This window comes from Castor canadensis, chromosome 10, assembly GCF_047511655.1.
Source record: "Castor canadensis chromosome 10, mCasCan1.hap1v2, whole genome shotgun sequence".
In the NCBI taxonomy this organism is placed as follows: Eukaryota; Metazoa; Chordata; class Mammalia; order Rodentia; family Castoridae; genus Castor; species Castor canadensis.
Window position 1 is genome coordinate 31,708,609 of NC_133395.1, and position 121,896 is coordinate 31,830,504.

The 121,896-nt window shown below is 38.1% G+C and overlaps 1 protein-coding gene across 8 annotated transcripts; it reads right to left on the reverse strand.

The window, feature by feature from the left end:
- Positions 1 to 13,435: 13,435 nt before the first annotated feature.
- Scel (sciellin) lies at positions 13,436 to 120,270 on the reverse strand. Of its 8 annotated transcripts, XM_074043179.1 has the most exons (30): positions 120,126 to 120,270; positions 101,446 to 101,507; positions 100,475 to 100,592; positions 97,724 to 97,783; positions 95,363 to 95,431; positions 92,905 to 92,967; positions 92,303 to 92,341; positions 91,019 to 91,096; positions 89,117 to 89,182; positions 70,942 to 71,022; positions 69,391 to 69,438; positions 67,390 to 67,449; positions 63,628 to 63,672; positions 62,266 to 62,325; positions 61,930 to 61,989; positions 57,797 to 57,853; positions 56,599 to 56,658; positions 52,986 to 53,045; positions 52,322 to 52,381; positions 42,240 to 42,299; positions 41,748 to 41,798; positions 40,284 to 40,346; positions 34,543 to 34,602; positions 34,357 to 34,416; positions 26,223 to 26,285; positions 22,814 to 22,885; positions 21,247 to 21,321; positions 18,276 to 18,384; positions 16,052 to 16,154; positions 13,436 to 14,214 (listed from the first exon to the last, which is right to left on the reverse strand). In XM_074043179.1, the coding sequence occupies exons 2-30, from the start codon at positions 101,486 to 101,488 to the stop codon at positions 14,198 to 14,200; spliced, it is 1,860 nt and encodes a 619-aa protein (XP_073899280.1). In that variant the 5' UTR covers positions 101,489 to 101,507; positions 120,126 to 120,270; the 3' UTR covers positions 13,436 to 14,197. The 8 variants fall into 8 exon arrangements, 7 of the variants coding, with proteins under 7 accessions (XP_073899280.1, XP_073899285.1, XP_073899281.1 ...); XM_074043184.1 differs by lacking the exon at positions 92,905 to 92,967; XM_074043180.1 differs by lacking the exon at positions 69,391 to 69,438.
- Positions 120,271 to 121,896: the final 1,626 nt, after the last annotated feature.

Sequence of the window (121,896 nt, forward strand, 5' to 3'; positions counted from 1 at the left end):
AAAATAAAGGCTACTTAAACACAAACACTGCATTACTGTGATAGCTGATCTGATAACCAAGATATCTACTAAGTGACTGAGAGGGAGGAAGGGTACACAGCAAGGCTACATTGGACAAAAGGGTGACTCATGTCTCTGGCAGGATGGAACAAGATGGCATGAGATTTCATCACACTACTCAGAATGGTGCACAACTTCAATCTTACAAACTTTATTTCTAGATTTTCCATTTAATATTTTCAGTTCATGATTGATCTCGGGTAACTGAAATCATGGATACAGGGAGATCACTGTATTTGATTTTACTTACAATTTTTCTTGGTGTTAATTTTGTTTTTATGTTTCAAAATTTTGGTTTCTAAATCAACTTTGATTTGATTTTCCTTTTTCTTTACTTTTTCTCTCCTCTCCAGAAACTTTGTGGTTCCCTCAGTCCAGCCCCTAGGACAGAAACTAAAGCCTCCTTTGATTGTCCAGTGCTTTTCTTTTTTAGTGGGAATGGGACTAGGGTTTGAATTCTAGGCTTCACACTTGCTTAAGCAAGTGATCTACCTACCACTTGAGCCACTAGGTCAGCTTTTTTTTTGTTGGGTATTTTTGAGATAGAGTCTTATGAACTATTTGCGCGGCCTGGCTTCAAACCACAATCCTCCCGATCTCTGCCTCCTGAGTAGCTAGGATTACAGGTGTGAGCCACCAGAGCCCAGCTGGTCTAGTGCTCTTATTTCACCATGATATTGGGAATAGTTTAGGATTAGATGGTTTGTTAGGTAAGTCTAGCCATGAAGCTTGAGTCTGTCCTATTGTCTTCCGGGGCACTCAGACCCAGAAGCTGTGATTCTGGGCAGTGACCATCAGCACCCTTCTTTTCTGCTTTTATTCCTTGGGAGGAAGGACAAGAAAGGAGGAAGGAGAATGACTTGCCCACTTTTTTCTGGTTTTGAGAACGAGTAACCTCACTGCCTCTGCTGCTTCTCTTACTGAGAAGGCAGTCCCACCCTGCCCTTCAGATCCTGACCCATAAAGAAGATTATCTTATTTCATTTCTTTTCTTTTCTTCTTCATGTGTTTGGAAATGGAGTCTATGGCTCCATTCAAAGTGTGAACTTTGAATGTCAATTTTGATGAAATGTCTACACTCTTTATTTATCTGCTCTAAAAGACTAAACAACGCATCATAACCCCACACCACAGTCAATGTCCATCTGTGTTCTCTCTCTGAACATCATAGTTCCCGTTCAACATTAGCCTCCAGTATGCCCTCTATCAGACTCTACTTGATCATCCTGCTCAAAGAAAGGAAGCTACAAGGCTTTTAAATTTCTCCCTCTTATATTAAAAAATAATAAAGTACATGAAACATTTTACTCATAAAAAGAAATATTAATTTTTTTTTCATGTTCATTGAGTTGATGTCCTGTGTCAATTTGGAAGAGTGAACAGGGCAGTTGTTGCAGCTTGCCTCTCTGTATTACTGCCTCCTAGAAACTGCCTTGTGACTCTTGTTTCCATATCCTGGTCACCAGTTGGGAAAAGTTGAGAAAAATGAGGTGTTGGTTTATTTTTAAAAAAAAAGTTAAACATGAGTTGTAATGGCTTTTGAAACTTAAGATAAATGGTACTTTAAAAATAAGCAGCTCAGAATCATACTTGTGATTTTTTTCTCCTTTTTTTGGCAAAGAAAGGAATGGAGAGGATGAAGGAGGTTTACATTTGTACTTGTTTTAAATTTTAAAAAGCTGTTCTTTTAAATTTACCATCTGTTACTTCAGTACTTCAAAGTGGCTATGGTAAATGTTCGGGGATACCAGACAGAACCATGGTATAATCTGGTATGGATTGACCCCTACTGTGCCTTTCTCATGGAGGGAGACTAACTCATTGTGAGTCTTGTCACATTAAGAGAGAGTTTCTCTGCAAATATGCTAGACTTCTGGTTAATGCACAGAATAGATAAGAATTAACTATAGACATTCTTATAAGTCATTTGAATTACAAGGTGCTAATTCTGAGAGGAAAATTCTCCCCTTCTCCTGAACTGGACTTCTGACACATAATATAGTGTTTCAACGTATTTATCAAGATTTCAAATAAAATTAAGTAAATATGTTTAAGTCATGCAATTCATCTTTGCTGAAGAAAGAATAATCCATGTCATTGCCAGATTTCCATATTCCATCATTCTGGAAAAATTTCTGCGTTGAGGAAATAACCAGAAATCTATTGGTATTGACAAGAATTATTCTGAGGCTGTGATGATCACACTGTGGAAAAAGCAAATGAGTATTATGTTTGTGTTACTGAGAGCTGGTGTTACAAAATAAAACAAAAATACTCACCAAGATGCATGAATTTAACTTTAGGATACTGAATTGAATTAGAATATCAGTGTGAACTCATTCCTCTGTTTCCAAAAATGAAGAAAAAAAAATTTTAGCACCCTCCACTGACATAACATAGAGATGTCCACCAGCCTAGTAGCAATGAGTAACTCTATTGGCCAGTTGCAGTCTTTAAATACCATTTTCTACTGAAAAAAAAAAAAAAGAATTATTGAAAAAAGAAAATATGGGTTGAAGGTCTAAGGTAGGAAATGCACTAGATAACCCTGGAAATTCTTACCAAAACCTCATCAGGTTGTGTCAAAAGGACTCAGGAACTAATTCAAATGGGCTCCCACTGTCCAAAAATGGGATTGTTTTAGTATCAACAGAAATATTAAGTGCCATTGATTGAAATGTGTCAGATATGTTTGAATCCATGAGTTTAAAATGACAGTTTGGCATATGGTTTCTTTGGACAATATTAGAGCTTTGACATTTCATTTTAAAAACATTTTAAAAAGCATAAAGCATTCACTCTGCCTCCTCTATTGAAATTCTGAATACCCAAATTATTGATAAGACAAAGCAGCTTTTCATAGATGTATACTGGCTAATTAATGAAAAAGAGAAAATATAATTAGAACATCACATTTTGCAATTCCTAATATATTAGTACCATCACAAAATGAGAGACAGACATTATGCCTCTGATAAAAGTACCCAATATCATTTATCACACACCATCACCATTACCACCAACCCTGAATTTTATTTCATCTCAGTACATAGAAATTCTGGGGCTGAAAAACATGTACAAAACAAAACAAAAGCAGGAACTGCAGCAAACTCTGTAATGACAAGTGACTCAGCTGCTACTGCTGCTCTTCTTCCTCTTCCATCTCAACAACAAAATTGCAAGGAGAGGAGGGGAAGGAACCATTAGTCCATTTTTCATCACTATAACAAATACTTGGATAATCAAGTAACAAAGGTTTATTTGAATTCAGTTTTAGAGGTTTGCTTTGCTCTTGGGTCTGTGGTGGAAGATGGTGGTGGAACATGCAGGAGAGCAAAATCCCTCCTCATCACTAGGATGAGTGATGCAAAAAAGAGATAAAGCAGGGACTAAGATCTCTTTCAAGGACATTCCCCCTCTCCCCCACAATGACCAGAGCTACTGCAAGGCCCAACTCTTAAAGTTTTCACCAACTCCCAATAGCACCAAGCTGGAGACAAACCCTTTAACACATGGGCCTTTGGGTGACATTCCAGATTGGAACTATAGCACTATACATTAAAATAGACAAGACCATATTAAAACCAAATGCAATGTATAGAGGCTGCTTGGCTCATGATTCAAACGAGCTTAAATAGAAAGAGAACATTTGTGGCATAACTTGAGAACTATGAGTACTACATAAATATTTGAGGTTATTAAAGAATTATAGGTGATTCAAGGAAATATTGAGATATTTATGGCCTAAAAATGTAAACACAGTAAATGTAATATAGTAGATACACTATGTTAACTGTCATTGTATCAGTCTCCTGAGACTGTATTTAAGGGGGGTAGGGCAGGGATAAGAGAGGAGTGATAGAGTAGAAAGGGAAAGTTTATTGCTTCCTTTTGCCAGAAAAATAAACTATAAAGTGTATTTCACATTTGATTTCAATTCACCCTAATGGATATGAACAGTTTAACAAACGAACTGGTGAGCTGTTAAGGCACATAATGGATAGTTTCTCTCTAGATCATTTTGCTCTACTAAAGAAAGTGTATTGAAATGTCACAATGGAGTCAAATACCTCCCTATGTATTAAAATTGACAGACATCTCAATATCACATGAAAGAGGAAGTATACTTATATTTTAGTCTTCTCTTTGTTATAATTCAGTAGAAACTTTAGATTTTTCCTTTTCTCCATAAATTGATCACCTAGGATTGTGTTAGAAGACAATTGTATCAATAAAAAGAATAAAGAAAAAGAAATCTTTCAGGCTTACACATTTTAATTTTTCTTCCTGTGGTATTTCCTTTAGCATATCGAAGAGTCATGGAGCTAAGCACATCAACTGTATGAATTCTCTCTCTCTCTCTCTCTCTCTCTCTCTCTCTCTCTCTCTCTCTGTGTGTGTGTGTGTGTGTGTGTGTGTGTGTGTGTGTGTGTGTGGTTCTGGGGCTTGAACTCAGGACCTCACATTTGCTAGGCAAGTGTTCTACCACTCGAACCATTCTCCCAGTCCTCCCATGGTATTTCTTGAGTGATACCACCTCCACTTAGTTGATGAAAATGTTCTCAGATTGTGACATGTATAAAAAAGGTAAAACACCTGTACATAAAGTGTTTGAAAGACAGTTGGTACTCAGTGAGTGGAAGTTATTACTGTGTCAAAAATTACTACTATAGGCTTTGACTTCCCCCCATGTCCCTACCTATCAAAGAAAATCTGCATTGCTGAGCCCAATTTTCTACCTCTTCTCACCTCCTAAAAGGGAAGGATTATTTTTGTGCTGAATTTTAGACTAAATCAATTTTCTGAACAATGCAATTATAGAGAGTAGAGAAGAACAAAGGAGAGCAATGTTAAATTTAAGAGCTTTTGTGAGGATGGTTGGGGTCGGGGACAAGGAGAACAAAAGAGGAAAAGATAAAATGAAAGTGGATATGGAGCATGTATTTGTATCCCCTCATCCATTCTTTGAGAGGCACTAGTAAAAGATGGAACTTTTAAGAGTTGAACAAACATCCCATCTTAATAGCACTGTTATGGGCTATGGGACTGAAATCTGAGCATCTGTGGATTTATAAAACTTGACAGGTAGATTGTAAAGAAAAGGATTAACCTGCTCCAAGAATGATTTGATTTTTGTCATAGCTCCTGGGAAGTAACGTCTAAGCCCTTGGACTATTGGGCCTGATAAGTGTATCTATGTGTACCTGGGGTCTTGGGCCAGGCCTGACACTCTATACTAACAATGTGATACTAGGGACTCTGGGCCGCCCACAATTAGATCTACTTCTGGATGGTAGATCAGTCATGCCTACAAGACTACACCCCAATGAGAACTCTGGACACCAAGGCTTGAGGAAGCTTTCCTGGTTGTCCCTACTCACCACGCACCTTCAGATATCATTTGCTGGGAAAACAGAAATAGTACACACAATGTTCAGGGGGAGAAAAACGAGCTCAGCATGCAGTATCTCCTAGACATTGTCCTATGCCCTTCCTCCCTTGGCTGATAGTCACTGTATCTTTTCACTGCAATAACTGTAACTCTGAGTATGACAGCTTTCTTGAGTTTTGTAAGTCCCTTTAGTGAATTATCAAAAGACAGTGGTCTTGGGGACCTCTCAGACTTATGGTTGTATCAGAAATGAAGGTGGTATTAGGCTCCCTGAACTCTGGAGTTGATGTCAGAAATGAGGGTGGTCTTGAAGACCCATGAACTTTACAGAAGTGCATTGTGAAATATATTTGTGTACCCAAATATAAGGAGAAAGTATTTATGGGAAAGCCTGAAAGTGAAAAAGGGAGACATAAATGTATAGTTGTAGATCAATAAGCTCTACTTAAAAAGGAAATATTAGAATACATAGTCAAAATGGCCAAATATGGAAAATAACATGACTTTGAAAGGAATAAATCCTAATTGAATATATTATTTTACAATAGTGATAAACATAGCACTTTGGAACCATATAATGGACACAATACATACTGAATTCAGCAAAATTTCTGTTTGGTTCCAGGGTTTGATATTGTAAAGCATCTCATGTTAAATAGTCTCCAAAAAGATTGTAAATTTAATTCAATCATGACACCTGCAAAGTACAAAAAGCAACCTGTAAAAGAAGAAATCTAGGGCTGGTGGAGTGGCTCAAGTGGTAAGACTGGGTGAGGCTGTGAGTACAAACCCCAGTACTGCCAAAAAAAAAAAAAACTATACAAATGCAATCTAGAATGGAACTTGTTTTTCAAATAGATGGCAAAAAAAAAATAAAAATGGGTCCAGACAAATTAAGTAGGAGTTAGCACTGTGTCACTATAACTGTAAAAGTTAATAAAATAGTGAACTATCCAAATAAAAGAATGGTTTGTAAGGCTTAATTTGATCACAGTACTTTATTCTAGTGAGATAAGTTTTGTATTATTGTATTCATTTAAAAACCCTATGAATAGTGAAAGAGACTTCAGTATGCCCAGTTTCCATTCTGGCTTTGCCACTGACAAACAGGTCATGGTCTCAGGTCCCTAAATCTATTCATCTTTAGGTCTTGTAGATTAGGGAGCATGAGGTCCGAAGCATACTCAAATGACCACACAGCTCTAAAATCATTTTCTCAACAGGGAGAGGCTGTTAAATTATTTGAGAGGATCTAGTCACAGTATCTTTGTATATCAAGAGTTATGTCATAGGAAGCTATGAGTTATCACCCAATGGTAAAATATCGTAGGGAACAGGTCAAGGGCTTTGGCTTACAGGGCTCTATGGCTCCATGATACCCCTTGGTTCCCCCTAACACACACACACACACACACACACACACACACACACACACACACACACACGGGCGCACACACATGCACACACACCTTTCTTTAGTAACAAAATCCTCAACACATTTTAGGAGGTGAATGACTAGAAACTACCCTTCCCAGCCTGCCTTGGACTTAGTTGGGACCAATAGGAGCAACCACATCATTTGAATGTGAGACAAAAGAATGGCCCTCATCAAGCCCTTCCTCTTTCTCTTCCCTGGAGCACAGTTATGGAGCTGGAGAGCCAGTTTTGATCATTAGAGGATAGCAGCTCAAGGATATGCTCTGGACAATTTTGTGGACAAGTCTACTTTCCTTTTGCTATGAGAAACAGAGGAAGAAAAACTCTTACTGTATTTAAGTTACTGTGTCTTAGAGGCTCTTTGTTATAGGCATTCAGTTGTATGTGAACTTATGCAGAAACTGACACTAAAAATCAGGTGCTATCAAACAAAAACATAGAACACCTGGTATTGGCTAATTGTTTATGTAATGGGGAATGAGGAAATAAATGTTATAGGCTGGAAGTCTAAGAACTCTAATTATGACATGACAAGTCATTTGGTAATGTTTTCAGTGTTTGGAGCCCATGCTAGATAAAGGTATTGGTTGGCTACTCTTTGACTTAAAGTCTAGTAATTGAGGTCTTACCAAACTAGAAAAGCCAACTGCAACTTTATGACAGAAGGCAAGAGATATCTTTGTCTCTCAGAAACTATACGATGGACTTTCATTAAATGCTTTTCCTCAGAGAATTGGAATCAACTCATTTTGTGTTAGTCAGCTTTCCATCACTGTAACAAATACCTGAGATAAATCAACTTATAAAGATAAAAGGTACATTTTGCCTCTCAGGCTGGGTAGAATGAATGTTACATGAGCCTGAAGCATCTTTTAGTGCCAAGAAATATAGAAGTGCTCAAGCACACAACACGTATACACATACACACAAAATGATGTGGATATGTCCAAGGGATTTCCACATCAGCTGAAAAAGTTCCCAGTGATCAAAGCTGCAACAGAATGAGCAAAACAATAAATAATGCAGTGTTGAATTATAACCCAAAGTATAAAATAAATAGCCATCAGGCTATGCTTGTGTAAATAAATGACTGAATGCACAAATAAATGTGGGGAAAAAACCCAAGTATCCCATGCAGAAGAATGCAAGATAATTTACATAGCTACTCCATCCTTAAGAAGATGTAATTTTTTTTCACCCTCCTGTACCCTATACTTCTATATCCCTCCCCCCGTCACTAGTACCAAACTCCCCAGACAGGGCATGTTCTCTATCTTTGAAACAAAAGATATTTTTTTTGGTTTACTATAATTATACAGGGAATTTCATTGTAACATTTCCATGTATTTATGTATTACAACCCGAATTGGTTAATCTCTATTTTTCTCCTTTCTACCTTAGTTCTCTTCTTATGGTGATTTCAACAGGTTTAAAAATTCTATATTCATTTTCTTATATAGGAAATACATCAACCATATTCACCTTCTTGACTTCCTTCTTAAGTGAAGTTAGCCAGGTTTAGAAAGCCAAAGACTGAGTGTTTTCTCTCATATGTAGAATATAGACCTAATACAAATACAAGCAATATTATGAAAAACAGAGCAGGCTAAGAGAGGTTACATATGAGAGAGGGAGGTTAAAAGGAGATATAATTTAACTCTCTAGTCTGTGCATAGTGTATTTCTCCCAAAGAGCACAGGGTGGAAAGGAAATAACTTTACAGTGGAAAACCTGATAAACACTGCTCAGGTGATTAAGATGGACATCAACAGGAATAAATCATATTGCTAGCACGTACCCTCTGTAAGAAGGTGTAAGAATGGCACTATTCTTCGTGATCTATGTCCTCAACACTCAAAACACCAATCTAGTCATGAAAAAACATCAGAAAAAGCTCTGGGTAACAAGGTCATCTAAAGCAAAGCATCTAAGAAACTGTCACAGGCCTAAGTAGACATGGTGACTAAAAGTAATTGGTATCCTAGAAGGCATCCTGGAACAGAAAAAAGACATTAGATTGTAACCAAGGAAATCTGAATAAAACATAGGCATTCATTTGTAGTGGCTTCATCGATGATGGCAAATGTACCATACTAATGCTGGGTGTTAATAATATCTTATAGATTTTAGCCTTTCTAATAAGTAGACATGGTACCTCGTTTTAATTTGCATTTCTCTAATGACAAATGTTGTTAAGAATCTTTCAAATGCTTATTTGCCATTTATGTGACTTCTTTGGTGAACTGTCCAGATTTGTTGTCTATTTTTAATTAAGTTTTTTGTCTTTGTTATTGTTTAGTTTTAGGAATTGTTTGTGTATATTAGGGACAATTCCTTATCAGACAGGTGTTTTGAACATATTTTCTTCCAGGATGTGGTTTATCTTTTCATTATTTTGACCACTTCACACAGCAGAAGTTTTTAATGTGAATACATTTCAACTTACTGGTTTTTCCTATAGATCATGCTTTTTTTTTTTAACTTTTATAAGACGTTTTTGCTTTGGGGTTTTTTTCATTTTTTTATTGTTAGCATTACAGGGAGCACACTGTGACATTTATATAAATGCTTACAATATATCTTAATTAGATTCACCCCTCCATCATTCTCCTTTATCACTTCTTAGAACAATTCCAACAAGTCTCATTATTCTATTTTCATACATGAATACAAAATACTTCCAACTTATTCATGGATCATGAATAAGTATATATATGTGTATATATATATTTATACTTTTTAAAACTTTTTTTACTGTTGTGCTGGGTGGGGATACATTGTGGCATTTACAAAAATTTTTACAATATATCAAATATATCATACTTGAATTCACCCCCTTATATATATAAGATCTTAAAAAAACATAATGGCATGTTGATTTTCTCCTGTTTTCTTCTAGAAGTTATGTAGTTTTGCATCTTTACATTTAGATATATGTTACATTTTGAGTCAATCTTTGAATCTTTGTAAAATGTGTAAGGAAAAAATTAGCTGAATGTATTTGTCTCAATATGATTTAAAACTGTTCATAAGATTCATAATGTTCAATGATATTTCAATGACAGAAAGCTAAATCATCAAAGAAAATTATAACAAATTTAAAGATCTTAATTGACTTATTTGTGATTCTAGAATCGGGCACTTCATTTGGAGCAAAGGAGTTTGGCTTTATAGACAGAAAGGGCTTGCCAGCCTCCGGAGGCTCAAGCCTGTAATCCTAACTACTCAGAAGGCACATATCAGGAGGATGGCGGATTGAAGCCAGCCCAGGGAAATAGTTCTGCAAGACCCTATCTCAAAAAAATTCTTCATAAAAATAGGGCTGGTAGAGCGGCTCAAGGTGAAAGCCCTGAGTTCAAGCCAAAGTACCACAAACAAAAAAATAAGAAAGGGCTTAGAAAGCAGAAACAGAAAACCAAAAGTGAATTGGATTATTTCAAAGTCACTTCCTTTGTAAAGATTACTTTCTTTGTGAAGGTCTTTTGTAAGAAAGGACCTCCTTATCATGCTGGATGAAACTCCTTGTTGGAGATTTGGCTATTATCTCTCTCCTGATTTCTTGGAAGGGCAAATAGACAGCTTAGTTTCAGCTTGTTGGCATGGAACTTCAGCAAGAATGATTCCATTTTGGTTTGGTTTGCTGGGCCCAGCACAATCCAAATGAATGAGCTCTATGGATTTTGTTACATTCTTCACTTACTGATGTGTGCTTTTAATGATCTGTTCTAACACTAACATGACTGCCTCTCCCTACTACATCTCTGCATGTTCACTAATTCCAGACTCTTGGCGGTCTTTCACTTGCTGAGTCACATCGAAGTTTCACAGGACTTGGGGCCTAGACACTTGCTTGGGGGAGATTTTCAGTCCACTTTGCCATTAGGGGCCTGAAGGACCCCCGACACACAGAGCTTTCCTTTTCTCTGGGAAAGCAGGTAAAATCAACAAATTGAAACTGCTAAGAAAGGTATACTAAGGCCAGGCATGGTGACTCATGCCTATAATCCCAACTACTAGGGAGGTAGAGATGGAAGGATTGGAGTTCGAGGCCAACCAGAGCAAAATAAAGAGAGAGAGAGAGAGAGAGAGAGAGAGAGAGAGAGAGAGAGAGAGAGGAAGAAGAAGAAGGAGGAGGAGGAGGAGGAGGAGGAGAAGGAAGGAGAAGGAAGAAGAAGAAGAAGAAGAAGAAGAAGAAGAAGAAGAAGAAGAAGAAGAAGAAGAAGAAGAAGAAGAAGAAGAAGAAGAAGAAGAAGAAGAAGTTGTTGAAAAGCTAGCGAGACCTTATCTCAGAAAACAGCCAGTTACACAGGAAGTGTAGGTAGGAGAATAACCATTCAAGACTGGCCAGGCAAAAGCTTGAGATCCTATTTGAAAAGTAACCTAAAGCAAAAAGGGTTAGAGACATAGCTCAAGTAGAAGACCGCTTACCTAGAAAGTACAAGGCCCTGACTTCAAACCCCAGCATAGCCAGAAAATAAAAACTGAAGGAAAGATATACCAAGATCTAACTGTTTCTTTCTACCAGATACATAATTCATATTGCAGCAAGGGGAAGGGATATGTGCAATTTATATGATTCCTGTGAGAAACGTCTCCTAGATCAGAAACGTCTGCCTTCTCAAGTGAGAGAACACTTGCCTACCCAGTACAAGGCTCTGAGTTCAAACTCCAGTGCCACCAAAAAAGACAAAGGAAAGATGTTGCTGCCTTTTTGTTCAATGTTTCCACTTAGAAAACCGAAAAGAATCAACCTTTAGTGCTTCAAATGAGGTGAGGAAACATCACACACCGTTCCTTGTTTTCACTGCAGGAATGGACCAATTCTCATCTAGCTGCCCACCTGATAGTCGCTGGAAGATGCCCATGGGCTCCTTTGCCTAAGTGAGTGACTTCAATCTGGGATCGAGGACTAAGAAGTCCTGTGGTGTAATTCACCCTTGGCAGAGAGCTGAAAGGAGTCTGAGAAATATCTGAATATTGTTTTGTATGGTGATTAGACAAACTTTAAAAATATTTTGACTGTTCCTGGCACTTGAATTTCCATCTGAGAATATGTAAAAGAAGCAAGGTTAAATTGACCCAGAACATGGTCTGACTTTCACCAACTCTAAATAAAAACTTGAGACCCTGTCTGAAAAATAATGGAAAAAAAGGCTGGGGGCATGGCTCAAGGGGTAGAGTGCCTGTCTAGAAAATGCAAGGCCCTGAGTTCAAACCTCAGTATCATCAAAAGAAAAAAATAACAACAAAATAAGCTGAGCATGTTGGGGGAACATCTATAACATCAGTTACCTGGGAAGCAGAGGCAGAAGGATGGTACAAGTAACAAAACCCTATCTGAAAAATTAACTAAAGCCCAAAGGGTTGGAAAACTCATGTGAGTTCAAACCTCAGAACTATCAAAAAAGCAGTGCAAGCCATTTTAACACATTCTACTTCGAAAACCATTGAATTTCTTTTCTATTGATTTTTTAAAAAGATGGTGCCATTATGGAGCTATTATTCTCTTTTACAGACATATTTTAATTGGTAAGAGAATTCAGGGCCCGGTATTCTTAAATTGAGGGAATTGTGTCTGGGAAAATATACCAATCATAACATAATTAATTGACCGTAAAAAAATGACATCTTCCAAATATCAGAATCTGTCATTCTGATAGTAAGAATAAACTGACACATAATAAAGTGGTCTTGATGAACCAGAACCCTTCTCTCTGCTCTCCATTTTTATAACAGCTTTTGAGTTGATTCTAATTGTAGAAGAAAGCCTCTATAAAACAGCCATGGAAAAGCGAGAAATGTGTTTCCTGTAGGTTTTCATACTTTAGAAATGATAGCCAGATGATTTTTAATTACCACAAAGGCATTGAGATGTTAATTTACTTCATAGAAAAGGCAGGGATGCTATTTCATCCGTCCTTCTCGGCAGTGAATCTCAACTCTAAGAAATTACTTCTTTTGATCTGCTCTGATAACATGTAATAAAAGAACAATGAAACATATGGCTCAATTACCACAGCTTCTCATCAAGCATGAATTAATGAATATCAAATTATTATTAATTGTTTTTTTCTGGCTCCCTATCCATAGGACAATTATACATTGCTGTATTTTGATAAGTCCTTTCCATTTAACACTTTGTGGACCAGTCTCTAAAAGGGACAGATGCACGAAATTATTACACAGGAGAATGATTGAATTTTTCACCCTTCGCAAAATACATGATCATCTTTTAATCTCCCTTGTCTATGTCACAACTGATTAAAGCCTCCCTAGAATTCTATCCCTACCTCAGTAAGCCTTCTTGGGACAAATAGTTGCTATGTGTCTATAAAATAGTGTATAAGTTCAACTTCTCTATGTTAATGGCACTAATTTCTCTAATGATTAGTGAATTTTCAATTCCTTTGGGGAAAAAAAGCTTTTGAAAGTGAAAATATAGCTTAGTAATTTAAAAAAAGTTAACCAGCATAACATAGAATATAATAAATTGTGGTCAGTATAATCAATCAAATTGGTTATGATATTATAGACACTCTACAAAGATTCTGTGAACCAACAGTTCATTTTATTTTTATAAGCCTTCTGTTAATATGAACTGCTATGTAACATGAACATATGCAACACATTTTTGTAATCCATAACCACTACTTCTCACAGATTATTTGTATACCCAGATTTTGAAATGCATGCAAAGAAAATTTAACAAATTATAGTGTATAAATGATACATGTCACATGATTTTACCTATTACCCAGAAATCTACTTTTTTTCTTTTTTTAAAAAAACACAGTCTATAAAAACTGTGCCTGGGATAGACTGAAGGTTGACCCTAGGTGAAATTGTTTCTGTGTCCTCTCTAGTTCAATAAGCTTAACAGACACCTATAGTAATGCATTTCTAAGGAGCAAACTCAAACTTCCTTTAGAAATGGGTCACAGAAATCATTTTGTTCAATGCCCTTAATGCTACAAATAATGCGGCAGAAATACGGAAAGTTTAAGTGATTTTCTAAGGTCTTTTTGTCAAACATTATAAGAAAATTTCTCTCGTGGCATTTCTTTTACAGGAAAAGGAAGTACATTTTGCTGCCTTTAGCATATTTTTCAACAGGTGAATAATGCCTGTTAATCCAAACTCTTAGGGAATAAAGGTGAGAAAATGAGGAACTTGGTAACACTGGAAACCACCATGTACACCAAAACACAAATCTTCAGTGTAGAAGCTTTTCTAAATAATTTAAAGAAAAATGTGTAACTTTTAATTCCTTGAGTAATACTTTTCATCTTGATTGATGATGTACCTGCCTTATTGCATCCACTGTGCTGAAAATAGAAAATAAAAGCAGTTAGATACACAATTTCGGTACAAAAATAAACCCACAACTAAAATTTAAAAAACAATCTTTCATCTAGGGGATGAATGGATCTAGACTTCCATTTTTCCTTCTACTCCTGAAGCCACTCACTGTGGCTTTTGGTAATAAGTATAGATGCCAGGTATGCATATTGTGAAATGCCTCACAACTTATGACATCTATAAACCCAATGCTATGGAGTGCACACAGGCAAGAAGGAAAGCATGAGGACTTCTAAGTCTTTTGTGTACCATACCCCTAAGCCATGTCATGAACGTTTGGAGTCTGAAAGTTTTAAGAGTTACTACCACATACATCAAGAGCTGTGATACAATATTGGATCATAATAAGACTGCAAAATTAGAAAGAAAAGTGACTATGAGAACTGTCTGGGGAAAGCAGAAAATAGAAGGCAAAGTAGGAATATAATTAGGTTTATTCTTGCAATTGATTCTGCAGCCTGATGGAACGTGGGCTTCTGAATTTTTTTCAGAGCATCTTCCAGCTGTAACCTCCCAGGAGCTCATTAAGCTTGCACATTTGTCATTATGTCCCATACTTTGGGTCCCATGTAGGAATCCCAAATGGTTCCTTGCATTCACTACACCAAGACACCAGAAAAAGGAAAGGTCTTTTACATGGTGTTACTGACCTTCTCCTCAATAAGTGATTTTTATCTACTTATTATTGAATCTAAAAATAAGCACCTGCCTAGCAAGCGTAAGGCCCTGAGTTCAGACCTTAGTATATTGTCCAAAGAACAAAACACAATCTAAAAATGAAATGCAGATACTGACTTTCAAAGAGTAATCAAGTTTCCTAGGACTTTTATTTTGCTAACTTATTGTGTTCTATGCACATCTTTTTAATCTACTTTTAAACGTTTCATGCTTAGTTAGTAGGAAATGTTAAAAATATATGACATGTCCTTAATATTTTCTTCTCACATTATTGATACAAATTAACAGTCCAAATTATAGGAATATTTTGTATTACAGTGTTTAAAAGCTTAAATGCTATATTTAGTATAGAACTGACTCTATTTTTTCATATAAAAGTAACAATAAAAGGCATTTATTTTTAATAACCAAATTAAATGAAAAAACTACTGGAGGTGTAGCTCAAGAGGAAGATACCTGCTTAGCAAGAGTGAAGTCCTAAGTTCAAACCCCAGTCCCACCAAAAATACACACATACATCTATCTGAACTGGGCATGGTGGTATATGCTTATAAACCCAGCACTCCACAGGCTGAGGCAGGAAGATCAAGAATTCAAGGGCTGTCTGGGCTACACAATGAGACCCTATTTCAAACAACAACAAAAATACGTACACTCGAGTGCAAGTATAAAAGCTTATTTAGAGAAATGGATTTCAATTTAAACAATAACTTCATCAGAGATCTATTTTTGTATGAAAAATGAACATTTTCTAAATAAAACATCCTCTTTGCTTAGTTGTATCTATGTCCTGTCTGATAACGGAAGACAAGGTAAATGTTCACTGATTTTATACCACTAATCAAAATACTACCACAGTGTATCTATCCACTGCTGAATTCCTAACTAAATGTACACAAATATACATGTGTGTGTGTGTATGTGTTTGTGTATTTGGTGGTATTGGGGTTTTGAACTTAGAACTTCGTGCTTGCTAGGCAGGCACGCTATTGCTTGAACCATGCCTTAAGCCCCTTAAGTAAATACAATCAAATGTTTTCATTTACTGAAACCCATCATTCTCAAGGACACCAATGCTTGCTAATATCAGTACAAGTGGTTGTTCTCACAGAGGGTGACACTTACCCATAACTTTAGAGTAGCAAGGTTCACAGTGTATTGTCTGTCTGTAAATCCAAATACTGTCACCTGCTTGTAGATTTTCCAAAGGTCGTTTGCATATTTCACACTAAATAAGAGTATAGATATATTCATACATAGATTAATGTTTATATTATAAAGTCTAGATTCTCAGGGGAAGGGATATACAAAGCCTTTTTAGTTCACTCAAGACCATCTTCTTTAGCAACTCTCAGAGCCTCAAGATAAACCATAGAGAAATTGACCGTGTATTTGTCTATAATCATTTTTTATTTTTATTTATTTATTTTTTTGTTGGCCCTGAGGTTTGAACTCAGGGTCTCACACTTGGTAGGTAGGCACTCTACCACTTGAGCCACTTGCTAGCCCTTATTTGTGAGGGGTTTTTTCCAGATAGTGTCTGCTTTCCAGGGCTGGCTTCAAACTGAGGTCCTCCTGATCTCTGCCTCCTGAGTAGCTGGGATTACAGGCCAGCCTATTTGTGTGTGTGTTGGGGGTGGAGGGCTTTGCTTACAAAGCACTTGCTCTACCTCTTGAACCACACCTCCAACCCAGTCTATAGTCCATGTGCTGAGCTGAGCAGGTACATGTCAGTGTCTCTACCACTGAAGTTTCCACTTAACTACCCATGGAATAAATATGATTTTTAATTGATCATGCCAAGGATGCAAACCCACATTTATCATTTGCTGACATAATGGAGAGCTATGCCATCCAGGAACTGCCTTATTGGGCAAAACAAACTGCTAGATCTTACAAGGTTTAGGGGGAAAGTTTGTATTGAGTTGTGTTGGTCACAGAAGTAGGAAAAGTACTAGTCTCTGTTTTAGACATGGTCACTGCTGATTGGTTGACTTCCAAACAGAAGGCAGTCACTGGTTGGCTGTCAGAAGTGTGCTCAATAAAGCAAATTATCATTGGTAAATATGACATATTTAAACCCGTTCACGTGATTCTCTATTACCATGGCTATAGAATAATCTGTCTTCTTCCATGAGTTCAGGGAACATTTTAACTCAGTTACATTCTATAATTATATTGAAAATGGAAATTGGGTTGGTGGAGTGGCTCAAGTGATAGAGCACTAAGTAAGTGCTACCTAGCATTCATGAGGCCCTGAGTTCAAACCCCAGTACACCAAAAAGAAAAAAAGAAAGAAAATGGATATAGGCTATTCAAAATACAATTAATGAAAGTTATTTCTATTTACAGAAAGCAGTAATTAGAAAATTTTCTATTTAAATGGGTGAGATCATTTGCATCAACTATATAATGCCAGCACTAAAAAGGGCTCAGATTTGGTCATTTGGCACTCAAATTGACTACACTATTAGATCTAGCTAAAGATTTTTAAAAATGCTAATGACCAAAAATCATCTCTGAGATCCTTGGTTTAACTGGGGATGATCTCAAACATTCTGCTTTTCATTCTATTTTTTCCCCTTAATCTCTCCAGATAATTATAATATGTAGCCAGGGTTGAGAACCACTGGTCAAGCCACCTATCTTATTTTACAGGTAAGGAAACTGAGGCCCAGGTAATTTAGGTGATGATCCAAAGTCACATAGCCATATTTAGTGACAAAACAAGAACTCATGTTTTCAGAATCTCAGTTCAATATTTATGCAACTACACCAAAAGCTAAAATTTGACCTACTGCATATTATTGTGATAACAAATGATGTGCCTGATGAAAGCCAAACTGTGAAGCATTCAGTCAATGAAAATTTACCATTATTTAGTAAGCCACAGTTACAATTAATTATGGTCTCAAAAGCAAACTGAGCTTAACAATTGCTAAGCCTACTAGCCCTAGTTTCATGATGAAAGAATTGATAGCTTTCTTCTCAACAGTTTATTTTCCTTTTTTATTTCATTACATTTGTTAAACATATATAACAAAATATAATATATAATATAATGCATGATTTATTAAAAAGCTACAAAACTTTTATAAAAAGAACAAGTGTTTATGTTTTTCATAGAGTAAATCTCTAGAGTAAGAGTGAGTAGATGTATCAGTAATCAACTCTAAGCCTAAAGTCAAGATAGTAACTATAAACCTTTAATGTTTAAGTAATACATTTTTAATGTGGGTTATGGAGGTTTTTTAAAGCTTTAACTTCATTCTATGTACTGAAATAAATACCTTTACTAAAGTCATTATGCAATTTTACATTTAGTAACACAAAATAAAAACATGTTTACCTTGAAGCAAGTGGAATGGCAGCAAATTTGTAATTCATCTAAAATCATTTTAGTTTCTACACCCAAGGGTTTGCGGCAGTAAGTGCACATATCTCTTTCAATGACAGACCTAGAGAGAAATAAGCAATTAAAAATACATTTGCCACCCTATAAAAGACACATGTATTCACTATAAAGTCATGTGGAAATGATATGCTAATTTTAATGATACTTCAAAATGAAGGAAAGTCCAGAGTTTTTTTTTATCTTACTAATAGAATTGATTGTCTAGTTACCCCACAGTGATGTCAAAGAATTATCATGAGGGAAAGTCAGATTCTAAACTCATCAGCAATCCAGAGTGCATCTGCCTGGACAAGGATGTTCAGTTTCCTAGTTGAGCTAAGACACAAGTACCCCTTTAAGGTAGAAGAAAGGTTTTAATTATTAATTTAAACATATCACTTTACAGATTGCATGGGAACATTATGCTGCAGATTAATATAAATTTATAACTCTTGAAGTACTCAATAAGCCAAAAACAGAAATCCATGCAAGAGTGTGTTTATAAATTCACAAATGATGTGTCTATAAAACTCTTGATTAGGGTCCAGAGTCACCAAAACATTCCTCTCATTGTCATGGTAAGAGGAAGGCTGTAGGAATGCCTACCATGACAACATTCACACTATAGAAAGATGTAATCCTGCCACAAATTTGATGATGAGGGGAAATGAGTTTTCTTACTTATTTTGAATACCTAATTTTCAACAATCTATGAACTATAGATCAGCAGAATCCAAAAACCTTAATCACACCAAAACCCTATGAAAGTATCCTTCTTCTTTTGAAAAATTGTAGAACTATCTTTAATGGACCTGGTAAGGCTTACTAGCATGAAGGCCTGAAATTTCGAGTTGGATACATAATGAGATGGTAAAATAGAAATAACCAATACTTTATAATGTTTAAAATGTACCGGGCATTTTCCCATGCACTTTCCTAACAAAAACTCATTTCTTCTTCACAACATCCCTGAGAAGTCAGTGTTATTACCTTCAGCATCCTTTTGCAGAGAGGGAAACTGGGACACAGAGGGTAAGTGAATTGTTGCTGTCACTGCAGCAAGTGGATTTGAATAGAGCCATGTGGTTCCAGAGACTTTGGCTTGCCCATGAGGCCTATTGGGCTCCCCACAAGCTATGTCCACTCCCAGAGGAGAGAAAATGCAAGCAAGAAAAAGTGAGAGAGGAAAGGGATTATAGTAGATAAACCTTGTCTGGATTTATATTTTTAGTCATTCCAGTAACTTCTTCCTAATGCTTATATTAGTATATAAGTAATTCCCTATTTTAAGTCATTCTCTAACTATTTGCTTTTATATATTTAGCGAAGGGTTCCCTATGAATTATCCATGTGTGTATACATAAGTATGTACACACATGCTAAAACTTTCCATGTAAGCCTATAAACAATTCAATAGTGGAAAATAGAACAAGGTATGGTGGTATACACCTGTAATCCCAGTTACTCAGGAGGCAGAGGCAGGAGAACCATGAGTTCCAGGACAGCCACACAAAATTAGTGAGACCCTATCTCAAAAACAAAAATAAAATTTTAAAACTCTGGGAGTATAGCATGAGTGGCAGAGCAGTTGCCTAGCACATGTAAGACTCTGGGTTCAATCCCTAGTACCAAAAAAGAAAGGAAGACAAGAAGGAAAGTATGAAGGAAGGAAGGAAGGAAAGGAGAGAAGGAGAAAAAACTAGAAAATAGGAATTCTCTATATCTGTCCATTCCATAGGCACTGAAGTGGACGCTGAAATGCAAAGGGTGGTGAGAAGGTCTCCCCTGATGACAAGCCCTTTCCACTGGGGAAGCCAGTTGAAATGGAAAACCATCAGATAAATGTGATATAATTTTGCTGCCTCCTCACTCATATTTCCCTTAGCAAATGGGCATGGGTTTATGTTTTCCAAAACATATATCGAGTACCTGTTAGGTGCCTCAAACACTGCATTAGAAGCCTAGGTGACACAACAATAAGATGTGTCCTTACTCTCAATGAGTCACATCTCTAGGCCCTGCTACAGAGACCCACCGTCAGTGGAATATCAGACATCTGCATTTCAGTTTGTTTCCAGAGATTGGGTTGAAATGCTAATTCCATTTACTACACGAAAAATCTACTGGCCACACTCTCCTGAATGTCACTTAGGGGCCCTGTTAGATATTCAACAGTAAAGAGAAGACTAGAGAGAAAAACCTGAGTGGCTTCTTCACCAGCACTGAATAAATACTCATCATTACCCTCCTCCTGAGAGTTGAGTTGGGTCCAGAGTGGGGTAAAGCAGCATACCCATGCTTGTAAGGTGAGCTGGCTTTGGAAAACCACAAGGAGGGACAACAGAGGACAGTCTAGTGATGCAAAGAAGCCTTGATGCAATAATTTGGCAGACTGGAGACTCCTGGGAATCACCAACAGCAAAAGGGTTAAGCTGGGAGGCAACTTGAAAGGCATGGAAAGGACTCCTGGAAAACATGCATCAAAATGAGAGAGCAGCAGCAGTCAGGAAGGTAAGAATCAGGTGTATGGGCTCCCACAAACTCATATTTTGAACTCCTGGTCCCCAGCTCTTAGTGCTACTTTGGATGGTGGGTGGCTGGAGGAAGTAGGTCACTGAGGGCATGCCTCTGAAGATTATACCAGGTCCCAGGTCTCCACCTCTCTCTCTGCCTCCCTATCCTCTATGAGGTAAAGAAGCTCTTCCACCACACGCTTCTGCCACCATTGTGCCCTGCCCAAGTGCACAGGGTCAGCAACCACAGAGTCAACCCCTGAAACCATGAACCAAAATAAATCTTCCCTCCTTTAAGTTGTTTCTGTCAGGTATTTTGTTGCAGCAATGCAAAAATAGTTAAAAGAGTGTGCACGTGTGCTTTTTTGTGTGCTTGTGTGTACAGTTTTGTTTCAAAATACAGACTTACTCACCTATCTGAAGTTGAGTAAACAGTTTGTATATATTTTCCGGAGATATTCTCCTGGTATTCTTTCTTTGGTGATTTACTAGAAACCAAATATGAGAATCAGGCAGTTTTTTCCTAATATTACCTAGTACATACCCACACACAAGTAAAAGAAATCACACTCACTCTCCTTCACACAGCCTTATCATTATTATTCTTTGTGATGTTGCAAGCCAGGATGATGTCCTGACACCTTCTTAGAATCTGCATAAGTAATGATGCACAAAACATCTCTAAGCTGATGTACCCCTGAAGTAAATAGAGTAGGGTGGGGAATATAGGAACAAGCATGAGCAGATAAAATTGTCATTTTTCTTGTGAAATTTATACTTGTACCTTACTTCTTCACTAAAATGAAGCTATATGCAATCAAACATAAAGGAAATAAACAAAGAGCAAGGCAAGCACAGTCACACCAATACCATTCACAGGGAGAAACAGAGACTCTTGAACTTTCCAAGAAAGCTCTAGAAATTTCTATTTTCATTTGAACACATCCAAGAAAGCATAATTTAGAACGAAAGCAAAGGGAGTGTAATTATTAAAAGTCATCTCTTTTTCATTTTGTAGGTTGTCCCAGTTTGTCAATGCCACTCATCGTTGAAGATAAATCTGTCACCAGTTGGCTCCTCACAATTGCTTCCTGGAAGTTATCAAGATGGAAGCATGATGTCCCTACAGTGTCACACAGTGAGTGATAATTCTACGTCCTCACTTGGGACTTGTTAAAGAGAAATCTCTCTCTTCCTCCAAATTGCTCATAGACGGATAGCTATAGAACTAAGACATCTGTCATAAAACACATTACCAACACCACCAAATCAGAGTTTGCATATGTGTAGGCATGACTCATACAGCACTTCTCTCCCTCTTATTGATGAGGAAACTGAGCCTTGAAGGAATAACTTTGCCAAGGCTACATGGTTAGTTAATGACAAACAAGGACTCACCCCCAAATTTGACTCTAGGGACTCTACACCACGCTACAGTCTGCTCGGGGCAGATTTTAGGAAAGTTAACGGTGCTGAAGGTGCATTGCTATTCTTGTTTGGTTAAGGAGGAAAACAATCCTTCCAGAATACTCTGTCATTCAATCTATTCACCTGTTATGCCACAATTTTATCTTTATAGTGATGGTTCTCAAATGTGAATCAGAAATAGATGATGAGTTTGTTAAAACACAGATTGCTGGGCCATACCTACAGAGTTTCTGATTCAGCAGGTCTAAGGTCGGGGGGCATTGAAGAATTTTCATTTCTAACACAAGTTCCCAGGTGACATTGATGAGGCTAGCCCAGAAATCACAACTCTAGAACTTAAATACTTATTTAGATCATCCAATGACCATGATTATTTGTCAACTACTTAATATCAGAAACATTATAAAGTATTATATGCCTAGAATTTAAAAGACTCATAATTGATTGTTTCTTTGAAAGAAGCATTCAATAAAATGATGACATCTCTTGTTAAACAGAGATCATTTCATAATTACAAGTTTGAAATAAATATTTAAAATAAATTTCTAATACCTATTCTCCACATATGTCCTTGTATACACAATGGTGTCTTTAGGTCCTGGGTGCCTGGTTCCAGCACTGGAGCTGCAAAAGAAACCATTTTACTTCATGTAAAATGAAGGATAATTTTTAAAAAGGCTATAATCTAATTCAACAAAAAATTAATGCTTGTATATTCCTTCTAAACTATAATTATTGAAACATAAATATTAAAGTGCTATGAATGAACTTCTGCATAAATTAATTCTGTCTCAGTTCCATTTTGTTCTCAACTTCCACGTCTTTGACCTACTTCCGGAGTATTATTATGAAAATTGGTCACTCAGTAAATTTGGTGTTGAGTACAAAGATTATTTCAAACATCTGTGTAATATACTGTGGTGTCTGTTTTCCTGATGTCTCTATTTGCATTTCTAAGCATGAATTTCCTGAGAAGCTGCAAATAAAAAGTGGACCTTACCTGGCTATTATGACATCTGATTTAATGAAATATTTAGACCTTGATAAAGAATATCAATACCTCTACTTAGCGGTGGAGTGTGTTTTGTAATTGTGGACTTCTTAAGGAAAAACTCTTATTGTTTTCCCATCCAGATGTCCCAACACTAAGTTGCTAGCTCAATGCTTTGGTATTAAGTCTGTTTACATAAAACCTCACATAAAATTAGAAATTTCTGTAACTTTGCAAAGGGTCAACTTTGATGTGGGATTTACAACCAAAGGGAAACAAGATTAGTGGAATCATTTGTTTTTTAATTGTCTGCAGTACCTGAGATTATTCCTGGCTTCATAGGAATAGACAGAGGACTCATTGGGTAGAGCGCTGGTGAGTCCACTGACTTGGCCATCCAGCCTGACCAAGCAAACCCACATATTTGGCACTTAAAATCAAGGCCACTTAGAAGTTTTTTGTTATATTAAAATTCTGCTCAGTGTTATTTTACACACAGTGAACCTCTTTACGTCTGTCTAGTTTCTGCACAGCTACAATTACATATGTGTAGAACTATTTTGCTGCCTCCCAGAAATCACTATCTTACCTTTAAGAATAATCCACAGGCATATGCGACATTATATAACTTGAGGATATGATACCTTTTTATCAAGGGTAGAAACCATCAGAAATTGGATCCCATGACGTTTTCACAAGAGCAGTGTCATTTTAGAAACTTCTTATGATTAACATATCTGAGAATTTATCAATTTAATGAAAATTATCCCAGGGTTGCTTCAAGCATTCCAGTTTGTATCTTACTTTTAATGAAAGGCAACACTTTGAAGATTGCAGAAGAACTCTGACCTAGATTTCTGCTAATCTAAAAATGTCACCATGTTTAATAGGGTGTAGGCACATTTACTTTTTCCTATGGAACAGAGGAAATTCTTAATGCAAGAACAATGAAAATTTTTGCTCTCTTCCTCCTCCGTGCTTGTAAATTCTGACATAGGAGAGATGTAAAACTCTACAGGACAATTCAGATCTTACTCAAGATTTATGATTTTCAAACTGTTATTCTCATTTCCAAATAGCTCTTAAAGGAGAAAGCAGGGTGTGTGTGCGGAAGGTAATGTAACTCAGTGGTAGAGTGCTTGCGTAGGATGCACAAGGCCCTGGGCTCAATTCCTGGTAAAATACACACAAATCTATTCACATATCTCTGACATACAAAAAATAATTTTCTGGGTTTATGGCAGATATTCACAAATATGCCCAAGTTTAAATAAAAAGGTAGAATTGTTGTTATTAGGTTTCTAACATGATTGTTAGAGTATGTCATTCCAAGAATAATAAACCTAACTAGGAACTGTTTAAAGATACTCAAATCAAGTGCTTGTCTAGAGTGCATGAAGCCCTGGTTTTGATCTCTATCACTACAAGATACATAAATAAGTAAATAAAATTTATTCAAATCACATTACACACAATAGAAAGTCCAACTGAAAAAACAGGTAGCTTCAAAGGACAAAGGTTATCAGTAAAATTGAAATGTATTTGCATTGACCTTACCAATATAAAATCAAAATTACCAGTTTACAAAATTCACAAACAGAAGAAGAAAATAATTTGCAAACAACACTATTATGGACTGAATTGTGTTCCCCAAAATTCATATGTCAAAGCCCCAATCCTCACCCTGACTATATTATTTCCTCATTAATCCCTCCCATAAAAACCCATTTCATGAATAGGCTCAACTAAAAGTGAAACACCTCTCAAATCAGATTAAATGCCAAGTTCCTTAATTATACTTAATCATTTACTCATTAAATGATATTTGAATGAGGTCGGTTAGTTGTATGCACACTGTTCTCAAAATAGTGGATGTGTTTCAGAACATCAGATTCTACTAAAAATTAATCTTCCATCATTCTATCAGAATTTTTTGGTATCTTTTAAAAAAGGCAGAAAAGGATTTGGAGAACTACAGCAACAGAAAGAATCTATCCCTCTGTTAGATTCAAGAGACTTCTGCAGACATTATGGGAGAAAAGAGAGCCAGCTCCTCTTTCCCTAGCTTTTCCACTCTGCAGAAAAATCAACAATATTATTTCTTATACACACACACACACACACAATTAATCAATTAACAAAAGGCAGAGGTGCTTTAGGAAAGTAAGAAAAAATAGGAGCCCATTGTTTTAGGGTTCATTCATGTGTAAAGGGAATAATTGCTAAATATGTAAAAGTTATTAATTCCTTCCTAATTTAAGCAGTCTGTAACAATAAAGTATAGCTTCTATTTCAATCTTCCTTGTAATGGCAGACAAAGTATAACAGTTTTAAAGCCATTATACTCTGTGGTGTAAAAAAATTTTCAAAATTAGGTACTATTTTGTGGCTGTGAGGAACTTATGCATTTGTAGCATGAGGTATCCAATGAAGAGTCTCAGAGTGGTTGCCACATCACTGAAAACCTACCAAGCAGCAGTAAGTAAAAATAAATTCTCACAGCTCAAGTAAAGGGCTTTCATTTTCTATGACATCTTTTACACTAAGAAATAGAACAGGCCTGAGTAAGAAATTCTAACAAAATTAGAATTTTGTTATTTTTTTCCCATATCAGCTATTAAGCACCTGGTACCATAACTTTTCATATTTAGATTATTATATATATATATATATATATATATATATATATGCCTATATACATATATATATGTATGCACATATATATATATGTGCATACATATATATATGTATATAGGCATATATATATGTATATAGGCAGCACTGGGGTTTGAACTCAGGGCCTAGCCCTTGCTAGCTGGCATTCACTCTACCACTTGAGCCATGAACCCAGTCCTAGATAGTATTTATATTTAAAAGCCATAGCACAATTCAACTCTCCAAAAAATCTAAGATTACAAAATTCATGCAGAACTTTATTTAAGAAATAAAGTAAATTATAATGAGCCTTACCTTCCATTCTTATTTTCAGACACATGAGAATTTACTTCAGTTAAATTTTCTGGGTCCTGGCCTCTAAAGGAATGTACATATATATCACACTTGTAGAAAATGAGCAGATATTACAATAAAAATTTAAAATCAACACATACTATAGGACGTATTCTTCAGTGGTCAATAGAAATATGGGGGATTGGAATTCACACATTGAGCTTTTTGATACAACTCATGGATCAAATAGGAAACTGTGGCCAGGGGTATAGGGCAGTGGTATAGCACTTGCCAACACGCAAGAGGCTCTGGTTTTGATTCCCAGCATCACACACAAAAAAAGATGTGGATTATATTATCAGAGAAAAACAAAACACGAACCTTTTGGAAGATATGGGAAACATGATCTGAAAAGACACCAGTGGTTTATATCTACAGTTAGCTAACTTTTAACTAACTGTGTCTTTGAGTGCTAACTCTGTGTTTTCACATGGTTGTCTCAAGATCTCACAAAATCCTGCAGGACAGCATCTGAGGCAGGGAAAGACTGAGAGAATTTTCCAATACCAATTAAATACTGGAAGAGTAGAGATTCGAAGCCAAATCACTTGCCCATCTAAAATCAGCTCTTGGATGTTTACCTGAAGACTTCATTCAGGGTTTTGGGATCATAGAAACATGGGAAATCAACCCAACGTTTGAATTAACAATCAATAATGCAGATGATAAATATGGTGGTTAGATTCTTAAGTCTTGGACTGCATTAATGATTTTGATACCTTTCATGAGATACAAGGTCCTCTGGTTATATATTATTTATATGTTTGATATAACAATGCAAGTTCTTTGGTTTTTTTGTTTATATTTTTGTTTTTGAGACAGGGTCTCACAATGTTAGCTCAGGTTGGCCACAAATTTGCCATTCTCCTGAGTGCTGAGTAATAGGCATGGGCCACCACATCCAGACTTCTGTTGTTTTCATGAGTCTAGAAAAGGTTTTGTCAGGAATCTTTTGGGCAGGAGAGTTGTTTAGGAGTAGAGCATTGAGGTCCCTCTGTCTCCCAACTTTCTTTGGTAAATTAGTCAGCCCTTTTAAGCTTCATTTTGTAAACAAGGTTATTAATTCATCTCATGAGATTATGGTGAGAAAAATAAAATAATGCAATGACTGTATTTGTGGGTGAACTGAATAAGAATAAATGAATAATAGATAACAGGGGTATAGTGATGCAGCAGTGGGCATTGTTGATTCCACAACTTTGAAGGACTGTTTTTGTCTCTTTCTTTCTCTCTCTCTTTCTTCTTTCTCTTTCTTTCTTTATTTCTCTTTTTTCTTTCTTTCTCTTTCCTTCCTTTCTCTTTTATCTTTCTGCTTTTCCTTTCCTCCTTTCCTGCTTTTTTGTTGCCATTTTGTTTTGTTTCTTATTTTTTTTTTTGAGACAAGATCTCACTATGCAGTCCACTATGTAGTCCAGGTGGGCCTCAAACTTTTAATCCTCCTGCCTCCACCTCCTGAGTGCTGAGATTACAGGTGTCCACAGCCACACCGAGTTTCATTTTTATTTCTGTCTTGAATTTTTACATCTCTAGCAATAATTCCCATTTTTAAAATTCTTTATATTTCTGGTCCTTAGTATTAGATATTAGGCTTAAAATAAGGTCGTTATATACAAAATCAGTATGATGACTCCCACTCAACAAAATTAATATTCATAAGGATGAAAAATACTATAAAATATGCTCATCTTTATGTGGGGTGAGATTTCAGACTTTGTACCTAATATCCAAGCCATCAATAATTGATAAAACATGCAAATTAGGCAGTATTCCATAGTCATGCTTAGACCTCACAGTTAAAATACTAGTTGCATGCTTTTGAAAATGTAGAAATTAGGGTAAATTTACTTTTTAATGTGAGTTACAGTAGAAATATATCAATTAAAAGCATGCTACTTCAGAAGTAACTCAGATGTATCAAAATCATTTGATTTTACAACCTGAATGATGCAAAATTCAGAACTGCATTCCTCAACATAACTGCTAAAACAGAGAAATCAACCTCCCAGCTCACATCCTGCAAATTGAGAAATGGGTTAGAGAAAGCCCTAGTGTTCACTAATTGCTGAAGTTACCTTCCCGGCCTCAGAGGCCACTAAACCATTTTAAGGGTCTTAGCAATTAAGTGATTCTCCCCTTAAGGGTTTAAATAATGCTTTGGCAAATATTTGGGGATAATGGAAAGTAGGGTCTACCATGGCCTGTGTTCCACAAATACTATGTGAAGACACAAGGTCAAGTCAACTGTCTATAAGTCAAAAAATGAGGCCAGTAACAGATTCTTTACTCTTAGCCTGCAGAACTGTGAGCAAATAAATTTCTGTGTTTAAGCCACCCAGCTTATAGAATTTTGTTAAGGAAGTTCTATAAAATGATTACAGGTCTGTTTCTACCTTCATAACATGATTGCATTTAGTTTCTCAGCCTGATGGTAGACATCCTCAATTCCTCTGACACTTTCCTCTTATGACTACTGCAGACACTGCATCTTTGCTCTGTCTCTGCCTCACTCAAGCTCTTTTGGGGCTATGGTGATTGTGAGGAGGAAAAAGAATGGGTTTGGATCTCACAAAGGAGAGGAAACCAGGATCTTACAGACCCAACAACTATAGCAGAAAACCCCAAAACGAAGCTATCCATGCCTTCAAAGAAGCACACCAGCAAAGTGGTGCAAATCATCAAAGTAATTGTATTGTTGGTTCACAGAATTCTGTTTATTGCAATAAGCAGTACCACATATCTCTGGCTGAATGGATATTAGATTTAATCTGAATCATCTACATTAACATTTAAATTAAGGTAGAAAGTTCCAGGCTATGCAAAGAACAAATGTTTATTTGCTTCAGTTATTCAGCAAGATTGGAAGATCCAACAAAAGACGTTCAGACTGACCATAAACTTCCCAAGTTAAAGCAAGTTTTTGTTCTTTAATTAAGACCACATCTACTGGGTGGTATCTTTTACACTGTGGCAGAAGATGAAGAACTGTGACTGAAAGTGTGAACAGGTTTTTTAAGAAGTCAAGTCAAGTGTTGCTGGGTTGAGCAAATGCTTAATTACACAAACTTTCTGTGGCAGTTACAGTGAAAGGAAGAACTTATTTGTTCATTTACGAGCAATTAGAATTTACTCCAAAAAAATCAGTTCTGTGTACATAGAGAAGTGCTAAAGAGAACAATGTTGTTTACAACAGCATCAAATAGTACTTGTTAAGTGTAGATTTCAGAATATTTGGAAGAAAGTATGAGTTATCTAAGGGCGAGGCTACAGAACAAATTTTGAATATAAAAATCAACTCATGTTATAATAGTGTTTTCCATTGCCATATTAAGGAGTGTAACACTCCCTGTAGAGTAGACTAAGGAAAAACACAGAGATTCTGGGGACCAAGGAATCATACCTCTTACTACATAACTTTTCCTAAGATAAGCTCTAATAAGAAAAGGTTATTTGCTCATCCTAATTGCTCTCCCTCTCTCAGGTGAGTGTAGGAGGCATTTATTAATAAGCAGCAATATGTTTCTCTAAATGCAGCTGACTTAATTTGTTTATGTAAAATATCAAACACACTTACAAAATGCAAACTTATAAAAATCTACTATGGTATTTCTTTTATGTCAGGAACAAAATCTTAGGCATTAAATTTTAGTTCAAAAGGAATATTTGTCTCCTGAAAAGAATATTGAATACAGTGAAATGACTGGCACAATTTCTCAGCTTGTCAACATAGCAAAATGGGCCCAAATGACATATTTTCATAGTTCTTTTCAATGAGGATGTCTTAAAATTTTTATATTAAAGAAACTAACAGATCCATAGAGAATTTAGACATTTTAAATATAACATGTAACTAATAAGTTCAGTGGCTCTGATTAACTGTGGCTCATTGAGATTTTCATGAGCAAAAGATAGTCAATGGATCAAGCAGGAAAACTGGTCATAAGAAAATAGATGTTCTCAAAAACATCTAGAAGTACCTAATACAGACGTGGTATGTCAGATGGGCTTCCCTAAATCTGAGTAAAAGAGACCCATAGTGATGCATAGAATTTACCTGTGCAATAGCAACAAAAGAGGAGTGAAGAGTGTGTAACTAGGAGGGTGTGGATAGCGTTTGCTGGTGAGTTGAGGGTAATAGGAGATGGAGAAAGCCCAGGCGGCCAAATCATGCTGGGCTTTATTGATTAGGTTAGGGAACATGTCCATTACCCAATGGCAATGAGAAGCTAAGAAAGAATGACACTATCAGATTTAGATTTTAGGAAAATCACTCCACAGATTGGTGAATGGCTTGAAGGGCACAGGGCAAGAGTGGCAGCAGAGGAACCAATTGAAAGCTGAATGGTGATCTAGATTACAGTACTGGGGATGATGCATATATTGGACCACTTCCTGCGATTATTAGGAGAAAATCTCAAAGTGATTGATTGATTGATTGACTAATTGTGGGGAATGAGCAATAGAAAGAATCAAGGTTACCTCCTGGCTTGTGTCTTGAATACAAATATGAAGAAGGTAGAAGGAACTTTCTTCCTCTTGTAATACTGAAAACTTGGAGATAATGTAAATGAGACGCCCTAAAAAAGATGTAAGTATAATACCACAAACAGGAATTTTTTTCTCTGCTCGGGTTAAGAATGCTTTTATTGCTTGTAAAGGGCTAGTGTCATTAGATGCACAAGGTGTACTTTTCAAAATCTTTTTGAGAGCAGAAATTTAGAGTTTTAACAGACTAGCAACAGTTTGTCAGCTACAGATAAATACACGTTTCCCCTCAATGCTGGTTCATGTTACCGCTAGAATTCATTTAATTTCTAGCTGAATAAATGAAAATTCTGTACATATCTGCATTGTTTCAGGTTGCTGGGCTCCTAAAAGCTCAGGGATGCCTGCTTACTTTTTGATGGGTGACTGAAGGTTATTCAGCCCCTAACTGTAAATTAAATATATACAGCTTCTGGAAATGTTGTCAAGGTCCACATGAAAGAACTCTGATTCACTGTGGTTATACCATTAAATAATCAGTGCTTGTGTCCCATTGACTCAATGTGAAAGTGCATTGTAGCTATTCTTCTTACTAAGAAGTGCATTTAAAATACCCTTTTGTCTACCTGCCTAGAAATCAAGATGGTAGCATGAATGTACTGGAGATACAGGGGCCAATAAATGGGACGAGGTCACTCTTTTCCAATAGTTCAGTACTTTCTGCCTGCCTGCTTGATGATAATTTTTGAACATCCTGGTGAATTATCATCAAGTCTGGTATGCTACTAAAGAATAATCAGGCATAGGTTAGATCTGTGGACCAAGCTGACGTCTTAAGGCAGCACTGTGGTCAACATTTAAAATTTCCCTTTTTATGGTAATCATATCTAAGTAAGGAAATTTTCTCTTCCTAGGGATATTTGATTAAGAGTTGTTGAAATACAAACTGCTTTTATGTACAATTAGCCTCTTGCAGTAAAAAGAGAGACCAAACTCTCATGAGAAAGATACCATCGTCAACATAATACACTTGCCAAAGAGAGAAGAGGCGGGGGGCAGGGAGAAAAAGAGGAGACAGAGAGAGAGAGAGAGAGAGAGAGAGAGAGAGAGAGAGAGGAAAGAGATTTTTTACTGTTATTTATTGTACAATATGGTTATTAAACCTAACTATTTCCAATATGATTGGAAACCTTCTAAAATTGTTATGGATAAAAAGAAAAATTCACCTCAATAAAATCACTATGAAGAAATTATTCTACTTAACAAAGTTGTTTCCATACAATTATCATTGGTAGGGTCCATATCAAAAGCTTGTTATTATTTCTGCAATTAAAAAAAAATCTCTGTGCAAGAGTTGGTGGTGTAACTCAGTAGTAGAGCTCTTGCCTAGTATGTGTGAAGCCCTCAGTTTGATCCCCAGCATTGCAAAAATAAATAAAAATTAATATATGTATACATGCACACATACATATGTATATATGTATGTAGCCAGTGCTTTCTCTCCTCCCTGTCATTTTAACAATAATGCTTTAGAGAAAATATATCTGATTATAGTCCTTTAACTAGGTATGGGAGGAAGATTGATATATGAACTGTACAGGATGGAAAGAAGACAGTCTGAGCTCACATAACCACAGGTGTTTTGTTTTTCCTCTAGGTAGTGGTTTCAGAAGTATCCAAGTTTACATCCAGGATATATTTTTTTTCTTTAGAAGACTATTTAGTATCTTTGGACTATAGTTTCTCTTTCTATAAAATAAGGTGCATGAACATGTACCTCAAGGGGCTGCAGTGACAGTGAACTGCAAGCATATTACCAGAAGTAAGAACTTTCTACATAGCAATTATTCTTCAACCACCTACGTGCTTTTCTACTTCAAAGACTCCAAAGCCCCAGAGATAAAAACATGCAAACAGAAAGAGCAAAATAAGGTACTGATGTAGAAAACAAGGTAAGATTCCAATCAGTGTGTCCTTTATCTCTTCGTGGGCTCAAACTACATTTTGATAACTTACTCTCCTCATCCCAGGATGTTGGATTATAATGCCCAGCTATGTTTTTATTTTGATAAAATTAAGTCAGCCAAACAATTTAGACTTATTACACACTGTACACTGTATCTGTTATTTCATTATCTATTAATAAAGCACTTTGAGTGACACAATAGCAAATTGTTGGATGGCTTCAGAACCCAAGGTTAAAATCTACTGTCATATTTTGTGAGCCCAGATGAGCTGTGGATTTTGGAGACCCTAATATCCTATCCAATGTGGTTCAACTTTTTCAAAATATTTCCTTATTCTTACCCATTTTTCATTTCAGTCTTGAAACTCTATTTCCTATAGACAACAAACACTAAACTGTGACATATAAATAAGAACCCAGAACTTCTTCTAAAATAGTGTAATTGATTCCAGTGGGGTGCAATCTGTTTCCTTGTTGACAAGAGGCACACAGGTGTCCTCACTTGAAACACTAAAGAAAAATAGAAGCTTCCTTCTAAAAAGAAGAAAAGAAAATTCCTACCCCACAGCCATGGGACTATGTCAAAATTAGTCAGGCAAAGTCATTTACCAATTAGTGCTTCTGAGAGCTGAAGGTTTCACTTTAGTAAGATTGTCCAAGTCTTGGCTATTCAAAAGACAGCAGACAAAGTTCAGATTAGCAATGGGTTTGGGGGTTGTGCTAGGTCACTCATGCAGCAGTATAAATCCGCTTCATCCGGGGCTCCAGTGTCTGCTGGAGATCCCTCCTTGGGTTTCTTCTTCCGAATAAAGCCTGTGCTTTTCAGTCTAACAGTTACAATAAGTTGCACTGACAACTTGCTTTTACAAACCTTCATACAAAACATTTTATATTTAGCTTATCACAGCACCTAGTAAGAACCCCCAGAAAGTACCGGAGACTGAGTATAGAGTTCTCAGTTAAAAATAATCATGCTAGGGGACTGACTGCAGTAGAGTGCTTACATAGAATGTGCCAGGACGTGGGTTTGACCTTCAGCAAAAAATAAATAAAGTAATTAACCAGATGCCAGTAGCTTACCCCTACTTGGGAGGCTAAGATCAGGAGGATCCAGGTGCAAGGCAGCCTAGGCAAATAGTTTGAGAGACCCCCATCTCCAAAATAACCAGAGCAAAATGCACTGGAAGTGTAGCTCAGGTAGAAGAGCACCTGCTTTGCAAGCTCAAAGCCCTGATTTCAAACCCCAGTCCCATCAAAAAAAAAAAAAAGGCCAGGCATGGCAGTGCATATCTATAATCCCAGTTACTCAGGAGGCAGAGTAAAGCTAGCTCAGGTAAAAAGTTAGCAAGACCCTCACCTCAACCAATAAAGCCAGGTGTGGTGGCTCTCTCCTATAATCCCAGCTACAAGAGAGCCCAAAGGATTGTAGTCCAAGGCCGGCTCTGGGAAAAAAACTTGAGACCTTGCCGGAAAATTAAGCAAAAAATGTGCTGGCGTGTTGCTCAAGTGGTAGAGCACTTGCTTAGCTAGTGCAAGGTCCTGAGTTCAAATCCTAGTAATGCCAATAAGCAAAACAAAAAACAAATCTGCTTCATCCATGGGCAACAGACATATGAAAATGTGAATCAACTGCTTTTATTTGATTACCTCTGATTGCTTCTGATTACTGCAGGATTCACTTTGATGAGGCTATCCAAATCTTGATTTCTTTACATAGAAAAATAGAAAGAGAGCAGGTTACTAATAAAGTTTTTTTATACATCTGCTTAAATAACATGAAAAAAAAATATTCTTCCTGACCAAAGAACATGAAAAACAAGATAGGACTATTACCTTTGGTTGGTTGTGAGAATTTCAGGATTCACTTTGATGAGTTTATCAAGGTCTTGATTTCTTTAGGGAAAAAAATTAAAGTGCTTGGGTTATAGGTAATAGGTTAAGGACACTGAAAATGGAAAGAAAGGGTTATACTGTGTGACACTGTTTCCGTATATAGCAGCCATGATAAATGCTTTGTAACCAATCCAGGGGAGAAAGAATTACACTATAAGAGAAGAAAACTCCCTCTGACTTTATAACTTCTTTGCCTGAGCAACCTACAAGTGTATTTGGGTCAAGAGCTCCACAGGAAACATCTAGTAACTAAGTTTTTTGTTCTGGAATGTTTCAACATTATGAAGATACAAACCAGTTTTAGTGTCTTTGCCATTTTAAAAATCATGGCCAACATAAAATCTGGCAAAGAGAGCTCTAGAAGTCCATCAGAATTATGACTTGTTTTTACTCTAAACTAAACTGAGCTCAGTCATTCACAGTTAAACTACACAGATCTTCTGGAAAGTGTACACTCTCATTTGAAGCTCTACCAGTTTCTTTTCTCAGACACAAAACAGTATTTCCTTCCTTGTGGTTTACCATTATTCCCTGCCTCAGTGTAACTCCAGTTTTAAGGCCTGGAAAGTAATACTTTTTCAAAGTATCCCTCTAAAATACCCCTTTAAAAATTACAGTTATTATCATAAACTGTGCAAAATAATGAGTCTCACTGTGACATTTCCCTGCACACAGGTGTCCTGCTTTGGCCATGTCACCTTCCCTTCTACAGTCTCCTTCCTTCCCCTTCCCCTCCCCGTTCTCTTTCTCTTCCCTAGTAGATTCTCTCCTACTTTCAGGTCATTATCAATTGTTTTTAGTTTTCACATATGAAAGAAAACATGAAACTTGTCTTTCTGAGGCTCAACATGGTGTCGTCCCATCTGGTGAAAAGTATTTCATTCTTCTTCATGGCTATGTATATACATATATATATACATATATATCACATTTTCTTTTCTGTTCATCTGGAAAAGGCTGACTCCATGATTGACTATTGTGAATTATGCTGCAAAACACATGGTGGTATAGATATCTCTATAATAAGCTGACTTTAGTTTCTTTGGGTATACACCTAGTGTATGCAGGATCACATGGTAAATCTATTTTTAGTGTTTTGATGAACATTTCTACTGATTTCCATAGTGGCTGCACTATTTTACATCCCCATCAACAGTGTATAAGGGTCTTCTCCCCCCTCCAGCATCTATTGCCTGGACCAATGAGTAAGATAAATGACCCTATATCCTCCTGATAGAGCCCACTCTTCATATCAAGGTTAAACTAGGAAGGGCAAAGAAGATCAACTGCAGGCAGACCTCTCCCCCTCACTTCTAGCAGCCATTGTGCAGAACCATTTGGGGAGGGCCCTGATTTCTCACCATTCAGCAATCCCACCCTATTGGATAAAACTCCAAGCCCCAATGCTTCTAGAAGGTTTGGTACTTAACCAACTGCCCGCTTCACACCTTGATGTGCTCGCCTCACATCTTGATGTGCTCTTATGCTTCCCTATTTACTCACTCTGTACTATTTTCCTATTCTTCGTGGTTCTTTGGTGTCCCTGGGGCAGCTTCCTAACCTTAGATGCTATATCTAAGAGCCTTAGAACATGAATACACTGTAACTGTTAACAATTAACAACATTGAGTATTTTTCCATATTTTCAGGGCTTCCCACTTGCTAGACAGGCACTCTTACTGCCTGCCCTTTTTTGTGATGGGATTCTTCTTTTTTTTTTTTTTTTTTTTTTTGGTGGTACTGGGTTTGAACTCAGGGCCTCAGACTTAGCTAGGCAGGTGCTCTACCACTTGAGTCATTCTGTCAGCCCAAGATTTTTCAAGATAGGGTCTCATGAACTATTTGCCTAGGACTGGCTTCAAATTCCAATCCTCCTGATCTCTGCCTCCTGAGTAGCTAGGATTATAGGCATGAGCCACCAGCATCTGGCTCCACGTATTTTTTAGGTATTGTATTTCTTCTTTTGAGAAGTGTCTGTTGAGATCATTAGCCCATTTTTTGTTTGATTTACTTGTTCTTTTGTTGTTAAATCCAAACACTTTTAAAATATATGCCCAAAGAAATACATGGCAGGGGTTATGGGAAGAGACTATAGGACTGATGCTATCAGCATCCAGTACCATCTGAGACAGCAACTTGCCTGAACTGTTCCCCTCAACAGTCCTTTTTTCCATTTGGAAAAGTAAAACATATATTACTCCTCAAAACCACTGAAGTGGAGTTACAAACCAAGAGGAAGCCATGTAGAAACAAGTAAGTCATCAATAAGTTCTGAGCAAAGTCTCTCCTTCCTTTCCCAGACCTGACTTTCCATAGAATGTTCTTCCCAGATCCTGGCTTCCCTCACTTGGACTTCTAGTAGTTCTCAGATCTCCATGGGAGATGGAAAGTGCCTCCCTGAGTTTTTACTGTTTGAATTATCCCCAATAATAGCTGGTGGTGTGGCTTACGTAGTACAGCACCGGTCTCACAAGTGCAAGGCTGTGCAAGGTGCTGAGTTCAAGGTCTAGTATTGTCAAAAAAAATAATAAAAGCTATCTCTAGTAATAATATTCTGAATTAAAGACAATCCACTGCTATCTATAAATATAATTAAAAGAATGATCGACAAGTAAAACCTATCTAAAATATCATTTCCTTTTATAAATGGATTGAAAAAATCTCATAAAATAAGTGGATAATAAAGGTAAAAGTTTCTGTTATAAAACCAAACTGTGCCAGAAAAACAGCAATGTGAAAAGCCAGGTTAACTTAATATATTTTTAAAAGAGAATAACAAGGAACAGAGGGGAGAATATGTTCAAAAGTCCCAACTTTTTTACATACAAAATTAATCCAAAAAATATACATATATATATATAATTTTTTAGTGGTAGTGGGGTTTGAACTCAGGGCCCCACATTTGCTAGGCAAGTGCTCTACCACTTGGGCCACTCCAATAACCCTTTCTTGTGTTATGTATTTTTGAGGTAGGTTCTTGAGAACTACTTGCCTGGGGTTGGCTTCAAACCATGATCCTCCTGATTTCTGCCTCCTGAGTAACTAGGATTACAGGCATAGCCACTGGCATCCTGCCCAGAATGTATTTTAATATAGCTGCCTATAATAACCATATGCCAGCATAATTAAGAACAAGAATCATAGATAATGCAGAAACAAACATGGGAACTTTCACTTTTATTTGTTCTGCTAAGCACAAAAAAATTGGTTCAACGAACAACCTAAAATAGTGGTGTTCAAACCACCATTTCACAAAACCTTATAAGAAATAAATTTTACAAACACACAGACACACACACACACACACAAATTACATTCTTACTACATAAGAGCTCTCATATTTTCAATTCATTTCATTTTATTAGGTTGGGCAGGAGGAGTGCCGCCACTCACTAAATTAATTACCAACCCCTTTATTAGGTGGTGATCCATAGTTTACGAAATAATACATTCTATGTCTTACCACTACTTCTAAAAAGCCAACAAAATATGTTAATAAAACCAGGATCTAGATTACATGCCTGTAATCTAACTACTCAGGAGGCAGAGATCAGGAGGATTGCAGTTCAAGACCAGCCAGGGCAAAAAGTTCAAGCGAGACTCCATTTCAACCAATGGCTGGACTCATTGGTGTGTGCCTGTCATCCCAGCCAAGTGGGAAGCAGAAGCAGGAGGACAGTGATTCAGGCTGGCACCAGCATAAAGCCAGACCCTTTTCCTCTCCGTCTTGCTGGTGGCAAGACAGTAGTACTAGTATCGTAACTGCCTAGCAAGTGTGAGATCCTCAGTTCAAACTCCAGTACCACAAAAAATAAAAAACAGGATCTAAGTAACAATTCTAAATGGCCTTGATTGATAGCATATGCAACTTATCTCCATGAACTGAAAACAAGTATAGTGATTTTTTTTTTCAGGGCCTATATCCTGCAAACAAAGGAATCTAACATCTAAACTTTATCTGGGGAAAATGTAACGTCTTTCCTCCTCAAGTTATTGCTTCACTGATTTTCTTTAAGGATGTTTGAGGCTGCATTAGAATGAATACTTAGGTGTTACTTCCATAGATTAAAAGCGCTAGTATTTTATGGTCATTTGCACATTTGTGCCATTGTCACCAATGAAGTAATTCTTCAAGTGGCCCCATGAGAACAGGAAAGGACACTGACCATCCTACAATGAGAGCAACAATCCTATGCTGGTACCCTATTTTCCAAGGTATCTAACTAACTTTCATTTATTTCAAGGTGAAAGTCTGTGTGCTGTGATGTAAAGACCAGAGTTGGGCTGGAATCAGACACCCTCCCCAACACAAAACACTCTGGGATTATTACCTCTGGACCCTTCTGTAAATGAGAAACTTGGAGCAGACACCCCCTAAGGCTCTGTTGATCTCTACCATCTACTCCAGGACACCATGAATATGAATTTTACTGCCTGTCGTGCTTACTACATCAACTTTTCAATGTCTCCTTTTCTTTTTAAATGCAACTCACTGACAATATGTTCTATATTCAGCCAGCAGTGGATGAATGCTCCAAAACATAATATATTAAATTGACAACCTATTATTGTCTTGGAGTAATATCTCTGTGCCCCTGGTACATAATTAGCTTTAATCTATGTTAATTGCCTGCTGTTTATAAGATTGAGTATGACTACTGAATTCTCTTTTTGGCGTCCATAGCCTATAATTGCACCTAATGTGCAACTAATGATACCTAGTCACGTAGGCTGGGAACCCAGTAGGTGCTTAGCAATTACTTCCTGCCTAAGAGATCACAGACCAACCATCAGGCTCCACTAATTTTCCCTGTTACTCTGGTCAACTCACATGACCTTTCTGAGCCTTAATTTCTTCTTCTGCAAAACAAAGAGGCTCAACTGAAACAGCGGTTTTCAAAATTGTTCAATCTAGGGTCAGTGGAATGGCTTAAATGGTAGAGCACCTGCCTAACAATCAGAAAGCCCAGAGTTCAACCCCAAGTACTGACAAAAAAAAAAAAATTGTTCTAACTACCTAGGCTGAGTCTCTGAGGTTCCTGTCTTCTACCTCTAAAATTTTAGGATTTTTATTGGTACTAATAAAACTTAAAAATGAAAATCATGAAAACATTCCTAGGATTTTATTTTTTAAAAGATAGATTTTTTTAAAAGGAGACAAAAAGTGAATTTCATTATCTTAGAGATATTATTTAAAATACTGTCAAATTTTAGGTCCATATCCAGTAGTGGGAACACAAACCCTCTGAAGAACAAAGGACATCATAAATTTCCACTCTCATAAAACAGTCTTCCGCAAGGAGGTAAAGATACTGCTAACAATAAGCCTAATGAAGTATTAGGCCTAGTTTTTAGATTAACTACCATTAATAAATACTAACTCCAGAGACAAAAGCACCAATATCAGTGCCACAATGCAGGCAAATAAAGCAAAACATGAACAGCTGTGGACTAGCTCTGCTCCCTCCACCCCTTCTCCAGTCACTCCTGACACAGGCAAAGGCCCCAGGTCTACATGGTTTCCAGCTGCCTCTCTCTTTTCTGCTATTAACAAATACTGTGGTTAATATAGGTTTCCAGGGACATATAAAAATGGTGATGATATTTCAAAATCTACATTCACATTCATACTGTGTGTAGTCATGGAGAAAGAAAACAAATAAATAGCATCCTTTTCTTACCCAGCAGTGTTTTTGACAGCTTTGGAGTATACATTAATAAATTTATCAAGACCTCGTTCATCACTAAAACAAAACAAAATAAAAGGTTCAAAGTCAATAGAAATCAGCAAATTTCATGACTGACTTTTTTTTTGACAGTTGTAAATTTTTCAATGGGATCTGGATTAAAAATAATAAATTTACTGGATTTCTACTTTATATGCATGAATTACCTTTTTATTTTTGGCAGTACTGGGGTTTGAACTCAGGGCTTTCTGCTTGATAGGCAGATGCTCTACCACTTGAGCCACACCTACTAGGCCCTTTTGCTCTGGCTATTTTGGAGACAGGATCTTGCTTTTTGCCCAACTAGCCTGGACTGCGATCCTCCTGTTTAAGCCTTTCCACCATTGCTGGGATGGCAGTTGTGTGTCACCATGCCCAGTTTTTGTCCATTGAGAAGGGGTCTCACAAACTGTTTCACCCTCAGTGGCCTCAAACCTCAATCCTCCAATCTCAGTCTCCTAAGAGCTAGGATTATAGGGGTGAGACACTAGCACTTGGCTTGTTTTGTTCTTTTTGAGACAAGGTCTCTCACTCTGTAGCCCAGGTGGGCCTTGAATTCACAGTGCTCCTATCTTAGTCACCAGACTACTGAGAATACACTTGTGTACCACCATGCCTGGCTTAAATAACATCTTTTAATCCTCAGAACAACTCACTGAGGAAACTATTACCATCCCCTGTGAAAACACTGAGTTTAAGAAGGCTTAAGACACTTCCTGGGGCCTGATACCTAAGAAGTAGCTGAGAATGAACCAAACTGGAAACCAGGACACTGGACCCCAAACTCCAAGCTCCTTCCCATTTACACTCTCCCTCTCTCTTATAACCATAGGAATTCCTTCTGTCTGCACAATGTTTTCACTGCCATTGTCTTCATAATAATTTTATGAGAGATAACTTAATTTCTCTGCCATGGTTTTATTAACATTTACTCCAGTGTTTTATAGGCCTTAATTTCTCAAGAACAAAAATAAATTCAATGTCATGCAAAAAATATTCTTGTCAAGTATAAAAATGTTACGTTGCCAGTTTTTTCAAGAGTCATTTAAAAATTAATCCTTAGGTCTATGAGAGAGAAGTAAATCAACAGTCTTTGGTTTCTTCAGTTTTATGAACTTATAACTTATTAACTACAAATTTACAGTTATAATCTGTTTATGTGATTACTGTGTCACTAGGAATTTCTCAAGCAGTAATTATACAGAATGAGCTTCAGCATTATCATTTTAAACAATATTATAATGAAACAAATGGAAGCAATAAGAAAAATCTGCCTGGTGTCATTACAGATCAACAAATCAACCTGTTCTCATTTTTCTCCTGTTCCCTTTTGTAATGTTCTTAGCCAAATAATCTTATTCTTTTTACATACATTGGAGAATTGTTCGCAAGTCTTCAACCTTCTCTCAGTAAGCTTACCTTTTGTTTGCTGAGGAGGTCACTTTAATAAAATTATCCAGGTCTTGGTTCCTGAAAATAATGTTTTAAGTTTTAATAGATGACAACTGAAGTCAATCATTTTTACACTCTTCTTCATTTCCTTTTTTGGCAGTACTGGGATTTGAACTCAGGGCCTCATGCTTGCTCAGCAGGCAATTTACCACTTGAGTCATACCTCCAGCCCATTTTTGCACTTTTCAAGCTTAATATTGAATCAAATGACACTTGTCAATTTAAAACTCTATCATCACTTTCTCTTTTTAGCCCATATAAAAAAAACAGGTGGTTTCTATCAATTCACTTCTTGAACACCTTTTGTCAGGGAGCCATGAGCAAGCGTTTAAACACTGTCCCTAGGCTGGTGACAGAGTTGCTGTTGATTTTGGTTCCCAACATTGTTTCTCTCATTGGTGAGTGATGCATTTCATCTTATTTTTAAAGGTGAATACAAAAGAGTTTCACAAACCTTACCCTTGGTTTGTTCTGTTTGTATCAGGAGCCACTTTGATGAGGTTGTCAAGACTCTGGCCCCTAAAAACAGAAGAAATGACCACATCAGTGGTAGTTTTATATCAAATGGTGTGAATATTTGTTAAAACTGAGAGATACTTTTTATTTGTTATAAAATACTTTTTAAAACAGAGGTCATCTCAGAGGATTGAGATTTTTTATACCAACTAAACACACACGCAGGGAACTAACTATACTTGCATAGAAATAATGAGTAAAATCTAATGTTTTAGAATATTTTTGACTTTTGATATATCAGGCATTGTTCTAAGTGGTTGATGAGATTTATCCAATTTAATCCTCACATCAATCCTATTGAAGGGCAGACTGTGGGAGGTCCATATATTCCCAAAAGGTGTCAATTAGCCAAAGGATAAAAAAACGCCCCTTCTCCTTTCCAAGAAACATCTATTTCCAAGGCAGACACTTCTCCTTTGACATCCATCCACGCCAAAATCTCCACCCTCGGGCAATAAAAAAAGCTATAAAACCCAATTTCCAACCTGACCCAGGGGACCACAGGTTTCCAGGTCCTGCTGCATAACCCCATGCAGCCTTTCTCTTCTCTGCAAATAAAACCTTTTGACCCTTGCTCCTTGAGTCCACCTTTGATTTCCATCTAAGAGCACAACAAGGATCCTCACTACCCCAGCTCCCCTGTATATCATCTTGGCAACAATGAAGAGACACTTCTTCACCTGAGATCGGTACAGGTTGCGCCAAACTAGAGGGGACCGCCTAGGAAGTGGCCATGATCATCTGGGACTCCAATGGAGTCTGTCCCTCAGGAGAGCACCCCCACCATGGCTTAGCTACGGTGGAACTCTCAGGACATCTCTCTCTCTCTCTCTTTCTCCCTTTCTCCCTCTTTCTTGTTAAGGAGGGTTTCTCCCTCGGGAACCTGGGGAAAAAGCTCCAATCCCTCTACATCTGCTAAGGCAGGCAACTCCAGAAATCAGGGGCCAGACTGCCAATATATATGGGTGGAGCTAAAACCTCAGTGTACCAAGGCTTTATATTTCCTCCCAACTCTCAGCTCCCTACCTCCCTAAACTCTCTCCCTTTCAGACCTGACCCATTAAGGAGGAGGTCCAAAAACAGCCAGTGGGAAGGAAAGTTCCTCTTTAAGCTGCAAGGGAGCGCTGGCCCAGGCAACTCCCAGGTGGAACCTCAAGGCTAAAGATGCAATTTCCTGACCAGCCCTGAGGCTCCAAAGGTGGGTAAGTATCTGAAACCCGCCAGCCATGTCTGTGGCACACAGTCAGATCTCTACACTTTCTTCACAGTTCCCATGGCCTGAGAGTGGAGGCCACCCCTTGCTTCCAGTGCTCCAGTACTGCCTCTGGCCAGTACTGAGACCTGGACAGCAGTGATGACTAGTAAGCCATCACGCATTGAGCCTGGGAACTCCCTTTCCCCCAATCCTCAGCTTCTTCTTTCCCAAGTAGATCAGGATGAATGGCCTCCCCCTTTGTCCTAGACAGCAATGAGTTTCTTTCTTTAGCTGAGTTGGGGGGAGATCCCTACATCCCCCTGTTCAAAACCTAATCCTTAGACCACGTCCTCAGGTGCTTCCATGTCCCTTCTGCAGTCCCCATTTCAACTGAGTACACCAAAAAGAGCTAGTCTCTAACTTGGGTTTAACTGATCTGGTTAAGCTGGTTCCCAAAGTCTGCCCTCAGGGGAGAAAAGAATGCTTTACTTGGGAACTACCTAAGGAGATAGAGACCACAACAAAAGAACGGTGCTTTCAGATGCTCCCTCTCTTCTCATAAAATAGATATGTCTCACAGGATATATAGGGAAACAAAAGTCTGCCTCATCAAAAGTCCCCATCCATGCCTCCACAAGGGTCCTCTCTCTGGCCATGCAAACCCTGTTTGTTGCTTTAGACCCCCTCACTGATAGAATTATTTTTAAATTATAAACCTTCAGCTGGTAGAGAACCAGATACCTGGGTCACAAGGCAAACAGACAAAATAAGACAAACAGGCAAAAAAATTGATCTGGGTCACTCCAGCCATGTAGCTGCAGTTGGATGTACCTAAACCTTAGCAACAGATGGCAATGGCAGGACAGCATAGGAGAGAAGGCTGCCCTCTCCCACATAGAGGATCTCCTCACCTGGGGACATGTGGGTAAAAGGAAAAAACTCCTCTTAAAGTGATCAATTTTCCCTTGCTTTCCTTTTTAGATGGGGAATCAAACTTCCAGAATCCTGGAAGTATCCCTCTTTGCCTGCTTACTAAGACATTGGAAAGATCTTGATCCAGAAAGTCTTCAGTGGAAGTGACTTAAATTTTACTGCATCCAGGTCTGGTCACAATATCCTCTGGGAGACAGGGAAAAATGGCCAAAAGGAGGGAGCATTAATTATAATACCATTCTTCAATTAGGTATGTTCTGTAGAAAAGAGGTAAAGTGGACTGAAGTCCCGTATGTTCAACTTTTCTTTTAATGCAAGCTATATACCCAGCCCATGGTGACCCTTTGCAAAAAAACCCCAAACTCCCTTGAGGAACCAGAACCCAAAAAACCATCTGATGCCCAAGGGCCCCCAACAATGTCAAAGGGGGCCTCCCCTGTGACAGAAATCAAATCTCCAGGGGAGCCACAGAGGATATATACCACCCTGAGGAAATTGGTTAATGTCTCCACTGCTCCCCTTCTTCCTCCTTACCGAGCTACCTCACACCCCTGATATCATCCCACAGGACTCTACCCGCTCCAGTTAATTCCTGGAGGGGATAGGGCTCATGTTCCTTTTAGATTAAGTGAGCTTTAAAGAAATAAAAAAGGATTTAGAAGGTTACATTGAAAACTCCGATCAGTACATCCAGGCATTCAGAGAAATCAGCCAAAAATTTGAACTGAGCTGGAAGGATGTAATGATGTCATTATCTAAGACTTTCACTTCTCTGGAGAAATAGTGAGTACTAGATCAGGCAGCTGCAGCTTGGGATGATTATCACTTAGACAAATGTGTCCCTATGGACCTATCTCAGACAAGGCCCTTGGAGGAGGAGGAAGGGAAGGAAGAAGGAAGACAGAGACACTGGGTACCTTAAAGGGAATCCCAATTCCCAATTCCCACAGGAGATCAGGCAGTGTCTAGATATGATCCTAAGTGGGACCCTAAGAATGACAAGGATGAATGGACCTGTAACCACTTCATCCACTGCATTCTTGAGGGTCTGAGAAGGGCCAAGGTAAAATCCCTTACTCCCAAGTCATGACTGTACAGCAAGGACCCTCAGAAACCCCAAAGGGTCACCAAAGAGACTTAAGGATGCTTTACAAAAGCATATCAATGTTGCACAGGAGTCACAGGAGGAGAAAACTGTCCTAAAAGATAAATTTTTAACACAGTCAGCCCCAGATATTTGTACAAAGTTTCAAAAATTGGCAGCTGAATGGAGCAGAGATCTGGACCAATTGGTCTGGTAGCCACATCTGTATATTATAATAGGGACTTAGTAAAAGAAAAAAAAAGGACCTAGAAAAGAAAAAGAGAAAGGATAAATGGCAGGAGGCTCTGATCACAGCACTCTGAAAGGTTCCCCTGGGCACAGTCCAAACCCGAGGACATGTTTCAATGTGGACAGGCAGGCCACTTTAGGGGGATGTGCCCCCAGAGGAAGCCACCTCTGGGACCCTACCCATCTGCCAGGGAAATCATTGAAAGGCATGCTGTCCTCAGTTCCCAGGGGAACTGAGGCCAGAGCCTCCCACACAAGAACAGGTCCCAAGGCCTCCCATCCAGGCTCCTGTGAGCACCATAAAACCAGAGGAGCCCCAGGCAATACTTACTATTAAAAAGCACAAGGTCAGCCTCCTTATCAATACTGGAGCCCAGCATTTCAGCTATTCCTTTCTCTCCCAGGCCCAGGTCCTCCAAGAAAATTACTGTTTGGGGCATATCAGGCCAGCCCTTAGAGCATTATTTCACTCAGCCTCTAGCCTGCTCCTAGGGAGATTTTCACTTCTGTCACTGCTTTTTAATTGTCCTCCAAATCCCTTCTCCTCTGTTAGGGTGAGACCTTCTATCTAAATTAGGTGTGCAGCTCCTTTTAACCTCCAGGGGAGTACTTTTGCTTGCCCCTGATAGAGGACCAAGTAGATCCCATGGTGTGTATGGATGGACATACCATGGCATGGGCGCAAACAGCAGTCCCAGTCCTAATTCATCTCAAGGATCTCGCTCAGTTTCCCCATCAAAAACAATATCCTTTAAGACTGAAAGTTAAGGAGAGACTAATTCCCATAATCACAGACTTAAAGGGACATGGACAGCTAATAGAATGCTCCAGCCCATGTAGTACTCTTATTCTCAGGGTCAAAAAGAGACCTAAGAAATGGAAGCTAGTCCAAAATCTCCATCTGATCAATGGAGCAGTAGTGCTTCTTCACCCTGTAGTTCCAAATCCCTATATCTTCAAGCCCAAATATCACCAGGTACTGCTTACTACTCTGCCCTGGACTTAAAGGATGCCTTCTTTTGCATTCCCTTACACCCTAAAAGTCAACCTATCTTTGCCTTTGAGGACCCCACATGAAAGGCTGGACAGGTCACCAGCCTTTCCCTAGAAAGGCTGGACTGCCCTCCCCTAGGGATTAGAGACAGTCTCCATCTCTTTGGGTTGCCTTTACCCCAGGATTTGGCAGAATGGCAATATCCACAAGCTGCTCTGTTACAATATGTAGATGATCTCCTCTTCTGGACCAACTGAGCCTGTCATTTCGTGAGCCACTAAATCCTAACTAAACTTCCTAGCAGATAGAGGTTATAAAATCTCTAAAGAAAAAGCCCAATTGTGTCAATCTAGGGTTACATATTTAGATCTCGTCCTGGAGAAAGAAATGAGGACTCTAGGAGAAGATAGGATCCATTCAATCCTGATCTTTCTTCTACCTAAGACTCTAAAACAATTAAGGGTCTTTTGGGGGAGGGAAGGCAGTGATAGGATACTGTAAAATTTGGATCCCAGGATGTGCAGAACTAGCCAGACCCTTATATCAGATCCTTAAGGAAGTGCAGAAGGATTCCCAGCCTTTTATTGAATGGGATGACAAGTCAGAAAGTACATTTAGCCAGTTAAAAAAGGACCTTAGGACAAGTCCAGCCCTGGGTCTCCTGGTACAGGACAAATTTTAATTTTATGTCTATGAACAGGGATGATTGGCTCTGGGGGTGGTGACTCAGCTCTGGGGCATCTCTCCCCAGCCCATAGGCTACTTAACTAAAGAATTAGATCAGGTAGCCAAGGGATGGCCAGGATATCTTTGAGTAGTTGTGCCTTCTAGTGCCTGAGCTCAAAAACTTGTCCTAAACTGGCTCTGACAATTTACCCACACAACCTAGGGGAAACTTTTAACTCAAAAGGGGAACTTCGGTTGTCCAACAGCCATCTACTTAAATACCATGCCCAACTGCTGGGACAGACAGAAATAACTTTAAGGACCTGTCAGAGCCTAAACCCTGCATCCCTTGTACCAGAGACAGAGGGAAGTTCTAATACTCATGTGAGGAGATGCTTATGGAGAATTATGCTGCCCAATCTGACTTGACTGATCAGCCCTTAAAAAGTCCAGATCTAAAATTATACACTGATGGCAGCTCCTTTGTCAAAAATGGTGTCAGACATGAAGGGTTTGTAGTTGTGACAGAATTTGGCATCCTCAAATCAAGTCCTCTTCCTTCTAATGCAAGTGCTCAATTGACAGAATTAAGTGGCCCTGACAGAAGCCCTAAAACTAACCAGAAAAACCAGAGAGTCAACATCTATACAGATTCTAAGTATGCCTTCCTGATCCTGCATGCTCATACAGCCATCTGGAAGGAAAGGGGAATGCTAACTACAACGGGATCCCCCATTAGACATGCTCGTGACATACTAGCCCTCCTAGATGCTGTCCTGTTGCCCAAAGAGGTCTCAGAAATTCATTGTAGAGGTCACCAAAAAGAGAAAGATAAGATAGCAAAGGAAAACAAAGCAGCTGATGAGGCAGCTAAACGGGCAGCCATGCAGGAATGTATAGCTGGCCCTCTCCTCTGGGAGGGGACTCCCTTTCCACCAGGAGACCACAATATTGATCAGAGGAAAGTAAACAAGCCTCAGATCACTGGGACCGGTGAGTGTCCCAGGAAAGGAAGCTATGGCTCCCTGAGGCACTCCAATGAAAAATTCTTAAGACCCTCCACCAATTTTATCATTTGGGCTTAGAAAATACTTTGGTTTTGGTCAACAAAACATTTGGGGGGACTAAATTAAGGGACACTGCCCAACAAGTTGTACAGAGATGTAAAATGTACAGAAAAAAAAAATCCCAGTAATAAAAGGCTCCAGGTGCCATGGGCACAGAGGCAGGGATCTTATCCTGGGGAAGACTGGCAACTAGACTTTACCCACATGCCAGGGGGACCAAAATCAAAACTACTGTTAGTATTTGTGGACATGTTCACTGGGTGGGTAGAGGCCTTTCCTTGCAGTACAAAACATGCTAGGGAGGTGTCCGAATTCTAATCACAGAAATAATCCCTCACTTTGGTCTCCCCAAAAGCCTTCAAAGTGATAATGGAACTGCATTTAAGGCAGAAGTTAACTCAGGGACTCTCTAGAGCACTAGGCATAAAATACCATCTCCACTTTGCCTGGCATTCCCAATCATCTGGAAAAGTAGAAAAGCAAACAAACTTTTAAGAGTACACCTGGCTAAATTGGCCCAAGAAACCCACTCCCCCTGGGCTAAGCTCCTCCCTATTGCTCTCCTTAGGCTCAGAATCACCCCAGGCAAGCAGGAACTGACACCTTTTAAATCTCTATGTGGCAGGCCTTCCTAACCCAATGACCCCTTCTTGACCAAGAGACAGCTCATTTAATTTCCCATGTCACTCAACTTGCTAAATTCCAACAAGCACTCTCGGAAATCAAACAAGCCACCCCCAGGGTGGATATAAAGGGACCCCCTCTCTTTTGCCCTGGTGACCAAGTCTTAATAAAGTCTCCAAATTCAACCCTGGACTTAAACACCCCTCCTTGGAAGGGGCCATATCCAGTTACTCTGTCTACCTCAATGGCAGTGTGAGTGGCTGGCCTGGATCCCTGGATCCATCACTCAAGAGTCAAGAGCTGGAATCTCCCTGTGAATGTCATATCTCCAACTCTGGATCCAGAATCAGAGCCTGCCTCCTTCTCATGTAAACCTTTGGATGGATTAAAACTGCTGTTCTAGAAGAAAATGCCTACAGATACAGATAAGTCACCTCCAAGAGCTTTCTTGATCCAAACCTCCATACCTCCCAATTAGTCTATTTACTCTGTTTATAATTACTTTGGGAACAGGACTAGCCACTACAGCTCCTTCTAAATGGACTAGAACCCAAAAGGCAGCATTAGCATGTTCTTTTATTTGCTAACTGTATTGCTATGGGGCTTGGTCTTCTGGACATGTTAGCACCCTATATGGAAAGAGCTACACCCCTTCATGGAAGACCAATGGGGTTTTAAACCTCTTTTGAGCATTTTCCCTTCCAAAATCCCCACTACAGGACTCTTCAGTTTGCTTTGAGAGACTGACATCCACTCACCTGCCAGCATGGGTCATATTAAATTTTACTTAAGGTCCTTTTCCTTCACTGATATTCAGGCCAGATAACTTCTCTATGCCATAGTTCCTCTTACAGGGGTCCCATGGAAGAACCAGCCTACTATGTCTTATTCTTGGCTTGGGTTCATCTCTCAGACAAAACTTTGGATGTTTAATGTTTCTGTCTTGGACAGCTATATACCAGTTTGTCATTCATCAGTTGTGAGCCTAGGGCCTGCATCCCAAAGAAAGGTCATATTCTTCACCACCCTTAAAGGTGACTATCATATGACAGCCTGCTGGTGCTGTATGAATAACTCTAAGGGCCCCACTTTTATGAGTCCCAGTGTGCTTAGGGCTAGTGCTTGTAATGGGAGCCTCATCTCCAATATGACGAAGTCCTCAAACCTCACTGATAAAAACTCTTATTGCATACTTACTACTGGTCATCACAAACGTATCTTAACAAAAATATACAAGAAAGTTAAAAAAAAAAAACTGAATAACTCTACCTTTCCACCCCCTGTGCCTCCATCTTTTACCAGCAGCCTTAATGTCTCTGACTACCTGTTTCCAGGAGACACCTCTCAGGCCCAGGCTAACAACACCCAAGGTATTTTATGCCTTGAGGAAGGATATCTCTTCATAGGGAGATCACAGAAAAAGAACTGAGTATGGGGGCTACCATGTCTACATCCAAACTATACTCAAGGAAATTGGGCAATTGCCCAACTTACACCTAATCCTAAATATATCTCTTTTTGGAATAATACAAACATAATACGACAGACTAAATTTTCCCAAGGAACAGGAACAACTTCCCATAGGCACAAAAGGGAGATTACGCTAATCAATGCCATTAGGAATAATGGCATTGATTGCAACCCTATCTAGAATAATCTATGGGGTAGTTGCAATCACGTAACTGTAAAAAACCTAACCAAAGTATTACAGGTCACCTCAGACCAGGTAGGCCTTGCCATTAAGGACATTCAAAGGTCTTTGTCGTCCCTTGCCTTTATGGACCACTGCCTAGCACTAGATTTACTTTTGGCTAAACAAGGCCAATACTTCCTGTTGCACATATATAAGCACTTAAGCATATTTGTAGAGGAACATGCAGACTACATACTCCAACAGGCTAAGTGACTCCAAGAACAGTCCCTCGAAACTCAGATAGCCACACAGGTATGGGATCAAATAAATTCCTGGCTCCCCTCCAGGACATGGTTCCTACCCTTTCTGGGGCCTGTAGTTGCCATTATTCTCTTACCTGTGTTTGGGCCTTGCATTTTAGACTTGTCAAGTTTGTTTCCTCTCACAGAATTCATCAAACTACAGATGCCCCTGATGGAGATGAAAATGACCTACTATCACGGTCCTCTCGATAACCCCTCTCGTGGTCAGCGCTGATGCTGTGAGCCCCTTTGTCAGCAGGAAGCAGACATGAAATAGATTTCATTGTCCCTGTTCCTAACAGCATTTAGGGTGATCATTGAGAGGGGGGACTTGAAGGGCGGGCTGCCGGAGTCCACATATTCCCAAAAGGTGTCAGTTAGCCAGGAAGGAAAAAATGCCCCTTCTCCTTTCCAAGAAACATCAGTTTGCACAAGGAAGAAACTTCTTCAACATCCATCCATCCCAATACCTCCACCCTTGGGCAATATAAAAAGCTATAAAACCCAATTTCCAACCTGACCCAGGGGACCACCGGTTTCTAGGTCCCACTGCATGCCCCCATGCAGCCTTTCCTTTCTCTTATCTGCAAATAAAATCTTTTTGACCTCTGCTGTTCAAGTCTGTCTTTGATTTCCATGTAAGAGCAGAACAAGGACCCTCACCACTCAAACTCCCCTGTGTATAACTATGACAAAAAAAGTATTACAATCCCCATTTCTTAGAAGGAAAAATTGACACACAGAAAGAGTAAGTCATTCTGCCACATGGTTAGTAGAGGCAGGACTGGGACTTAAAGCAAGGTAATCTAGTTCCAGAGTGTTGGGCTTTCCCATGACGCCAACCATCTTAGTGGAACTTAGTATCTGATTGGCACTGCAAGTGTCTAGGGAGCAGCCAGCCCCAATTCCTCAGTTCAATGATGGAAAAAAGAATCTCAAACATAAGTAAGTAATCTGGATCACCCAAGTACCAGGGGCAGAGCCAGGCCTAGTGCTTTTCCCCCTACAGTGCCATCCTTCTGCTTAAGAAAATAAGTCAACAAATGAAAATATCCTTCTATCCTGGGAAAACAAATGTGGACTTAATTGATGACAGGTACCTTCATTATAACAGAAAGTAATTGACCAAAATCTTTGACATGCCATAAATGAGATAGGGTTGCACAGCTTTACTTGATGACCATTGGGTTCAGCATCAGTTGACTGGAACAATGATTTAATGGTACTTTTAAGCATTGATTATCATGAAACAAAAGAGAAGAGTTTATTAAATCTTACCCCTGCATACTTGCTCCTGTAGTTGACCTCACTTTGATGAGGTTATTAAGGTCTTTGCAACTATAAACAAACAAAAATAAATAAATAAAAATGCAGTTAAATCAATTGGCCACTTTGAGTTAAAGGATATATGTTCTTAAGAAGAATTTTACTATTAAATTTGACAGAAATCAATACTAGTCTATACCTTTAATTTAAAAAAGTAAAAAATTTAACCTCCATACAAATCACTGATATATCAATCTAGTTTCTCATTTGTCCTTAAAGTAAAAACATAAAATTGGGGCAAGATTGATTTGTTAAAATAAATAATTGATTTAGGAAAAATATAAGGACTTGCCAAAAACTCTCACCCTGTCTTCCTAAGCATTTAATGCAATAGCTATAACTAAATGGTGTTCATTTTGTTTTATGGGATTTTATATCCATTATTCCATCTGATCTTACAACTATCCAAAACCAAAGACAGAATACTCTGACCCTTATCCTCTAACTACATAAGCTACAGCTCAATATTCAAGGAACTTGCTCAAAGACATCCAGCTGGCAAGTAATGAGGCTCAGCCTTTCTGATTCCAGTCCAAAGATTTTCCAACTCATCCTCTCTTATGAGTGTCACAAATTGATGAGGAGCAGAGGAAGAGAGAGAAGACGTAATCTTCACCCTTGGTTTCTTCTGTTTACTTCAGGGGTCACACTGATCAGATTGTCAAGACTCTGGACCCTTTAAAACATTAAAGCAATAATGAGTTAAAGGCAGATTTTCAACAACTGCATGAAGCTATTCATTAACATTCAGAAACAATATAAGCACTCACTGAGATCATACCAAAAAGATGAAGATTGTTAAAGGTGACTGTGCATGTGTCTGTAGGTATTTGACACCTCTGAAACTCACTGAGACTCAGTGAGATAATATTTTAATTTGATCACTTGTAAATTTTATACTAGAACTCTATTTTGGTGCCTTTAATGCTACCCTGGTAGCTTTTGCTGGGTGCACAATACATTTTTTAATTAGTCTATATACTTGTACATGGAACATTTCAGAAAGCATACATGTGTGAAACTTTAAAACCAACTTTGGAGAGTACATATTTTGTTAATTTGATATTTATTGGCAGGTTTCCTGTCACAAAACTACATTAAGATAAATATGCCAATTTGTTAAAATCCATGATATACAACTTGGTATCTACTTTTTATACTTACAACTGCATATTGGAATGATACATTTTGACTAATTGAGCAATAATCAATAAGAAGATTAAAATCCATAGAGTTCTGAAATGTGGGACATACTAACTGTAACATGAAACTCTACACAGTCTTCTGATCTTAATGGAATTGTGCTTTTCCTATTGCATCTACATGTGTTTGCCACATAAATATTCCTCTGATCTACAGAGGATACCACATGGGGAAAGGAACCTCTGCAGAAGGGTGCATTTGTACTTTCTCCACACGAGTGACCCTACTAAGAACATATCAAAAAACCTTTGAGTTTTCATCGATCCAACATCAAAGATACAGATATTTGGAGCAACCAGATGGTGACCTAGGTTTTTTGCTCATATCCAGATGACTGAGACATGATACCCAGATTAAAAGCAGGATAAAAAATGTGGACCTTTGTCATGCAAATAATGAAACAATTAACCCCAGGGAGACAAGCACTCTTCTCCAGATTACCCTCTGTTGATTTTTGCCTAAATAGAGAGATTGAGAAAAAAAATTCCTGGGTTTCTATTTCCAGCTTAAGTGTTCAAATAAAAGATCAGTAAGCATTAAAACTCCTTCCCTATTGGTGTCAGTTGTGAAGTTTGCTTTCATTATATTATCAAGATTTTGATATCTTTAAACACTAAATGAGGCTTATAACAGTATAAGGTTTTCTGAATTACTTAGTCCATAAAGTCAATAAAAAAAGTGAAGTAATTAATGTGGTAATCTAATTAATGTAATCATATAATATTTGTGTTTAACTGTGTAAAACATTGCCTCATAATGTACATATCTTTAGTATTTATATGTTCTTTCATTCCACAAATTGGAAAACCCAATGAACAATAGGCTAAGTTCTGCTTCAAGTGCTGGGATTGAAGTAAATGAGGCAGACACAGGGTTAGTCACCATGAGGGATCTGTTCCAAACTGGGAAGAGATCAGAAACAGACAACTAAACATGCAAATGAATGCCACAACTTCAGATAACAATATATGCTGTGAAGAAAATAAAAAAGAGTGCCTGATTCCTGTAGGACAAGGGAGAGGGTGGTGACTTAATTCAATTCAGTGGTCAGAAATGACCTGTTTGAGAAGGTGACATATGGGGCTAGAGCGTTCCAGAAAGGGGGAATTGCATTTGTGGAAGCCTTAAGGCAGGAAAGAGCTGGAAGAGGAACGATCCATATTGAGAAAGTAAAAGGCTGTCAGGGAGCATCATAATGTTATTTACCATGGGTGGTAGAACACTGAAAGTTTTTTTAATAAGGAAAGAAGCATGATCTGACTTTATTTTTAAAAGATCTACAGAACTTCATTATGTGCAGAAAAAGGAAATGGCAACAACTACCCTTCAAAGCCCCCAGAAAGCACATACATGCAACTATCAATCCACACATGCTGACATATGCTCACACACATCCACGTACATCTGTACTCATACACCTACAAAACCACATACACACTCACAAATACACTCATGAATGCAAAGCACCTGCACACATATGCAATTATCCACATTTACAGCACACACACGTACACCTCGTGCACATTTACCCTCACTTACCCATGTGAGCACACATTGCACATCCAAGCATGAGCACATGTATCTATTTACATGTGAGTGCACACATACACACATTTACATGCATACACACATATGTACACATAGCTGTGTGCACACATGCACACTACAATATATGAAGAACAATAGGTCACAATTCAAAACACTGTAATAAAAATTGGAAAAGAAAGCATGGATTTTTTCCTGGAAATCAAGATAAACTAAATATTTGTATGCCATCTAAAATATTAAGAAAATATAATTCACCTGAATCTTTATTATTGTGACAAATGATGTGTATAGTATGTGCCAAGCATGAGATCCCTCTTCAAGATATAAGTAAATTGAGGGTCAGAGACATAATTAGCAAGAGTCAGAATTTGAACTCAGACCTTCAGACTCCCTAATCACATTCAGTACCTCAGGTTACCTCCCTGAAATACCCAGGTTGCTAAAGTGATCAACACTTTTTTGTCAGCCTGTGGGTTGTACGACTGTGCAAGCCTCTAATTCATAGGGTGGTTGTGCCTCCAGCCATGACTCATGGCTAACAGCAGGACAGCTTGACAGTATGCACACTAGCTTTTAGCTAGTTGAGTCCTTGCTTTGCCAAAGGGGCCCATGGGCATTGGTGACACATTTTAGAATCAACAAGTAATATCATGTAGTGAGTTAGTTGAACGGAAAGGAGTTCAGGGGACTCCATGTGGAATTATTTGGTACTGTTTTCAGCATGCCAATGAGCTCAGCTTCTAAAACATTTCATCTGCTTTTAAAAAAAACAGAGCAAGAGGGCATAAGGTCTCCAGACTTACTTGACAATTCATGGGTAAGAGAATTCTTTTAATCAAGTCCACTTTGGTCAGCTCATCATCTTGAAATACACACCACACAGCATGCACAAACACTACATACAAATATACCCACATATCCACACAGTTCACACTCCTACACACACTACTTATAATTGCACACACATACACTTACACACACACTACTCTTACATGTACACACCTACACTTATACGCACACACACTACCTATACATACAAACTTCGACATATATCTATACATATTCTGCTTACACCTATACACACAATACTCCTCACATGCTTCTTATACATACCCCCACACATGTACACTCACACACTCTACAAAGAAAGAAATCCTTTAGCTCAGTAGAGATCAGTCAAAATTCCCTTTTCATTTCTCAAGATTGCTGGATCACAAACTTCACCCAAGAATAAAAGGGAGAAGATGTCTGTCATCACTTGTATTGAATTGTTTCATATGATGCATTTAGAGAAAGAAGCTTTCAGTTTTGGCTTGCACTTTGATCACTTTGACTCACTGTCCTGAATACAAGTGCTCAGAATTCTAACATGCTTACACATTTTTTTTTTTTTGGCAACACTGGGATTTGAACTCATCGCCTCAAACTTACGAGGCAGGTGCTTACCACTTGAGTCACTCCTCCAGCCCATGTCTTACCTCTTCATATTTTTATTTATTTCAGGGTTCACCTTAAGAAGCCCATCAAGGTCTTGTTTGCTTTGGATAAGGAAATGAGTTTTAATTAATGCAATTAAAATAAAGCATTAATCAAATAAATAAATGGTTGCAAAAATTAAGAAGCAGAAATATACAAGTTCTGCATGCTGATGTAAATATTTAAAGTTATAAATACAAATGAAATTGCTCTTTCATCTTGAGCTGAAGGCATTTAAGGCCATTTATTTATTAACTATATATATTTACACAGAATATATATTCTACATATACACAATATATATACACACATTATTCTCAGGATGCATTAATATATGTGAAACTTTGCCTTTAGATGCATCTTGAAATAATGTAAGTTAGATGAATTTCTACAATGGATGCAAACTGAATACAAATTTCTTCTTTACAAATCAGATATAATTGGCTATTGTGTTTTGAAATAATAAAATAATAATTATTTAATGATATTAAAAATAATGATAATAAGAAAGCATGCCTTCATATAAACTCAGCTATTCCCCAACCCAACCTTATCAAAATCATTTGCCTTGGAGTAAATTATGGTGAATAATATAGGGCAAGAACAAATCAACTTACATAGCAAGAAAATTAATGATTAACTTCCCAGGAGACACATGCTGCCCCATTAAAATGCATTGAGTGACACCTAAAGGGGCCTAAGCTGAACCCAGAGTGGGGGTAGGGGACTGGGTACTGCTGCCATGGCAACATAGCTCTAGACAGGACACACAGTGGTCTCCTTGCCCTTTGCAGGCAGCACCTGCCAGCCTCACACCTGAGTGCCTGCTGAGACAACCAACCTTAGAGAACATGACTTACAAGAGTTTTTGTCCAGGTTCTCTCTTGACTATCTTTGTCATTTTGGAAATCTACTTCACAACCTTTGTTAAGACCATTCTTTAAACAAAGATATTCAACTCAGTAGCCATCCCTAAAAATAAATCAAAGCCCCAAATCTGGATGAAAAGGCAACTCACTGTCAAACATTGAGGCAAGTTCGTTAAAAGAAGTAGTTTTAGGGAGACAAGAAGGGCTGGTCACGTAGCCCATCTTCATTACAGGCACAACTCCCTGCTAATGGTTATGAAGCTAAAAAGTGATCATTTCATCTCTGATCACCACTGACAGAAACAGAATGAGAGACATGAACAAGTCTTACCCAGTGGTATTTCCACTTCCTCTGTGATTGAATTTGATATTATCAAGATCTTCACCTCTTAAAAAAAAGTTTAGATCAATTTCAAAATATTTCCATAGCATTATATACACACTGCACATTTCATATTCTTGATAATTAATTCAAGCTTTTGGAGAAAACTATTTTACCAATACTAAATTGATTTTAATACAAAAATTGCCTCCAGGCACCAGTGGCTCATGCCTGTAATCTTAGCTACTTAGGAGGCTGAGATCAGGAGGAATGCGGTTTGAGACCAGCCTGGGCAAAAGATTCACAAGTCCCCATCTCCAAAATAACCAGAGCAAAGCAAACTGGACTGGAGGTGTGACTCAAGTGATAGAGTGCCTGCTTTACAAGCATGAACCCTTGAGTTAAAACCCCAATTCCACCAAAAAAAATTGCCTAACAACAATATGGTTAGATTAAATTCTAGGATTTTACTGAGCTATCTGTAAATGTAAATTTAGACAGAATATGCTGTAGACTACTCAAAGTGAAGATCAGAGCATCAGAGATGAGACAAAGAAGAGAGAAGACAAACTCAAAGATGAGATGTCCTCAGAGATGATCACTGAGAAGATCACCAATTAGTCCGGGAGAAAATAACCAATATTCAGACACATTCAAGCACTTCTTATCCTCTTCTGATTTTATCTGTCCTGGCATTCACTTGGATATCAGATCCAAGATCTCAACTTGTTTGGAAAAAACATCAAAACTTCATATCAGTTAGGCTACATACAATTTTCTCTGATATCTACATGAATGAGAATGTCCCTGAATGTAGTGTCAGATGTTATCAGGACCAAATGACCACAAAGACCTTTGATATGGTTATCATTAGCTTATCTTTATTAATTTCCAAAACAGTGCTTGATTTAAATGAGTCGAAAGCAGTTTAGAAAAGCTTCCCAACAAGCCTCTCCTTTCCCATTGTGCCTTCTATATTTTAAAATTTACATTAAAAGGTGATCAATGTTTACATTATTTAAGAAAATTTAGAAAAAGATAGCTGGATTCCAGTGGCTCACACCTGTAATTCTAGCTACGCAGGAAGCTGAGATTGGGAGCATCACAGTTCAAGGCCAATCTGGGTAAAAAGGTAGCCGGATCTTTTCTCAACCAATAGCTGGGCATAGTGGTGTGTGCCTGTCATCTGAACGACAACAGGAAGCATAAATAGGAGGATCATGGTTCAGGTTAGCCTGAGCAAAAAGCAAGACCCTACCTCCAAAATAATCAGAGCAAAAACGGCTGGCAGCATGCCTCAAGCAGTACAGCACCCGCCCTGCAAGTGCAAAGCCCTGAGTTCAAACCTCCACCCCCGCTAAAATAAAATGTAGAAAAAAGAGATTTTACAGTCAATTTTCCTGCACGTACTTCAATACAACTCAAGTATGTGGTATTTTGGAAACAGCATTCATTGTATTCCCTTTGCCTGTTATCTCTGTGGCCCTAAACAGTTTGCCTGTGGTGGAGGAAGCCATCATTAGCCTGTTTCTAATGAGGTGTAAGAAGCTAACCTGATAGAAGGGCCTCATCCAAGCAGTTTTATTTTCCTTTCTCATTTTTGTCATTCCTATGATGAACTTTACCAAGACTTCCAAGGCTTTGGTTTCTTTATAACATGTGGTGAAGGATGAGAGAAAAGGTAGAACAAGATAGAGAAAGTGAGAGAGAGAGAGAGCAACTCAGTGATGTGTTCAGAATCTCTTAAGACAACAGCAGAGTTCACACAACAGGTGTAAGATGTAATTAGCATCTAAAGGATCAGAAGTTCTTGGAAATGTTTAATTTGAGTGGCTCCGTTCATCACATACAGGCTCAAGAGAAAGCTTGATAGCAACATCTCCCCCATTACTCAGTTGGGGCTGAGTTAACAGAAAAGTAAAATTTCTCACTAGATTTCAGCTTTTTCCTTTTTTCAGGGCAGGTTGGAAGGAGGCTGACTTTAGTACATACATTAAGATACTGTCTTATTTAATCATGAAACTCATTCATATCAGGTGGAAATCAATTGATCAACATTTTAAGTCTAAATACTTTGAGGATTTAAGGCAAGTCATTTCTTCTAAAAAGTCCAAGGTATATTTAAAAGGGTTGAGGTCACCTTGAAAAGGCTGAAATAACTTTATCAAGGCTCTAGTACTTTATGTAAAATGGCCACATAGACTAAAACCTTCACATGTCAAACACTAAAAATTATTAGGGGCTGGGTATGGTAAGGCACACCTATAATCCTAGCACTCAGGAGGCTGAAGCAGGAAGATGGAGAGTTTAAGATCAGCTTAGCTATGTAGTGAGACTCTGTCTCAAAAAAAAAAAACAAAAATTATTAGAGAATATGAATGCTAATCTTTCTAAATTCCCCAATTGTGCATATGTTACTCTTTGCCACTTCCATCTCTCTGATTTCACTGTTCTAAGATCATTGACATTTTAAATTCTTTCGCTATAAGGAAAAAGGGAGGGTGGAAGAGGGGAAATAAGTAGGACACTCTTTCCCTACTATGCCAACAAGATCACTTAATCCTGCATCAAAGAAAGTCCAGTTGCTATCAAGCTATCTCAGATTACAAATCACTTCTCTTTTCTCCTTCCTAGTCCACAAAAGATCTACTTGTAGCATTCATCTGACTTTTCCTATTTTCCACCTGTTGTAGAGCTCTGAAAACTCATATTCTTAAATCCCTGAGATTTCATGTTTTCTTGTAAAACTCATATACCATTTATAGAGAATTGACTGTTTTCCACCTTCATCTATTCTCCATTTGAAAAAGAAATCACCATTGCTTCTCAGCCTTTTGGCTAAGATCTACTGTGGAAAAAGAAATCATGTTAGGTGTGGTGACTCCCACCTGTAATCCTAGTTACTTGGGAAGCAGAGATCAAGAGGATAACAATCCAAGGCCAGCCCAGACAAAAAGTTAGTGAGATCCCATTTAATTAATAAGCTTGGAAAGGTAGTGCATGCCTGTCATCCAGCAACACAGGAGGTCATAGATGAGAGGACTGTGGACCAAGACAGACAAAAATCAAAACCTTATCTGAAAAATAACCTAAAGCTAAAAGGGCTAGAGGTGTAGTTCAAGTGGAGAGCACCTGCCTAGCAAACATACAACCCTGAATTAAAACCTTCACATTGCCAATTAAAAAAAAACCTGTAATATTTCAGCATGTTTACATTATAATAATGTTTTTAACAAGCATCCTGTGTCATGTGATTATTACCGCCAAAACTTTTCATCAGCTAGACTTTTACTGTTCTGTATCAGAAAGTGGAGAACTGGTCTGCCAAGATAGGCTTGGAAAGCTAGAATATCATTCTGGGCACAGATTGGCATAGATAAAAGGTTTTTAAAAATAACTATGGCAATAGAAATAATTGTCATGTTAGGGAGGCAAATTTAATTACTAACTAAATACCACATAAGCACCTAATCTGGGGAAAATGGTAGGCATCTCATAAGTCCTTATCCTTGTCATTCTTGACTGTCTTGGGATGCTCTTTAATGAAATTGTCAAGAGATTGGTTTCTTTCAACATGAAAAATAATATCAGTAATGAAAAATCAATTTTTAAATAAATTTATATAATTCTAGAACTATAAGCTAATCTCTCAAATGTTACTAATTCAGTTAATAATCATTAACTAACTCATTTTATGATTAAAAATAAATAAAACATGGCTTTTGACCTTAAAGTATTTACAAACACACATGTAGAGATGTACACATGAATTGTCCCCAAGATTCCAACTCTAAAGTGCCTTCTACATTCTGAAGACTTCAGCGACTTGATATGTTCCCAGAACCACAGTGTCTATGGTCAATATATTTAGTTCATAAACAAGCCTATTGTCTACTATCTGTCATAGCCAGTTGGATTTCTTTCATTAACTTTATGGGATAAGGAAACTAAGGTTTCCAGAGGTTAAGTCACTTGCCCAGGGTCACTGAGAGTGGTTGATGACAGAGCCAGCCCTCTCCTAACCTTGATCCAGGGCTGACTCCACTAGCCTGCCTGACCCTTGCCCTGAGTAAGAGGTCTCTCCCTGAAAACAGGAGACAGTTTCAGACTGAACAAAGTAGGCTGTCTTGATTGACTCTTACCCTTTGCAATCTTTGTCCATCTGGGTATTCACATAGATGAGACTTTCAAGACTTTGGGCTCTGTAAACACAGAGAAATTCCAATAAAAAAACTGCATGTTAAAATGAAATTGTGTAGTATCTTGAAAGGTCAGATGCAATAAATATTTTTATGAATTTCTCATTAAGTAGAAGAGCAGAAATCCTTCTGGGCAATTATGTCTGAACTAAATGTACAATGCCAGGAGTGCTAGACCATCTGCTAGTGCATTTCTATGCCGGAGGATGTAGCTCCCTTCTAGCTAGAGTCTGAAGAAATAAGACCACCAATTTTCAGAGTAGAGACAGATGTACTTACCTTTTCTGTGTTTGCTCTGCCTTTAGACTTGCTCTGAAGAGACCATCAAGACCTTGATTTCTTTAAATATATTGATTAAAAAACTCATCAGTAATAAATAATAGATGCATAAGTCTATAAACCACAGACTAGTTTACATCTAAAACAAGAAATAGAAGCTGGTTGGGAAAGATTAGCTGCAATTCTTAAAATTGTTCTATTCCACACAGGTGCTTTCACAGACTCATAATTTCAATCAAAGTGGACCTTAGAAAAAATAAAACAAGGACTGACAGTGTGACTCCAACAGTAGAGTGCCTGCCTAGCAAGCATATAGACCCTGAGTTCAAACCCCATTATTACCAAAAAAACCCAAAAGGCACAAACTAGAGATCTGTAAGCCACAACAGGTCTGTAGATGTGTTGTTTAGGTTTACAGAGTGTTTCCACTTTTAACAATGAGCCAGTATTTACAGAGATAACCATGATCTTAGGTGTTCAGAATCTCCTGAAAATAACCTACAACACTGGGCCAAATTCCCACATGGTAACTCTTAGCTGGAGTTGTGAAGGCAGCCAGTGCTGTTGAAAGATCATTCCTTCTTCTTCCTGCTGGGTTCCTCCACTTCCTATGTTTCTCAGAATTAGACTTTCCACTCACTTACCCCTGCCTTCTGCAACTCCTAATCTAAAACCTCTCTGTATAAACAAGGAACTGAAAAGCCGCAAATTTAAGTGACTCGTCAGTAGTCTATCCCGTAGATCGTTATTGTCAAAACAAGATATGAAAACCATATTTCATGAGCCACAATTTAATGAATTCATTTGGCATTCCCTTTATTTTCTCCTCTTTGTTCTCTCAGTTTAGGTGACCAGCATGCAAGTTACACTAGTAATAATATAAAAACTACACAGAGTGATAACTAAAGGTATACATAACTTTCCTGCCACCATGTTCACATTTCTGTCTTAGCATATTTTAAGTTTTGCAATTAGACATGATTCAAAATCAGGAGCTAATGTTAACTAAGATATTAGTAAGCTTTGGAATGGTTGAAGTAATGGTATTCAGTAATCAAACCAACACTCTGCATGTATGAATGTATGTATTCATATTTCAGGAAATGTGGTTATTTACATAACTGCCTTAATAAATGAAAGGAGTATGAAAATCAAAGACTTTGCTATTAGTATCTTTAGAGTTTAACAACCATTCATAGTAACAATGTAATGATTATTTATGCAAGCTTTTATCCATGATTTGTAGGATATTTTTGACAAGCCTGGTATATAGATGGTCATGCTCTAAGACTGAACAGATACAAGAAACCACACTATGCAATTTAGTAACAAGATTAAAAAATAGACATTTAAAAATCTTACCGATTTAAGCTTTTGTTGATTTTGATGAGATTATCCAATTCTTCACTTTTGGAAGAAAAAAAGAATTTCATATTAGTAAAGGCCTGCCAAAAGTCAAATGGCAGACTTACCTTACAATAGCTCTGTGACATTCTCTGCAATGTAACACATGTCCCACCTTAGTTATCTGTGAAAACCCCTCTAAAGAAGCATTTCTTAGTCCTTTGGTTGAATGCTGCCCTGTAGTTGGAACTCTTACAGCATTTTGGGATTTTCACATCCTCTTTATGACACTTCCATTTACTTTGTATTATGGCAATTACACACGGTCCCATATACTCATACCACTTAAAATTTAGGACTCTAGTTTACATTGCATCCTCTTCAATCTTTAATACAGTGTCTTCAGGTAGATGCTTCATATAAATTTCAATTGAAGCAACAAATACAAGTACACTAATGATAGCTTATATCCTTGCACAATGTCCTTGCACAGAAAGTAGCCATGAAAAACACTTGCTCATCTGTAAGTCTGGCTTCTTTCTTGAATTCTACTACCATCTCATTCTAGGTCAGCTAAACTTGTTAGCCTGTTTTCATATTTACGAATGACAAAGCCCTTTGTGGCTGCCTTTTCAGGAGCAACCTACTTAAGCTAAGCTTCTGGGTTGGAGATATCCCCAGACTACATAGACTTGGCTTTCCACCCCAAGCAGACAAGAGTGTTTCCAGAGGGGGCTCCTGGTTGCTTCTTCCTGTTCATCTTCACAGCATGTCTCCTCCCCAACTTTCTCTCCCTCCCCCACCTCTCCCAGCCCCATTTCTCCTGCCTGTCTCATTTAGTTTTTCCACTTACAGATCTCAGTTCTTTCTTGCTGCTCTAGCCTCACACATTGTCTGAATTTTCTTAATGGCCCTCTTTCTTGCTGAGTCATCTCTGGGGTTGACCTGGGACCATAAGACCTGGAAACTCAGCAGTTACACATCCAAGCTTCCAAATCTGGGGCACCTGCCTTCCATCTGGGGGTCACCACTATTCACTGGTGATCCTGGGTGAGTTGCCTTAGTTCTTGCTAACCTAGTTTTCCCGTCTGGAAAATGAAAATGCTAATCATACTCATCTCAGACAATAGTTGATAAATGAATGATTACAGAGTGTTTAGTGTGATACCTGGCAAGTCATAAGTTCTCAATTAATTTTGTTCAGCATAATAAATATCACCTTATTAATATTTTTTATTTAATACATACTTGCTTTACTTATCTATTTATTATTTATGGTAGTACTGGTGTTTGTAGTCAGGGCTTTGTACTTGCTAAATAAGTGCTCTGCCACTTGAGCCATGCCTCCAGCCCTACCTTTATTTTTTAACTGAATTTAGAGACATTGAGACATTGTGTCAACCTCTTGAAGACACAGTGGCTGAGTTATTCTGTTGTGGTAAAGACACCTGGCTATGGACAGAATGACAGAATAGCTGAGAAGGCAATCCTCTTAGAGACCCTAAATATATGTTAAATCAACTGCCATCATATAGATGAATCCTTTCAACTAATTTTATGTATTTAAAGATTAGAGTTTAAGGCTGAAAATAAATAATGAAAAAATTGATGTCCTGACCAAAAAAAGAAAAAAGAAAAATTGACTACTGTTCTGTCCTTGTGTGAGACTAACACTACCTAGTAGTCTTACCTGGTGCCCCATGATTGATTCTTGCTTAAAATGCTACCTGCCAACTCTGAAGCTGCAAATTTGTTCCTGTCCTGAGGGAATAAGCAGACCTAAGAATCCTGTAAATTTTAGCCCCAGACTTTTCTGACTGGCATGAGTCACAATGACGAGTTTTTCGGGATCTGGGGTTGCTCCTGTTGATCACAAGAAAAATAGCATAAATCCTGAGAAGACTCTGTGGTAAATTAAATTAAGTGGAGACTGTATTCAGACTAAAGAAATGGAACTTTCAAAATGACTGTAAATTGATGAAAGCCTTGGATATTAAGTTTCACCACTGGATTTGCAACAAATTAAATGCCCTTAATCAGAGAGCAGTAACACTCTGTTCCACAAACAACAGCTTGGATAAATAAAGCAATTTTTGTCCTCCTTTCTTCCCTGGTCACATCAGAGCAGCAACTTCTCTTTGTGATGAATGCATGTGGTTGTGAGATGTGTGCACTGTGGCTGGTGAGCAGGCCCAGGAAAGCCAAAGCAACTGCCGTTCTCACTGTTTTTGTTTGATTTGTCCCGAACTATAATTTCTCCTCAAACATCCTGATCATCTACCAAAAATTGTTAATCCCTATGGGAAAAAAAGCAAGCCTCAAACAAAAGAACATTAACAAAATCAGAAATCTGGGAACTTCAATGAGAGAAAAATGGAAATGAAACACCTAGGACAGTTCTATAATCTGTCTGGGTACAGAGCTCCTATTAGCTTACAAATTTGCACAGAAAAGCCAAATGTCATTTTTTTCCTTCAGTTTTTTTTTTTTTGATGAGACTAGAAACTCTAGTAACACTGTCATCATCACTAAATTACAATAAACAAAGAAACATTTTATGGGTTTTGGATTTAAACAATGGAATATTTATACCCAGGGTTTCCTCACCATCTCATCATGACTTTACCACCATCTACTATATAAGTATCTCCTTTCTGCAAAGTGGCATGCCAGCACTGCAAATGACATCCGATGGCCAAGATAAAATATCTACCCTGAAGATTATGGAGATGCTAAAGAAAGTGACACTTTTATATGAATAACATCGAAAAACAAAACATAATTAATTATGAATTATGAATAGCAAGTATCTAATCGCCTAGAGAGGCAGAAGTAACATCTCACTGGGCCACTCAGGGGAGACTTCACAGAAGAGGTGACATGTGATCTAGGTCTTGAAAATAGTGGGATCTGGATGGATTGACATGGTGGCCTTGAAGCTGGGAAAGATTGTCACGTGAGTGCAATGGCCTGAACAAAGGTAAACAGGTTAGCCAAGGCCTTCAATAATTAAATGGACAATAGGGAGTCAAGACAATGGATGTTTGAACAGAAAATTAAAGAAAAAACTCTAGCATGGGTGAGCAGTCATGGCTTACAGGGAGGAGAAGGTAAAGGAGTAACTCTGAATAAACCCTCTAGTGGTCTATATTGAAGTCAGTAAAGATTTGGACTGGAGTGAAGCCATGTGGACATGAGAGGCAATTTAGATATTGAAGTCCTACATTCCTAAACTACGTAGAGGGAGAAAGGGAATGGAAGAATTGAGATTGATTACATAGGCGAGGGTTGTAGCAAAGTGATAAAATACTGCTTAGTGTATGAGAGGCTCTGTTCAATCCCTAGTACAGAAAAAAAAAATTCCAGAAAGGTGAAAGGTGAGCCTGTAGGAATCAAAGACTAGAAGTCAGGAAACAGTACATTGGGAAGGAAGTTGAACATGGCCTAAGGCATCCTAAATGAGCATGTTGCACAGATAAGTAGAGATCTGGACCAGCAACACAGATACAGGGCTGGGGATCTGGAATGAGGTTTGACAGCTGAGATCACTAGGATGAGTAAAATCACCAGAAGAGAAAGCAGAGGAAGAAGAGTGTCCACGAATGCCCATTATTCAAGGGTACTTGTGGAGAGACATGGATGCTTCCTTCTTTTAAATTATATGTCATAAACAGCATTGAGGTTTGGCTCATATTTGGAACTTTTTCAGGTACTGGTTGGGCATTTTGGAAACACAAAGAGCCTTAAAGAAAGATCAGGCCTGAGAGCTCTGAACCTCACCCCTTGCCAGTTTCCTGAAGTGAAGTAGCCACCTTGACAATGTTATCCAGATCTTGACTCCTTTAAACAATAGAAAAGAGAGACAGGTTAATGCAGTGAACCTAGCTTTGAAAAGGGCTATACGTTAACATCTGTTTCTAGAAAAGGAAGTGATAGCCCACACGTTAGTCAGGAGCTATTGAATGTAGAAGAAAAACAAAATGGCCCCATCATATCAGCTCATAGCACATACAGACTCCTGTATCCCCCATTGACACAAATGTAGGCATACACACACTCTACTCTTTGTCATTCTGTCTTGGTGTTGGCTCACCATCTAGTGCTCACTGAAATGACCATTTTCTCCTAAAGTCTTGTATTGGTGGCTTCCAAGTTCTACACTTAAAAAGAATACAATGAAATACATTACACACGTGTGCAAATGACACAATTAAACACATTAAAATTTATTAAAAGATAAGTTATTTGATCAAAAAGAAAAAAGTAAATGGAGTTCAGGAGTTTTTTCTCCCAAATCCAAGGAGCATTAAACATCAGGTCCAGACAATTAGTTAACTCCTCAAGTGGGAGGAAAATATGTCTTCTTAGGTTTCCAAAGGGAAACCTAAGTGGAAGCATCTGAGATGTAAAGGACCTGAATCTATAATCATCTTACATCATGGAAAGGAGTAACTGGGAAAATCCTTACAGGTTCTCCTGTCATTGAGACCTGTGTTTCACCAACATCTCAAAGAAGGTTAACAGGGTTACATGAAGAAAGGATGTTGTTGTTGAGTAAGTTTGGGAAATGTAGTCTACATTTGATGATTGAGAATACAACTAAGCAGGCTGACGGTGCTGCACAGTCCCATTGCAAAGAACATTATTTCACTGTGCTTTCTGAACGGACTGCAACACTAACCTCTTCCTTTCACAGAACGTGCACAGTTTAGGAAATGCTAAGAGTTGCACAGTAAATTTTTAGGTAAAGGAAAACATGATTCACAATTCTTCTCACAGGTAAAGAATCTGCATGATATGTGTTTTGTGTTTCAAACCGGAACTCTTCTGAAGGTCAAATGGGAAACACACACACACACAAAAAAACATATGAACTTCAAAAAATTCTCAATCAAAATTTTTTTACTGTAAAACTGATTTAGTACATTGACAGACCTATCAAATAGCATTTTTAAAATGTATTTTCAGAAACAGTATTTTTTCCAAAAAACAAAACAAGAAGAAAAAACAATAAAAAAGATCTATTCAGAACAAATGCTAGGTGAAATCTAGTTTAGCAATAGTTTAGCAAGGTAAGAGGTGTAAATCAGTACTGTTGTAAGGAAACCAGACATTTAGGAAATGCCACCTTACCCAAAGAAACCAACAGGATTTGTAAGCCTGTCCTGATGCTGCAGGGGGATCCGGAAATAATTTCTATAGCCATCACTAGGAAAAGCTTTTGTAGCACAAGCTCAATTAAGTGACTATATTTCCTATATTCATTTGTACCTTCACACCAACTGTGTCATAGACCTTGGGGTGAGTGCTGGGAACATAGAGATGAACAAGCCTTCCTGCCTTCAAAGAATTTGATCTTATCTGTTATTATGTTCAGACAATTTAGTTTTTCTTAATGGAAAGCTTAGGATAAAAATACAAAGAACAAAATTCTATAAGTACCTATAAAAATACTTATTACCCACTATGCTGAAGTCAGTTGGAAAACTGATTTTATCTATTTTACTATTAATTAGTTTGTATTTTTAAGTGCTCCAACTTTAAAATTATATAGCAATTTTATTATTGCTATAATTATATCCATATAAACAGAAATAATTATACCCTATATTTCCTTCAGCAGGTCTCTTGGTTTCTGTGTATACACCTGGTCTAGGTTCACATATCTGCCTATATTTTTAAAGATAATGTCTGTTTCATTTAAACTTATGGAAAGACATTTAAGCTTAAACAAATCAACATGTGATAAAACCATACCACTACTTGACATAAAAGCTTTACCTTCCTTCTTTGGGTTGGGTGGAACTCAACCATCTCCTGTTTGAAAGTCTAAAGAGATCAAAATACTAATTTCACCTTCTTTTCATATATTTTTAAATCATGGGATATATATAGAAGCATCTGTTCTACATATATTCATGTTCATTTTTCAGTCCCTATTTTTATCAAAGCATTTTCATACTTAAGTCTATTAAATAATGATATATCATTTTAAAATATTAAGACTGATTTTTCTTAAAGATTTACCTCATCTGAATGCTATCAAGAAATACATTTGCTCAGATAAGAAATAAGTCTATATTTCAAAGACATCTACATTGAGAATGGCTGTATTGAGCTGACAACATTAAATTGTACCATGCTAGGTTCTGTCACAAAAATCTTATGTATAAGATTTTTCTCTGCTCTTTTTCTTAGATTGTGGTTGACCTACTTATACATTCTTGCTTATTCTCAAGAAGTTATATTCAACTATTTTTTGTTCTCCTGAGGACATGTGTTAATTACATAGGAAACACTTTCCCTTTAATATTCTTTCATTAAAATCATCTTGCTGTGATTAAAGTAATCAGGGTTTTAAAAACATGCGTGTTGTCCTAATTTTATTTTTCAGATCATTGATGGAAGAAAGAAATTAGAATAGAAAAAATATATTAGACCAATTCCTATGGAATTTAACTCCTTTTAAATCTAGTCAAGCTTAGCGTTCTAGTGCTGCTGATTTTAGATTAGAATTTAGATGGTACAAAGCTAATTTACTTTAGCAGTTTTTTAAAAATCTTATTCAAGTTAAGATTTAATTGCTCAATACTATAAAGGAACAAATTGGATAAGATAAAAACTTGAGAAGTTATTTTTATGAGATAATTATAACCATTATACGAATGAACAGTTATAAATCTAATCTATACTATTAATTAGTTCAGCAAAGAAATATTCTCTTGACTCATTAAAAAATTATGCTTTCATCCTAAGAACAAAATTTCAAAGATCCTGTGAAGTTTCACTGAATAGGAGTTCAGATTCAGTGTCTTACTCCAAAAGGATGAACACAGGAATATGTTTCATCAGAATATGTAGCTCTTAATAGGAAACTTAGCTAGGAGTAAATACAAATCAAATATGTATATATGTATGTACATATAGAGTTTAATATGGTTTATATTTAGATTGTATATGTTGCCAAATAGATGTATGTTTTATTTATAGTTTATTATATATATGAAAGATATATGCTAAATACATATGTACTTGTATGTATACAATAAGAACTAATATATAAGAAGCCTAAAAAATATGAAGCCTGAGTACAAGCACTTTCTGAATATGACTATTGTTTTGAAGGTATCCAAAACAAGTAATAGGCACCAGCATTCAAGAGCAAACATAAATATATATGTGTGCTGATAAATAAAATTAGAAAAAATTCTGAGCATTCCATTAGTGAATGTGCACACATAGCACATCCATGCTTTGCACAAGGCAGACAACAACAACTCATTTGCTCATTTCCCTTCATTCAGCAAGAAATTCAAGAGTGCTAGGTCTTACCTATTATCTCGTGTCAGCTGGTTAGGAGAAGAAACTGGAGAACTTGGCTTTGGAGGGATTGGAGGGTACACAGCTGCGTCCCTTTGAAACAGAAAACAGCAGTTCACTTCACTATGGAAACACAGTGGGTTTTAGAAACTATTAACCAAGTCATCTATTGCCTATATGGAAATAGTTCTTACATCTTACAATCCCCATATGATAGGTCAGAATCCATGGGGCCCAAACTTTAAAGACATCAAATATTTAAAATACAGATATTTTAAAAGTTAAGACTTTTGGAAATCCTATCCTTTTAAACTATAGTTTGAACTATAATAGTTCTTTAAATAGCTTAACATTTTAGCTCAAATCATGGCATTTTGAGTCATAGTAAATGATTCTCATGCATTAACATACAAGCTTCTTTAGGAATTATGTCAGTTATTATATCAAGCCCCTTTGGAAACAGTAAGAAGGTTTTCAGTTTCACAGACCTAAAGAAAAAATTGGTTTGAAGCTTTTAATAAAATCTAACTTAAGTAGTGTCAGCACAAGCTAGTTTGATTCTAGCAAAGTAAAAAAATACCATCAGCCAAAACTTTCCAATGAAGTAGTCTCTGAGTTAGCCTAAGTTATTGATGGGAATGGAGAGGATGGTTTACATGCACATTTTAGATGGAGTCAACTTCTTACCAAGGACATGTCACCTACCTACTCCACATGCCCTGCCTTACACTGATACTACTTCAATGGTTTTCTGTTTTTTTCAAGATAAACTCTGTACCTATTAAAATTAGCCCAACAATGTGGGCTTCTGTGCAAATTGGGTAGGTGTAGACTCAGAGTCAGACCACCTGAATCACCAACTGTGTGACAATGGGTTAACCTGATTCTGTTTCTTCATCCATAATAATCCTTCTAATAAGACTGTCAGGGCTGAATGAAATCATGCCTTTATTCAACATTCATTGTTAGCTTTCTATATGCAACGCACGCTATGACGTAATACCCCAGCTCTCAAAAGGCTTTCAATACACAAATAGGTATATGCCATGGGGAGAAAAGTGTTATGTACAAAAATAAAACAGAGTAAAGAGATAGAATGAAGGGTAGAACACTATTGTATTTAGAATGCTTGGGAAGGCCTCTCTGTCAGGTGAAATTTGAACTAAGACTTGCAGGAAGTGGCAAAACGCACCCTTAGGATATGTGCAGGAAGAGCATATAAATATGGGCACCATCAACTTACAGATGGTATTTGACACTTGAAATAGGATGAGATCACCAAATCAGGAAGTCAGTAAGTAGAGACAAAAAGGGGCCAAGGATTAGTCTGTTAGATCCTGTAGTATTTAGAAGTCAAGAATAAATGAGCCTGAGTAAGGAGTGACCAAGGAGAAAAGAAAGATAACTGAGTAAGGGATTCCAAGGTGTGGGGGGGGGGGCGGGGGGGGGACTGGCCTTGCCCAATGCTACTGATAGACCAAATAAAGCAAGGACTGGGAAATTAGCTTGTCTTTGACAGCACAGTAGTCATTGGTAACCCTGATAAGAGCAGTTTGAAAAATCATTGTAGAAAAAAAACACTATAGGAATGGATTGAGGAAAAAATAATAAACAAGAAATTAGAAGGGTTGAAGTCAACAGTCTGTAGTGAAAAGGAAGGAGAGAAAAGGGTAAGCAGCTGCAGGTTGATGGCCAAGGCATGCCACTTCTAAATGGAGATATGATGATAGAACAATCCAGTGACTTGCTGATGCAGAAGAGGAAAATTGCTAGATGGGTGTCTGTGAGAATATTCAGTATAGCAAAAAGGGACAAGGATGAGATGGGTACAGCTGAGGTACCCTTTCCCTTCCTCAGTCTTTGTGATACATGTGGATGATGGAAAAACAGCCCTTATGAGGGAGGAGCTGGAAGAACCCAGTAAAAAGATGTGTGATCACTCAGAGGGCAGCTGAGCAGCAGAGAGTTTCAATAATAATTGATGTGAGGCAGAGCTGAAGGGTTTGAGAGTCTGGATGACATCTGATTGGGTTAGGTTCGGGGATATACAGAGTCTGTGGGACAGTCTAAGTAGTAAGAAATGACCTGGCTGGAGCTCCTCTGAGGATCCCTGGACACAGGACACAGGCATGGAGGACATGACAAAATTAGTCCTAGAGGCTCTTTGGCAGTGTGTGATGGTAAGGTTCTGGGTGATGGGCACTGGAGCAGCAAAGCACAGGGAGTCTCCTGGCTCATGTACTGATGGTGGCTTTGAAGTCAGAAGGACAGAGGGCATTAGTGTAATTTATATGGAAATAGTTTCCACATTTTGGCTTAATTTCAGAATCCATAGTTGTAGATTATTTCACTTATAGTGATACCACCTTTTCTCAAAAAATTTCCTCGTCTTGGGCACATGCATCAATGACAATCTGTAGTGTATATGTGTTGATTAGCTGACTAAATGTTTTCCTTCCAGAAGTAGAGGAAAAGCAGAAGGAGAGAGTTAGTTTGGGGTAATAATGGTGCTGCACTAGTCACTGGGTGTCTGAGGATACGCAGGAGACAAGTAAAAAGATGGAAAGGAGGATTACAGAGAGGAAAAATAGCGTGGCACCATCTTGCTTATGCCAGACCATGTAGATAGAACATTAAATTTCTTCCTTGTTAGAATGCTTAAGACCTCAAAGAGGTGGGTAAGTATTGATTGGGTGGAGTAGACATGGGTAGAGAAAACAGAGAACTGAGATGGTTTGGAGATTGCTCTGGAAAGAAAGGTAGGTGTGACGTTGTGAAGGGAAAGAAGAGCAAAGAAGCATACTTAGGTCTGAGGTGATGTTTTTCCACCCTGCTAGACCAGGAGCTGGGCAATGCATCTGGACTGCAGTTCACCTCTGAGCAGCTTTCATTTGCAGCTCTGCAATGACAGCCACAGATAACAGAACCCAAGTACGTGTGTGGGGGGGAGGGGAATGAGAGAAGTCATTCATGCTATGCCAGGAACACCATGTGAGCCAAGCCAGGGGATTAAAATGCAAGGGCCAGGCAGGAAGCTGTGGCCTGGAGTGTTGTGAGGAGAAGGAAATAAGAGACATTTATTGGAATGATCCTGCTTGAATTCTTTTTGAGGTGTGATGTTTAGGCTTGGATACGTTGACCCCAGCTCTCCTCTCTGCCCTTCTCTACAAGGCCACCACAGGATCTATGCCACCACTTTAATGGCTATAATTGTAAAGAATAGCTTTGAGGAATAAAAAAAAAAGTTTTCATGAAAACTTGCAGATTGTGTCACACAGGTCAGAACTAAAAGCAATCACACTATAGGGAAAGCTGCTTGTGCTACTTCATTTTCACAAGCTGCTATGCAGAGATCACTTCTTTTCATTATGCATTTTCAGATCACAAGCTTGGCTCTTGGACTTCAGTTCCAGTCCAACTTTGTGAACCTTTCTATGACCATACCACAAGACTAGGTTCCACCACGAATAATTGACCCTCATGTTTCATTATGAGTTTCATTTTCACTTTTCATTGTGCTTTGCTTTTGTTTCCCACAAATAGAATTTTTGTTTTGACAATGGCAAAGAGCTGGAATTATTATTGACTGAGTGTCAATAACATGCCAGCCTTGCCAGGCTCTCACATACATTCCATCCATACCCATAACCTTTGGGGTATTACTATTTTTTTTTTTTAACCAAGGCTCAGAAAGTTGGGTAATTTGCCATGGATCACAATGCTGGTAAGAGGCTCAACCAAGGTTTGGATATAGCCTTTCTATATCAGAAACCATGGTTCTTCTCACTCTATTGCCTCGTATCCAACCAGTACTCTTCCAGGTATTTTAAATGCAAATCTTTTAAAACTTCAGTTGTTTCAAAATAGTTCTGTTCCTAAAGAAGGACCCATTAGGTCAACAAGCATTTATTCCAGTTATAATGTTGGGGCAGAGAGCAGTGTATGAAGCAAAACTGAGCATCCAGCTGGGAGTTGGTAGCTACTCAGGAGGCAGAGATCGGGAAGATCACAGTTTGAAGCCACCCCGGACAAATAGTTCCCAAGACCCTATCTCTTCACAAAAATAGGGCTTGTGGAGTGGCTCAAAGTGAAGGCCTGAGTTCAAGCCCCAGTACCAAAAAAACCCCAAAACAACCTGGGCATCCATAAACTAGTAAAGGTGTGACCTGTGCTTTCAAAGAGCTAATGGAATTCAAGGCCATGTTCGAAAGAATGATTACTTTCTGCAGCCAGAGGCCATTGCGACAAACTTTAGCCTGTACTGGACCAGAATTCCAGAAGGTTAGGCTCCAGACTCGCTTTGCAGCAACTTTCTGTTTGACTTTGGAAAAGTTTCTGATTCCCTCTGAACTTCTGCTTCTCTACCTATTAAAGAAAGAGACTGGTTCAAGTCTGTGAACAGCAATCACTATGCAACCGTAGAAGAGCAGAGTTATTACAAAGAATCCTCCATTTCACGAGGCCTTGAGTACTTGCTACAGACTAAATATCTTCACATTCATATGCTGTGCTTTTGAATGTGCTGCTGTGGTTGATGATATTGAAGTTTTGGTTCATCTAGAAGAACATGAATCAATGGTGGTTGACCCTATGGATCTAATGTGACTTGTCCCCCAAAAGTTGTGTGTTGGAGGCTTGGTGCCCAGGAGGGCAACGATAAGAGTAAGTGGAACCATTAGATGGTAGAGCCTAGTGGGAAATAAGTCATCGTAGTTCCTGTGGGACCCCAATTAGTTCCTCCAAGAGTGAAGTTGTTACAAAAAGAACAAGCCTAACCCTGAGTTCCTCTCTGGTTTCCTGTCTTGCTATACCATCTCTCCCTCTTATGCCTACTCTTACCATGGTGGTCCTTGTCCGGGATGAACAAATGGGACTGCCTTCTCATCTACAAAGCTGTGACCTAAGTAAACCTCCTTTCATTATAAGTGCCTAGAAATAAATATATGAATACAGTTGGTCAGCAGACACAAAGACTTTTAAAAATACTGCTTAACTCATGGTAGCCTTTAGTCCTTAGATATTTTCTCAAAGACAATAGTAAGAATATTCTAACTGTTATCAGGTGAAACTAAAAAGTTTTTAGCAATAACAAGAAGTCTACTCAATTAGACCTATATGTAAAACATAAACAATAAAACTTCTAGAAGAAAATCTGTATTATCATTTGTTAGGCAAAGAGTTATTAGATACAACATCAAAAATAAACTCATTCAACAGAACTTGACAAAATGGATTTCATCAAATCAAAATGCTTTTGCTCTAGGAAATATATATTATGAAAAAAGAAATATATATTATGAAAGAGTGAAAATACAAGCTACACATTGGAAAAATTATAAATCATGTGTCAGACAAAGGACTTGTAAAAAGACTACTTTTAAACTCTCAAAACTCAGTAATAAGTAAAAAAAAAAAAAAAAGCCAGAAATAGGCAAAATATTTGAAGAGAGGAGATGTAAAGATGACAAATGTATAAAAATATTCCAAACATCATTAGTCATGAGTTATAATTAAAGCTATGGTACGATAAACTACATGCCTACTAGAATTGGCTAAAATAATTTTTTAACTGACAGTACTAAGTGTTGTTAAGGAAGTGTGCAGTTGGAACTCTTATATGTTGCTGGTGGGAATGACAAATAAGAGAGTCACACCTGGCATTGGTGGCTCATGTCTGTTATCCTAGCTACTTGGGAGGCTGATATTGGGAGGATCAAGGTTTGAGGCCAGTCTGGGCAAACAGTTTGAAGATCCTCATCTCCAAAATAAACAGGGCAAATGGACTGGTGGTGTGGCTTAAGCAGTAGAGAGCCTGCTTTGCAAGTATGAAGCCCTGAGTTCAAATCCCTGTCTGACTGCCCCCCCAACCACAATAAAAAGACAGCCATTTTGACAATTATTTATAAAGTTAAAAAAGCACTTGCCATTTAACCTAGCAACTCGTCTTTTTAGGCATTTGCCTAAGAGAAATGGATGAATATGTTCACACAAAGAACCCATACATAAACATTTAAAGGGTTTTTGGAAATGACCCAATGCTTCCATTAGTGAATGGATAAATGAACCATGCACATTCACACCTATCCGATGAAAATACTACTCAGCAACAGAAAAGAATGAGCTGCTGATACACAAGACAGATGGCGGAATCTCACCTGCATCATACAGGCTCCAAAGACAAGGTAAACTGTATGTCATTCCATTTATGTGGCATTCTACACATAGCTGAGCGAGAAGAGGACAAAGCACACCCCTCCACTTCCCAAGTAATAGGACAGTCCTAAGAAAGATGTTGATTCTTACGTGTCATGTTCTCCACTCCCCCACTATCTTCTCCCAGTCTCTATGACACCATATGCCTCCATCACCCACAGGACACCACACCTGTACCTCCCGGCCTCACAGGAACTTTAAATTTTCCTTCCTTCATGCTCCAAAGCCATCTTCTACTGCTCACTGTGCAGTGCTAACCCCATTCCCTCACTAGGCTGCAGTTCTGCCAGTCTTAGCAGAACAAAAAACCCAACTTAGGAATGATTTGAATGACCAGGCACAGTTACCTTAACCTAATGAAGTTTTCATGTGTTTAATTCAAGTGAAATGTATAATCTTTAGTTGACAGAACTTCAGGCAATACTACTAAATGGTGAAATCATTTCTTTTTTAATTTAACTGTCTGGCTTTCATGATTGGAACAGGGTGATGTTTTTGGCAGAGTGACAGACTCCAGGGATCCTGACTCTTGTAGCTTCTTTCTCACCTGTACATTTGAACCTGGAACTTCCCTGCCTCAACAATTCAAGGAGCTCCCCTGGCAACGGCAGAGGAAACAGGGATTCCAGGGGAGGGGGGCTACCCCAGGAATATGCAATGGGCAAAGCAGGGGTGTTTTTCCATATTTTCTTGTTTGGATAGATGACTTAGTTACTTAAAACTATTGTTACAAGACCAAGTAGTCCCTATAGGACTAAAGAAAAAGCAACTCACTGCTAAAAATTAAGACCTCTACTTACACATTGTGAATCATCATTCTCCTTGCTCTATTCAAAATTTTCCATTCATATTTATTTGCATATATTAAGAATACAAAACAATGGACTTCATTATGACATTTTCATACATGTATGTAATATAGTTTCATCAGAGTCATCACCCCATTACTCTCACTTGTCCCACTCTCCCCCATTACTAGTTCCCTTCCTCTTCACAAATAATCTCCCTTCTTCTTTCATGTATTTTTTTAAAATCTAGATTCTGCATATGACAGAAAAGTTCTGATACTTATTTTTCTGATTCTGGTTTGGTTTGCTTAGCATGACGATTTCCACTTCCATCCAGTATCTTGCAAATGACATAATTTCATTCTTCATTATGGCTTAATAATACTCCATTGTTTTCTTCATCTGTGTATCTGTTCATGGACACCTGGACTGATTCCATAGCTTGGCTATTGTGAACAGCCCTGCAATAAACATGGGCGTGCAGGCATCGCTACTGTACACTGACTTAGATTCCACTGGGTCTATACCCAGGAGTGGTATAGCTGGGTCATGCTATAGCTCTAGTTTTAGCTCGTTGAGGAACATCCTTTCCCCCACCCCTCACACATTCACATACTCATTTCCACCAGTATTTGTTGTTGTTTGCTTTCTTGATGACAGCCATTGTCACTGGGGTGAGATGAACTCTCAGTATAGTTTTCGTTTGCATTTCCCTGATAGCTAAAGATCAAACAACATTTATAAACCTTAACTCAGGCTGGTATTTTAATTATTTTGAATGGATCATTTCAGCATTCTGGTGTTATTTTTAAGGCACTGTACTTTGATGTTTTGTTGGATGCCAGAAAATCTTCATGTCTACAAAAGAATTTAGTTAATATAAAGATTTTTGTTGGAATAAAAATGAAATCTATTATTTGTATGTAACATGACATCAAACTTTATAGAGAATTTGGTACCAACAGAGTTAACAGTGTGGAAGCATAATTAGAAAGGTTACATTTTACCATTTATAGTTACAGGCAGAAAAATATAACTATAGTGCAAAGTTGCCATGGCAACTCCCTTCTCAATCAGGATTTTTATATTCTCCTCTAACTCTCCCAATCAGCTAACTGGAAGTGAAAACAGAGAAGATGTTGAAACAAGTAAAGATGAGAGTAATGATGGTATGTATGAACCATCTAACTATAGAGTAAATTTTCTATGCATGTGTGCACTATTTTAATTTTGTCAGACATTATTTATTTTCTTCCCTATATTTGAAAAGGGTTCCAGGAAAAAAAGAAACATGTTGGTTTTGTTGGTGGTGGCAAAATAGACGGTGGTGCCATTGTTCTTCCTAGATCAGTATTCTGGGGTCACATTCTTGAATATTCATACTGTGTATTAAAGCAATTTGTTTAAATGAATGAGTTTCTTAAAAGAGCCTTACACCACTGAAACTTTCAGCCATCTAAATACATAGATAGAGGCATTTAAATTTGCCAAGATTTAACAATGGGTTCAGAAGGCAGAAGGAAGTTCAATATCAACTTTGCAGAACTGTTATTCCCCTATGTTCTGTTCCTGAAATGTATTTATTATTCACTCTGTCATTGGCTCAAGCCTGGCAAACATTATCACTCTTTAAAGGCCTCGAAGATGATGGGAAAGAGTTCAAGGGCTTGAAAAATCAAGATATGCACTAATAATTGCTGACAGATTGCTTTGTGTCAGACTTTCTGACACTTTTTTAAATGAAAGCAGTATGTCGCAGGAACAGTCAGTGGCCCTAACCACTTTCCGTATCAGTGACACTTGCTCTTTCTCCCACATGTGTTTTGCAATGTTCAATACATGGGCAGAGCTCCAGCTGCATAACAGCACAGCATCAACTTTTAAAATAGGAACATGGACCCTGCAAAGGTACTTCAACTCAGCACAGGTTATGAGCCAATACCTACCCACAGCACCTTTTAAAAATGTTTATTAGCATAAATTAATGGTATGAAGGGATTTTACTATATTACACACATGTTTATAATGTACTTTGATTAAACACACTATGTCTATATTACTCTTTCTTCACCTTTCTCCTTCTTCTCCCATTTTTAAGTTTCTAGTGAATTTCTGTATGCTATTTTCATACATATATATATATGTATATATAATGTAATTCTATCATATTTACCTCCATCACCATCTCCTTTCCTCCTCTCCCCTCCACTGGTTCCCCCAGAATTGTCCCTCTTTCATAATCATGTATTATTATCATTATTATCATATATATATTTCCTATACAAGTCAAAATATGAGCTATTTGTCTTTTTGAGCTTGGCTTATATCTCACTCAACATGATGATCTCCAGTTCCATCCATTTTCCTGCAAATGACAGAATTTCATTGTTTTTTAATGGTAGTACTGGGGATTGAACTCAGGGCTACACTCTTGTTAGGCAGGCATTCTACAGTCTGAGCCATGCCTCCAGCCCATTTTTCTCTGGTTACTTATGAGCTAAGGCCTTACTTTTTCTCAGGTCAGCCTGGACCATGATCCTTCTATTTTAGGCTTCCCATACGTGGGATGACAGGCACTTGCCACCACATCCAGCTTTTTTCTGTTAAAATGGGGTTTGGCAAATTTTTTGGCCCTGGCTGGCCTGGAAACTTTGTCCTCTGGATCTCAACTTCCCGCATAGCCTGGAAGGACAGGCACATGTGGCTGCACCCAGTATTAGTTGAGATGAGGTCTCAAGAACTTTTTGCCCAGGCTGGTCTCAAACTGTGATCTTCCCTATCTCAACCTCCCAAGAAGCTAGGATTACAGGCTTGAGCCACCAGCACCTGGCTTCCTTTACTCTTCTTTATTGTTGAATAATACTCCATTTTGTATACGTACCATATTATTTTCTTTATTAATTTCTTGCACCTATGTTGATTCCATAGTTTGGCTATTGTGAATGGTGTTGCTACAAACACGGTGTGTGGGTGTCTGTATTATATACAGGCTTGCATTCCTTTGGATGTATGATCAGCAGTGGAATTGCTGGATCATATGGCAGTTCTATTTTTAGTTTCTTGAGGAACCTCCATACTGATTTCCACAGTGATAAACTAATTTACATTCCCATCAACAGTGTATAAAGGTTCTTTCTTCCTCTATATTCTTACATTTGTTGTTATTTGTTTTCTTGACAATAGCCATTCATTCTGATAGGAGAGAGATGAAATCTCAGTGTTGCTTTGATTTGCATTTCCTTTATGGCTAAAGATGGTGAATATTTCTTCATATATTTATTACCCATTTGGACATCTTCTTTTAAGAACTGTTTATTGTATTTGTTATTTGTTCTTTTGGTGTTTAATTTTATGAGTTCTTTATATATTTTGGATATTAATTCTTGTTCAATCAATAGCTTACAAAGATTTTCTCTCTTTTTGCAGGCTGTTTGTTCATTCTGGCATTGTTTCCTTTGATGTTTAGAAGCCTTTTAATTTGATGCAATCCTAGTTATCAATTCTTGCTCTTATTTCTTGAGCAATATGAGTTCTAGTCAGAAAGATATTACCTATGCCTACATCTCCAAGTAGTTTCAAATATTCAGGTCTTACATAAAGATTTTGAATTGATATTTGTCCAAGGTGAGAGATAAGGATCTTCTTTCAGTCTTCTACATATGGATATACATTTTTCTCAACACCATTTGTTAAAGAAACTGTCTTTTCTCCAACATAAGTTTTGGGTTTGTCAAAAGCCAGATGGCTGTAGCTGTGTGTCTGTCCACCCATAACATCTTATGCTAACATTATTCCACATAACATCAGATTTGGATTTATTGGATTTTCTAGTGCTACTACACATAGCTGACAAAGAAGGAATGCAGGAGAATGCCCAAGATGGAAAGCACATAGTTCTACATACACAAATACAATCACACACATGTGTGCACACCTCCACTCACACACACTAATGCTCTAACTGTGATATCTGGCATTAGAACCTTGACTCCTCCCTATTCCCTGCACCTGTCTCACTTTTACTTATTCTTTGAGATGTTTCTTAGGCCCTGCCTATTTTGAGCCTACTGTACCCCAAAGACATCCCTCTCCATGGGCCACCATATTTTGTGATTTTTCTCCACCTTTGTGTTCTTCATACCCTCAAGGACCACTTTCAGTCAGGCCTCACTTTTGTATTTAGCAATCTTGGCTCAAAATTACTCCCTAGTAGACTTTGAGATTCCTAAAATAACATTGGCTCCTTGGATCATATACCTCTCTAACTTGGGCACTTAGCAGTTAGAAAAGCACTTTTTAACACACAGCCAAAGAACAGCAGTTATTTTGGAGAGGAGAGAAAGAGAGAAAGAGAGAGGTAATCAATTGTACAAACTTGGCACATAGAATAAGGCTCAACTACAAAGTTACAAATAGGATAACAAGTGGAAGGAAATTTATTGCCTTGTAGATACTAGGAATATTAAAATCAATGAATCAGCATGTACATTTTGACAAGTTCCTATGGGTGACTTCCCTCAATGCTGCAAAGGTTATAAGATGGTGGCATTCATCCGCCCATTCTACCTCCATCACACCTGCCCCTCATTACACCTCATCTTTCCCAGGTAACTAAAGTAGCTCTGGTCTCATTGCCCTGGTACCTCCTTCACCACATGACGCGTGGACAAACTTCAAGTTTCCACACTCATCATCTTCGCATTCAATATGTTCTCCACAAGTAACTTTACTCTACAGATCCCACACTGCGATTTCTAGCAACAGCCTCTTACCTGAGCACACCCCCTTTTTAACCCCCGGAATTTCTCAGAGCTTGGGAATCACATGCTGAAATTCATCCTTCCGGTATCTCTACCTGCTCAAACCAAAGCACAATAATAGCTTCCTAAGATTTCCTGCATACTCTCACTTCTGCAACTATTTCTTCCTGCACCAGTTGAAGGCGTCATTATGCTTAAAGTCATCCTGAGCTCTTGAAAGCATACCAGGGTGTAATTTCTCTCCTTCCTTCAAATCCCACCCTTCTTTGAGAACCTGTCTTCCAAATCCCATTATCTCCCAGAGAACGTTGATGTTCCTCTCATGACTCCTCAGTAGATCTTGTGTCATGGTTATTTGTACGTCCATATTATCTAGTTTTAGGGTTATAAAGGACCCCAACTTACTGTTGTACTTCAAAGTTCTCTGACATAGGAATTCCTCACCATGGTACTGAGTGACATCACCTAGATAAGGAAGCTCCCTCTCAGCTCCCCTTTCCCCCACAGTGCCTCATCTCTGGAAAGCCAAAGACAATTTGAAAAGCCTGCTGAGTGACTCCCTCAGCAGGCAAACCTGTCAAACACCAAATTATGCTCATGATAAGCTACTGCCACCTAGTGGTGATGTCCTTCTCCTTACTCAGCATCCTAATCTCGAACTCAACGATGACTGGATAACGGGAGTAAGACAGAGTTCAATGATTTATGTTTGAAGTGTGAGTGGGACCAAATGTTAATATGATTAGAACATGAGAAAATAATTTTTTTATAAAGTGTAACATAGAATGGCTCTCAAAGAGTAACAATATTATGTTTGATTATAAGGATTAGATTCTCTGAGGATAGCAGAACACAGCAAAGAAAGAACTAAAGTATATGACATACATTACTAAGAGTTTGTGGGGGAAGAGAATAAACAGAGAGGTGGGAAGAAGAAGGAGTTATTTCTAAGTAAGACAGCATCTGGAAAGAAATGTCAGCCTGAGAGAAATGCCCACTACCAGGGTGTCCAAAGAACCTGCAAACAAGGATTTCAAGATTCACTTTATACAGGTGTTTTTTGGGGGTGCAGTACATGAGGTTGGGGCCTCATGCTTGCTAAGCAGACACTCTACAACTTGAGCCTCTCCACCAGCCCATTTTACACAGTTTACACCACTCCAACCATCCACATCTTTATTAAAATCGTATGCAGGTAGCATTTGCACAAATCAAGGAAACTATTTCTAAGCTAGTGTGAAGCTGAGAGAACAGAACAGAGATAAATCAGAAGTGAAGTTCTGAAATTCAGATTAAAATATGGCCATAAGAACTGAAGGACCCTGAATGGGGGAGAAGAGAGCATTCGAGCTAGAAGGAGTCTTGCATTCTAATGGTCCATAGAATGTGAGAGAATAGTGCATTTAGAACAGGTAAGTCACTGAACCAGAGACCAAAGTGAATTTCTGAGGAACTGGAGGGTGCGTAAATGACAGTAGTCAATGCTAAAGACTTAGATATTTATTTTAAAACAATAAAAAATCATTATAGTTGTTATGTAGGAGGGTAATATGTTCTTTTGTAAGTATTGCTCTGTCCACCATGTGTAGAAGAGGTGAGGGTTAAATATAGGGTGAGAGAAGGCTATTTAGACAGATATGATAAAGATGGAAATATAGAAAGGTACATGTATTCAAGAATCATTTATAAGACAGTACAAATTACTAATGGATTTTAAATATGTAATTAAGAAGGAAAATGTGTAAAAACTAGCTTCAAGTTTTCAGGGTATCAGGTGGACAGAGGATAGAATTGTTATGAAAGACCAGGTTGGGATGGAGAATTGTGGGATTCATTATGAACATGTTGAGTTTGCAGTGCTTTTAAGATATTTAAATGAAGGTGTGAAGTAGGCAGGTGGCTGTCCGCAGGTAGCTCAGAAAAGAGGTCTGGAGTGAATGTAAATGAAAGGGGAGATGCAGGTAGCAGTTGACTTCCTGGTGTGGATGCTGCTGTTGAGGGGCAGAGCTCAGCATAGCAGAGAAGAGCCACTTTGAGCCTTAAGGGCATCAGTAATTAATGGTTTAGTAGAGGATGAGGAAGTAGAAAAGAGACTGAGGAAGAATGGCTTAAAATGAAAGAAAACCTAGAAGAGTGTGTTAGAGGGCTCCTTCTCAAGACAATGAGAAATTTATTAGAGGCATGAGCAGAAGTCATTCATTCAAGATGTCATTTAAGATGTTATAATCAAGGTCATTAATGGCTGTCGGGGCTCAGAGAGCTATTTCCAAGAGCTAATGGCAACCCAAGAACCAGAAAATGGTGCTGGAAAGCACTTGCTGGATAAAAAAAGGTAAAGTGCCAACTGAGTGGGATTGTAAGATGGTGCTGAAAAAATTGAGGAGACTCTTTTTAAGAAGAAACATTTGAATGTGGAGAAAAAGGGAATGATGGAACGGGTTGACCAAGGAGATCTGAGGAGAGGTTGATGGATGTAAGCTAAAATTTTGACTCAGTCATGATTAAAATGAAAAGAAAATATTTGTTCTGATGGCATTTGATAAGAAGACTTCAGAGGATACAATTTTTCTGGCAAATCTCTGTGAGGGGTTGGGGATTTAGCTCAGTGAACGAGCACTTGCCTGGCAAGTGCAAGGCCCTGAGTTTTGTCCCTGGTAATCAGAAAAACAACCTTAGAAATCGGATGGAAGGGTCAGAGGATTTATAGAAGTTCAAAACTTCACATACCACGTCTTGCTGTCATGAATTACAGCTTGTCTCTAACATTTATCAAAAATGGGGTAAGTGCTTTCAAAAATACTTAACCCTAAATTTTGTTTAACCCTCCAAGTCTGAACTCTTTCATAGCAAGATTAACAAACATCAAATATAAAATGACACTTTTCTTAGAAAGTTGTGTTTTTTCTTTAGCTATAAAATGTGATTTTTCTACTTTATTTTTAATTTATCTTAAAACTGTGCTTGATTATTTAAACTCTGGTTGACCTCACTAGTCTTGTGTTAATTGGATAGACAGACACAGATATAGATGTAGATACAAAAATAAATGTAGACACAAAGATAGACTTACATAGTCACAGGCTTAAATATATATATGGGTGATAGACGATAAACGATAGATAAATAGGTAGACAGAGGATGGATAAAAGCATGATTTCATGATTCTTCTCTTAATAATAAAGCCTGAGACCCTTTGGGTGCAGTTTATGTTGTGCCGACACAAGTTTTCAATCCAAACACAACTAAATTTGATTTCAAGAAAGGAACAAATGAGAGTGGGGATGATGGATGGCATTAAAGGCTCCAGAGAGGTCTTGGAAAGAAAGGTGCTGAAGACATTACTGGAATGAAGGAGAAGCCTGGTGATCTTTGTATGGGAGAAAATGAACTTTCAGGGAAAGATTAGGTGGTGAAAATACACTTGCTCAGTGAGCAGAAAAGAGAATAAAAATGTCAGGATTAAGGGAAAATTCTTTTAGAGAAAATGAGAGGGAGGACAAGAGAGGGAAGAATAACAGTGTATTAGTAAAAGATGAAGGCACATAAGTTTAGCATGGTGCTATTAACTAGCATTAAGAATGATCATCCCCTAGAGGGGATGAACCAATTTGGGTTATAATATACAGCACGTGAAAATGTCATAATGAAACTCCCTGTATAGCTATCTTAAACAAACAAAAATGTCTTTTTTCAAAAATGGAGAACAAGAAGGTAAAATGGGTCCTCTTTGGGGTTTTGGTTCCAAGTGGGAGTGGGGAGGATATAAGGGTGAGGAGGGTGAATGAATGGAAAAATGTGACCCGTTGAAACTATTCCAGAAATGGGGGAGGGAGGATAAAGAAGAATAATGGAGGGGGTGAAATAACTATGTTATATTGTAAGAACTTTTGTAAATGCCACAATGTACCCCCAGTACAACAATAATAATAAAAAATAAGATACAAATAGGACAAAAAATAAAAAGAGTGATAGTCCCCATTTTTAATCTTTTTTTTAAAATCTATTTTCATTTTCTTTGGACCCTTCTGGGGACAGAGATTTCTTTTTGACATCATCACTCCCTTTCATCATTTAATATTTGCTTCTATTTTTCATCATTTACTAAAAGGCTATTTATCAGCCTTAGGAATACATTGGCCCTAAAGGTGAGAAGCAGAAACTATACTTTGAGTGCTTCCAGAGAAAAGCACTTTAGAATCAAAGGCACTGTTGCGTTGCTATTATTCTGCCCGTCTCCTGAAAGCTCAGCATGACATTATTCTGATCCTCAAAGAGAAGTCCTTCAGCTCAGTCATTGTATTAATAACCTGCAACACTAAAAGAGACGTGGACATCTAAATTGATCAGTGAAGCCTGACAATCTCTCCTTTTCCTTAGTTCTTGTGTTATGGATCTGTGTCAAGAATCAAAAATAGGAGCATTGTAACTCCTTCCATCTTCCATGTTAATCATTTCCATCAATGCATGAATTGTAAGGGCTTATATCCAGGCACAGTCAGTTCTGGGCAAGCAGAGATCCACGAGCTTAACAGTCCCTGACAGTGTGAGGTGTTGACTCATGAATAATCCTTGCATATTTTACACAGTTATATAACCCATTGCCTATTATAATAACTTACATTAAATCCGAATAGAGGACAAAAATAGGAAGTTATTTTGGAAATAATTAATAGGTATTTATAGGAAAGTGCCACTTATTATCTATCAAGACAAAATTAGATGGATCTTATAATACTCAGAAAAAAAAAAACCTGCAGAACTGCTAGTTCACATTTTTCCCTCTTGGGTAACCCTATGAAAGGTATCACTTATACAGAAATATCTAATTACAGCCTGAGGAGAAAGAATATTTTACACTAGAAATACAATCCACACTTGTCAGCTCATATCACTGGAAGTTACCTGTCAATGAGCAGGTTTTAGAAAAAGACATTTTAACAGTGCTTCCAAGTTGTGATTGTTCAGTATGTCAAATAACTTGATTTATATTCCTATATATAAATATATTGACAGGTGTGAAAAAAGGAACTTAATGTCTTTGTGCCTTTTGACAAACTAAAGTTTATTTGTATCCTTACAGATATAACCTAAATTATATCAAAGGATATTTACTTTTAAATATTTCCATCATTTGAAAATGAGAGAGACATTAGAGTCTGCACAGTAAATGAACATTTTAGAAAAATACCAATCTATTATTAAGTACATAGTTATCAAGTACATAGTTTGATATGCTCTCTTTTCCAGTAATTAAAAGTGGGAAAACATTCCATTGAAATACAGAAATATTTGGTAATGACATTCTAGGGTTTCAAACATGAAAACATTTCTGGATGTCTGAAAGCCAAACCATCACAAGACCCATTTTTCTTTCTATGATAGTAATAACACATATTATAGAAGTCTATACTTGTAGAACACACTTCTTTAAAGGCTAGAACATAGGTTTATGTTGTGTTCACTGATAGATCCCACGGTTCTAGAACTATTTCTGATACAGAGTATTCATAAATTAAATATTTACTAAATTGAATTGTTGGCATGCCTATAGTGTGGAAACTGTAGAATAAGTTGTCCTCCACATGATCTACAATTAGTTTTAATGATTGCTCTCAACAATAACAAAAAATATAAAACACTCAGTTGTCACTTCACATTTACAAGGAACTCACCCACTGAATCCCCACCCAGTCACCTGGGCTCAGCACAGGCTGGAAGCAGCTGGGCACCAGGAGCTCACACTAGAGCTCCCTCTCTGCCACTGATAGAGAGTAAATTGTGTCCCCAAAATTCATATGTGAAAGTCCTAACCTGCACTTCCTGAGAATGTGACTTTATTTGGGTATAGAGTTGTTGCAGATGTAACTAGTTAAGTTAGGATGAGGTCATACTGGAACAGGATGGGCCTCTGATCTAATAGGACTGGTGGTCTTAAAAAGAAATTTGGACTCAGACATGCAAATAAGCAGGATGTCAGATGAATGCTGACACTGGGATGATGCTTGTTCAAACTAGGGAATGTCAAAGATTGTCAGGAAGCCTCAGCAGCCAGAGGGCAGCATGAGTGACTCCCTCACAGTCCTCGAAAGGCTCCAACTCAGCTGATATGTTCATTTTGCACTTCTGGCCTCCAGAACTGTGAGGCAATAAACTTCCATTGTTTAAGTCGTTCAGTTTGTGGCACTTTGTCATATCAAACACTGCAAAGTAGATCAGTCACCTACTTACTACTTGTAGGTTGTCAGATATCCTACCAAGGACACTAAGCCCTGACCTCACTCCCACAAGGCACTGTCTTCTACAGAGCTCAGAGTTCGCAAAATTGCCTCCAATTTATCTCAGAGCATCCACAATTATACGTTGTCAATGCCTGACATGTTATTCCATCCAGTGGCATAGCAATTACATCTGACACCTTCCCTTTACCTTCTGCTGGCGCCTGTGCTCAGGGTGGCACTGTAACCCGGAGGGGGTGGTGGAAACCAGGACTGTCTGTTAAGAAATGACAAGAGTAATAAACATGGTGCTTGAAAAGGCTGGTCCACCCCCACGTCTGCCAAGAAAAGCTGAAAATAATTTAACTGTTAAAAAGGCTATGGGACTATTTTTATGGAAGGCCTTCGAAATAAAATGAATATGATTTCACAAATAAAATAGGGAGCACTGTCCTATATTCCAGGATATTTACTTCCCCAAGTAAATTCCTTTTCTCATTTCCTTTGACATGCAACAATGGGGACATTTCCTTAAAAAGAAATATGAAGAAACTGTAAAAAAAAAATTGTTAAATCCAGATAGTAGATTCATATGTATGTATTTATCTAGTTTTGTCTGCCTAGTTGAATTATTTCATAATAGAAACAATCTTATGCCGTAATCAAAATATGATTAAAAAAACCTTATGATAGAAAACTCTCACAAAAGTCTTGAAAACATAAATTAACAACACAGAAATGCCAATCTCAATTTAAACCTCAATTAGAAAGACATCTTTCATGATTGTAAAAGAGGAACTGTTTGTGGGGGGAACCAGTAGGAAGAGGGAGGAAGGAGAGGATAATGGGAGCAAGTATAAAAAAACATTATATATATGTTTGAAAACAGCATAATGAAACTCATTAAAAACTCTTAAAAAGGGGGCCTGAGTGGAAAGGAGGGGGGGTTAAGAAGGAGTAATATAGATGGGGTGAATTTGATCAAAGTACATTATTTGCATCTATGTAAATATCACAATGAAACTCCCTTGTGCAATTAATGTATCAAAACAGAAAAATAATAAATAAATAAGATTAACCATCTGTGAACATCTTTCAAGAAAAAGAAAGAAATCCTTACGTCATGTGGGCATAATTTTAATTGATAACAATAGCCAAGGGCATTGTCAAGAAGACTAAGACAGGGACCAAAAATAAAAACATGGAAACAGTGATGTCAACTAGAGAAGAAATGGCTGGGATGCGAGGATGGGAGAGCTACCTTTTAAATTTTTAGTTTTATTTCCTGAAGCATGATAGGACTGAACAAAGACAATGAGCAGCAATTAAGATAGATCTCTGTGCAATGTAAGGGGTCCATGCTCCCTTTGGGAGCTAGTAAAGATCTATCACAAAATTGAGAATCTTACTGCTAGTTTCAACAGTCCTGAATCATGTCGAACCTATCAGAGGAAAGATTCTTACACTGCATAGGACATTGAAATAGCTGACCCTGATTTCTATAGGTACAGAGGGGCATGAGGACCATGGAGACATATGGTCCTTCCAGGCATTCCATTAGTAGAACTCTGTAAAATAGGTTACCTGAGTAGCCCAGCCTTTAACATCTGAGCTTACCATCAAAATCATTACCCACAGGGTCTGGAGGCCTAACTCATTGGTAGGGCACTACTAGTCTAGCACACCCAAGGCCCTGGGTTCAATCCCCAGCACCACAAAACCAAAAACAAGACAACAAAAGAACCCCATTACCTAGAAATTCATGGCCCTAAGGTAACTGAGGTATCTGAAAAGGAGACTAGGGTAAGGGACTGAAGTTTGAAGCCAGCAGAATGTAGGTGCTGTATCCTTGAGGAGAGGAAGGGACAAAGAGAACACGTCTAGATGCCTCTTGGGAGCCTTGGGGCAGGATTTGGTTCAGAAATTGCAAAAGGGATGGCGAAGGAAGGAAGGAAGAGAGGGAAGGAAGGAAGGAGTGAGGGAGGAGGGGAGGGAAGAAGGGAGACAGGGAGGGAGGGAGGGAGGGAGGGAGGGAGGGAGGGAGGAAAACACTGCAAAAGAATGGTTTTTTGCAGGATTTGAGTGAATGGCAGGCACAGAGAGCCCAACATACCTCTTTTTCTTCACAGGGGTGATAGCAGAGGTGGCTGTGGTGGTGGTGGTGTTTACCCTCAGCAAACTGCCAGATTGCCTGTTTAATGACCAGAACAACAATTCATAACATTCCTCAAATTCCTTCATTTTACCCCATCTTTGAAAGATCTTATAAGCCACTCACATTCCCACCTGCTCTCTGCTCACCATAAAGTTCTTCATTTAAGAATGGAAAAGCAACAATAACAAGTTCTTCCTAGGCCTCTCTAGCAAGCACAAGGCCCTAACTTCAATCCTCAGTATCTCCTCAAAAAAAGTTCTTCCCAGTTTACTTATTTTGTAAATTGTTATTTTATAACTAGATAAAAACTAGAAGAATTGAGAGACAAACTTGCCTGACATTTGGACCAATCAATTCTAGTGTGCTATGGGTTCTTTTTTTTTTTTTTGTGGGACTGGGGTTTGAACTCAGAGCTTTACCTTTGCTTGCAAAGCCGACACTCTACTGCTTGAGCCACACTTCCAGCCCATTTTGCTCTTGTTATTTTGGAGATGAAGTTTTGCGAACTATTTGCTTCTTGGTTTCAGCCTCCCAAGTAGCAAGGATTACAGGGGAGAGCTACACTGCCTGGTGGATTTATATTTTTTTAATGTCATGGTTATGTTGTGGCTAACAGAATTATACTGTGTTTCATTAGTTTGTTTTAAAAATTTTCCAAAATCACCTAGTTGACCTCTTAACTTAGCATTGATTAATATATGCAGGCTTTCAAAAAACGAAAGTGAAGCAGGCCTACTTAGCATTGAGAGGTATGTAAATACACATGTAAAAACTAATTAGGTTTTAAAGTGTAATTTGGGTTGTTTTAATGGCCAGAATACATGCCAGGGAAAATGTATATCACCTAATTGTTAGCAGACCCGTGATTTCATGACTCAGTTTACCCTTAAGTAAGAGTTGCAGATGTGGGGGGAATTTCTAGTGAGCTATAGAGGAGGAAAGAGTTAAGGCCATAGGAGTAGAGGGATAAACAGAGTCTGGTTTTTTTTTTTTAAGCAAACGCAAAAGGGTTGACCAAAACTTTGGTGTTTGAAGCAACGTTTTTTAGTAAAAGTCCAGCCAGTAAGTATTTGAACCTTTGTAGACCACTTTGATATCTGTTCTCTACTACGAACTCTGCCAAGACACAGGGCTATGGCTGTATTACAAGAACACTTTGATCTGAAGTTTGTAAACACCCTCCCCCCTTTTTAAATTTTGAACATGTACAAAGAAACACACAGCAATTAGAAAAGTACATACGACTTGGTTGTTTCTGGTGATCTGCATGTTGACAACATTCTGGTAAGAGAAAGAGAAACAGGCACAGTTTGAGTAACTGAAGAATTAATCTGTTACTACTTGTCCATCAATTTAGAATTACTATTTTGAAAGTTAGATATTATTTGAGGGAAAGAAAAAGAAAGCATTAGTATTTGGACAAATTTGATAAGGTGATTTCATGTTTTAAAAAAACTCTTGTATTAGATTCCAAAGAATGCATTTTATCTTCAGATAATTCAGTATGGTTTAAATCTATTCTTTTTTTATTTGTTTGTTCAATAAGAGTATAAAATTACCTTTGCATGTGTTTATAATTTTGGCACCAGGACATCTTAAACAGAAACAAAACTGTGGGAAGAATGATGACCCAAAGCAATGAACTCTCTGAATTTTAAAGAGGACATTTTATTCCAGTCATGAGCAAAAGTAAAGTTTTTTTACTCTAGAAATTTTGTGCTAAAAATATAGAGGGTAAGAATTTACAGAAAGATATTAAGTAGGATTAAAGAATTGTAAGTAAATTAAGTAACACTTTGAAAAAGACGATATTTGAGTCTTCCTAAGTTAGTAGACACCAGTACCTATTGGTTAGTCGGTTATCCAAGGTCTTAGGTGTTTTAGCAGCAGCATTTCTGTCTGAGATCCTTTCAAAGAAACAACACAAAAGTCTGGATAAACATTTAAGTTATTAAACTCCTGGCAGACCTTTTTCATGCTACAATAACTTCACAATGTAACTTTGTATTTGTCCTGGTAATTAAGTTTTTGCCAACTTGTGATATGAAATAGGTTGCCTAAATAGTAGTTGGTCTGTGATACAGGAAATAACAATTAGCAATATGATCCGAGGAAAAGTTCTACTTACACAAGAGAACACTAGGGGGCTCCCCGATCTAGCTTTTCCAAATTAGCCATTAAACCACCTTCAGGATTTGAACCATACCTTCATGCTACTATTTGGTTATATTTCTTTAGCACACTTCATGTTTCTACCCATATGTGTATATTTTGAAAGGAAACTCTTCAAATCTAAATTCAGTACATTTCTTGTATTCATTAAAACTAAGGCATTTGTATTAAAATGCACAGGCACACACACCAGATATATTTGATCATTTTTCCTTCTGAAATGGTTTCCTGTCTGGAGTTTTGGAGTGATCTGTATTATGGAGATCTCAGTCTTGCTAACAGGATTTGTGGTTCTTTAAGGACCCTCTTGTTTTCTTGCATTTATTTCCACACTTACTGCCTTGGGAATGAGCAGACCAGAACACTTTCAAATGTGCCATTAAACCTCTGTAAACACATCACACTGTCTCTAGTACCATTTTCTAGTGGATAGAATGAAGACTTGGGGATATATTGGAGATTCTGGGTCTTGGCTGCACATTAGGAACACTTTATTAGCTTGAAAACAATGCTTAGCACTGCCACAGGTTAATTAAATGAGAATCTGAGGAGTGATGGTGGTAAGACCAAACCATCAGCAGAGTTTAAAGCTCCCAGCATTAGCATTCTGATCTGCCATCAAGGCTGAAAACAACTCAATCAGATTGCCTATGAGGTCTGTTCCATTCCTAATATCCCAAGGCTTGAGTTTGACCTGCACTTTCACATACACAGTCTACAAAATTTGGGTCTTTTATATATCTACCTTTATTGATGCTTAATCATCTCATTGTAAAATTCATCCCTAGAAACTGGCTTTCCTTCTTCAATTAACTGTCTAACAGGACAACTTGGAAGGCCAGGGTAAAGGAGCAAAGATATTTTCTCTACTTCTTCTCTATACAGAGATGAAACCCTGTGTGTTTATTTCTACAAACTCATTTTTGACAGGGCTTATACTTAAAAGAAGAGAGAGGTCAATTCTTCAGGATAACAGTGTTGGTTATCTTCTATCAGGGAAGACTGACTCGAAAGCCTACAAATGGCTAAGAATTGCACACATTTGCTGTATTAATCAACACCAGCACAGTCTGAATAGCCAAGTCTATTAGATGTAATAAATTTTAGCACATCTGCCTAAAATTCAGTAGGTGTCATTTTCATGTATAACAGCAGCATATTTTTAGCTTTAGGGAATGAGCTCAACCATCACCAGCCTTGGGGATGTACTGAGCCTAACTCCTATTAGAGATGCTACCTTCACTTTTTACTTATGCTTACTGAGCAGCTACACCAAATATAAGTGAAAAATGTAGCTTGTATAATTTATGCTTCAACCTGGATAGACATTTCTTAATTTTCTTTATAAGGAAGACTGAGCCATTTCTTTCTAAGTAACAGGGGGAAAAACAGGCAAAAATAACCATCACATTCTATGAGTCCTATGACTCCAGGGCTAGAAAGTACTTTAACTTTCTAAAGTGATATATATGTCTTTTTCCTGGAGTGGACCAACTACTGTAGTATTAAAAGTTACAGCCTCTTCATAGGTAGTCACACAGAAAATGCTGTTTCTCCATCATCAGAATGGAAGAATCCAAAGCCAAATTCACAAAAAGAGCTATATTCTTCATTTTTCATTCTGGTGGTACTAGGGTTTGAACTCAGAGCCCCATGCTTGCTAGGCAGGAGCTCTAGCACTTAAGCCATATCCCATCCCTCTGCATTTAAATTGAACTAAAAGATCCCATGCAGTGCCCATGCTAACTGTACTCAAATCAAGGTCTGTCAGAATTTTTCATACTTATCTACTATTTCCTAAAATCTAGGGTTTTGGGAAAACAATGTGTCTAGCTAGTCAAGGTACTGTGGATTTTGAAGAAGATAAGTCAATCCCTGGAGTTCTCTCTCCATTAAGATAAAAAATCACTGATTCAAAGCTTATTTTGGCAAACATTTTTAAATACCTCCTAACTTTACAAGATATGGGACTTTACAGCAATAATATAATTTAATTTTCTTTAAAAAACGGGACTTACAACAATGATATGATAATTTTAAAAATAAATAGGACTTGACAATACATTAACACATACTGCATGTAAAGCACATGTAAGCACTTGTCACTTACATGATTCAAAAGCACCTCACCTGTCCAAAGTGTCATCAGATCTGTACCGACTAATTGTGGCTTTAGGCTCATCTTTCTTATTTACTTTCCTGTAACAAAAATGATTACCAAAGTATCAAAAACAAAAATGTATATGTTTGGCAAAATTTTGATATATTTAGATAGGACATGTACAAGTTACCCAGGAAAGACAAATTTGGAGTAACCAAATCGTCCAAGGTTTTTGACATGGATAGACTAACTTATGGCAAACCCAAAAGGATTCTTCTCTGGCTCCAATTATTTTTTAACTCCAATTTTGATTCAAATTGAAGATAAAGATATACAAAACAATACAACATGTAACATGGACAATAACTAATAAGATGTCGGTGTTGTAGAGTTCTGTGTAATAGACACTCACTCCATTGTCATCATGTTTTGTTGCAGAGCTTTAGCAATGTCACAAGCTCATATGATGAACTAAATCCTAAATGGCTTTATTTAATATCCAGCACCATGGACAGGGTTGAAAGATCCTCACTCACTGATGGAAGGAGGGACAGGGAAGAAGAAAATGTAAAACCTACCCCATGCCCACCAGCTAGCCTTGCCAACTTGGGAAACTCTTTCTCTTCCTCCTTTAAGCACAGTGTCTTCTACAAGGACCACTCCCTTGGTGGGGTTCTCCATTGTTCAGGCAGAGGCAGTCTCTCCCTCATTTCTGTTTCCATGGTACTTGGATGCACCTCTACAATAGCATCTTCCATGGTAAATTTTAGTATTTTAGCTTAGGGAGCTTTCCCCATGAATCTGAGGGCTTCTTGATGTCCCTGTATTCCCAGCACATAGAAAGTGCTGCAAAGTGACTATTAAGTGAACACCAAACGGAACACAGACTCTGCAAATGGATAGAAAAGTGGCAAGCAGCATCATTTGAGCAAGTGCCAGGAGAGTCCATCCTATTCTTTTGGAGAGATTTATTCTGTGATATTAGTTATAGTTCATGACTAGTGCTTACATATTTTTGTTACTGAAAATAAAAATCTGATGTGCTGCTTTAACCAAAATGCTGGCCACCAAGAAGAAAGGTCCAGGCAACCAATATAATTTAAAATGTAAAATTAGCATAGCAACCCTTTAGCTCCTGTTACCCTAAAAGATAGTATTTGTACTAAGACTATGAAGCTTAGTCTTCACTGTCACACATCAAGTGTTATTTAAAGTTCCAGGAAAGGTAAACAAAATGAGAGAACAATTTATATTGCTTAAGTAATCAGCCTTCTTTGATAAGATGAGAAGAAACTGAGAACCAGCTACAGACTTCACAATGACGGAACTTAAGGTGAGGGCACAGGTACGGTCTGCAGGCCACAAAACAATAAATCAGACGGACACAAAATGGCTACTTTGTGTACAGGATTTTAAGCTCAGCCTCCCCCCTCCGCCTGTTTTTTTTTTTTTGAAGTACTGGGGTTTAAACTCAGGGCTTACACATCCAGCTACTCCACCAGCCCGTTTTTGTGATGGGTTTTTTCGAGATAGGGTCTAGCGGAACCATTTGTGCGAGCTGGCTTCGAACTGCGATCCTCTTGATCTCTGCCTCCTGAATGGCTAGGATTATAGGCATATAAACTCAGCACCTTTAGAACAGGTCAAAATTATGAAAATATTTTAAATGGCTGGGAAAAATTCCTAGATAAAGATTTTGAAAATAAACATAGTTGAGGTGTCTGCCTAATTTAAAAAAAATTCATACTCCCTTACTCACTACCTCTCGGTGGCAAACAAATACAAAGCAGAATGAAATTTGATTCTGACAAATATTGAGTCTCTTCTAATGGGCGTGATTGGTTGTAAGCATGTAAGTACAAGTGTGTGTTAGAATATTATCTACTTACTTGATCGATCTGAGAGTATTTATATTGTTGTGATCATGAATTTTCCTACAAACTTGCATTTGTCTGTCTTTTTAGTACTGAGGATAAGTTGGCATTTTGCCCCAAGCCCAAGAGTTTCTAAAAAAGAAATGTATTAGCTCATTTAGCAGGTGAACTCTGGCTTTGTTATTTCTATATTTTAGGATTCCTTTCTCCGAGGTTCAGAGACATCCTCTCTGGTCATATGACTATGAGAACCCTTTCCCTGCTGCTCAGGAGGACCACCTCAGTGGGATGGTCTAGGTTGATTATGTTCTTCCTCTGAGCTGTAGTTCTGGGAGCCAGAGAAGCACAGTTTTCCCCACAGGAATCCCTGATGATATGCCAGCTTCTCCTTCACATATCCAGAATGTCAAGAAAGCCTGATGCTAGCCACAGACATTCAACTGGCTTGAACAAGTTTTCTCTGAGAACTGCCATCTTTGTGATTCTGCTATGGTGTAACTTGTCTGAAACACTCACCTGTCCAAGGCATCATGGGAGTTATGCCGGTTAAGCACCGCCCTACCATAATTTTCATCTCTACAAAGAAAAGACCAAAAATTGTGTCATAAAAATCTGTCACAATGATTAGTGCACACTAAATAAGAGAGACAAAAGGAGGTGTACAACTTTTGGCAAGGTTATTTCATTTTTCTTCAGGCATAAGAACACAACTGTGAGACTATTTTAACCAGTCACCACTTGCGAGAGCATGGTGAAAAGAAACAAGTTTGTCAGTACAAACGATCAATTAGCCCATGAGATTTCCACATGATTCAACAATGAACAGTATTTTGTATTGCTTTGTTGTTGTTTTTTTAACAAGAGTATGGGAACACGAAGCCATCTATGTTAAATAGATTAGAGGAGTCCTTTCCTACAGGAAGGCAAATACAAAAGCTATCTACAAATATTGTTCAAATTTAATCAAGCCCATTGTGGCTGCATGTTTTTATGTACTTCACAGTTTTCCCTAACAAGATGTAGAAGAGCAAGTACTAATATTTGTGGTTAAAGAGATTCATTATTCATGGGTTATGTAGCCCACTTTTGAACCATGACAATATATAGATTGTTTGGTTTGGTCCTTAAAATAACCCTATGAATTAGTCAAGGAACACACTGTTCTATTCAATTCACAAATGGAAAAATTGATCAGAGATTTTATTTCTTTCCTAAAACAAAAGCTTCACAACTGAGTAAGGTGGGTCTGGGACTCACATCTTTGTATTCCAAGATTTTGTTTTTCCTGTAGTCAACCCTGCAATAGACGCATATACATAAAATTCCAAAGCTATGTCTATCTTACTTTGTACAGTGGATTTTAGGAAATGCCAAAACATGTATTGAAGCCTTTGGACTTCAGCCAAAGCAGAGAGTAAGGACCTGAACCCTTTTCATGTCAAACCAACAAAACCTGAAACACCACATTTTTCCAGGTTGGGCTCCACTAATATTACTCAACACTCTGGAAGCACGTTTAATAAAGCTATAAAAGAACCGCAGTAGACAATTAAAAAGGAAGATGAAACAAGCAATTCTAGCAAACACAGCCTCAGAGGCCCTCAGTATTCCTCTCCAAAATTTGTGAGAGCATAGCAGACACCAGGCATATTCTTACCTGAAAACAAATCACAACACACAGCCCAGAACTGGGACAACAGGAGTTGAGGAAGCAACTGAGCCAATTTCCCCTCCATTCAGCATCTGCCTTGCCATGCAGCCTCATTTTCTGGGCATTTTGGGGCAAAGCTTAACTGGCACAAAACCAACATTCCTGCTAACTGTGATTTAACTTAGACATCTCCACCTTCACCCATCTGTGTAAATAGTTGCAATCCAAGTTTATTACCTTCATTTGACATTATACGGCCACTGCAGAAAAGTAGGAATGCCATGTTAAGCTCTGACAGAAGCAGTGAGTGCTGTTTTGTGGAAGGGAATGATTGCTGTGCAAGAGTGCTAACTCCAGTAGCTATTGTTATTACCCTAATAAGTCTTTAAAATAAGTAAGATTAGGTGATAGAAATTAATAGAACTTTTTATTTACCAGTCACAAGTATCTTCCTCAACTAAACGTATTTGGGCAGTTTCTGGAAAGTTTAGAATAAGGATTCTGTAATGTAGGGTTTCTCTGCATCAGGTCTATTGACATTTTGAGCTTCTCAGTTTTTTGCTGTGGGTGCCATCCTGCACACTGCAGGATTTTTCACAGCATATTGAGTTTTGACTCACTAAATGGCAGAATCCGCCCCAATTTTGAAGATGAAAAATATCTCACATTGCCAAATGTCCCTTTTGAGTAAAATTGCCCTTGATTGTGAAACACTGGTACAGTGGACAGGCAATGGGTCATGATAAAAATCCCAGTTCCATCATTTAATAGCTGTGCAGCATCAGATAATTTGCACAACCTCTCTGAGCCTCAGATTTCTCTTCTATAAATTAGTATACAAAAACTACCTTGTGTGTTTACCATGAACTTGATGCTTCATTTGCCAAGGATCTAGCATCAAGCTTGGCACATAAGGAAATCAGAAAATATATTCATATATATGCATGCATAATTTATAATGTATCACTAATTTATTATAAATAAGCATCTGGCTTGGACAAATGTCTATTATAAATCTATGCTGGCGAAGAGGCTATATGCTTATAGTCATAGTTTTCAGATCTTTAAAAATATAATTAGCAGAACCAATGTTCTAAGTAGGTAAGACTTTGCTGGTTGTAAGTTTTTCCCTTGTAAAGTAAGGTGACACTTTCTGCTCTTCTAATGTCTAAAGGTAGATGGCCAGATGGGACTAAAATGAGTTGGGAATTTGTTGATTTCACTTATGCATGTAGAAATTTTAAATAAATTATTATTAAACATATAAATTTGGAACCATACTATTATGTGTTTGTTTCTACTGACCTGATCACATACCAGGCTACCTTTGGAAACTGGAAAATCCTGCTTTCTTTTCAGTTTGCCAAGAAAGCGCAAACTTCCCTTTTAAGGGACAATTGTGCTTTCTCTCAGTAATGACTCACATCCTCTTGTAAATGTGGGTATTTAAAAAGGAAGAAATATCCTAAAACATTGGTATAGCCAATTTATGCTTCCTGAGGCTTTCAAAAAATTAGACCATGCAGCCAAATGCATTGAAAGGAAAGGGCCATTGGCCTCCCAAACAGAGAACACCACTTCCCACTCATCCATCCACTCACCCCTCTCCCACTTACTTTTCCTCTTCTGGAAGATTCTTTATCCAGCTGTTATCCTGTAAGAAAGTCCTTCTTTTGTTCATCTCGTGAAAACCCTGCTGCCTCAGTGCAGAACCTTGAGTGGAGCTCTTCATATCTACCAACAGAAACAAGAGAAGCTAGGAGATGTAGTGTGGTAGAGCTGAGTGTGGTTTATTAACCTGAAAGCCCTGACAGGCACATCTGATTGGCTAGCATCGTCTTGGCTGGCAAGACTAGTACTGTTTCAAAGCAGGATGCACCAGCAAGAAAGAACAAATCCCATACCCCATCATCAAAGATAACATATAAAACTGCTCAGGTGCCAACTGAAACTGCTTGTGCAGCTCACAAGCCCTATCCGGGCCCCGGGGAATCTACAACCACCAGCCTGGGATAAACCAAGCCAGCACTCAGTGGGTTGGCCATTCTGCTCAATAGAAAATATGCCACGAAAATAACACACACAGGTCTGTTTTTATAATGTGTAACAAATAGTAGTCAATAAGTCCTGCTGCATTTGATTACAAGTGACTGAATATTTTTGAGCTCATGGAGTCAGAAGTGTAGAATGTAATCCTCAACAAAGGGTGTCTTTCCAGTTATTTTTTTAATTTCTAGGTTATCATCACATGAGATAAAAATGTAGCTTTTTCTTAAGCCTAACTTAAGCAATGTTAATTAAATTAGACTTCTTTCCAAACATTCAATATCTCTGTTAAAATTATAATCTTGTTTTTCTTAGATTTAAAAGTTATTTAATTTTTGGGGGTTTTTTGCTTGTTTGTTTGTTTGGAGACAGGGACTCACTATGTAGCCCAGGCTGGTCTTGAACTCATTATGTATAAGGCTGGTCCTAAATTCTCCATCTTCCTGTCTCAGCCTCTCAAGTGCTAGGATTATAGTTGTACACCACCACGCCAGGCAGATTTTTAAAGATTTTTGAGTAAAGGAAACATTGTTTACATTACCATTTCCTGTAGGAGACTTTTTTCTCAAGGGAAAATTGGACATGCTGCCTTCCAGGAAGGATCTAAGGGAAAAATGGGGATGGGAGAAAGCAAAGGATGACATAACAATCTCAAAGTGACTAGTTCATGGCTGAAACATATTTCTCAATGCACAACAAAACTACATAATGGAGTACAACAGATACATAGTAGAAAGTGCCCTCTAACAACCTGAGAGTTCAGCTTTTCCAACAACTTTTTTTTACAGATGGAGAAAATGAGGCCCAGGGTGTTTAGCATCCCCAATGTTGTAAAACAAGCAACTGGTTCTATCACCTAATTCATTTGCTCAGTCAATAAATTTGCATTTAGTGTTTACATTGTTCCTGGCATGGAGATAGTAGTGGAGGAAAAAATAAGCTAGACAAATGTTTCACCCTGGCCAATAGAAAGACACAGCCTGATGTGAGGAAGGTCCAAAGATGGGTGCGAATTTCCTTCTCTGGGGAAGCCAAAGAAAACCCAGGCATCCGAAGTGCATTAGAAAGGAAACAGCCAGATGCAGGGAAATCACAGATCTGGGGAACACTGGTGATTTTAGGCAATTACCACATGGAAAACTCAAACTTCCTTAGCTACAATCAGCCTCTACTCTTAAGGTGTGAAGGGGACTTTTTCTGGGACTGATCTAGTTTCCCAGGGCTGAACTACGCCTCTGTGGGGACACACACACACACACACACACACACACTACAATTATATTTTGTGATTGAGTTAGTATTAATAGAATTAAGACTAGTTAAATTATTTATGTTCATTTGTACTGTACTTACATTTTTTTTTCTGTTTTTGAAAGAATAAAATCAGAACACTTTTGTAGGTCTGAGAAGTACTGTGGTACTTAGGAACTACACCCACTTAGCCCAGGTCTCGAACATGGTACTTTTGTTCTAAAAACAGAAATTCCTGAGCAAATGGTGATGACTGGCCACTCTAGGTGGGACATTATGCCCTTTACATGTCCATCCAAACACATGACAGATGGTGCATTGAGGGGCATTCAATCTTCAGTGAGAAGCAGATTCCAGATCCAATTTTATCACATTCAAGTTCTGCAATTGAAGTACTTATCCTTTCCATCAAATGGAACTAATGAAACCTGCCCATCTGCCTAGCAAGGTTATCAGACAATCAAATGAATAAGGTGCACAAAATCACTTTATTAAACTAGAAATGCTATGGAACTTAACACAGCTGCCTATTGTTATAACTCAGGGGTTTCAAAAGCCCCTGCCTCTCATCCTCCAATACAAAAGAACCTCCTGCAACACTGTACCATAGGACCAGCAGTGGTAAGGATTCATTTTTGCAGCCAGGGACTGACCAATCTAAGATGAAAATGCCAGTCCCTTGCCTCAAGGTAGAGCCAGTTCTGGGAATGCAAGGTGAACTTCCAAGCTCACTGTGGAAACCAGCTTAAGCATGACCAGAACAGAACACATCCATGCTCAGCTCCTTCTGCCGCCTCTTCCCTCAATCCCTTCTCCCAAGAGCACATCTGCAATAAGTCATGGGCACCTGACTTCCTCTCAGCCTTGTTTCTGGGGAGCCAGACCTAAGAAAAGAATTAACAGTATAAGTCATGACCATGGCTTTCACAGAGATGAGAGTCTAAAGGATTGTAATGGAGTTAGAAACACCAGCATTTAAGTGATCTTGTTTACTGACTGTGTTACCTTGGGTGTGTCAGTAGCTCAGGCCCTTCATCTATAAAATGAGAAGCTATGTGACGATCAAGTGAGGACATGAGCAAAGTGTCTAATTATTTCTCAGCACACAGTAGGTGCTCAATAATTCTTAAATTCATGCCTCTATTACCTTGCAAAGCAAAGATATAAGAGAAGGTGGGGTTTAGTACAGGAAGAGAGGGGACAGACTTGAACTTGGACAGCTGGATCTGTAAGGGCTGTGGGATAGCCCTTGTGTTTGGAGGTTGATAAGACTTTGGCAGGAAGGGGAGGTAAAGAAAGAGCTAATGACAGATCTCTAGTAGGGCTTGGCGATACATACTTGTAATCCCAACACTTTGGAGGCTGAGGCAGGAGGACTGTGAGTTTGAGGTCAGGCTTGGCTATGTAGTGAGTTCAAGATTAGCCTGGAGTGAGGCACTGTCTCAAAAAAAAAAAAAAAGACAAACATATCTCAACTCTTTGTAAGTTTGCCTCCATCTGGCCCTGCTTCTTGGGATTCTTGGCTTATCTGTCTCCAGTTTCCAAATCGGCTTTAATAAATTGTTTCCACCTAGCTGATGAAGACCTGGAGCATTCTTAGCTGATTGAACTATGAGGAGGTCATGTTGAATGTTTATCTGATAACACATCTGCAGAGACTACAAAAGGAATTATGAGACAAGGAACAGGATAATTGGAGAGGGGCATTTTATAATTATCTGCTTGTTTGTCTGTCTCTTCTAAGAAACTGACTTTCCAGCGGGCAAGGTGTAAGTACTGCCTAGGTACTTCTTGGCTGAAGTGGGCTCCCCTGAAATTTACGCGGCCAAGTCTAAACTCCCATTACCTTTGAATGTGACTGTATTTTGAAATAGTGCCTTTCAAGAAATTTTTAAAATAAGGCCCTTGGGTGGACACTGATTCAGTCTGACTAGTGACCTCACAACAAGATAGACAGGCAAGAACCAGACATTCACAAGCCAATGAGAAAGGACTCAGGTAAAACCAAACCTGTCAACACCTTGAACTTGGACTTCCAGCGGACAGAAGTGGGAGACAATAAATTTCTGTTGCTTAAGTCATCCAGTCTCTGTGTGGCATTTTGTGATGGCGACCCTAGCAAACTAATACAGTCCTTAAGGACAACATAATGCATCATTCCCAAAACAGCTAAGTTGTTCAAGGAGCTTTGTGCCACACTGTCCCTGAACTGTGACTCATGTCGAGCATTATTGCTGGTGGCTGAGGAAGAAACTGGCTTCGGTTTAGAAGCCAGAATCTGACTCTTAGCACCTTGGACAAGTTATGTACTATTCCTGAGCTCCAGTTGCTGTCTCTGGGAGTTGGAGGTAATAATAGCCACACTGCTCCTGATCTTCAAGACTAGATGGGTGCCCTGGTATTAGAGTGAGAGAGGGACAGTAGGCCACAGGGACCTGCCTGAACCTTGACATCTCAATCTTTAGAAGACCCATAAGCTCTGCTTGTAGGGCTTGGGATCACAAAAACCAGGGCAGCCTTTCAAGGAATAATTACAGCAAACTTTCACAGAGCAGCCCTCTTTATGTATTCCCTGATATCCCTTGGTCATGAAACATATGTCCACACAACAACTTGTAGGTGAATAGTCACAGCGATATCATTCATAGTAACCATAAAGTGAAAACAACCCAATGCTCACCAACGATATGGAAACATAAACGGGTGTAACCACACAATGGAATATTACTCAGCAATAAAAAGGAATGAAGTACCAATTCATACTACAATGTGGATGAAACTCAAAGCACTAGACTAAGACAGAAGCCAGAGATAATGGTATATCATATAATTCCTTTTATGTGAAATGTACACAATAGTCATGTCCATAGAAGACAGAATAGATGAGTGCTTGTCAGAGCTTAGGGGAGAAGAGAATGGAAAATGACCACTAATGGGAATGAAGTTTCTTCTGGGGGATAAAATTTTTCTGGAATTAGTGATGATGTTTACACAACCTTGTGAATATGTTTCTTTGAAGCACTTAATTTTATGGGTCTTATGGACTGTGAATTATATCTCAACTAAAAAAAACAAAAACAAAAACAAGAACTGGAAGCATACCCATGCTTCCTGAGTTAGAGAGAGAGAGCAAGGACAACCCTATGTGGCCCATGTGGTCTTTCCAGGACAAAATGAGACCAGGTTTTATTTCACACAGTTATCTAAGGCCCACAAGGACTTTTGTGCACCCATCTACTGCTAACACACACACTATTAAGGAACATCCTAGTCTAAAAGCTTCTGCCTACTAAGCAGACCCCATTTTCCATTTTGGGTTTGGAAACAGTCACCCTATTGCTCAGGAGAACACAATGAGACTCCCGCCCTTCTGGAGAGTGCCTCTGTGCCAGAAGCATGAGAGCCTCAGCCCTCTAGCAGGATGTTGGTCTGATTGGAGCTGGCTCAGTATGTAGGATGGACAGGAGATCTTGATTTTCTCTGCATAGCTCTCTGTAGGAGTCGATGAAGATCTCACCTGTCCCAGCATGGTACCCAAACCCTGGCTGCAAACCTCTAGATGGGCAAAGGGTAGCAGCGGGTTCAGATGGAGGGCAGAGCACTGTTTCCAAATCCTTCCATACTCAGTATTCAGAGTCTTGCTCCCCCCACCCCCCACCCCTCACCCAAGGGCTGGGGATCAACCCAGGAACTTGCATATACTGAGCAAGAGCTCTACTGTTAAGCCGCATCTCCAAACCTTGTAGCCCAGGCTGGCCTCCAACTGGCCCTCTGCCTCAGCCTCCTGAGTTACAAGTGTGCACCTCCACACCCAACTTCCAAGAACTTTTTACTGTACAAAGTAAGGGTTTTATTATGACATTTTCATACATGTATGCAATGTAAGTCAACCATATTTACCCCCAATCACTCTCTCTTGTCACCCTCCCTCCTCTCACGGGTCCCCCTCCCAACAGTCCCCCTTTTATGTTCATGTCTTTTGGATTACTTTTAGACCGATTTCACATATGAGATAAACATGTGATATTTGTCTTTCTCAGTCTGGCTTATTTTGTGTGACATGATGACCTCCAGTCCCATCAATTTTACTGCAAATAATTTCATTCTTCTTTATGTCTGAGTAGTATGCAATTGTGTATATATACCATAATTTCTTTATCCATTCACCTGAGTCCATTTCTTGGCTGATGTGAATTGTGCCACATGGACACGGGACTGAGGTGTCTCCACTGTGTGCTGACTTTGATTCCATTGATTACAGCCCAGGAGAGGTTCAAATGGGTCTTATGGTAGTTCTATTTTTAGCTTTTTAAGAAACCTCAATACTAATAGTAGCTGGACTAACAAACTACAAAGGTCCCTTTTCCCCTGTATCCTCTTCAGCATTTGTTATTTGTTTGTTTGATGACAGCCATTCTGACTGGGGTGAGGTGCAATCTCAACGTAGTTTTGATTTGTGCTTCCTTTACAGCTAAGGATGTTGAATATTTTTTCATGTATTTATTGTACTTCTTTTGAGAACTGTCTGTCCATTTGCTCATTTGTTGATAGGACTGTTTGATCATTTGGTATCTATCTATTTATTTATGTGGTACTGGGATTTGAACTCAGGACCTCATACTTGCTAGGCAGGCCATTCAACCAGCCTTAATTTTTTAAAAATGACAAGAGAACTCATCTGTGATGGTGTTTTCTTTATATATTCTGGATATTAACCCCTTACCAGATGAATAGCTAGCAAAAATTTTCTCTGTTTCCTTTACTATGCAGAAGTTTTTATTTTATTACTGTTTTTACATTTAGGTAGATATAGTGTTTTTATTAGTGTTGGCATGAGCCACAGTGTTTTCTTGAACAAAAACTGGCTTCATCATATTTTATGGAGATAAGAACTTACTTCTGGTTTTGTTTGTTTGTTTTTTGGTGGGTCTGGGGTTTGAACTCAGGGCTTCATGTTTGTAAAGCAAGTACTCTACTGTTTGAGCTGTAACTCCAATCTGCTTTGCTCCAGTCATTTTGGAGATGGGGTCTCAGGAACTATTTGCCCAGGCCAGCCTACAACTACGATCCTCCCAAACTCCGCCTCCCAAGTATCTAGGATTACAGGTGTGAGCCACTGGTGCCCAGCTAAGGGCTTACTCTGGAGTTCATACTTATGGGGAAGTAGGGAAATGCATAAGCTATTAGGATTTCCTGTTAGATGCCTTAAGGTAAGAAGCAGCATTCTTATATGCTCACGTGCATAGAGCTTTGCATTATAATTTTGCTAAAGTAAAGTTAATTGTAATCTCAAAGAATTCCAGGACTTGAAACTCTTATGAGACAGCCTATCTTGGGCTGGCAGAGTGGTAGAGTGCCTGCCTAGTAAGTGTGAGGCCCTGAGTTCAAATCCCAGGGCTGTCCAAAAAAAGACAACCAGTAATCTTCACGTATCTTCTAATCAATTGTTGTCTAAAACCTCTTGAGAAATATGACACTGAAGACACTTTAGAAAATTTATGGAATTTGTACAGAAGAAAGGAAACCATGGATTTGACCCATGGATATGATCATATGTTAGAAGAGCTCAGAAATTATATATGTAGAGATGCATTTAAACATGGCTACTTCAAAATTTATCGAAAGGAATTTAAGAGTTTTCACGTGATTCCAATTGTGTGATTATAGAAGAAATGCTCTTGGAATTTTTTCTATTATTTTCTTAAATACCACGTGAAAAATTAGTGCTATATATTAATATAAAAAACAGAAATGTGGACAGGTGGAATGGCTCATGCAGTAAGAGCTCCTGACTAGCAAGCCTGAGTCCTGAGTTCAAACCCTGGTGCCATAAAAAAAAAACAGAAAACAAAAAGACTGAAAAGAATCTTAAAAAAAGAAATCAGAAATGTAAAATAATCTCAAAATAATCTCAAAATTGTATGTGTTTTGAAAATTGTATAACAAACAGTTAATAAGAGTTAAATAGGTACAAGGCCATAATTTGTATACTTTATAATCTTTGTGGTAAATATGTAGGCTAGGAACTCACACTAGACAACTATTTAATAGGAAAAAATGTAAAATTTGAACTTCTTTATAAGAAAAAAGCTTTGTTATTTTAAAGTGAACTAAGACAACCGTGAACTCTCTATTGCTAGCAGGTTTTATAGTAACAAATATATGGCTTTTATTATGTGATGAGCATTCTTCTGAGCTCTTCATATATATTAATATTTTTAAATTTTTTTATTTCTTAACATAAATAGCTGTATTGGGGGTATGCATTGTGATATTTACATAAGTGCTTAAACTACATCTTAATTAGATTCACTCTCCATCATTCTCCCTCGTTCCCCTCTGCAAGCTTTTTAGTTTGATGCAAGCCTGGCTTCCAACCATTTCTGTTAGGGAATACAATCACGAAATGCATCCCCTGTTTTGTCAGCTCACATGCTACTGATACAACTGGTCTCAAATGTGGGACCTTGTATTATTTTTTTATTTTTAAGAAGAATTTTCATGCTTAGAAAGGTTAATAATCATTACTACAGATTATAGATCTCCAGAATGTCACGCCCCCCTCTTTCAAATTACAAATGTTATTCACATTTTTTTCATTTTTTAAGATTTGTTTTGAACTTTTTTGCCAGGGGGGCGGGGGCACATCAAAGAAGACTTGTTCAAGAGGGAGAAGGAAAGGCCTAGACATGGCTCATCTGAGAGTTTTCAGAGACTCCTGGCATACTGTGGTTCACTCTCTAATGTCTATTCCCTCCTTCTGTCTTGTTGGGAGATAAAACCATATTTTTCAGCCTCTCTTGAAGACACATTCATATTTCTGGCTACTGAGGCTGAAGAGAAAGTCCCCGGGAAGAACTTGGCCTTTGGTGCTTCATCGTTCTTTTCGGTGAAGCTAAGATGCCATGAGGAAGGTAGGAGCAGCCATCTTGGACCAATAGGCCACAGGCAAGCATAAATCCACACACTAAGAATGCCAGGGAGGATTGAGGAGGAATCCAGTTCCTTGACGGTGTCATAAACTATCCCAACTGCCCTGGATTGTCTCTCTAGACTTTTTCCTATAGAAAAATAAACCTTGGAGTATATTTTTAAAAGATTCCTTTTCCAGTTTTTAAAATTACTGAAGCCTAATGCTTTTCTTCCATGGTACTAAGCTGTTGTGAGGCAAATGGAAGACTTAGATTCCAATGGAGGGTTGGTCATTAGTAAAGTGTTATATATCACAAAATGTCTATGTGACCAATATTTCTAGTAAGAGGTACTTGCTGAGTCCCTGCCATGTGCCACTCATTGTGTCATGTGCTTTGTGATATGTTCTTATTTAATTCTTCCAGGTGAGTACTATTATATTTAATTATAGGAGCCCAGAATTTAAATAATATACACAAATCACACAGTAACTGGCAGAACCAGGAACTGTAATTAGGTCTATGTGACTCTAACTCCCAGGCACTTTTCAGTAAGTGATCCTTCATGTAACTCAAAGTGCCATGTGATGTGACTAATACCAGGCACCCAGAGAAATGCCCTGGTGTGCCAAAAGATGGCAAATAATGGAAGAGCAGCTGGGTGGATCAGCAGAAGAGAATGGTGGCTCCAACATCCCTTGACAGCTCTGCCTGGGGCCTCCACTCCTGTTACTACACTGATGCCAGCAGTGGCCTCTACTATTCTTGGCTACAGCAGTTCCTAGGATCCATCTCCCTACAAGATAGCTAGACAGTGCTTCATATTCATTCCCACGGTCACCCTGTCCATTGGCACAAGTTAAATGAGAAAGGAAAAAGAGTCCTCTCCTTTTCAGGTGAAAACAGTATAATAAAGACTCCAAGGTTTTTCCTCTGAAACAAAAAATGTTCGAGAGTGAGGGAAATTAAATTTTTCTTACCATATTTATATGTTGACAAAGCAGTGGTGGCACCTGTCAGATGTCCCAAGGTGCTCTCTGGACTTTCCTCCTTCTCTTTTCATGCCCCTCCTGGCCTCCGGCCTTCCTTTGACCTGCCTGATCCTTTTCCCATCAGGACCCACTGACTACATCTCCCTGACCATCTTCTTGTGCCAGTCCCCAAGGAGCTGGCCCCACAACCATTTCTTGAAGCTCCAATCTACAGCTTCAGAAATGCAAATCCTTGTCTTATCAAGTTCCACTTTCACTGACATTTTGCTGCAGTGGAACTCTTTCCATCTTAGCCAGGATATATGGACATTTCTTACACAGTTATTAAAATGGATCAGTAACATATGTCTCTGTGAAGAATACCTTGTGATGTGGATTAGAAATCACAAACCTCTCAAATTGATGGTGTTAAAATTAAATGCAGAAAAATCTTACTTTTTATAGAATTATTCAAATGAATTACTTATTTCAGGGACTGAAGTGATCTCAATTTTAAAATCTGTTCAACACCCAAATCAGGGCACTTCAGCAGCCTCTCTTTGGCTAGTTGGTCATCGTCCAGTTTCATTCCAGTTAAGTTTCTAGCTTCTCATGAGAAAGAGGGAAGTCTAATGCTAGCTCCTCAAAAAGCTGTTACTTGTACACCCCCTAAACAATGACACTCAGAAACAACCGTGCACTCTTTGTTTTGTTTTGTCTTGTCCTGTCCCATCCTGTGTTGTTTTGTTTTGTTTTGGAGACATGGTCTTACTATGCAGCCCAGGCTGGCCTTGAACTCAAGAACTGCCTGCCTCAGCCTCCTGAGGACTGGAATTGCAGGCAAACAACTGTGTTTTAAACATGGAGTGTTACAGAAAAAAAAATATGTGAAAGCTTCTGTATTGTGCTGGGAACTACATAAGGTGAAATTCTAATGGGAAGTTATAAAATCAAAGTACACAAGGACAGAGGGGAGAAAAAAGAAAAAGAAAACTTTCCAGCTAGTAGCCCATCTTTCATTTCATTTTCGTGGCCAAACACCAGAAAAAGCTTGTTTTTATCCACTGCCTTTAGCCTCTGCCCAAAGACATCTGTCCTTAGGTTTTAGATGAAATCACTTCAGAAATTCTGAATCATGAAATCAATCAGCTTTCTTAGCTCCTTTTGGATGCACTTGAAACTATCAACATGCCCTATGATTAAGTCTGTCTTCTTTTCACCTTCTTATCTCTCCAAGGCCTTTCCCCTTTCTCAGTTTCCTTCAGGATGTTTTTCTGTTTGTTTAATTTTCAGTACTAGAGATAGAACCCAAGGCCTCATTCTTGCTTGGCAAGCAGTCTCCTCCTGAGCTATATCCACAGCTCAGTATTTTCTGTTTTTAATAATGGCACTTCCTCTGGGAGCATTTCAGTCCGTTAAGTAACCCACTGCTCCCCCCAACCCTATCCTAACCTCACTCCTCTTGTTTCAAATCCAAGAATTCCTTGAGCCCCCTCCCAGCTCAGCTACAAGTTCCTTCTCCATCTTTTGGGTCCTCTCATCAGAGAGACCTTTTATATCTCACTCTTCCCTTTATAGCCATGGAGGAAATGCCTCTGGGCTTATCAAAATACTTTTACCTCTCCCTGTGAACTTTCTCTTCAGAAAGATTGTAAGATCAAAGAAACTGAAATGAGTGGGAAAGGGGCCCAGAGAAGAAAGAGAACAGGGAAAGTGAAGCAGAAAAGAAAAAAAATGTGAATAGAACATAGATTTACAAAACAGAGGATGAGGGAAGAAAAAAGAAACTGCATTGAGTTTATATATAATATGACATGTAAGATAATATAATAATGTTATAAGTACTTAATCTAATTTAAATATCACAAATGCTTTTAGGTTATTGGTATTGTTTTTTATTGTTGTGTTGAGTGGCAGAACATTGTGGCATTTACAAAAGTTTTTCCACATGTACAGGAAAGCAATGCGAGTCAACTCCCTGTATAGCTATCCTTATCTCAACTAGCAAAAACCCTTTTTCCTTCCTATTATTGCTTATATTCTCTCTTCAACAAAATTAGAGATAAGGGCAAAATCGTTTCTGCCTGGTAGCGAGGGGGCAAGGGAGAGGGTAGGGGAGGTAAGGGGGGTAAGGGGAGGAGAAATGACCCAAACGTTGTATGCACATAGGAATTAAATAACTAAATAAATAAATAAAAATTTAAAAAAGAGCATTCTACTGACAAAAAAAAAAAAACAGTTGTTGCTATTATTAACCTTATTCCATACCTAAATGAAACTTTATGATGAATGATTTCAGTGAAGTCAGAGTAATTTTACAGAAAGGTATAATGGGAGTTAGAAAGGTAGACAGTGGAAAAATCAAATTGTTTTCTGAAGAGTCTCAGGATGAGAAGCCTGCTTGAGGTTCTATAACTAGTGAATTACTCAGTTGAAACTCAAACTCAAATTAGCCTGACACCAGAGGACTTGTCTCAGAAATCTGGGAAACAATACGAGTATATGACAGACAGAAAGTTACTGCACAGAATAAAGAGCAGAAAGAATGACAGTCCCTTTTCAGTCAAGCTCTGTGAAAGAGAGTGAAGTTGAAGCAGATTTTTCTTTGATCATTTTAGCAAAGCACCCCAAGATCAGCATTAAGTAATAACTGGATATTTTAATTGCTCCAGAATCTTCCAATGAATTTATCAGGCTTCTAACATATTTTTGGAAATTGCTATCATTATGAAAAGTAGTGTGAATAGTTGCCTAGGACAATTCTTTATTGGGATGGAAAGTAGAACAAGGAAAGGAATACAGAAAAAATGTCTAGAAAATGGTACAGGTGTCAATTGTCCCTAGCAGTATTCACCTTTGTGTATGAAAAAGTTCTGCAATCACTAAAATGGGGGAATCCCTAGGAAAAGGACAAATGTTATAAAAACATTTTCAGTAAGAGAATAAAGGAGAACTGTAGTTTCAAATCCATGAACAGAAGTACTGTGCTCTAGAAGATAAAGAAAACAAACCAATAAGCAGCTGATTATCACCTAAGAGCACATGAAATATTATGCATGGAGAAAACAGAGCTTCATAAAGTATAAATATTAACAAGTCCACTTAAATTAATTTTAAATGGGTCTACCAGACATAAACACCTATGTTAGCCTGAATACACAGATTGAAGGCAATCCCAAAATTACCAGTTTGTTAGATCCCTTATATTGACTGCTATGATGATTAGAAATTATTATTATTTTTTTGGCAGTACTGAGGTTTGAACTCAGTACTGCCAAAAAAACAAGGGCTTCCTGGTTGTTAGGCAAGTGCTTTACCACTTACATCATGCCCCCAGACCTTTTTCTTTTGTTTGTTTTTTAGATAGGGTCTCACACTTTTGCTTTGGCAACCTTGGGCTGAGATTCTCCTACCTGTCTCCTGAATAGTTGGGAAAACAGGTATGTGCCAACAAGCCAAGCCTAAAAATGGGCTATTTTTTTCATCACACAGCCTTTAAACCTAAGCTTAGCACTGGGAGTCTTGCTTACTGATGGTGAAACAAAGTCCAGAATGCAACACAAATGAAACCTTTTGCTATCCAGATGTATGTACACTTTACCAATTTTTTCAGTCTTTATAACTATAAATGTTCTGATTGTTGATTCTTGTTTTTAATATGTGACCCTTCTCTGCTCTTTTCTACAGAATAACATCAAGTTTCAACAAGAGTGGTGTCCTGTTCTCTGGGACAATTTTTTATTTCACTCTTAAAAATTTACAGTTCTAGGCTATAGTCCATAGAAGCCAGGCTGGTGAGCACCTGAAGTGAGGGTCTAGATTGTGGCCATGGGATAAGGAACCTGCAACCATGAGACAAGATGAAATGATGAGTTACTCAAGTCACACAGCTTATTAAATAACAGAATGGGATTAGAACTCAGGTTTCTTGGCTCTCACGATTATTACAGTGAGTCTGTGGAAGCAAACCCCCAATGACTACGTAAAGTAAATCATTGGATGGCCAGTTGTGGTGAAATTAAATGCTGGAGTAGAATACTGAGGGTTACTGGCTTGTCTGGATGGCTACATGAATATAGTCCTGGAGCAGACAGGACTATATGTAAACTACAGCTGAACAGGATGCATTTATCTGAGGAAATGACATGCTATACATAAGTACACATGGAAGAGAAGGATGTAAAAATGCCAAGGAAGCAGTTCATTTCTTAATTGGACATACGTTTATGAAATGTTTTTCATTTTTTGTTTTTTTGTGATGTAAGTTCTCATGCTTTCACAAGACTCTAAACACTCCAGTAGAAGACTCTTAGGTAAGATAAACTCTTTCAGCAAAGTAGTAGGGTATAAAATCAACATACAAAAAGCAGTAGCTTTTCTACATGCCGATAAAAAATATGTTAAAAAAGTAATCAGGAAAAAAATTCCTATTCCCAATAGCTTCAACAAAATAGCTAGGAATAAACCTATCCAATGAGGTGAAAGAACTCTACAATAAAAGCTATAAAACATTGCAAAAGAAATTGAAGAAGACACTAAAAGATGAAAAGATCTTTTTGTATAAATTCTTCATAAGAAATGATGCATATTTGTCTTTCTCAGTCTGGCTTATTCACTTAACATGATGATCTCCAATACCACCCATTTTACTACAAAAGACATAATTTATTCTTCTTTATGGGTGAATAACACTCCATTGTATAAATAGAGCATCTTTTCTTTATTCACTTAGACTTGAGTCAAATCTGGAATTGGTGGGGAGGGTAACCAGTGGGAAGGGGGAAGACGATAGGAGAGGTGATGGGGGTGATTGTGATCAAAGTACTTTATATGCATGAATGTAAATAGAATAATTAAACCAATTTTAATTGGTTAAAAAGGGGAAAGGGGGACAAAAAACAGCAATAGAAGCTGTGAGTTTGATCAAAGTACACTCTATGCATGTATGGCAATGTCACAATGAAATTCCTTATGCAATTAATATGCTCTAATAAAAAAGATAGGAAGATATCCCATGTTCAAGGATCAGCAGAATTAATATTATGAAAATGGCTCCACTACTGAAAGCAATCTACACAATCTAATGCAATCCTCATCAAAAGTCCAATGTCATTCTTCCCAGAACTAGAAAAAACAATCTTAAAGTTTATATGGAAGCACAAAAAACCCTAAATAGCCAAAGCAAAGCTGAACAAAAGGAGCAATGCTGGAGGTATCACAATACCTGACTTCAAACAGAACCACAATAACAAAAGCAGCATGTCACTGGCACAAAAACAGACACATAGACCAACAGAACAGAAGACCCAGAAATAAAACCATGCAACTACAGCCATTTGATTCTTGACAAAGGTGCCAAAGCATACACTGGAAAAAAGATAGTCTCTTCAACAAATGAGGCCTGGAAAACTGGATATTCATGCGTAGAAGACTGAAATTAGACCCCTACCTCTCACCCTGAGCAAATATCAATTCAAAATGTGTCAAAGATCTTAATGTAAGATCTGAAAGTTTGAAACTTCTAGGGGAAAACACTTAACGATAGAGGCATAGGTGATGCCATCCTATGTAGGACTCCAATTGCTCAGTAAATAAGAGCAGGAATTGATCATTGGAATTGCATCAAATTAAAAAGCTCATGCACAGCCAAGAAAACAATCACCAGAGTAAACGGACAGCCTACTGAATGGGAAAAAATCTTTGCCAGCTTTGACAAAGGGTATTTGGAAAGTATAAAGAACTCAAAAAAATTAAGCACCAAATGAACAAATAATCCAATCAATAAATGGGCAAATGCATTGGACAGGTCCCAAAAGAAGTTCAAGCAGCAGTAAATACATGAAGAAAATTCTTAGCAATAAAAGAAATGCAAAATCAAAGCTATGTTGAGATTCCATTTCACCTCAGTGAGGGTAGCTATCAATCATCATGAAAACAAACAACAATAAATGCTGGTGAGAATATGGGGAAAGGAACACTTATACACTGCTGGTAGGAATGTAAATTAGTGCAGTCATTATGGGAAGCAATATGGAGGTTCCTCACAATCTAAAAATAGAACTAGCATATGATCCAGCGATTGCACTCCTGGGCATATATCCAAGGGAACCAAAGTCAGCTTACTATAGAGGTACCCACATATCCACATTTATTTTAGCACTATTCACAATATCCAACCCACCAACAGATGAATGGATACACACACACAATGGAGTACTGTTAAAGCCATAAAGAAAGAAGGATGAAATTATGTCATCTGCTGTAAAATGCATGGAACTGGAGATCACAATGTTAAGCAAAATAAGCCATACTCAGAAAGACAAATATGACATGTTATATTGCATATGTGGGGAAAAAAAAGACATGAAAGCAGCAAGGGACTATCTGGGGGAGGTTTGCAAGAAAAGAAAGGAGGACAAAGGGGATGAGTGGGTAAACACTGTCAAAGTATATAGTACGCAAGTATGAACATGTCATATCGATGCTCATTATTCCATACAATAAATTTAAAAAATAGCCCTAAAAGAATTATAGTCTAATATTCATCAATTAAAATGTTATTCAATAAAAATTATCTACTTCTTGAGCCCATATGTACTTTTTCCAATTCCAGCTGACTCAAGGTCAAGTCTATCTAGAATCCAGCCCCCTGTGCTTTTTATATGCAGACACCTTTTGAACTATTACAGTATCCCTAAAGACAAAAGGGGGGAAGGTAAGGTTATAGGGATAATTTTCTCCAAAACTTTTAACTAAAATTAGCTGTCCATCCAGAGATGTATCTTGTTCACCCTTTAAATTTTTTTGCACTCTCCAAAACACGTACAGTCTCCTGGGATGTGTGTACCCCAGTTTGAAAAGTACTGTCAATATAGTTTATTGCCCCCCTCCAAGGAGGTTCCATATAAAGGAAATTTGCTAATAGTTTAAAGCCAGGGAAACTTGGGTCTAGAGACAGAAATAAATTATTCAGGTTCTCAGAGCTTGCAAGTATACAGCTACAATGAGTATTCGGGACTATTGGTTTCCATGTTTAGAGCTAAGCCAGTTGGCATTTAACAGATAGCCATAAAAAATTCACTCTTCCAATTAATTATCACAATAACAGAATGATTCATATCTTTAAAGAATTTAGTAACTGACACAAATGCGAGTCTAATAAATGAAGCCATGATTTGGCAAAGCATGCATCTGAAGATGAGCCTCTCCCAAATCCTAAAGTCATGTGGATTTGTGCCATGATAAACTAGGAACAATGAGTAGCAACTTATCTTGAAGTTCTCAGGAAGAGAAAATGGAAAAGAATACATGGCCTATAAGCAGGATAATGGCCCAAAAGAAGCTATGTAAGACCAACAAAGATGTCTCTTTGGCTGTTGGGCCAAGGATTGTATTTCCTTGCTCTTTTTATTTTTATTTATTTTATTTATTTATTTTTTAAATTGTTTTATTATTCATATGTGCATACAAGGCTTGGGTCATTTCTCCCCCCTGCCCCACCCCCTCCCTTGCCACCCACTCCGCCCCCTCCCCCTTCCTCCCACCCCCTCGATACCCGGCAGAAACTATTTTTCCCTTATCTCTAATTTTGTTGAAGAGAGAGTATAAGCAATAATAGGAAGGAACAAGGGTTTTTGCTGGCTGAGATAAGGATAGCTATACAGGGCATTGACTCGCATTGATTTCCTGTGCGTGGGTGTTACCTTCTAGGTTAATTCTTTTTGATCTAACCTTTTCTCTAGTTCCTGGTCCCCTTTTCCTATTGGCCTCAGTTGCTTTTAAGGTATCTGCTTTAGTTTCTCTGCATTGAGGACAGCAAATGCTAGCTCCTTGCTCTTAAAGAATGCTTGGAGTTAATGCCCCAATCGTACTAGGTTCTATCACCGAAATTATGCTTTTTTCAAGTTGACTGCTTGAAATATATTTAGTTCATTCCAAAATATGAATTCAGTCATTCAAAACATACCTCTGTTTTCTTTACAAAGTCATCGGGAATAGTAATCTTTTAGGTATATCACTCTTCATTCTGAGAGTCAGTGAAGAGAGCCAGGCAAAACAGAAGCCACTGAATGGTAGCGAGGTGAAGAAGTTCCTGTTGTGTAGACCCCAGCCTACACACATCTACCAGATCATCTCTCTGCTGAAGGGCTATTGGTTCCTAAGATTTAACCCCATGAATAAAACAAATCAAAAGACCAAGTCCAAAGCCAAAAGTTAGAAATGCATCCCACTATGCCACAGTCACACCACACACACTCTATCATGTTCTCACGTCCTGCTGAGAAAGGACATTCTCGTTTCCATGTCATTTGTGGTCCTTTTATAATGGTAGACCGTGGCTCATTTATTGGTACTACATTTTTTATGCGAAAGAAATTTGAAAAATCATTAAGAAAATCTGGTAAGGCAAAAGATAGATGATTTGAATTTACATTCTGGTTCAGACCTGGCCAGATGCCTAACTCTAGAAAATTCAGGAGTTAGACTGGATGAGCCCATCTGCCACTCCAATTGAAAATTGTGTCAATTAGGACTGGAGGTGTGGCTCAAGTGGTAGAACTCAAGTGGTAGAGCACCTGCTTTGCGAGCACAAAGTCCTGAGTTCAAACCATAGGCCTACAAAAAAAGAAAATGTGTCAATTAGATCTAAAACTTAAGGAAGCTAAAATTTCAGTCTGACCGGTTTCTCTGCACTCTCTGGATATCCCGATATTCAGAATTATCCAAGTGTTTTAGTGAAATTTTAATAGCTATTATATCTAAGTTTTCGCAAATTGATTTTTTCTAATATTTTAACACTGTAATACAGCAAATATCAGACAGGCCATATCTGCATTATAAGCCATAGAAGTGAAAAACAGTTTTCAAGTTGATCACATTTCACAAAAAGTAAAATGATATTCCACAAATGCTATACCTTAGCTTCCTGAGTACTATAAATGTTGGAACTCTAAGTAACAAAATTCTTTACTAAATCTTTGGGAGTTGAATTCTCATACAACTGAACACCTCTGAAACCTCAGATAGCCTTGGCATGTATGGGAAGCATGAAAACTGTAGTCCTTAAACAGAGTCAAGTGTGCTGTAAAGACCACCTAGCTGGAGGGTTGAGGCTGTGAATCAAACTGTGTTTGATTCCCATAATACTATATCATAAATGGAAACGGTAAAAATAAAAAAGTATGAGTTAGACGCATCAACTTTGCTCTTAATTATAAGAGAAAGCATGGTTAAATTAACTTTTTTGAATGAGGCAATAGGGTTTGAATTCAGGGCTTGCACTCACTAGGCAGGTACTCTACCACTTAGCCATACCCTCAGCCCTAAAATAACTTTTTATTCTTAACAAAAGGCTTCCAAAACTGGCTTTTCAGGAGTAGGATATGAATAGAGATTGAAAATTGGCCCTGGGTACTTTACAAAGTTCTTACGTTAGAATTCAGAAAATTACATAGAGATCCCTGTGGGGCACCACACCCCTCACCTCCATGTCACCCCACACTGCCTTTACTCCTTTGTACATTCATAAGACAGGGTGATTTTTTTATTTGGAAAATATAAGGGGTATGGGTTTGGTCTCTCTCTCTCTCTCTCTCTCTCTTTCTCTCTCTCACACAGCTCAGCAACTTATGGTGTACTTAGAAGTCAAGAAAAGAATAAAAGCAACATACTATCTATAAAACAACCACGTTCACTATTTCACTAAAAACATCACTTATGAAAACAGGAAGATCTTTTTTAAAAATGTCACTTGAGAAGGTGCTGATTCCTTGAGTTTAAGACTCACTCCCCTTATGTGGGAGAGGATTCTCCAGCTGCCAACCCTCGGGGAAACTCAAAAGCTCGATTTCTGCGATGCCCATATTGTGTACATTTGCCAAGTTAACAACAATGAGGACGAAACACTCAACAAAGGAGAGCAGAGCTGTTGACCTGCAGAACACCCACTGGAGGCTGTCAAAAGTCAACTGGAAGAAAGACAAAGATAATACAGACAGTCCTAATTTTAATCATTTGTAAGAATAGAGAAAGTTATGAACATGAAGTAAAACAGACATATTTACGTTTTCAAATATAAATCAACTTACTTCTCTTGGGCAGGAACCCAGGACTCTTCAGTAACCAGCCTACAGTGATTCCCCAGATGGATCTGGCAGAAATGGATAGGACCCAGGAACTTCCTCAGTGCATTCCCACTTCACCTGACTGTGTTAATGAATAGCTTAGAGGCTTCTCCCTCAGTGCTGAGTCACTCAGGGAGGAGGTGGGTGGTGTGAAAGAGGGTGTCACCTTATACAAATACCAATTCAACTGAAACAGTCTCTCTCCTGGACCTACTGTCCTCGTTTAGTGAGTTCTTCATGTAATCTATGGATTTGTTCTGCCAAAAATGTTCCTGTGTCCCTTTTTAACTAATACCCAAAATACACACAACTATATCACTAACAAGGTGGCATCATATCCAACCTATTCTGAATTCCCCTTTAAAAGCAGGACAAAAATCTTTAGGAAGAAGAGCTTCCTCTAGACTGATTAAAGTACAATATAATTACAGGCCAAATACCCAGGCAAACCCCACTGACCAATGAACAGACACTTAAACAGTGAAGGACTGGAATGTAACACAGGTCATGTTAGGGGGAGTGTAATAGTAGGAGGGGGAGGGGAAATGAAGAGGGTAAAGGAGGGTGAATATGGCTGATGCGTTTTCTACACATGTGTGAATATGGAACACTGAAAACTGCCAAAGTCATTTTAAGAAGGGAAGTGGGGAAAGAGGGAGAATAACTGAGGGGAAGAGCCAGACCAGGGTACAATATATGCATACATGAAAATGTCACAATGAATCTCCCTGTACAACTATCATATATTAATAAAAAAATTTTTTTAAAAAAGGACTCTCTTTCTGCACACACACACACACACACACACACACACACCCCATTGCTCAATTAGGAAAGAAAAGTCCTCAGAAACCCAGAAATTCTGGGACTTGAAAACAGAGAAGGAATCTGGTTCAGAAATTCTATATATGTTATAGAACCATCAAAGAAAAAAAAATACATATTCAAATGTAGGAATTCTCATCCTTATTTCATATGTAAAAAATGTGAAAAGGGTGGAAATACAAATTTTCTTTCACAGAGGGAGGAAGGACACAGAAGAGCCATCCTGGGTGGGGGCATCTTGCAAGCTTTGTCTCAAGTGCACCTTTCCTAATAGCCAAGGAGTCTTTAAAGAGGCTTAGCAAACCTGGACCATTACTAAGACGAACCAGGTCACAAGAACTTCCTGGGTCATCTTTACTCATCACCTACACCAACAATTAGCCAAATCCTCCTTAAGCTGGCCCCTAAAAACTGTGGTCCAGCTGAGCTATCCAATGACTATAGCAAGAATAGAAACTTCCGGATGGGAGGACAAGGCAATTGGAACTGGGAGATTACTTCCTGAATGTTTCCTTGTTGTGGACTGAGGAATTGGAAAATCTAAAAGAAGGTGGGTTTTGATAGCAGTACATAGACACTTGGATAATTATATACATAAAGTACTTTTTAATGGGTTTTAAATTCCTGTGATACCCACAAATGTTGATTGGATTGAGGTTGCGTATTAATATTACAAGAGAGAAAGTTGAAAAACAAAGATTTGACTTGACTCAACTTAAAAAATAAACTGGAAGCTATATCCAGCATTAGAATTTAGTTAAAATTGTAGGGCTAAACAGTTTAAAAGCCACTTTGTAGGAACAAGTAGTAACTTATATTAAATGTATGTTTTTGTCCTTCATAAAATATAAAGCTAGAAAAATAAGCTTTTACCCTATAATGAAATAAAGTATGACTGTCCAAAGTTCAG

Coding starts and splice junctions, on each gene's coding strand:
- Scel (XM_074043179.1), bottom strand. CDS start 101,488: ATGTCCAATTTTCCCTTGAGAAAAAAGTCTCCTACAGGAAATG. Junction 97,784..100,474: donor AATCTTCCAGAAGAGGAAAA/GTAAGTGGGAGA, acceptor TTTTCTTTGTAG/AGATGAAAATTATGGTAGGG. Junction 22,886..26,222: donor TCTGAAAATAAGAATGGAAG/GTAAGGCTCATT, acceptor TTTCTTTTGCAG/CTCCAGTGCTGGAACCAGGC.